The sequence below is a fragment of the Pholcus phalangioides genome, unplaced genomic scaffold, assembly GCF_987345545.1.
Source record: "Pholcus phalangioides strain wild (caught in Gottingen) unplaced genomic scaffold, Ppha-v1.0 ptg000015l_1, whole genome shotgun sequence".
NCBI classification, from domain to species: Eukaryota; Metazoa; Arthropoda; class Arachnida; order Araneae; family Pholcidae; genus Pholcus; species Pholcus phalangioides.
In genome coordinates, this window is record NW_028301608.1 from 92,892,315 (window position 1) to 93,036,493 (window position 144,179).

General features: G+C 36.9%; 2 protein-coding genes across 3 annotated transcripts; one reads left to right on the forward strand and one right to left on the reverse strand.

Moving 5' to 3' along the window:
* Positions 1–4,836: 4,836 nt before the first annotated feature.
* On the forward strand, positions 4,837–102,904 carry LOC149077068 (uncharacterized). Of its 2 annotated transcripts, XM_089244802.1 has the most exons (4): positions 4,837–5,834; positions 79,548–79,739; positions 89,105–89,287; positions 100,841–100,924. In XM_089244802.1, exons 1-3 carry the CDS (start codon positions 5,429–5,431, stop codon positions 89,272–89,274), a joined length of 768 nt encoding a protein of 255 aa, XP_089100928.1. In that variant the 5' UTR covers positions 4,837–5,428; the 3' UTR covers positions 89,275–89,287; positions 100,841–100,924. The 2 variants fall into 2 exon arrangements, with proteins under 2 accessions (XP_089100928.1, XP_089100927.1); XM_089244801.1 differs by lacking the exon at positions 89,105–89,287 and having other exon boundaries at positions 100,841–102,904.
* A 25,739-nt stretch (positions 102,905–128,643) lies between these two features.
* On the reverse strand, positions 128,644–130,193 carry LOC149077069 (uncharacterized). The gene has a single exon (XM_089242333.1). The coding sequence runs from the start codon at positions 130,171–130,173 to the stop codon at positions 128,644–128,646; it is 1,530 nt and encodes a 509-aa protein (XP_089098459.1). The 5' UTR covers positions 130,174–130,193.
* Between the last annotated feature and the right edge of the window lie 13,986 nt (positions 130,194–144,179).

Here is a 144,179-nt window from a genome sequence, read left to right on the forward strand (position 1 = left end):
TAGGTACATCAGATCATCCGGTATTTTACGGGACAGACAAATTCTCCTCTCCTTTTATATTATTTAGTTCTTGGGAGAGCTCCTGCGCGGTTTTCCCCTCCCCACATTGGATCCGCACTTGTATCAAGAGATATTACAACCATCAGGGGGCGCTACTAAATTTATGCTGTTGATGACATCTCTTCTGAATTAGCATTGTTACTACAACGATAAAATGCTTTTATAAGTATTTATTCGCAGCGAAATATTCTAATTTTCTAAGTTCATGAATAAGATTCAGTTGGTGGTTTTACCCTGTAAAAGTTTCTTGCACTACAATTTTGTGTACTACATTGAAAGGAGCTTCATGGCAACCCTATTAACACTATTGAAGGGTAGATAGTGCAAAATACCGATGTTATTAAAACACCCTCTAAAGAATGAACACTGGTGGGGAATTCAAAAATTTATTGAAGGTGATTTTCAGTGTGAAATATAAAGAATATCATGAGTCTGTGGTTTCGAAATGTCCCAAAAAATATCGAGAGCTTTATCGCAGTAAAGGATGTCATTTTATCGGCAGGAGTTTAATATTAGGCTATAGGCAATTTCAAAAAAGATTCTAAAAAAAAAATCGTTGTACAGGGATTTATCATTATATCGGGTATCGTTTTAGCGAGGTTTCATTGTACTTCCATGTTAAATGCTGAAACAAAATCAAAATGATACAAATAACTGCAGATGATATTCATAATTATCAGATGAAGTTTTGAGAAGTTACTGTGAAATATTGATTTGAATAATTGTTCAATATTGAATCAATAAGATTTTACTTTATATAAATGATATTATATCCGATCATATACGTTCTGTTCGGCCGAACGTACACTATAAAAGTCTGATGAAAGATCTTTACAAAACCTGAAAAAAAACAACAACCAATAAACTAATTGGTTACATTCTCTCGAATGTATCCGATACGCTTATTGGTTGAATTTTTCAAGTTTACTACTCTAAAACTTCTATAGTGTAATGCCGGCCTTACACAACGAAATGTGTACATATGGTAGACACACTTTCATTATTGTAACATACCTGTTTGAAACGTCCTGTTATATACAGGGTGCATAGCAAACGTGGGGACATGACGTTTTACTAGCGAAACATTGATGTAGTACTGAGATATGTCATTCATGTTTCAAAGGGTTGTATAATTATTAACATTAAGAAAAAAGAAGATGTATACAGTCCCCGTGTGCCCCAAAACCCAGTTAGAAAGTTGTTGCATTGTCTCTCTGGAGGCAAACAGAAAAATACCATGTTTACAAGTGCAACATTCACTGAGATATTCGAATGCGAAAAATGAGAGAAATTCGAGAAAAAGAGCGTTAAATGCGGGTAAAACGACTTTTCCGCATTTAGAGTTGTTTCCTCTCCACCTTTTTTCCATTTTTGGAATTAAAATATCTCAATGGATATTGCACTTGTAAACATGGAATTTTTTTTGTTGGCATCAGGAGAGACAGGACTACAACTTTCTAATTGGGTTTTGGGGCACACGGGGACTATATAAATAATAATTTTTAATAAATAATTAAATTTAAATAATCAATTTTAATAACTATACAACCCCTTGAAACATGAATGATATATCTGTTTACTACCACGTTATATGGGAAATTTTTCTAATGGAAAGTAAACCTCTAGGATTAACTATTCACCAGTAAAATGTCATGCGCCCTGTTACATATGCACCCAGTATATGCCATGTTAACCTGATTTGAACGTGTATCATACTGATACTAGTATTTCATGAAACAAACTATGGTTGAGAATATCATTAAATTTATTCAATGCTGTTAAAATGCAGTTATTGTTAGTAAGGACGGGATTACACTATAAAAGTTTGAGAAAATATCTTATACAAAACTTGAAAAAAAAAACCCACCAGGTCTGTTGGTTACATTAATCGATACGCTTATTGGTTACATTTTTTTTTATGTTTTATAAAATAATTTTTCTAAAACTTTACAGTTTAATGCCGTCCTGAGAAAGTTTCAACCAATCTCAAAAGCGAACTTCAAAGTCAAACGAGCAGCGAACCAACAAAATTACAGTACTTGGGAATGTACAACATGTGCACAGCTGGCGAAATGTAAGGATTGTGGCCCTATTTAACGCGCCAACAAAACACTTGCGACCATTGATCTGACAATGAGACCTCATCGTATTTTTTTTTAAAAAGAATTTACTTTTCACACAAGATAAAAATTAATGCCATATTAATAACAGCAATAACAATCTAGTTCTATCAAGTTATAGAAATAATTTTCATTTCGTTTTTATTCATTTTCATGGAATTTGATTCTTTAACCCTTAGACTGCCGGATTTAATCACCAAAAATGCTGCTCTCATAACGGCTGAATGAAAGAAAAATTCCCATTTTTTTCAGTTGCCTTTTTGTGAAAAATGTTCAATCACTCAACATAGTGCATGCAAATTTGTTAGAAAATAAAGAAATAATAATAAGAGAAAACTGAATTTATATGCACACGTCATCTATACGTCATTTTAAGAACTTCATATTGAGAAATTTCTCTCTTAGAAAAAGAAGTCTACATCATCTCAGGATGATCTAGACATGCTCAAAATTAAAAGGAAGAAACTTTTTATTTTGAGACAGAAATGAAATGAACACAATAACAGGAAATAGAAAAGCATATTTTTTATATGTTTTTTGCAGCCTTATTTTCTTGCAATAACTTATCCATAACTTCTCAGAAAACTAGACATTCCCTCTGTAAATGCTTTTTTCTCTAAAAGTTTTATAAAAGATAAAAGTAAATGAAATTTTCTGGCCGATGTTGTTTTTTTTATTTGTATGTTTTATATATATTTTTTATCTTCGGCTTTTTCTATCTTTTCCTCTTTTTTCCCTGACTGACTAATTCCGCACATTGCCGAACTAAAACTACTATTACTTTACCGCACATCAACTCGAGTCATATATCGCCATATGGCAATTTCCAACTAGTGGAGTTCAGCGGGAAATGAAGGCGCCATCTATCGGTGGTCACCCAGGCTCGATAGGTAAAAAACTTTTTCTGATGTTCTATCGACTGAATTCGAAACCACACACCTTGATAGCAACTTTAATAGAGGAAGACGAACATCTTACCACTGCGCCATTCGGGCTAAAAAATAAGGAAAAGAACTAGAACTACTGGAGTTATAGCTATGAATTTTGGTCGAGTTATAATGTAAAGATGCACGAAGAAAATATTTTTTTTAAATTCAACCTCTAAAAGGGCTATAAAAGGGTGGGGGTTCAAAGTTTATATGGAGAAACAACATTTGATTTTTCTTAATCATTTCTATTGACTTAAAACTTGGTAGATACACGAGGGAAAAAGAGATATCACGAGCGACCATTATGTTGTAATAAAGTAATTAGCTGTTACTTTTTTTAGATAGTAACGATTCGAGGGAAAACTGTTTCATCCAATCTAGAATTCTGAATTTTCATCAATTCTGGATGGAATTCTGCATCTTCATCAAGAAAGAAATAAAATTCTGGGATTATTTTTTTTACAAATTCTGAGAATTCCCACCAAGAATTGCTTTTTTTTTCAATAAATTCTGAACTTTCATCAATTCTACATTCGTTTCTCTCATTTATTCTGAATTTTCATCAGTTTTAAAAGTTTTAAGTGTTTCTTTCGTTTATTCTGAATTTTTATGGTTGCTGGAATTATCCCTGTCAATTATTACTACTATTTTCGATTCATCTATTCTGAATTTTCATTTGTTCTCAGACAATTTCTTTCATTATGTCATAATTTTATTTGGTGTTTTTGGAATTCTTTTTTCAATCAATTCAAAATTTTCTTCAGTTCGAACTTTTTTTTTTGATAATTTAATTCAACTGTGTCTATTTTTTTAGAGTTTTGGCGTATTTTGTAATATTGTACGGATTTTTGTATGCCGATTCCCTTCTCCAACAGAATATGTAAATTTTGGGCTAAAGGTCCCCGAAATTATTGTGATGCCTCTGGTATTACTATTATTTTCGCACCGGGTCCCACGTCTGGTGAGGGACGATCTTAGCACAATAAGGCAATACCACAAACGGGGTTTACAAAGAAGTGCTGGGGACGAATGGAACTGAAATTTTTTGGTGAGTTTTTATACTTTAAGAATTTTCAGATTACGAAATCCACGCGAGCGAAGCCGCGGGTAACAGCTAGTAGTGTATATCCTGAATACACATTGTGATTAAATTTATGGAGCCGTGCGTGAGTTCGATAAATTCACCGCCGGCGAAAGGATTAAAATCAGCGTTCCCTTCTAAGATCTTGTCATGAAATATTTCCATAGCCCGCAAAAGTTCTTGGCACATATTAACCTCACGCGGGATCATATTTAACGGTAGATACATCTCTTGACCGCATGATAAACATCACCCCTTCAGTCCCAGTTGTCTGCGGTACCGATCTCGCGTGAGCTCATGATATCAATTTCATGATTCCTCTGTGAGTATGTGTCCTCCAACTATCTCTCCTCTAGCATCATATTCCAGGGAAAATCTACTACTTTCTCGCTTTCAGCACCGTCTTTCATGAAGTAGGTGATGTGTGGTAAGGTTTTATATATAACCCTCTACACACACACACCCACAACTCACTAGATGGGTGTTTGTAAGGTATACTATACTAGAAGCACAAAATACAGTTTCCTCTAGGAGGAAACGAAGAAGCCAAACGTTAATTTCCACGCCATGGAATCTCGCCAACGTGACTGTCTCTCAGGAGAATTTTTTTTTTTCCTATTTTTGTGTGATGTGAGAACGCGGAACACAAGATCAGTCTGAGCATCATCGCATACCGAAACGGTCAGGCTTAGATATCGGTCTGATGCCTCTGACTCGGTTTCTTTGCTTTGATGTTGGTCCTCAACTGGAGATAAGAGCTTATAATTATTATTACGGACTTATGTGATAATGGAGAAAACTTTCGTCGATATATCCTGATATCGAAGATAGAAAAGTATTAAAAATTAAGGCAGCTAAATTTTTATATAATATTGAAAATATTCCTACGGAGACTTGAAATTTATTTTCAGTGAATGCCAAAATTTATCATTATAACTATTTCAAAATATAATTTAATTATGAATTCGTCACCACTTTTGGTCAACACGTGTTTTACGGCTGAACAAAATTTTGACCATTTAAGAAAATACATGTGATATCAGAGAGGAAAAAAATACTATTAGTATCAGAAATCAGTGTTTGTGTGAGTGTTTCCTTTCTTCTCTCTGAAGTAAACATCATACCCATCCACCATCATTCCTTTATCAAAGGTTTTCGGTTTTGGTACCTTTCAGCGCTGTAAAGGCAAGACCAACTTATGTGCCTTCAGACCAAAAAAAGGCAGGCAGCAGCATACCATGATCCTGGCCCCGTCAGAGATACATTTCCTGAAGGATACCACAACAGGTGTCCTAGGACCGGATCCTAACACGATGGCGGATTTTTTCCGGAGTAAGTTCCAGGAAGGACGCGAGAGGATACCGAAAGTCCAGGTAGCGTCGAAAGATGGATTTTGGTTCGCATTGAACAATAGCTACCTGCATTTAATAAGGGACCTCCAGCGCCAGGGGAAATGCTCTCGTGTCTTGGTCGAAGTCGTCCCATTGACCAAAGTGCCAACGTGCGTCCAGAAAGGTATGGTCGTCGGTAAAGAGGACTTCACGATCTGGTCTGACGGAGTCACGAGGCAAGCGCCGGCCAGAAACGCGCCGTTGGACAACAGCAGCAACGCCTTGAGAAACCCTTGCCTAAACATGAAACAGAGTAAGTTTCTTCTTTGCTAAACGTTACTTCGTATATCTCACGGTAGCAATTGGCTCTTATTCAATCTAACTTAATTTATATCAAAAAATTCGCATAACTTATTTTCACCAGCAATACATTTTGTATTATACTCCTTATACACCCTTTATATTTAGAATCATCTGTGATGGAAACATGATTTTAATTAGGAAAAAGTATTCAAATAACGTGATCACTTCAAATGCAGTGAAACCTTGCTGCAACGATATATCCATCCACAGTGAAAGGCTTCCAAACCATGTTTGGAATTGCCCAGAATCTAACGTTAAACTTTTCACGATACCATGTCCTTTACTACGATAAATCCCAATTTAACGATAAATTTGAGGTGATTCAAAAACTATTACAACGTATCTTAAATTTCTTTCATTTTACAGAATCACATTTAATAGGTTTTTTAATCACCGACTATTTTCTTTGTTCTACACAGGTTGTTTAATAATATCGATATTTTATACTATCTATATATCCTTTGAAAGTTCAATACAAAATGCCGAAAAGCTATTTTCTGAGTAGTACACGAAAGTAATGTACAGTAAACTACTTTATAGGGTGAAAAAAAAAATATCAAAACTGAATTTTATTAATCACCCAATCAATTGGAATTGTTTTTGCTGCGAATAAATACTTTTAAATGCATTTTGTGGTCGTACTAACAACGTAAATTCAGAAGAGATGCCAAAAACAGCATAAGTTTGACATCGCATGATGATGATGATGCTACCTCTCGATATAACGGTAACCCTCATACAACGATTATTTTCTTGTACCGCAGAGTATCATTATATCGAGATTTCACTGTATGTCATTTATTTTACTAGTCTCTCTCTCATATATACTGAGATATAAAATTTAATTTTTACGCGAGCCCCACAGCACCCTAACTTCCAATCAAAATTTCGTGCCCTGAATTCACTGAAACCAACAAAACTGTTTCATGTTTTTAAAGCAAATTTCACAGATTGAATTCAAAAATCCCCGAAAATTAGAGAAAACAACACTGCATATATTAAGAGGAAAAACTTGAGAGAAAATAGAGCGTGAAAATTCAATATATATATATATATATGCTCCTTTGCTTTTGCAGTTAATTAAAACACATTCCTGCATTCTGATACTTCCAATTTAACTTTTAAAATGAGTAACATCTTGGCTAGTATTGCACTGAGAAACAAAATTTCAGTTTGTTCGGCTCAGCAAAGACAGTGCGGAAACTTTCTAATTGAGAATCAAAGAAGAAGACAGGCACATTATAAAGAAATTAATTTTGTATCTTTGTATATATATACGGCCCTTAGTGAATAGTAGTACACGAAATGATCTTTTCGTTAAAAAGTCTCACCGCAAAGAGCAACAGGCCTACAACGGTATAATTATTCATTCATTACACTTCACTCACTATGATCTGAGAAAAAACTCATAGTTTAAAAAATTGATTGCAGGTGCCAGCACTACACATAATAAGCATTACACAGAAACAAACTTCACGGAAGGTTCCCTATACGCACACACATTCCAACATGTATCAATTCATTAGAAGCTCCGCAGAGGAATATGGACGAGGTGCATGTCTAGTTTAGTAGTGAATTAAATGACATATCCGAAATAGGCCCGTTATTTGGATTGCTTTTCTATATGAAAGTATGTTTACACTACTGACGGTTCAAAAAATAAAGAATGTATATGGACGCAACTTTTTTAATAACTTGTAAAACCCTTTCGTTATCATATTTTGAAAAAAATGAAACAATTATCGAGTAAATGTTTTGAAAGGTAATTCTAATTAATTAGAAACAAAAAAAAAGACATTTTATTCAAAAAAGTATTTAGTATACAACGAATTGATTAACCAGGTACTTTAATTTACTTTACTGCACTTTTTAAAGTTTTGTCAGCACCATGAGCTTACCAAAAAAAAAAAAATCAATTGAAATCTGTTGAATTATACATAACTAGCTATATCATCTGGTGCTGCCCCGGTTTTCTCCATATATTAGAACCATTGAAGAAGTTACAAACCATTGTAAAGGAAAAAAAATGTCTGAAACGCATTGTTTGGGAACCCCGAAAACCAAAGTAAACATTCGAAATATCATTGTTGAGGCCGATAAACCATTGCTGCCTGACAGTTTTTCATCATTTCGGCATTCGCCCAGTTGCGACGCACTTTTAAAGTGGCTATCGTTCATGATGGGTTCCGTTTTGTATATATGTAAACTTTGGCGACGATTGGTCTAAAATTGTAGATTTGCATAGAATACATATATATATATATATATATATATATATATATACACACACACACACACACAAATACACAAACAGACAGAAAATCAATTTTATGTTAATTTATTTCACCACAAAGGAAGCCATAATTTTTTTATACATATGTTAGGAACATTTTTTTAAACCAATGCTTTACTGCATTACACAAGAAGTGGAATACAGTCGAATCCGTTTGTAACGAAGTCAAAAAAACATCGAAACTATTCGTTATGCGCCAACTTCGTTACATTCGTATCGGCTTGAAAAATAATGCATATAAACATAATTTACATGCAACGGCACGTAATTTTGCGATAATCTAATAATTCTATACTAAATGGAGATTAAAATAAAATAATTTAAGAAAGTAAAAAAAAAAAAAGTTAAAGAATATTACGTAAAAAACTACATCAGTAAACATGAACGAAGACATGTGTCGATCATTGTTTGCTTTTCTCTTGACACGATCGTAGACGTTAAACGCTTTTCCAATTCATCTAATGTTGGAATATCTATACCTCAGAAAAGCGAAATGATTTTCCAAACCCATAATGGCTACCCGGTTAGGAATATTTGTTATTTCAACATCAAAACTTCATTTTCTTCGTCATTTAAAATCGTATCATTTTTATTCTGGATTTCATCGATAATGTCGCGTCTGTCATCTGAGTTTCCACCAGTATGTCCTCATCAACATTTACATAATCCTGAAAAGAAAAATTCAATAGCAATCATTATTTTTTGCGTTAGGTGACTCCAAGTTTCATCATTATCATCTTCATTCTCGTAAACGACTGAACGATGGACACTCGACTGTTTTTCAATCCATTCCGGTGAATATTTTGTTCAAAACCCGCACGTCTCCAACGATGGTCACTTCGGAATCATCATTCCAAGCATTAGCTAACATAAGACAAACTTGTAGCCCATCAATTATTGCTTCTTTGTCTTTTCGACAAAAATTAAAACCTTTCGGTGTACACTTCTTCTGTACATTACTTTAAAGTTCTTTGTTATGCCTTGATCCAGAGTCTGTAACTTACTTCGTGCAATTCTGTGTCAGGCGATGAACAGTGATCGATTTCAAAATCACCTTGGTGCTGTGTAAAACGTAGTTCCCTATTAGAAGCAAAAACTTTCGCTTCTTGAGGCTCATCTCATCGAATTCCCTCAGCCATTCAGATAAAATCTCAGAAGTTATCCACAGTTTTTTTGTTTGCTGTATATGAAACAGGAATCCCCCCCCCCTTTAAAATATCTTGGATTTTTCGATTTTCCTATAACGAGAATTGTCTTTTTTTTTATAACGTGATCATTACGTATTCTCAAGCGATCTTTGCGATCTGTCCAGGGAATTTGTTAGTAAACATCCATTCCTGCACCGGGATTCGAACCCAGACCTGCACAGTCAGAAGGTAGCTCCTTAACCACTCGACTGCTACCAGTGATTCCTAACGTGGGCGTTACCGCCCCCTGGAGGGCGATGGAACGTTCCTGGGGGCGGCAAAAGCTACGGATATAACATAGGATTCTATGAAATGTCTGAAGAAGGGGAGCGATGGAACAAAAAGTTTGGGAAACTATGGTATATAGTATATACCATAGATTCCCAATCTTTTTTGTTCCATAGCCCCTTCTTCAGAAGTTTTTTTCTCCCATCGCCCCCCCCCCAACATAATCTGACCTACAGAATCCTATGTTATACTCATAGCTTCTACCGCCCCCCCTCCCTGGAACATTTCATCGCTCCCAGGGAGCGTTAACGTCCACGTTGGGAATCACTGGTATATACCGTAACAGAAAGACAAAGTTTGGAATTTATACCACTGCTGCATTCTTCTCCCTTGGAAATCTTAGTTTTCTGAGGGAGCAACTGATAAAATACTCCAATCTCATCTGCTTTATACACATCCGCATGTTTTTAACAGGAAATAAGTCCTTTACTGGTTTTTTCGAAAGTTTTATGGTTAACCGAAGCACTTCCGCCGGAAATTGATTTACATGCGATACCATGGCGATCTTTAAGTCTTCGTAACCATCCATTATTTGCGTTAAAATAATTTTTGCCTGATAAGCATGCACAACGTAACGTCTTTTCTTTCAGCAAGGGACCGGTCACTGGAACAATTTTCCGTTGCTCCTTCTCTGAATCTCTTCTTAGAGATGTTCAGCTCACCATCTGAAACTGTCTTTTCAATTCCTCTTTCGTCTTCAAAATTGTAGATAGCGAACTTGGAGGAACGCCGAATTTCTTTTAAATCTTACTTTTCTTCCATTTTACGCTCTCAACATACGGATGGCTTCAATTTTTGAAGCAATAGATATCGTTTTGCGCTTAGACATTTTAAAAAATTAACTCGCACACAACACCACCACAACCAACGCCCGAATCTAGCTACCTAGTGCACGAGTGCGCGAAAGGTATTGTTAGATAAGGTTTTCTGCTGGTAAAATAGGACTTGCCATAAAAATAAAAACAAAAAGGTAACAAAGAGGATTGAACAGTATTCCTGTGAACAGAAGAGGATTCAAAAATGCTCCAATAGAATGCTTTTTAAGAAAAAAAGAAGGAGGATTCTATCAGAGCTACGCATTGTAGAAAGGTAAATCTACCGATAAGGAGATTTAGATAAAATTACAAAAAAATTCGGGAAAATTTGTGCTTCAAAGACGGTTGGGAAATGTTATACACGTACTTTGCTGAAGTCGGTGCTCGTTATAAGCAATTAAAATAACACAGATAAGCACTTCGAAATTCTCGGGACATGGAAAAACATCGTTATAAGTAAAAATTCGTAATATCTGTGTTCGTTATAACCGAGTTCAACTGTACAATAAACACTTTTTCAGGGGCGAAAAAACGAACTGAATTTTATTAATTAACATATTTAAAAAACTAATTGTTGAAACACTTGTTCTTTCATCTACCTTACACAGTCGTTATTTACGTAAATTGCTATGAAAGATTATAAGAGGCTCCTCAGGCACCAAGAGGCTCCCAGGTCATGTTCCACTGAGCCCGCGTGTTGATAGAGCCCTTACATGTGGGGACCAAGAGTAAACTGCATTCCGACGCTACTATTTTTGAATCTAACATTTCGGATTACAGTTTTGTGACCGTTGAGAAAACAATGTCCATTTCAATGGACAAAGCTTTAATTTCTTTAAAAATTTAATTTCCATAATTTTTTTTTTTTGCATAGAGTTTATATAGGCTGTATATACAGTAAAGCATGTCTTTTGCGGACACCGGTGGGACAAAAAAAAAATCACCCGTAAAACAGGGGTGACCGTTAATCAGGGATTTGAAAAATATAGTTTTATTATATACGGGGAAATTATTATTTGTCCGTAAAAGAGGGATGACCGCATCTGAGGGGTGTCTGTTAAGGGGAGTTTCACTGTAAATATATTTGTGGTATAGAAAAACTTTCTTCTGCCGGTGAATTTAATTCAGATCTGAAAGGGTCTACTTCTGACTCTTACAATTAATTCAAAAACTGAGCTAAAAACTATTAACACTTTCAGAAATTTTTGAAATTCGAGAGAGAAAGATTTAATGAATTACTCTTTTTCATTTATTGATTCCAGCCGGAACAACAACATTATATATGGACGGCTTTATCTCAGTCCAAGATATCAAGAAAACTGATATTTTATGGATATTATGCCGAGATGAACTCGCAAAAAAAAGTCATCTGGTCTCCATGGGACTGGAACCTAGTCCCTCTTGTAAACCGGGCAAGCATGCCCGAAAGGTAGATTCGTGTCCCCAGTGGTGTAGATGGCAGCATAGAGGGCCCGGTTTCCAGTACCGGCAGAGAGTGATGCCCGATTGGTGTGGTGATAAGATGCTCGTCTTACCGTGGAGGTTGCCGTCACGGTTTTGGGTTCGAACCCGAAGGAGGATATAGAGAAGATATTTTCCCTAGCGAACTTGAGGCCACCACCGATAGACAGCACCTTCATTTCCAACCCATCTCTTTAATGGCAGTAAATTGCAATATAGCGATATGGCCAGAGTTGGTGAAGTAGTACCGGCAGAGACCATGACAAGATGAGTTTTCTTTCCGAGTTCATCTCGGTATAATACCCAGAAAATATGTTTCCTTGATTTTACATATATCTCTTGTTTTAGAACTTGATTAACTTTTTCACGTTTTTTCAAAGTTATGCTCACCACAATATGATATGTATACGCAACCCGCAAAATAGTTTGGGTGAAAACTTGACTATAGCAACGTGAAATTTGCATGACACATTTCTGCAAGGGAAAGCGTAAACTTGAGGTGTAAAAATGTCTGTATGATTGATATTTTTTCAAGGAATTCAAAAATTCGATTCTCAATTACTCTCATCATTTAAATTTTTCTGAAAAATCAGTGATCGTGTTGCAATTTTTTTCCCCATCTCGTACCCCTAAAATACTTTGCCGCACCCACAGTCAAGAAACACTACATTAGATAGTTGCATTCTAATTCCTCACAACGCCTGCATAAGAAAAATGCAGGATTTTAGCTCAAAGGGGGGGGGGGGAGAATCCAATTTTATACAACAACATGACGTCAAAAGACGTCGTGATCGCACATTTTGAAACCAGTTGTGTTTGGGTAAAAATGGGGCTGCTACGGTAAATAATATAAATCCTGTTATTGTGCATAATCGCTGAGTATTTTGGCTGATAAATTTCCCTACATTTACCACTTTTACCGGCGCATAGTAAACAAGCATTGTTGGTAAATTTGTTAAATTTCCCCAAATTAATCATTTTTATCGGCGATTATACATAGTACACAATCATCGCTGGTAAATTTGGTGAATTTTCTCAAATTAAGCATTTTTACCGGTGATTATGCATAGTACCCAAGAGTCGTTGCTAAATTTAGTAAGTGCTAAAAATTTATAGCTTTTACCGACGATTATGCATACCCAAGTGTCACTTCATTGAAAAACATGCGGGATCGTATTATAAGATATACTATGCATGAAAATTTTGATAAATGTATTGCATCTTTATATCGAGGTACGATAAAAATTTGTTATTATTGTATCAGGGCCCGACAATGTTCATCACACATACTAGACTCATTTGGAATTTTTTTAACATTTATCAAATTCACCAACTACACAAGGGGACTATGCGTAATCACAGATAAAGGCGATAAATTTCAAGTATTTATCGGATTTACCAACGACGGTTAGGTAGTATGCATATTCGGTCTCTGTGGTGGTCGAGTGGTCATAGTGACGGACTCGCATTGCGAGGATCCGGGTTCAAATCCCACTGTCACCGCTGTGGTGGTCGGCTGAAGTTGGTTTTCTGCGGTTCCCAACTTCAAGACGTGAATGCGAGCCGATCTCCACTTTAAAAAGTTTCGCCGCAGAGAGCAGCAACAGGCCTACAATGGTACATTTATTCATTCATTACCCTTCACTCACTACGAGTTGAGAAAAAAACTCATAGTTAAAAAAAATTGATTGCAGACGTCAGCACTATACATAACAAGCATTACACAGAAACCTTACGTTAGATTCACAACACGGACATGCACATTCCAACATGTTCCAATTCGTTAGAAGTTCCGCAGAGGAATATGGACGAGGTGCATGTCTGGTTTAGTACACTGGTGTAAGTAATTAAGAGAATTTGCAGACTTGGTCGATTATCTCTACTGTCGATTATCGTACTGTACCGATTTTAATGAAATTTGATATATACATACATTGATACAATACAAAACAAATAACCATTCAATAATTGTGTGTAATACACTCGCATGATCGTTCGTAACACTCGTTGGAGTCAGAAGGTATAAATCAGCGGTTGCAGAATAAACAAAAAAATGGGTTAATAGGGGGTACATACAGGGGGGTATATACAGGTCTCGCAGCGTAATTTCATACTTGAAATAAGACAGTTTATAATTTCCTGTGGCAATTGGTCCCACTCGTTCAGCAACGCTGTTTTCATTCCCTGGATGGTTCCCGGAGGGGGGTTGCGAGTTGCAATTGCCCTCCCCAGAGCGTCCCAGACATGCTCTATAGGGTTACGGTCTGGAGATCTGGCTGGCCAATCCATCCGGCGAATAGCCTCACTCTCTAGAAAATCGTCGAGCAGAAGAGCTCTATGTGGCCTCGCGTTATCGTACATTAAACTGAACTCAGGGCCAACTGCACCCCTGAAAAGGCGAACATAGGGCTCCAAGACCTCATCCCTATACCTCACACCAGTCACAGTGTCTCTTTCAAAGACATGGAGAGGTGTGCGGCCATCCAACATGATGCCTGCCCAGACCATCAAACCTCCTCCGCCATAATGGTCGATTTCGCGGACATTGGAGGGTAGGTAGCGGGTCCCTGGTTCTCTCCATATGAATGTACGGGGAGAATCGGTGCTTACGCTGAACCGGGACTCATCAGTGAAGAGAACGGTCGCCCATTGATCCATACTCCAATCTCTATGCTCTCTGCACCATGATAAACGGCTTCTCCTGTCCGTAGAAGTGAGCGGGACGCAAACAGCAGGTCTTCTTGCAAACAACCCTCTCTCTTTTGGAAACAGTCACCCTAGTCTTTTCCTAGTCTTTTGGAAACAGTCACCCTTGATACACGGGTTCCTTGAGATTAGCCTGCTTCTAGCCTCCCCACAATTCGCCGCCTCATTCCATCATCTAAACGTTGGTGGTTACTCATTTTTACTGTTACAATTTGAAATTAACCGATTGCTGCAAAATAACACCAAGAAATTCGCCGAGGTGTGCTAGCGAACGAAATGCGTCTTAACTTACGCGCGCTTATAAAGCCTGTTTCTCTACTGGCTCCGCCTACACACACGTGTACGCTTGCGTATTTGACGTACACAATTTGCTGTTTTGTCTAGAAGCAGTGGTTTTACATTCAGTTCAGTTCTTTTCATGAAATTCGATAAAATATGCAAACTTTCTTAATTTTTTTCACCAGTGTAGTAGTACGCATATTCGTCGGTATAACAGTGACAATAAATTAATAAAATTTACCAAAACGATTGGTAAGTATGCATAGTAACAGGTTATTACGCATATTAATCGATTTATCACATTTTTACCGTAACAATGTTATCCGTATTTAATACGCACCGCTCAACCAAACGGAAAGTAGGGGGTCATCATATTGACTTCTGGGTTTCTTTCGGATATAATTAACAATCGGTCATATTAATTCGTAAATATTAATAGATCGTTTTCATTCCGATTATCAAAACCCTTGTTCGATTGTTGTGCGATTATCTTCTGCGGAATACTCGTACAACCATATAATAGGTGCTCAACGAGCCCTCATACAGTTCTATAAGCTCAGAACATAATCTCCCGAAAATTCTTGCTTGAAAACAGTTTCAAAAAGCTCCGACCACCTTTATTAAAGAATTTTAAACATATTAAATACTCTGAAAACGCGCAGCCTTTTTTGAAATGTGCCGCAACGTTAATTGCACGGTTGTTGTTTGCGATAATGACGGATAATAACTAGATGCTGTGATAGCAATCCCATGAATAATCTCTTTATCCTGTAATGCCGATAATTATCCTCTCGAACTAATTTTAGTAGTTGAGTAAATTGCTTCGATATTTGAAGTTACACGTAAATGTTTACTAATGATAACACGTGATTACAATAATAACATTTGATTTTTTTTTAATTTGAAACTTTTGAACAAACCTGCTATGAGAGAATAAAACATCTTTTACTTGTATCTAACAGTTATTATGGTTAAGAGCTAGATAATAGTTAGATCTTTAATTTTTAAACAGTAAGTGTTTTTCATTCGATTGAATAACTGAGTTCGAACTTTATCACGCTGACCATAAATTTGTATTTCATTATGCTCACATTTACAGTGAAACCTATGTAAATTGACTTTCTAACGCAGAGGGTGCACAACCTTTTTACAGTCCGTGGGCAAGATATTCGGTATTTCTGCCCTCTCGTGGGCCAGAAACTTGTATATGTTACTGCAAAAGCCCAAAGTTTGTCACTTCGCGAAGCGGCCAGCCCATTTGAACCGACCAATGTCCGAAATTTGGACTTTCGCCGGTTCCTATATGTCGATCCCTATATATGCATCACTAAGATATCGATATTCAGATTCCTTTCATTGTTATGGTTTTCTAGAGTAGGGTTAGAGAGTTAGGGGTTTTCTAGAATAGGGTTAGGGAGTTAGGGTTTTCTAGAGTAGGGTTAGAGAGTTAGGGTTTTCTAGAGTAGGGTTAGGGAGAATTAGGGGTTTTCTAGAGTAGGGTTAGAGAGTTAGGGTTTGCTAGAGTAGGGTTAGAAGTTAGGGTTTTCTAGAGTAGGGTTAGAGAGTTAGGGTTTTCTAATAACAAATGGGCATAATTATCACAAACAAATACGTCAACGGGGCGATGACCCCTACTACTACTACTAACCACACATTTACCTCGTCCATATTACTCTGCGGAACCTCTAACGAATTGGTACATGCGGGAATGTGCGTGTACGTGAAGTGAAACCTGACGTGAAGTTTGTTTCTGTGTAATGCTTATTATGTGTAGGGCTGCCATCTGCCACCAGTTTTTCTAACTATGAGTGATGTGTAATGATTGAATAATTAATCGTTGTACGCCTGTTGCTCTCTGTGGCGAGACTTTTTAACGGGGAGATCGGCTCGCATTTGCGCCTCGAAGTTGGAAACCAAAGGAAACCAATTTCAGCCGACCACCGACGGTGGGGTTCGAACCCGGATCCTCGCGATGCGAGTCCGTCAGTATGACCACTCCACCAACACAGCGGCGGGGCGATGACCGCGAATCATATCACTACCTCTTATATACTCCTGTATGTAGGAAGCAGTGATCATATGCATCGATATAGGGAAGTACATATGGGGGACGACTAAAGCCCGGCGAAACCCCAATTTCGGACATTGGCTGCTGACTGCACTGATCACTTCGCGAAGTAGCCAACTTCGGGCTTTGGCAGTAATATATATATAGGGCCACCATTAGACCTGTATTTTAAGGGACATTCTCTCTTAATTTTGGTCATTCCAACCTTTTCATAAAAGAAAAATGTCCCGTTTCTTCCCTTTTTTTTCAAAGAGATTTACTCTAACTTTTTAAATTAAGAATTAAGATTATGTTCATGGCTTGTGAATTAATGCTTTTGACAATTTTTTTCAAACAATCTTTGAAGTTTTTTTGGCCTGTACTTGAGTTTAAAATTTTTGCTTGGCTGTGTTTTTTTTTTTTTTTTGGCATCTTTAGTTGCCGTTTTAATTTTTTTTGGCTGTAATTGGCAACCTAACTTGCCTTTGAATTTGTTTTGCTGTAATTAACAACTTTATTTGCCTTTGATAATTTCTTTAGCTGAAATTGGCACATTTAATTGCCTTTTTTCAATATTTTGTGCTGGAATTGACAACCTTACATCCCTTTAACTTTCTTCACTAGAATTGACACCTTTACGTGCCTTTTAGAATTTTTTTGCCGTATAATTGATAATTTCACTTGCCTTTAATAACTTTTTAGCTCGAATTGGCAACCTAACTTGCCTTTTACAATTTTTTTAAATCTTAAATAGACAATTTTACTTGCCTTTTACAATGTTTTTTAGCTCGAATTAGCAACTTTATTTGCCTTTGACAATTTTTTTAACATAAATTAGCGCCTTTAATTGCTTTTGGATTGTTTTTTTTCTAAATAAATGACGATATATCCCATATGAATCTCGATTTCCCATATTTTTATGAAGGAAATGTGGTCAGCCTAGACATTCATCGTGTTGTGTGTATTGATACTTTTTATCGGAATACCTTTCGCGTCCCGGCGGTTGTGCATCCTCCGATCTAAGGCGCAAAACATTTTTTGGTCAATTTATAAAAGTGGCAAAATTGCAAAAGTGTAGTTCCCTTCATTAGGAGCAAAATAATAGTAAGTAAATTATGTGAAACACTTCATAACTATTTGATTTCAAATATACACAGTGTATGACATTCTTATGGATAAAATATTTTTAACATCCATTTCTTATAATGGAGAATATGGTGACGAATTTGAAAATGAAAATACAAAAAATAGGAAGTTTTAATTGCCTTCTAAATTTAATTAAAATTTTTTTAAAACTGCCTCAAACTTATTTAGTTCATTATTACCCGTTGAAGTTGTTTTTAAAATTTCACTGATCCGCATTACCACTGCCGCAGGGATAAAAACCTAAAACCTCTGTGGAATGCAATACCATTTTTCAAGAAGAACATTTCCCCCCCCCCTCCCCCCCAATTTTGTGCAGGTGATAGTACATTCAACTCTAATATTTGTATGGCCTCATGGTAATATTTGTTCCCAATATGTATTACTTTCATAGTAATGTTTATGTACATTCCCTATTGCATAAATAAAGGGAAATTTTTGTAATGTAAGTAATATATGTAATTCAAATGTGAATGCCCAGCACTGTGAACGGAGGCTCTGTTTGATTATTCCCGTCGCAGTGGCGGCTCTGTGTGTTTTCTCTGTGTATGTATATTGCATATTCCGTAAAAGGAAAGGGAAGCAAAAGCACAGTGGAAGGAGGCTTTGTTTCTTCGTTTCCCGTCACAGTGGAGGCGCTGTTGATATATATTTTGTATGCATTGTATATTTAGACCATTCTCAAATCTCTCCCACTTCAACATGCCAGCTTCTTTTTCTTCTTACTTGCCCCACAAGTCTTTTACACACTTATTTTGAAACCCCAAGCTGCGGTCCCCGGCCCTTATGTGGCACAGGCGCATGTTCAATTTTTCTCTCTACAGTCATTGGGTTCAGCTATACATTTTAGTCAAATGGTTTGTACGTTGCATCGAGTTGACGACTCTCTTCATAGGGAAAACGATGAGAGAGATTCGATACTTGCTAACAAGGGGAGCCACCACTATAAATCTTTGCTAACTTCCCCAATACAACTCTGCCTCTTTTGAGGTAACGGAAGTAAGGTGATTTGCATCAGTCCGGGGTTGTGTGTGAGCGCTTCTATCTATCTACATTCAACTCTCAAAATAATGAAAACGACCAAGGAAGAGAAATATTACGCTCTTTTCTATTATTTATACTGAAAGCATGAACTTATTATTTTTATTTCACTACTAATAAACCCCACATGCATCTCGTTCACATTCCTCTGCGGAACCTCTAACGAATTGGTACATGCTGTAATGTGCGTATACGTGTTGCGAACCTAGAGTGAAGTTCGTTTCTATGTAAGGCTTGTTATGCATAGTGCTGCCATTCAAACTACTACTGCTTAACCGAACATGCACTTCGTACACTTTCCTCTGTGGAATTTCTAACGAATTCGCACATACCGGAAAGTGTGCTATGAGTGTATGTGTGGCCCTAATGTATTTATGTTGAACCATGTTGAGCTTGTTTCGTGTTCGTGCTTCCATCTGTCTTCCATATTCTGAAGTGAAGATAGAAATGATTGAATTTTCATGTTATGTCAGTATCGTGTTGTACGTCTGCCTGCTCTCTGCGGAGATTTTTTTTTTCAAATAGGAGATCGGCTCGCACGATGGAAAACCGTAGAAAACCAACTTCACCCGACCTGACACTGCAACTTTCCCAGAAGGGGAGGAAAAACACCTTTTCTCTATTCTTCTGTTATCAAAATATGAAAAGAAGTTGACTCCGCCCACTGGATTTGGCAAGTTCGGGGAGATATGGAGTACATGTTGGTGAACAAAGACAGACTTGCAGAGATTGCTGGGCTTGTCAATGCCGAAGTAAGAAGGCTTAAAGAAGGCGAGATATCCCGTAATTGCCGAAGTAAAAAGCATCAAGTTAGATGAGATGTCTCGTCATTGCCGCTGAGAGGATTAATTTTATATAGAGAACGATGGAATGTACAAATTCTTTTTTAATAATAACCAAAGTTTTTTTTACTTCCACAGGTTTTTGGCTTCACTGTGTAAATCTAATTCATAAGATATTATCGAGAATGAATCTTGTGTATGTATTTTTTTTCTTTGTTGTAGTCTGTCGTTTGAATCATGCAGAGTTCGATATATGAACAAAATTTCATGATCATTAGTTGAGAATTGTAGATTTATATCTGAAAAAGAATCTTTTTAGTAATGGAATCGCGATTGAGATCAGTGTATGACCCTTCTAGGACATTTCATTTTCTAGAATTTAAAAATAGACCGCACTCCGAAGAAAATGATTCGTACCCAGCGCTAAATACATTTAGACAGCTCTGCCATTCATTTCTACTCACCATACCTATGAAATGTTTTAAGAAAAAACTTCTAACTAAAGTCGAATTCCGTTATAATGAACTTCAAGAGACCGGAGAAATCATTTTGTTATAAAGAAATATTGTTATAAAGGAATTCTATGTTTTTACATTGGGGCCGTTCAAGTACTACGTAAGCACATTTTTAGCCATTTTTGACCCCCCCACCCCCCGTCAGCAAAATTTCGTCATCAGCTCTGCCCCTCTGAATCCTAACGCATATTGGTGGGATCAGAGACGTACACGGGGAGGGGGGGGGGGGGCTTGCCCCTCCCAAAAATTTATTTTTTAATGAAAAAAAATTTTTTAATTTAAATTTTGGAAGTAAATACCTTTGTATGTTATTATAATCAATTTCTGTTAATTTCAATGCTATTTGAAGACTATGCGAAAGCAAAATATATCTTTAATAAATTCATTGCGACCTACGCTCTAAGCCATACAATGGTAAATCGCATAAAGGTCTTTGGTCCGCGGACCAAATATGGCCCTTTTGGTTATCGGATGCGGCCTGCCCTCTTCAAACCTAATTTTGTAAAAATGAACTAAGCGGCACATTTACATATCGCTTAAGTGTCTCGTGATACAATTCCAGAACATTTAAGCGGCCCGTGTCACATTTTCAGATCACTTAAATGACCCGGGACACAGTTCCAGAACACTTAAGCGATCCGTGACACATTTAGTGATCCCTTAAGTGACACGTGGCATAGTTTTAGAGCACTTAAGCGGCCCCCAGTGCGGTTCTACATCACTCAAGTTACCCGCAGCACATTCTCAGATTATTTAAGTGATCTGGAGCATAATTACAGATTACTTGAGTGATGCGTGGTACAGTTTCAGAGCACTTAAGCGGCCCGGACACATTTCCAGACCACTTAGATCAGCGAAACCTTTAGAGATCACTAAAGTGGCTCTGAAGGGCACTTATCAATTGGGGGGGGGGGGGTGGATGTTACTTCAAGTGCCCACAAACTATCGAAAGGGTTTTCTCGATTTTGGCGCACCGAGTAAGATGCCATTAAAAATAATTCATATTTTCATAAAGGGTGGCTGATGATGTAAGCATTATCCAAACCCCCTCTGTCATCAAAACTCAGCAAATCGGAAACCCCCTCCCCCCCATCGATGATGACGTAATACCTGAACGGCCCCATTGTTCCTATTAAAACTTATCTGGGGAATTAAAAAAGTGTTCTCTATAACGAGATTTTCACTATAACGGTATTCGTTAAAACGGGATTTGTTTGTATTGTTGAAGAAGAAGAGAAATAGTAAGAGCACCATATAAATTGAAAATTGAGATATTTTAGCAAGTAGTTTTTTCATTAAGTAGCTAAATCCGATCTCTCCGTTAAAAAGGCTCGCCATAGAGAGCAACAGGCCTACAATGGTACAATCTTCAATCATTACACTTCACTCATAGTTGGGAAAAAACTTTTTCCCCAGGAAAAAAAGAAATAATTCTGGAAACTCTTGAAATAGGAGGACAAAGGAACGAATTTTGCGAAACGTAGGAGGACGCTTGAAACGATATTAAAAAGAAGCACATGTCCTCCTAAAGGAGGACGGTTGGTAACCCTACACAACATGAACACACACTTTCCAACATGTACCACTTCGTTAGAAGTTCCGCAGAGGAATATGGACAAAGTACATGGTTTAGTGTTAATTAGATACAGGCTTTATGAATGTGTGCTTCCAATTTCAAATAATTGCTTTTCGTAATGAAGTTTTTGTTCGAGAATTTTTTCAATGGGCGCCCACTAAACTTTGATACCTCAAGCTAAAAAAAGTAGAGGTTTCTTAAGTTTTATTTTCATATTTTTATTAAATTTGTGTAATAATACTAACGTGATCATCACGTATTCCCAAGAGATCTTCACGATCTGTCCAGGGAATTTGTTAGTAAACATCCATGCTCGAACCCAGACCTGCACAGTCAGAAGCTAGCTCCCTAACCACTGGACTGCCAGGCGACTATGTTTTCGTTTATATATTAATTCCCAAGACAGCCTAGTTCCTTCTTGGGAGTAAAAAAAATTACTTAACCACGATGTAGCTTGAACCACCGCTGCCCTGATGATGGTAAGCTAAATACCACGGATTTGAAGCTAAAAATTTAACCCTCTAGATCCGTATGTATTTGAATATACATGCCAAATACATGGTCGAAAAACCCTATAATTTACCAATATTTTTCCCCTTTTTTTGTGTGGTATTTTAGAACGAACATCTTTTAGTGTCATTTCAGACAAAATACGGCTATATATGTATAACATCCTTTTTTAAAGATTTGGTTCCTTGTTGGTGTTATTTTCTGAGAGTTGCTGAAATTTTACGTGTTGAGATATTTATAAAATCTCATCAAATTGAGGAAAATTTAATGTAAAATTTAAAGTAGCAGCTATTCACATTTGCTGAGCAAGAGTTTGTCAGTTTATTGATAACAGTGAACTAAAGGCAAACTGGATACTTTACCTTTGATTAACCATTTTAGTTAATTGAAAATTCTGCCTAATCAATTGAATTGCTGTGTTGATGTGTTGTTTCAACTATAAATGAGTTACGGAAAATTCACTGTCAAACAATTCACCGACTACAATTCGTCACTAGGGAGTGACCGAGATTGAGCAAGTGAGTGAATGTGTGAGGGATCAAACGAGTTGGTGAATGAGCTAACGAATAAGCTAGTGAGTGAGTGAATAACCGTATGAGTGATCAAGTGAGTGAGCTGCTGTATGAATGAATGATTCACTCGCTCACTAACTCACCTGATCTCTCTCTCTCTCGATGATTTGCTCACCTGCTCACTCACTTGCTCAATCATCTACTCAATTATTTAACTAGTCACTTGCTCAATCATCTACTCACTTATTTAACTAGTCACTTGCTCACTCCCTAACTCCCCCACTCACTCGTTTCATTTTTCATTCACTCACTCATTTGCTCACTCACGTTTTTCATTTGTTCATCTGCTCACTCATTAACTCCCTGACTCACTTGATCAATCACCCATTTAATCATTCCCTCTCATTCAACCATTTACTTACTGATTTACTTGCTCATCCGCTCACTCATTACGTTGATGAATTGTTTATCGGTGAATTTTGCTGAGGGTGAATTTTCATGTCGATGAGTTGTGAGATTGTGAATTTTACAAATACAAATACAACGCCACAACAGGCAAATTGCCCAACGAGGTGGCTGACTGAAGAACATCATGGATCCCCGAGCCATTTTTTGGAGGCCCTACCTACTACTGCTCCCACACATGCACTCCCCCCAACGAATCGGTACATGCGGGAATGTGCGTGTACGTGTAGTGCAACCTGACGTAAAGTTTGTTTCTGTGTAATGCTTGTTATGTGTAGTGCTGTCATCTGCCCCCAGTTTTTCAAACTATGAGTGAAGTGTTATGGTTGAATGATTTACCGTTGTAGGACTGTTGCTCTCTGTGGCGAGACTTTTTAACGGGGAGATCGGCTCGCATTAGCGCCTTGAAGTTGGGAACCACAGAAAACCAACTTCAGCCGACCACCACTGTGGGGTTCGAACCCGGATCCTCGCATCACGAGTCCGGCACTATAACCACTCGACCACCACAGCGGCAAATTTTCAGAGGTATCCCAGAGGTAAATTTTCATTTCGATGAATTGCAAAAAGGTGAATTGTATTGTTTGTGAATTTTCTGGCGATGAATTTTCCTCTTTGAAAAATACAGCGCTCACTATTAGGTCTACCAGACGTCCTTTTTAGGAGGACATATTCTCCTTTTTAATGACATTTCAATCATCCTCCTACATTTTTGGGAAATTCGCCCTTTTGTCCTCCTTTTTTTTTCAAGTTTCCGGAATTCTTTTTACTTTTGTTTTGTTAGGAATTTTTTTTATACTTTTAAATGCGTTTCTATCCATCGATTTGAGTGTTTCTGCGGTTTTTCCCCCCTTCACCAATAGCCGTCGAAAAAATTTTCAGAATTTTTTCTGTTTTTTTTCCTTTTTTTAGCAGTTCTGTTCTAGTTGAAAAAAAAGAGATTGTTTCAGCCGGTTTTGTTGGTCAGAACAGTAATGCCATTTGTTGTGAAAAGTGGAAAAAAAATTGATTGCGCATTTTGAGGCTACCTGACAAACATGAAAGTAATACTAGTTTTTTTAAACTGAAATAATTTTTGGTGAATTTCTAAGCGGTGAGCTGTTGCCGATGAATTTTCAACACAGGATTAAAAATATGCTAACAGCACTTATTTGTTAAAAACAAATACAGTTGAATCCCGTTTTAACGAATACGGTTATAGCGAAAATCTCGTTTTAACGAACAGTTTTCTAATCCCTCAAATAAATTTACATAGAAACAATGCAAACAACCTGAAATTCCTTTATAACGAAATTTCGTTATAACGAAGTGATTTGTTCGGTCTTTTGGAGTTCGCTATAACGGGATTCGACTTTGATCAATACGTTTATTCAGGGTTCATAGCAAACAGGAGGTATGACATTTTACTGGCGAACCGTTGATCTTAGAGTTATGCTTTCAATTATAAAAAGTTTCCAAATAATGTGTAGCAATCAGATATGTCGGATTCATGTGTTTTTCAAGGGGTAGTATAGTTATTAAAATGAGAAAAATTAACTTTTTATACATTCCCGTGTGCCTCAAAACCAAATAAGAAAATTGTTGTCCTGTCTCTCCTGATGCCAACCAAAACATTCCATGTTTCTAAGTGTAATATTCACTGAAACATTCGAAAACGGAGGAAAATTGGTAAAAACAGCTCTATAAATGCGAAAAAACCGTTTTACCTCCTCATTTAACGCTTTTTTTTTCGAAATTTCTTCCGTTTTTCTAATTATAGTACCTCAGTGAATGTTTCACTTAGAAACGTGGAATTTTTTTAGTTGGTATCAGGGGAGACAGGGAAAAACGTTTCTGACTGAGTTTTGGACACACGGGGACTGTATAAAGAGTTAATTGTTTTATGTTAATACCAATACAATGAATGACATATCTGATTACTAAACGTTATTTGGAAACTTTTTCTAATTGAAAGTATACCTCTAAGATCATCGGTTCACCAGTAAAATGTCATACTTCCTATTTGCTATGCACCCTGTATAAAAGGAGAGAGTTAATAAATTGAAACAGCTTTTCTATAAACACACTTAGTATTCAAGGAAACAGTTATTTTCCGGATATTATGCTGAGGTGAGCTCGGAAAGAAAAGTCATCACGTCTCCGCCGGGACTCGAACCCAGGTCCTCTACCATCTACACCACTGGAGACACATGAATCTGCCTTCCCAATTTCACGCACTGTGTCGTGAGGCGCTGAAGTAGAGGCATTAGTAGCCTCTCTTAACTTCAGGAAATGGCCCCCGGGTGGGACGGTGTAGAGAGATATAGATGGCTTTTTTCTCAGCCAGAGATATCAAGGAAACAGTTATTTTCCGGATATTATGCTGAGGTGAGCTCGGAAAGAAAAGTCATCAGTGGTGTAGATGGTAGCATGCTTGCCCGGTATGCAAGAGGACCACGGTTCGAGTCCCGGCGGAGACGTGATGACTTTTCTTTCCGAGCTCACCTCAGCATAATATCCGGAAAATAACTGTTTCCTTGATATCTCTGGCTGAGAAAAAAAGCCATCTATATCTCTCTACACTTAGTATTCTTCTGTCGAAGCGTATTCGGAAACAATGAGAATATGAGGTGCTTCTCCGTCTTAATCCGATGAGTGATTTTGTTTCGTCATCTATTTTTGTGTAATTTATTAAGTCATGATTTTTCCAATTCAGCAACGAAGATAATCTTTAAATGGAAATGGCGATAAACAAAATAAAAACTCATTAAAACGAATGAATTTCATGTTTTTTGCGTAATTTCGATTAAACGTAATTATTTTATCGAGCAGCTTTTAATAAAAGAAAATATTCCGTTTCCCAATGCAATTTGATAGACCATTTCAGTTGATTCTCGACAAATGATCGTATGTCGGACTAAAAGAATGATTAAACATTAAAAAAAAAAAAAAAACCAGAGAGTAGAATCCGTATATGAAGAGGATTGACTTTTCCTGGTTCTTTCTGGCAAATCTCTTGAGCAAAGACGTTCTTGTAGACCGCGTAAACGGAGAAAGACTCGAGTAAACAGTTTTGTGTCCTCACAACCATTAATTAAAAGCAGTTTTTTCCCGTTCACAAAAAAGACAAATCAAGCCTTCAACAATTAAAAAATTAGAATTTTTAATTTTTCTATTATGTCTGTAGTTACTGATTTTCTTCAGAAAACGAGATTAAAGAGAGGCATCCGATTATCACGTATCAAATGTCCTCAGCTATTTTATTTGCTTAACTGGTCTTTTTTTAACATCCATTCTATCGTTGGAAGGATTTCGAAATTCGCAAAATACGTAAAATTATATTACAAAATAACGAATTATTAAAAATGGTAATCGTTATGTTTGGAATTTTAATATTTTATGATGTAAGTAAGTGATTATCGGTCGTTTATAGAGGAAGAATTTGCGTCGTTAATCAATTTTTTCCCTGTGTTATAATTTAAATGAAGATTTGTCTTTTAATAAATATTTTCAAATTTGAATTAATTTGCATTATAAACATGTGTTTGATAAAAAAATTCGAAAATAGCATTTTTTGAATTAAAAAATTACGGTATTTTACACAAAGAATTATATTTATTCGATATTAAAATGAGGATAAAATGATTTCTAAGAATTTACTTCGACGAAACGCAGGATTCCGTTGGTTTCTCACATCGTTACACGCAGTAAGACGTTTTAGGCAGTGCTCGGGTCCAGGGCCCCACGTCAGACGGGACCCCTCAAATCACTGGATTTATTTTCCTAATTTTTTTAAATTAGTATATATAAGTATTATAGAAAAAAGTATTCGATCATGCAACTTCACTCATAATTTAAAAAAACAGATGGCAACATTAACAATTCACACAAAACGCCAAGTACGCACCCAGGCTGTTAGATACACATGCGTACAAAAATCATTCGGTGTAGAACTTTCCATAGCGATAGACTACTTTACCGCACATCAACTTTGGTCAATCGCAATACGACAATTTCCAATCAGTGGAGTTGGGTGAGAAATGGAAGCGCCATCTATCGGTTCTTGTCCGGATTCAAATTCGTTTACTTTGACGGCAACCTTCATAGTTGAAGACGAGCATCTTACTAGTGCGCCACTCGGGCGTAGCGATGGACTGGAATTGCGCTCGGTTTAAAAGAAAGCTGACAAAACATGTCAGATCCATGCTTTCCAGCCCGCACGGTAGCCATTTAAACGATAGAAAAATAAAATTTACAAGACACTTATTGTGTTTTGTAAAGTTTCGGTGAAAAAATATATCTAAGAGAGGAAGTATAAAAGATTTTGAAAGCTTTGAATATATTTTCCATCAACTTCTATAGCAGTGATTCCCAACATGGGCGTTAACACCCCCGGGGAGGGATGGAATGTTCCAGGGGGGCGGTGGAAGCTACGGGTATAGCATAGGATCCTATGGTATAGATTGCGTTGGTTGGCGATGGGAGAAAAATATTTCTGAAGAAGGGGGCGATGGGACAAAAGAGGTTGGAAAACTATGTTCTATAGCTTAGAAACATACATTATTTCGTCTAAAATATTTCTAATTTTAGGGATCGATTTATGGACGGATTAAAACATTTTTGCCATTTGGTCGATCCAAACGTTCGGAAGGTGGGGGGGGGGGCGTACACGAGTATTTACGGATAGAGTTGTTGCTAATTTCATTTAATGTTTCCTCATTAGAAGACATTTTTTACAGAAGTTGGAATTGGGCTTGGAATTTGGAATCCTCTGAGACGCAAGCGACCAGATCTTTGGAAGGCCAAATCGTGGGTGCTTCATCACGACAATTCGCCAGCTCACAGCTGTCAGATTTACTTGTCAAAACATCATATTCCAATACTTCTACAACGTGTTTATAGTACTACGTTCAAAAAGTTTCGAAACTTATTTTATTACGGAAGAGTGAATACAGATAGATTCTGTTTGGTGTTTCCTTCGATGTAACTACCCTGAGGTATTATGCATTTTTGCCGTTGTTCATAGAAAGATTTAAATGCTGATTGTGCAAGCCTTTTTTCGGTCGAACCTTCCAGTGCCTTCGTCGCTGCTCGCTGCACTTCTTTGGAAAAGTAGAATCGTTGCCCTTAAAGAAAATTCTTTATCCGAGGAAAAAAAAGAAAAAGTCACAGGGAACAAGATCAGGGGAATAAACAGTTTGTGAAAGTATCGGAATGTAATGTTTTGACAGATAAATCTGACACCAGGATGAAACAGTGCGTCCTTAAACGTCTGCATGATTCGGTGAGACGCAAGTGACTAGGTTTTTGGAAGCCCAAGTCGTGGGCGCTCCATCACGAGGATGCGCCGGCCCACAGGTCTTTTTCCCTGATGTCAGATTACTTGTCAGAACATCACATTCTAATAGTTATTTACCTTTATCTTGCCCTATGTGACTTTTTCCTCGGGTAAAGAATTTGTTTAGCAGATGTTAGAGGGGGGGGGGGAGGGGAACGATTTTCATTTTCTGAAGAAAGTCTGTGAGCACCGACGAAATTACTGGGGAGTGTGAGAAAAAAAATTCGCAATCTACATTTACATCTTTTTATGAACACGATGACAAAAATGTGCATGATTGTTCAGTGCAGTTACTTCAGAGGAAAACACCAAATAAATAAGTTGTATCTGTATTCATTCTTCCGTAATAAAATAAGTCTCGGAGCTTTTTGAAAGTCGTAGTACTGTCCTGGTCACACAAGATTAAAAAATGCAACAAAAATTTCAATTTTTACGAATTTAAACTAAAAAAATAGGATTTCGCATCGTGTCATACCTTGAAGAATAGATACTCACTAACTTACTATAAACAGTAACCTGGTCCATAATCAGAGAGGACAGTGAATACCAAAAAGTTTAGATATTTCACGAGAACAAACATTGATACGAATAAAGCATTAAATTTCCCAAGAGAAGTTTTATACAAAACTATACTGCGCATGTGCAAACTCTCGTAAGAGAACTTGGATACATAGTAGAATACCAAAATGCTAGAAAAAGAATAGATATAATCGTTACCACAGTCTTCTGCAATACGTGAAGTTCTCGTTCTACGAGCAAGAATGAAAGTTTTAAGACAGTAATAAAGCCAAGGCAGTATTGCACCCACGGGTAAGACGGGTAAGAAAATACCGAACACGCTCATACTTACCCCTATTTTTTGCTCCATGAAAAAAACAGCACGAGAAAAAAATGCCGAGTAGAATACGCCTGGTATTTTGTTTCCATCCCAAAGGCGTCGAATGTCCACATAAAATGCAAACTCCTAAATAAAAGTAGCATCGCAATTGATATGCAGCTGGAATCGAAGACAAAACCAAACTTGATCGTAACCGAAGAGAGAATAAAAAAAGAGAGGTTCGTCCTTAAATAGAGGATAGAGAAGATGGGAAAATGGGAGAGAGCATTGTTCCTATGCATCTTAAGCAGATGTTTGTCTGAAGTTTCAAGCATTTTAAGCAGTTGCTTATACCAAAGGAGAAAGTATCGGATCCATTAGTATGCATATCTCTGGTTTTTTCCTCCCGCAGCGGTGAAACAAATTCCTTTGTATAAGAAACAGTTCCTATAAAGTTTCAAAGTCCCTCTTTATAAATTCATATTATAATGGAAGTTTTTCCTCTCTTACGGTGAAAAGTTTCTTTTTTGGTTGTAGTTTCTCGTCGTAGAGGAGGTTTGTTTCCATAAAGATGATGACGAACACCGACTTTCCTACTCCGAATGAGATTATGTCGTCTTTGAGTTTAAGCATGAGCAAGCAGGCATCTTGGTTTTGAGAGGATGCATAAAGTATAAAATATTTTGAGTCAGCATGTTTATCCTTAAGCTCTCTTTACTCTCTCTCTCTCTCCCTCTTCTTGCTTGTTTCGTGGATTTGCGTAAAGATTATTTCGGTTGGGCGAGGACTTTTGTGGAGAAATGTTGGTTATAATTCCACCACTTTGTTGGGAATATTTAGAATGTAAATATACATTAAGGGAATTGGTGCACGATTTTGGCTTCTCATGCCATGGGAAAAATCTCCTTCCTTTATATGTGGAACATTTAAAATTTTTCTATTCACTTCAGGTACTCAATTTTTTTTTCTCAAATACTATAGATATTTTTTGCAATACAAGAGCATTTAGGATTGTATAATTATTATTTATTTTTTTTCTCGAATTTTAACTTCAATAACATGCAGCTTTTTCAAAAAACACTGAAATGTACTCCCACTCGTAAAAGTAGATAACACCTCAGTGTTGTGAGACACACAAAGTTTCAAGACATTTGAACAAGTGGTGTTTGTGGAAAAATGTTCCTTATCTGAAAAATAACAACTCAGTTTTTAGAAAAGAACATTTTAACATTATCATATATGACGTCTGTGAGCACAGTTTACATTAATATATGTTAAAAATACTTCTAGTGCGGGGTAGAACAAAAACTCGAACAAAGTTGAACGCAGAAAATTTTATAATATTTGCAAATCGAAAATGTGTTTTTTAGAAAATTTTTGTGCACTACAAAAATCCTTTAAAAGTCTGATGTAACAACAGCTCACAATCGCAGAAAAATTTTCGCCATAATGGACTTCTCGTTAAAAACGAATTTAACCCATTCAGACTCAAGCATTATTTTTTTGAAATTTTTAAGATGTTTTCACATTTTTGTTACTAAAAAAATATATTAAAAACACAAATGTCAGCAACTCCTGATTTTTTTTGAGTATTCATTTTTTTTTGTGAAGATATAATTCACTTCGTTGAAACTTTTTCAGTCAAGATAATGTAAGGTGTAGTCATCTTCACGAGCAATGTTTTCTAGAATATTATTGCTAAATTTTATGTAATAAATCATACTTTTCCCGGAGGCACTTACTCTCCACTGGAAGCTATTTTAATAACCCCCCCCCCCCGAAAGTGCAAGTTCAAGCACTTAAATCTGATGAAAAAGCGCTCACAAAGTTCATATTCACACACCATATCAACTCAAAACACACACATTCCTTCAAATTAAGCCTTTTTTATGAATGTATTTGACGAATAGTTTCAGAACGTGTCTTCATAATCTGAATGATTTTTGAATATTTGTAGTTACTATTATGAGTTGTTGGCTTTTTTTGTTTGAAATGAATTCATTATTTTAGGAGCATTAAACGAGAAGCACTTTTGAAATTTTTTGTATTTGGTTGTGCCACTATATATGAAAAAAGAGGTAAACAGTACGCGAACGCTTATTCAATGCGGCAGAGAATTTCCAAAACTCGAAGTTCCCATAACGTCATTCAAAAAAGTAGGTACAACAAACAAAGTTCGAAATATTTAATTAGCAAAAAACACAAAAAAAAAATGCAAATAACATCATAAGAAAACTTTGAGAGTTTCCTCTTGACACGTGCAAACTTCTCAAGATCTTACCACTCCAGAAAAAGAATTCAATTGCTCCCGGAGAAAATCCCGCAGCAGCTGAGACGGAAAAAAACAACTGCGAGGGAAGATAAGATCTAATCTAATATTCGAGTAGCAAGTGAGTAACTATTACTATACGCGGTATGGTTATTTAAATCCCTTTGTCTTTTCCCATTTAACCATTTTCCCAATCTCGATTCTTCCCTTCAAACTTTTCCGGAACGAAACCTGCCTCGTCGTCGTCGTGGCAGGGTAATTGAAATCGCGGAATTTTACCCACATTCGAAAGTGAAATTTTCCTACCCTGCCGAAGGAATGGAAGTTCGTTCCCTATTTTCTAATTCTTCCCGTTTAATTATCTAAGGTATGGATAGAACAGTGAGCAACCGACGTCTTTTCTCGAATTCGTTTCGCCTGCGAAACAACATTAACAACGTGCCTAGAACATTTCAAAGAGAGAGAGGGGAGAAGGATTGAGACACTCTTTCAGAAAACTGTGTCTGTTTTATCAGACTATTAATTAGATGAAGAAATACGGGGATGGAGAGGCTTCCTCTTTTGTATGTGAGAATAGTTTCTCTCGAGAAGAGAGTTTCAGTTTCCACGAAATAGGAATCTATCTCTCTCTTTATACACGTAGAGGGATCTCTCATTTAATGTCGAAAATCGTGATCAGACTTGGAACCTTTAAAGTGCCATATATTGCTGATGCAAATGAGTATGAGTGTGTCGAAATTCATTCCCTTCGGCGATTACATGTGTGAATATGCCGTTATGCGTTCGAGATCGCTTGTGTGCTTTGGAAGTCTAACCCGACCGATTCATTGCGCTGTTTCATTACATTTGTCGCCTTGATAATTAATGACACGTTTCGAGAGTTGGTGAATTTTTGCGAAGAATACCGATATGTTATTTGGGTTTTCTCATTTGCGATTGGATGAACATTTTTAGTAATCCCGCTGTTATTTATACAGGGTGAAAAATTGAGTCCGTTTCAACTCAAATAACTCGTGAACCGTAAGTTACAGAAACGTAGTTTTAATAAGGAAAGAATCCAATTAACATGCCCATTTTGAATTACTTTTATATTTTTCTGGGAACAGTATATATGTATCGAGATAAAAATTATTTTTTCACATGCGGCCCTTCTAATTTCCAATTAAAAAACTGTTGCCACATTCTTTTTGAGTCCAACAAAAAATAACATATGTTTCTAATTGAAATATTCGCAGAGATATTACTGATTGAAAGTTGAGGGGATAACATAAATTTAAAAAAGTAATAATAATTTTAAGGTCTTTTTCAAATTTTTGCATTTTTTTCTGAAGTTTGTGTTTAACAAATTCTGTTCTTTGAACAGAGTTTTTAGTCTTATATTACACTTAGAAATACGTGTTTTTTTTGGTTGGGCTCAAGCAAAGGAGGGCAACAAATTTTCGTTTAAAAGTTCGACGGGGGTGCAGTATAAAAAATAACTTGTTTCTTGATATGTATATGGCTCGGAGTAAAATGGGCACGTTATTTAGATACTTTTTAAAATTGAAATATTGTTTCTATAACCTACTTTTCACTAGTTATTTGAGCTGAAACGGACTCAAGTTTTCATCCTGTATAATATTTGTACTTCATATACCAGGGCCCCTAAAGACATTATTTCGCATTAAAAAGAAATGTTCTAATTTATAATCAAAAATATGTTCACTTCCCGCTCATAAATTGTAAGAGTACCGTAGACTCACGATAATCCCGCCGTCTGCTTGGTTCAGCCCATCTAGCAATCTGGCGTTTTTAGGCGGGTTTTCATTGATCATAGAAGAGGAAAACATGCCACCTCACGTCTGTGCATAGAAGTTTATATTATTTTTATGGACTTTTTCAATTAACTTCCAGTAATCCGGCAATTTCGGTAAGCTGACACAACCAGGCCTTATATGTGCCGGATTAGAGCGAGAGAGTTCTTTGATGAGTTGTTTGCTCTATTATTTTAGTGTTAGTAAGTGAATAGAAGCCGTGTTAGTGAATAATTCGTTTCAATTTGGGTCTTTGCTCTAAAATGACTTCGAAATATTTACCAGAAACTGTAATGTACAAAAAAGTAAAAATAAATCTCGTGATACCAAATTTATAGTTTAATTCATTTGCATTAAAGCATTTTATACTACTTGGGTGGTTTCTTCTTCACCAGTAAATAAATATGGAGAGCGATACTCATAAAATTTGGGGCTGGTAACCGGATTTTGAAATGCTAATGAAAATTATGTTCTATTCAGTTTTTCCTCAAAGAAAATCAGTAATCATGGGTAATACGAGAAGGAGAAATCCCGTTTATATATATATAGCCTACATAGAAGAATGTATTGAATCCTCTTTTTTTTCCTTAATCAATACATCATCATACATCAATACATCATCAATCATATTTCTGAATCTAATTACATTTGTATGTTAACCTAATTCATAATATACGCTTTATAACATACGACGCATTTATAAGAGGTATTTACATATGCAGTGAGAGTTAATATCAACATGACATTAATGCATAATGATAGAAGTGTTCAATAATTTCATTAAAACATATCCGATGGATTGAAAAAAAGAACTGAAATTCTGCAAGTTTTTGTTATTTTGTCTCACCAACTTCTAAACTATTCACAAATTTTATTAACATTTCGAAATTTAATTTACAATGTTTTTCTGATATCCAAAGATAAATCATATTATAAAGTTAAATATTTAGACAAGAATTGTATGAAGTGTATATTTTTCATGAAAAATTTAAATTGCATTACAATAAATTCAGCACTGCATTATTATGCAAACTTTCATTCGAGAAATCAACTTTTTTAGAGCTAGAGGAATAACCACACACACACGCAAGTTGATATGATATTTACATAAGATATTTAAATTCTCAGGGAGAATTTTTCTATCTGCCAAATAATATTTTTCTTATCTAGCAAATAAGCAAAAGATATGGAATCGAAAATTCCTCGTAACGGGAGTGTTCGCGGAAAATTAAGCATCTATCTTCTTATTTCAAAACCCAAAAGAAATTCCTAGACTCAAACGTTAAAAAAAAATGCTATTAGATATAGAAATTCTTTCAAGTCGATACAACTAGCGAGGGGAAAAAAAATTAGTTCTGGATATTATAAGAGAATATACTTCATCTAGTTGTGACAAGAGCGAGATAAAATAAATAATAAGGCAGCTTTTCGAAAGTAAAAATGGCGAAAAAAATAAAATAAATATAAAAAGGATCTTCCGACAGCATCGTATTACTTTCGGCTTAAGTAGGAAAGTAAATCTTTCCGATTTCTTTATCATCATAAGAAAAAAATAAGTAGGAAAAAGGAGCTAACACCTGTTCTATTCACTCTTGTACCTACTTTCATCCTCAAGGAAACAATCTCCCATCTTCTTTCTTATTCTTACTTTTTTTTTTTGTAAGAATTTCTTTTCAAGTATTTCAGGAAATTTCTTATTACTGACAAGTGTGTCTCGTTGAAGAGAAGTTGTTTCTTCTAAATTCCTTTTGAAATGTAGAGACGCACATGTGTCTTTCATTTGGAAAGTAGATTCCTACGAAGCAGAGACTTACTTTTAGAAAGAAAATCCAAAGAAAAACAAAATTGTAGAGAGAAATCTTCTTAAGATAAAATTTTTCTTTAATTTTTACCTCTATTTACGGCGAAAATGTCCTTTTCGCGCCGAATAAGATTTAACGTCATGTGTACATGTTGTATTTTATTTTTATGAATAACGCGAGGTTTATATTTTTATGTTTAATAATATTTTATGTACATAATTTCGCACGAACTAATTTAAAAAAAAAAAAGACCATGTCGAGCACATTAATTAGCGTAATTAGCATCGTTTAGAGGATGTTTAACAGATGGCGGGGACGGAATTACATTTTTAAAGAAAGAATGCTTTTTTTTAAATCTTTAAAATCATATAAATGTTTTTAATGATATTTCTAGTTAATTTGAAAATGTTATTTATATCACAATTATTAATTCATTTCTTTATCCTATTTCATTTCGAAAAATAATTTATTTCGAAATAATAATTTATTTCAAAAAATAATATTTCGAAATAATTTATTTCAAAAAATAGATAATAAATAATGATAATTTAAAGAATATTAAGAACCTTACATCGGTAAATATATAATATTATTGTTATCAATTATTATCTAGTTTTATTTATCATTTAATAGTTTTTTTTTTAAATCACATTCCAAATAGAGTTAAAAAAAAACTCTTTATACGTATATAAACTTACTTGGGCTAAAAATATTTTGCGTGCAATGACTAATTGCCTTGCAATTGGGATATTTTTTTAAGAAATTATATTTCTACCGGAATTTTTAAAATTCAAAGAAAACTCTAGTATTATATTTTAGACCAATGAACTGTCATCTAGGAGTGCACTTATAGTGATGTGGAGCTGGGAAAATATTCTGTGATATATTAGATATCCAAAAAAGTGCAGGACTAAATTGAATATATTGTAATCCGTTGCTACTTTGTACCTAAAAGGGGTAACTTTGCACCAACCCTGAAAAAAAAAGATTAATCGTTGCCTAGCGGCTGTTCAAATGAAAATTTCCAAACTGTTTTGATTTTTCTCCGACAGGAGACATTATCGGTCATCTCATGTATGTGAGTTGGTGATGCATCTGCTATTTTAAATATCGTTTGCTAAACATAGGCTATATGCGCTAGGTGATTTCTCTTGAAATTTTTGTCAAGAAAAAGTTGAAATTTTTGTCAAGAAAAAGTTGAAATTTTTGTCAAGAAAAAGTTGAATTTTGTTGTCAATAAACGATTTAATTAGAAAGTAAATGCTGTCCTTATATATATAAACAAATTGTCTTTTAAATCATACCTATGAAGTTGTAATTCACAGATTATTTATCGTTATAAGCTCTATAGTAATTTGATAGTTATGTTCTGAGGAAAACGGGGTCTACTTTTCACCACCTAAAACGCATGCGCGGATCTAGGGTGATGTGTTGGGAGGGACGATTTATTATTTAGGTTCGTTGAGACGTCCCGTCATTTTGGCACATCGGAAAGCCAATTTCCCCCCGTTTGGATCCACGTATGAGCCGAGCTAAACATCTTCAGCTGCGAATAAAGCCTAAGATCTTTTCAGTTACGAGTGGAGCCGAAGCAAACTCTATCAAGACAAATGAAGCCGAGATATCGTCAGCTACAAATGAAGCGGAGGCGGATATCTTCAGCTGCAAATAAAACCGAAGCAGACATCTTCAGCTACGAATAAAGTCGAAGCAGACACCATCAGCTTCGAATGTAGTGGGGGTAGACACTATTAGGTTCATCGAATCCTCTCATATTTTACGGGACATATAAATTTGCCCCTCTTTTTTTGGTTCTTGGGAGGGGCGATCGCCCCCTTCTGGATCCGCGCGTGCCAAAAATTCGTGTAAAGCAACACCAAAGTAGATTTTTAGGCTTGATTCAGCTCGGTATCAATCCTATTACGTTCAAAATGAACACTGCTTGCCTCTTGTTTTGTAAAATTTTTATTCACATTAGTTATTTTTTTTTGCATGTTGAATGTGAGGAGTTGCACTTTTTTTATGAATTTTTGATGATTTTTTTTCCATTCAAGACCAAAAATATCAATCCATTTCCTTTCAGTTTCCCGAAGAAATATGTGGTAATGCAATAAATTTTAAGACAGTGTCTCGCCAAGAAATAGTTAGGTGGTTCACACGAAGTTACCCGCTTCTATGGGTTACTCTGCATCAATTATGAAAATACCCATAAAAATTTGAAAACAAAATTTGATGGCGTTGATGACAACAGTCCTGTTCTTGCACCATCTTAGAATACATCACCATCATATTCAGAAATCATTTCACATATTTGCCTAGCATGCGTTTTACCTAAATCTCAAAAACGGTGCAAAGTAGCCCCGTGTTACGGTATTTGGAAGTTGGAGAATGCGATCGTTCACAGAGTGCGGCCTAGTAAAGATACTGATACTAAATGCAAGATTAAAAACTCAGCAGTTTTACTCCGATTTGATTGAGCATGGTTGAGATAGTAACTTCATGAGCATGAGACATTCCTGTTAATCAGGAATGTCTCATGCATTTGCAATGTCTCATGCACAGGGGATTTATTGAAACAGCAACCGTAAATCATAAAACTGTGTTTTTTTCCTTTTGAGAATTCTAGTAAATCATGCATTATACGTATAAGAAGGTGGAGAAAAAAAATCCATCGAGGGAACATGAATGGATCCATACTGATGAACAAGAGGATTATTACGATGAGTAAACATTTCACGTTCAACGACATAAACACGGGGGAGAGGGAAAACAAATACAATGGAGTTAACTTCAAAGTTGTAAAATGAAATTAGATTAAATTATCATTTTTGTCGGTCATTTTCTGAACACGAGGACTAATTTGACCGGGACCTACAATTTATTGCCGAACGGCAGCCTGTTTCTTTTGTGCTCACCGAGAGGTTGGTGCGATAACCCGTCGATGTGGGACTCCCTGCGGTAGCAATCTTTTTCTGTGGTCACGTCGCCGTTTCTGTTGTACCCTTGTGTCAGGAAAGTTTCTGACAAGGACGAACCGGATATCGAACTCGCGTCACCTCTAAACATCCTTTGGTACTTTAGGCGAGTATCTTATCGACCTGGGCTACCGAACCCAAGAATAAATGAATGATATTGATGTAATGATAAAACAATATATAATATACTCATCGAAGTCTTTAAAATAATCTGCGTTGTTTGGAGTATAAATCGGAGATGCAGAATGTTGATCTAAGATATCAGCGTTTATTTCAGGAACAGAAGAATAGAAGTAAAAAAAACCATTCAAATACAAAAATGCAATTTAAGTTCCGGATGCAAATACATCATAATTTTTTAAAATTTTGATTCAGATTATAAGAATAAATCTTAGAAATACATATTATTTGAGTTCCTTTTCAATAACATTATATACTAAGAGTCAACCTTAGAAAAAAGTCGTTAGTCAATGATGATGATACGCATGAACGTAGGTCGTGCTCATTGATAACGTTTGACATTTTGCACAGAACATGTATAATGGTCATCTCGTGAGTGTATATACAGGCGGCCCTCGGTATTTGTGGTTTTCGCAATCGCGGTCTCTTTCCTAGTTTTTTTGCGAAAACACTATTGCTGTGATAATTCTCGTAACGGAACAAAATATAAATTGTCCGTGTTAAATAAATGCCTTAGAAAGTTGTTTCTATTGCGCAAGTCCTCTACATGCCTTCTAACTCTACATCTAGCATTCGGCTGCTTGTTCAGATGTCATGCGAACATTTATGGCTCGCTATACACATTACTCAATGATGATTGTGCAGAAGATTCAAAGAAGATGCAAATGCAGGAAACGTCTTAAAGTTGCAGATGAACTTACCCGATATCATTAGCTTCATTATTAGATTTTTGGAAACTGTAAAGATAGGGAACTGTCATCTTCTGTTGGAAGAACTTATGGCCGCAATATGTGCTCGAGAACACATCCCTTTCTACGAAGCCGGCCAAGAATGTTATTGTTACGTTAGCGAAGCAGGTGGACGGAGAAGGGTCCAATGAAGTGGACATAGAAGTAAATTGGAGAATTAATTGACAGCAATTCAGAAATCGACAGAAAAGGGATTAATCGAACTGACTGCTCCCGAAACCGAAGCGATACGGAATGATGATCAAGATTAAGAAGTGGACGAAGCCCTTGCGCAACACAGCGCAAGGGCTTCTTAACTTTAAATCGGAAATTGATTGTTTCCGTGACACGAACCCATCTATTGCACGTTTTTCACATGCAGAAAAATTGGAAGAGGAAGCTTTGTTACCATACTCTTTTTTTCAAACTGAACACGGTCAAGGCTCTATCGACCAATTTTATCCATTGCCCCTGTCGAGGGGCGGGACCGTGTAGGAAGTTACCATACTTTAACACAAATTAACTGAAATGAAGAAGAAACGGCTAACTGAGACACTATAACGTTCTCTCAGAAAAACATCGCTGAGAATCACTGGATGCCCCTTTTACTTCTGCCGCATAAACAGGGCCGCAACTAGAGGGCGAAGGCAGGCGGATCTCGTGCTCCGGGCGCTGAACCAGAGGAGGGGGGGGGGTGCAAATTTCATTCTCAAACCTTACCTTCAACATTACAAGGGGGCACCAAAATGCGCACTTTCCCGTTGACCAAGCATCTAGTTGCCGCCCTGCGCACAAAGCAGATATAAACGAGATGTCTAAAAAAAGGAAAAGGCCATGGTTTGTTATTCGTGGATTTTCCGTATTCGCGGTCACCCCTGGAACGTAACCCTCGCGAATATCGAGAGGTGACTGTATTTCAGAATATTACAGATTATTAAGCTTAACTGTTTTTTCCCAAAAAAAAAGTATTTAATTATTTTCTGCATTTGCGGCAACATAATAGTCTTCTGAGAAAAGTTAATAAAAACTCAATATCATTTCTTACGACAAATTTGTGCAGTGCTATTCCTCCTAGCGTACTGATAATAAATTACTAAAACAAAATGCTGCAGGGGATAAAAAAAATTTCCAGAGAAAATTAGTTTTCCATACTTGGATCGTGGGTGTATTAAACGTGCAGTAAAACTGCCTTTAATAGCTTCTTCCGAAGAATATAAGTTTCTTTCCATACGAAACAGACTAGAGTATATGTCGTAAAACATCCAAAGAAATCTATATGCGTACCGTTATTGATCCCGATGGCGTTATATTATTCATGTATAAGATCATTTAATTGAATATTGATCAGAAACTATGCCACAAAAACTACAGTAAACTACAGTTGATGTAAATCGAATCTATTTATACCTTAAAAAAATTCGATAAATAATAAATTCTTAGGAAATAGAAGAGTCCCTTATTTCACACTTGAGAATTTCACATAAAGACTAGTTCGAATTTTTTATTTATTTAATCGATCTGATTTGTCGGAACAACTTCCCATCTTAGGAGATGTTAAGAAACGGGCTAAAGTAAATAAAAGGGAAAGAACGATCCCGTTCGGAAAAGCTCCGAGTTCCTGTCCCGTCATCGTCGGCGCCATCGTTCTAAGAATGGAGAGGAAAGGCCAAGAAAGGGGACAGAATTCAAGAATAATAATAATAATAAAATCAAAATAATAAGAACATGTAAGGAGAAGAGGCGAAGATCCATCAAATTGGATCCAGTGGATCCAGAAGAATAAGATGCTGGATGAACGTAAAAAAAAAAAAAAAAAAAAATCAATGGTAAAACTGCGCTTCCTTCCTTTTCTTATGAACGGGATCCCAATTTCCTGGACTATCCTAAAGGCGCCAGAATTCTTGGCAAGAATCTAGAGCATGTGCACTGATGCTGACTGTTGTAGACACGGAGATGGGTGGGAATAAATGTTCCTTTTCCCATTTCTTAGCTCCCTCGTGTCCGTAGATGGAAGCACGAGATCCCCGCTTCCCCTCAACGCTCTTTTTTTTTTTTCACAAAAAAAGTGAAAAAACGGATGACAAGGAAGGTCATAAGTTTTCCCTAAAATGCTATTAGATTTTTTTTTTCCTATCTTCCATTTCTTACGAGGATCATGGGGAGATGCTGAGGAACGTCGTCTCATGGACCGAGAACTCCTCTCTCTCTCTCTTTCTTGAAGGAATTTGTTCCACTTCGGTGACTATTTTGAAAAAGTTCTTGAATTAGTCAGATTAGAAGTTTTGCAAGAAAAAAAATATTGAGGAGGACGAGGAAAATCATTATTAATATTGTCCGACTAAAGAGACGCGAAGAACTTTTGAAAGTTTGGGATTTTTTTTTCAAATAGAAAATCGCGTTAATCTTTTGTTTTGGAGACATAATTCTAATAAGGTATTATGGATTGTAGGGGTAATGTATTACATGGATTTCATTTATCGATTTTCAATCTCTGTTATCGTTCACCAAATTTTTATTTATAGGATATTGAAATGTCTTCGGAACGCTCAATGATAATATGAATCGGGGGTTTTCAATTTACACTTAACTGAGGACAAATACAGAAGGAACAGAGGGCTATATGAATAGGGAAATCATCGCCTACTTAATTTTCACTGCAAAGAATAACCTCCTGCCTACCACAATGAATCCAAGCTTTTGACTCCGAACATGTTTTTGACAGTATTTTCCAATATACAGGGTGGTGCCGGAATGGCACAGTGGTAAAATGCACGTCTTCCGCTATGAAGGTTACCGTCAAGATCTACGGATTCAAATCGGGGTGTAGAATGTCAGAAAAAAAAAGTTCTTTATCTAACGAGCCTTGGCGCGAAAACAGATAGATGGTGTCTTCATTTCCCACCCAACTCCACTGGTTGGAAATTGCCGTATGACGATATATGACCAGAGTTGGTGTGCGGTTAAGTAGTAATATACATTGTGAATATAAGTAAATTTCGCCTATTTTCTAAGCCGTCTACATTTCATAGCTCCCTCGTGTCCGTAGATGGAGAAGCACAAAATCCCCCTTCACCAAAACGCTCATTTTCTTCTTTTTTTTTACAAAACAAAACGGATGACAAGGTAGGCCATAAGTTTTCTCTAAAATGCTATTAGATTTTTTTCTTCTACCTTTTATTTCTTACGAGGATCATGGAGAGATGCTGCAAAACGTCTCATGGACCAAGGACTTCTTTCTCACTCTCTCTTGCAGGAATTAGTTCCACTTCGGTGACATTTTTGAGAAAGTTCTTGAATTAGTCCGGTTAGAAGTTTTTGACAGAATAAAAAAACAGAAAATATGGAAGAGGACGAGGAAAATTTCATTATTAATATAGTCCGACGGAAGGGACGTCAGGTACTTTTGAAAGTTTGGGATTTCTTCAAAGAGAAAATTGCGTTCACCTTGTTTTGGAGTCAGAATTCTAATAAGGTATTATGGATTGTGGGGAGGAGGGGGATGTGGATATCTTACATAAATAACTATCATACAATAAATATCATATCAAATAAATATCTTACATTTATCTATTTTCAAACTAGGTTATCGTTCGACAAATTTTTATTTACCAGGTTATTGAAATTCTTCAAAACGCTCAATGATAATATGCATCAGGGTTTTTCAATTTACACTTAACTGAGGACAAATACAGAAAGGAAGAAAAAAAAAATCTATGATTAGGGAAATCATTGCAAAAAAAAAATAGCCTCCTGCAAACCCCACCGAATCCAAGGATGAGCTTTTGACCCCAAACATGTTTTTGATAAGGGTGAATATAACTAAATCCCGCCTATTCTGAGCTGTCTACAGCCGCAACTATTCCTTAGAAAGCTGCAGAATCAAGAGAATATATTAATAAAGGGATAGGAAAGTATCTTAGAAACCTCTTCCAGATTCTCGTCCTGGTTCTTAACTCTCTCGTGTCCTTAGCTGAAAGCACAAGATCACCCCCTTTCCCCCAGCGCTCGTTTTCTTATTTTTTTCATCAAAAAACGTAAAACGTGAAGCGGGGGGGGGGAAGAAACGGAAGACAGGGAAGGTCATAAGTTTTTCCTAAAACGCTATTAGACTTTTTTTTCCCCCATCTTCTATTTCTTACGAGGTTCGTGGAGAGATGCTGAGAAACGTCTCATGAACCAAGAACTCTCTTGAAAGAATTCGTTCAACTCTAGCTACTATTTTGAAAAAAAAGTTCTTGAATTTGTGAGATGAAAAATTTTTGGCAGAAAAAGAAATATGGAGAAAGTATGGAAGAGAAGACAAGGAAAATCATTATTAATATAGTCCGACTGAAGAGACATTAAGAACTTTTGAAGAAGATGAAAATTTTGGGATTTCTCCTAATAAAAAATCCCGTTAATTTTGTTTTGGAGTCGCGATTCCAATAACGTATTATTAGATTGAAGAAAAATCTTACGTGGTGGAAATCTATCAAAATTTGGTTATTGTTTGAAAAATGTTTATTTGTAAATTATTGAAATTTTTAGATCGAATAAGTTTCTGTCGATTAACACTTACTTGATAGGCACAGAAGGTACGAAGGGCTCCCTGCGATGAGGCATATAATCTCTATATTTTCATCGTAATTTATATTAGAAAGGCATTTGACTTACCTTTTAAAATCCAACGAAAAACTTTTAAAAACCACTTTTACAAAATATGAATGTTCTGTAGATGTTTTTAAGAGTATTTTCAATTACCTCAATGTCCAGGTTGTATATAATTAGTTTAAGAGGCTAAATCTCTACCATTTTAAGACAAATAAATCGAGCCGAACTTTTCCTTACACTCTTGAGTATAGAAATATACCTGAAAACCTTCACTTTACCCGAAACAACATTTAAAACATTAATAAATCATTAACATGAGTTTATTATAGTTTGTTGGGCCGAACGCCCATCTATCTTACGCCACCGGTTGGACCAAATAGACGATAGGATTTTATAAGTAAATGAGCTTAAATTATGTTCTGTTCCATGATACACTTTCCAAAAATTAGTTATCAATAGCCTTCCTCTTTCAATTTTTCATACTGAATACCATAAAACGCAGCTGCGCATCGTAAAGTATTGGAGCAATACATCACTATAACGTTATAAATGTTGCAAGACTCTTTCTTGATTCTAGAAATCCATACGGTCTCCATCGTTTACTTTCCCAAAAATGATAAATATGGCACAGGTATGTTTCTCTTCGCATATACCACGATGCAATCATTATTTATCGAGTCCCGATATTAATAGGTATGGTCATTAAGGCACAAGGAATGAACCGGAATTATAGTTCCCAGAGAGAACAACAAATAAAAGAACAACAACAAGACATTAATGGTGTTCATCTAAGAGACGAAAATGTGTATCTGCTGCCGACGTATTCTTCTATTTCTTTCGCCGTGATGTCGAATGACCGACTTTTTTACTGGTTCTTATCTGGTGGAAATTTTTTTGTTTGCTGCTGCAGTTGTTTGCGATTACTTCAACCGTGAGTGTACACACACGCACACACACATACGCCACTGCTGCGTCGATACAAAACGTCTAGATCCGTGAAAGATGTTGGCAGTGGGGTAATCTTCTTATGTCAAAACGTGAAGTATTTCCATCCATCAAGGAAATTTTCACGGAACAGATTATGTGCAGGAATAGTGGAATGCTCAAAGCGATATATGCCACGCATTTACCGATCTTTCTGTGTGTGTGTGTGTTTCTCGAGAGAAATCGGAAAGGTTTCTAGTGAGAGAGAGAGAGAGAAACACGGGGAACAGAAACATTAGATGGTCTTTAGTCATTTTTTAGTTTATTTATTTTCGTGAGAAACATGGTTTTGCTATTTCGCTGTGAATATTGCTAAACATAACTCAATAAATGATACGAGCTGTCGAGCTTTTCCCCTTATTCCCATATTTATTTCGTGGTTTCTTCCGATAAAAATACTGAGTGTAAAATGTAAAATCCAATGATTTATTTAATATTTCGACATTCATTTTTAATATATTCAAATGCAAAAAAATATAATTGCTAAATTCCACAAATTTTTTTATACAGGGCGAGTAGAAAAGTCCCTTTATCCTGGAATAACTAGTGAGAACCGATGATCCTAGATGACTTCCAATTAGAGAAAGCATCCAAATAACGTGTAGAACTCGGATACGTCATTCATACTCCAAGGGGTTGTATAGTTATCAAAATAATAATAATAATAAAAAAGCTTTCCATTCGGTCACTTTCTCCGAAAAGCACAAGTAGAAAGCTGTCATGTCTCTCCAGAGGCCAATGGAAAAACAAAATTCTACGCTTTCAAGTGCAATATTCGCTGAGGTATTGGAATTAGAAGAATCACTGAAAATGAAGGAAAGAACAGCATACAAAGAGTAGAATGAGCTGCGGATCGGAGAAAGAAGTTGAACGATTTTACGGATCAAAACGAAAATTAGAGAAATAATATGGAGATCGGCGAACATTAAATAAATTTGAGAAATAATGTTACTATTTTATCGTAACATGCACATCGTAAGCACTACTCTGTGGAATTTATAACGAATTGGTACATGCCGGAACGAATGTTTTGAGCATATGAGCAGCGTATTTTTGTTGTTAGACGCATGCGTGTTTCGTGTTTTACTGGGGTTGTCCATCCGTCGTCCATATTTTGAAGTGAAAAATATCAAGTGCCGGAATTTTCATGTTGTGTACGCGTATCGTGTTGAAAGGCTGCCTGCTCTCTGCAGAGAGACATTTTCAATGGAGACACCGGCTCGCTTGGAAAACCATGGGAACCAACATTAGCTGACCACCATTGTGCCGTCAATGCTATTCAAACCATTTTATCCTATTAAACTTATTAACATTTTATAGTTTTCGCAAGCTCGCAAATTATTTCTCCTATACCTGTTTATTACTTTTCCTGTTTATTCATTTTATTGCCTGCCCTCAAAAATGATTTCTACCATTTATTTACTTCTCGCCGATCCACAAATTATTTCTCCTATTACCGCTTTGCGGTCGTGTGGGCATCGTGACGGACCCGCGACGTGAGATCCAGGTTTGAGTCCCATTTGCGGCCGGATAAATGGTTTTTCCCGTTTAATGGGTGAAATAATGTGAAAACCAACAAATAATGAATAAATAAGAGAAATAATTTACGAACTGACCAAGAAAGAAGAAAAAATAATTAGCAGACCTCTGTTGGCCAAGACAGAAATAAAGACCTATTTAGAGACTATATAATATACGTATTTAAAATCAAATCTAAAATGATCTAGAGGTTGATATGAATTGGTTGGAAACTTTTGCTGAGCATTGCAAGTCCTCGGATTAATGGTTGAAAATACAACTCCCGATTAATATGTTCGTCAATGAATTTGTTCTCACCCGGGTATGCTTTTGTCAAACACCAAGAGAACGAAGGATTCCCCTTTCCTATGTCATAGCCGATCACAATATATATTTTTTTAAATCCCAGCTTTGTTCTGAAACTGAAGTCTTAGTCATATGTCTTGGGGTCCAAGGACTGCCTTTTGAGAACACTGGTCTATATCAGTGGTATGCTTTCTTAAATGCTTCAATGATCGCCCCCCCCCCCTGAAAATTCGTACGTGATTTGCGTACAGAGTGCTCTCTTGTAATTTAATTTTCAGTTTATATAAATTTATTATTTGCAATTTACTAAACTGGAGCCAATATGGCAAAAAAAAATGCCAGATTTAGAACCAGCGCCAAAAATTATCTTAAAATCACTGGAAAAGCCTTGGCAATAAAATAAATGTTGTGTGAGTAGTGTTATTATACAGGGTGCTCTTTGTTAATGGACCGACAAACTCGGAGGGTTGTTAGTAGGCATCATGACGAACCAAAATTGTGATGGAACATGGTGTCGCAAACCACGTTGAGAGGGTGGAAATCGCGAAAAACGCATGGTCTGGGTCCAGAGGAGACGAAAGGTGGATGTCAGTTGATCGCAGGATGCGTTCGTGGGTTCGCTCACCATATCTGACGTAAGCAGCGTCGCGAAACGCATGCTTTTGGGTAGAATCACGCACTGCGGACGACGTAAATTAACACTATTGCGGTAGTAAGCACGTGTGGCAGTTACATACCTGGTATCTTCGAGTGCATCCGGTAATCGCTTTTATGTCGTTGTAGACTGGGAAATGACGTCAGCGGCCGCCAATTCGAATAATTCTTGTGATGATTAATCAAATAAATTTTTTGTCTAGTTATTATGTTCCAGCGTGACGTCGAAACCTGCATGCGTTTTTCGCGATTTTCACTCCCTCAACGTGGTTTGCGACACCATGTTCCGTTTCATTGCAATTTTCGTTCCTCTTGATGTCCACTAACAACCCTCTGAGTTTGTCGGTGCATTAACAGAACACCCTGTATAACTGGTAGGCCCTACATTGTACCCAACCATAGCTTTCACTCCGCACTTTTTAGTTCACTTATTTATTCTTCGGTCGTTACAGATAATTTTTTGAGTAGTTCCTTGAATGACCAATCACGTATCCATCGTGGTTTGCTTACCACGGGTTAGTAATCACAAACACATTCACTAAATAGAATAATCGATAATTTTTTAGAATCACATGATGGAGGCTTTTGACGTCACAATGTGGGATATTTTAAAAGTGTAATCTCATACCATTCATGCAATTACTTTCAGCGCACCTGGGATTGGAAGTTCCGGAGCAATGGTAAGATGCTTGTCTACCACCATAAAAGCTGCCGTCGGTCTTGGGGAACGATATATATACAACAAGTTTTTGCCCTATTGAACCAGAGGCGACCAGCGATAAATAGTGCCTTCATTTCCTTCGTTCACCTTACCTCATTACGGGGCCTTGGCTCCATATGGGACCTACAGGATGAAATTGAATGCAATGATTTTCGAGAATAACTACTCATGTGAGCTAAATATAGAGTCCCGGTATATCAGGTGGACCGGGGCCCATGATGATGAGATGACCCTGCATAGACCCTACTCTCCACAAGAATGCAGCTTACGGAAGTCTAGCTCAAGTTATCTGGAGATCCACTATCATTTATCAAACTGTTGCTCATTGGATTGGATTGGACTTTCAATTTATTGGCGCAAGGACCAGTTTGGTCAAACTGCGCCAAAGCATGACATAAAAATAAGAAAAATGTCCTTTTGTCATGTCAAAAAACTAAAACATATAAAAAGGAACATGAAACGTAAAACAATGACATAAATTGTAAAAACTATAATTTGTCGTATAAACCAATGGCAACTGTTGCTCAGTTATATACTTTATATAATATATGTATATAATTTATTTACTAAAAAAAATTAATAAATTTACTCAAATCAATTCAATATTTAGAATAGGATGTCTCGTTTCTAGATGAGGTTAGGGTGACTGGAAAAGACACGAGAAGCCAGGAGAAGAAAATATGGTTTAAGGGACCATGAAAGAAAAAAAAAGGACATACTGTCATAATGCAATTCAATCCTAGAAGTTCGAGAACCTCTCGAACAGTACATGCCATGGGTGTGATGACCATATTGTGTCTCTTCTCGTCTTCATCTGTATTTATTGAATCGGAATCATTTTAAAATCTCATAATTCCCCGACTCCATGTAAGGATTAAAAACTAATTACAAAACTCGAAGCCAATAAACCCGAAAGCAACAAATTATAAGTTAGATGACAGTAATAAAACTTGAAAGATTTATGAAAAAAACGTATGAAAAAATAAGATCATAACAACGGTGTGTGAATTATATGATCCCCGTAACACGTGTATTTTAACGTAAGAATGACTTCAAAAAGGAATATTTTTTTTTTAAATGAAAGAAATTTCTAAAAATAGAGATTCGAAAAAAAAACGGCGTTTCAAAAACGGAAACTTCACTACCCTCACCAAAAAAAGTATATAACAAATATATCTCTCTGTACAAATCCCATCATTGAAGTTATAATCCCGGGATACAGATGTTCATTGAAAGAGAAGCTCTACGGCGGAAAAAAAATAACTAGAAATCCTTACTTTTTCGAATCAACCAAAAGGGACTTTGTTCTCTTTTCCTCAGTTATTTCTTCCAATATAGTTTCGTTTTCTTTTATTTTGCGAACGAACTGAGATGTAAGAATTTTCTCCGACCAACTTGCGAGACAGGCAAAATGTCAAAGAAAAGGTAACGTGATAGGAAAAGGACAAGAAAGCAAAAAAAAAAAAAACCACCAAGATTTAGATTGAGGTTCAAGAAGTTCCAAGAAACCCGGGATAAAATAGAAATGGAAACGTCAAGAAGAAACGAACCAAAAATCCCACGCACGGTCGTATAAGGCTTTACAGCGGTGTACAGTTTCGAAGTGTTGAGTTGAAGTTTGAAACAAAAATGCAAAATACGTGTGGATAGAGAAAAGCCAAAAGATGGAAATGAAGTGACATTTGTGAAAATTATATTTTAGCATGCATAATGCTTTTCCGTCAATTTTTTTGTTGCTGTTGTTGTTGACGGAAATGTGTTTTGAATTATGTTTTTAGAATCAAATTTACATTTTGTCTATAAACATAAATACAGAAAATACTTCTAGATCTTTACATGGATAGATTTTTCAATGTTTCCATCACTAATTCAAAAAAAGAGGCAAAAAAGAATAATATACAGCGTTCGGAAAAATATGACTGATTTCCATAACTTTATAGAAAAATGTATATATACAGGGTGTTCGGGCCACATTGGCTTGCAGTGGGAGAACAATCCTTGATTACAATAGGACCTCGCGATAACAAACACGCACGAGACCAAAAATTTTGTCCGCTAACGGAAAGATACGATACACAGTGGAACCTCGTATATACGACTTCCACATTTATACGACGTTTGGCTTCGCTAGCAATTGGTTCCTGTGTATTTTAATGTTAAAATATTAATGTGTGTCAAAGTGATACACCAGTGGTTATGCATAATCACCAATCGTCTCGATAAATAAAGTGTGATAAAATTTCACATTATATATCACGTTTACCGGCGATTATGCATAACTCCCAAAACAAAGTTGGAAAGTCACTACTATAGAAAAATTTATACCTTTTTTCTTTCCTCTTCATTAAAAACTAATTAAATATTTTTACCCGTACATGATACGCATACCACATATATTTTTCAGTAAAAATCGAATTAAATTAAAATCAGCGTAAAGAAGATAGAAACTTCCATAACAATAATTCCCACTCATAATGTTGGCGTTCTTTTCACACGTAACAACAAACAAAACCGTTCAGTTAATTAAGTAATTAATTGGCAATTTATCATATTTTGGAATACGAACTTGGGATTACACATAATCTGAGTTGAATGAATTTCCATAGTTTTCCTATTGAATAAAAATATTTGACATGCGCCATATTACATATCCGGTTTTAAACACGCTTTCCCCATTTCCCACGTGAACGGGCCTTTAAATATTTTATTATTGTTCTCTGTTGAGACCATAGAGGACGCTAACTTTCGCTCTGACAGTAAATATATTAGGTATTGTGATCATTGTAATTCAACCAAAGTTCATTTTGACGTTTGAATTATTCCAGAAGCTTTTTCAATTTTGATCCTTCATCAATTTTTCATGTAGAAACTATACTAACGGTGTTCAATAGCAATTGAATTGTTCCCCTCATAGTCGGATACCCCGCTTAATCGGATATTATGTGCTGGAACACTTGGTATCCGTTTAACAGGGGCCGACTGTACATAGCACAGATTCATGTAAATAGTTTGCATGTATTTTTAATGCTAAATTTTCTGTAAAATATAGAAAAAAATTCTTTTGTAAATCATTCCGTATTTTGTGCTTTTGATTAAGTGTATATACAATTCCTTCAAAAAAGAAAAAGTTCTAATAAATTTTCCATCACACATTAGTCGCGAAAACGTGAGAAACTCAACAAAAAACCACCGTAGATCAGCGAATATTTCATACTAACACTCGTTTATAATTTTAATCTGATGGATCTTACACCCATCGATAATGTTTTGCTTTGACACTTCGTGCAATATAACAAATTTTTTTTTCAGAAAAAAAAATGCAAACTTCAGCAAAAAATTACAATTTTAAATATTATGTTTATACCGATATTGAACGTAAAGAAACTCGTATAAAACTTCAGCAGTTTAGTTAAAAAAAAAAGTTTAGAACGTTAAAAATCGATGACTTTTATATACAAAAAAAAAGGAGAGATTTTTCCAGAACGTCCAGCAAATGGAGCGACTATCGAGAAACACAAAAAAAAAATAAAGGCACGATAGTAAGAGTGAAATGCTAGGGATTAGAGGAATCTTTTTCTAGAATTTTCCAAGTAAAAAAATTCCAAAATTCAATGTGCCGATTTCTTTTCCCATCGCATTAGGGGGAAAAAAAGCAATATAATGAAAATGACTTAGGCATTAAGAACGGTAATCTCTCTAGGATAGTATTTTATCTTTGTGAAAATTGCTCTCATTCAAACACACAATAACAATTAATTTGGATACTTGTCGAAAAGTAAAGGACTTGAAAAATACGAGGAGGATGCGAGGATTCAATATTCGCTTCAGTAAATTTTCCCAAGACCGATCTTTACTTTTCAACACGTCATTTCCCAGAGACGATCGAAACAATAATGGCGGCTGATGTCTTATTTGGAAAAAAGCTTTCATTTCGAGAAGTCTCGAAGTTCTTTTCGAGATTAACAGCTCTCGGACAGGCGGTAAATACTGCTTTAACGACACTGGGTGTTATTGCGTTTCTCTGCGACGTGATAAATCGTCACCAAGTTAGTTAGTGAAAAGTATTCGTATCCAAGTCTTACAAGAACACGAAAAAAAAATAATTCTGACCATTTTTAAAGAATTTTATGAATTGGTTGACGAAAAATGCTTTGAAAAGAATTAATTTGCATATTATGGAAACAATTTTTTTTTGTAAAATAGAAGATTAAAAAATAATAATCGAAGAATGAGAATACGTCATTTTTTTTTGGATGAGAAAAACATTTTCGCACGAAAGAGAAAATTTAAATTTCTTAAAAGCGGTGAAAGAAAAAACTGGAAAAAACTATGAAAAATTTCGAGGAAAAAAATAGTTTTATAAATACATTCCAAAAAGATTTTTTTTCTGAAGAATAATAAAAAGTAAATATTAATATATTATTTAATAAATGAAAACACCACTGAGAAGAATTAATATTCTGAGCACGTGTATAGCTTAAAAAATTCACATATCCTCCCCATCCACCAAAACCCAACCTGTTTCTAATATATTGTTATTTTAAAATTAATCCTTTTTGTTTCAAAATAAGAATATATATTAGAAACTGGTTGAGTTTTGTTGGGGGGGGGGGGGGAGGAGAGAGATATGTGAATTTTTTAAGTTGCACATGTGTTCAGGGAATGAAAGTCCAAATACCATCGCCTAATGCTCTGAGCGGTAGGAAGTTCAAAACCAGGGGATTGTCGACGAAAAGCACGATAAACAGTTATTACGGACTCACACTTCGCGAAGCTTAGAACACAGAACGATTTCTGTTGTGGAGTCGCCATCTTGACAAACACTGAAGTGGTGGCCGGAGGATGATCGTTAGCGCTACCTGTCGGCAACTGCGTGAAACTCGAGATTTCCCTCCTTCTACCTATGCGTTATTCTATCAAAACGGATTAAAAGCTGAATAGTTATGATTTTTTTTAAATGGGGTGATTGTTTTTGAAACATCCTGTATTTCGAGTCAAGGGAAAAAAGTGTTCAATTCATATTAGACGCACAGAGATGCAGGAATTAAAATCTGACGCTGTTCTACCACTTCACGCACATGATTTTGGCAAAAAATTCGGATTACCTGTGTCTGACGAATCGGCGATAAATCTGGTAACCTTGTCTCAACTTAACTAATCAATCATAAACATCCTCACACTAAATCTAACCTCACACCTCACACATGGTCACATAAATCACACCTCAATTTAACATCCTCACCCTACGTGTTATCTTTCGCTCTTACATGTATAGAAAGATATATTATATGTGTGGGGGAAAAAATCAGAAGTGAAAGGAGGGAAGAAAAAAACATGGGTTACTATAAAACTTCACGATGGTGAAGAAAGAGGTAAGAAAACACTGAGGACTTGTTTGAATTTATTCCACTGGTGATTGGACGTAATATTAAACCCGTGAAAGTAAAGTGGTCCCGATATTTCTGCGTACAAGACACAAAATTGGTTCCCGAAGCTAAATTATAAAATGTGATGTAAAAGCAGCAATAGCTCTTAATTACCTAAGAAAAGTTCTCAATATTTGACCTTGTATGGTTATACTTTTAAGAACGTATCCGACTACATTTCTTGTCACTTTTCCATAAAATGGTACTGGAGCCAAATTTGTTAACATTTTTTGATAGATAGTGTTTCGAAATGGTGAATAACATTAATAAGTTTTGGACTACCAAAACTTGTTACGTCAATTTTCATGTAATATTCTATAAAATAAGTTATACTTGTGTCAAATTTTTAGCAAAATTCATGTAGTATCCTGATGGTGAGAGAGAGGAAAGAAAACAGAGAGAGCTTGTTTGACTTTGTTCTAAAGGCGTTTGGACGCAATATTATGTCCTTGATCATAAACTGGTTAAAATATTGGTATAACTCAAGAAAATTTAAACTACCTATTCTTTCATCTTGCATACGCCGCTGAATGATGATATTTTCAAGTCTATTAACTCCATCCCTGTTGCCACTTATTTCTTTGTGTAATATATGTGTGGTTTTTTTCCCTTCTCGTTATTATTTGTCAAGACAAACATGTGTCAATTATTGTTTTCGTGAGCTCACAAGCTAGCTTGGCCCCGAAACGCTTTGTGTCTGGTGTTTCTACTAAATAAAATTATCTTAGATACGATGCATTCAAAGCGAAGTGGAGGTTAATCTATGATGTGGTTTTCAACGTTGTTCCTATCCCTCACCCCCACCACAATTCGATTTACCAGGAACACCCTCTTATATATGTTGCTATTGGTTAGAAAATTTAGTTTTTGTAATTAACTCATAACAATTATATCCATTAATTGATTTATAAAAGTTCTAAGCTTGAAAGATAATAGCAAAATAAATTTATTGAAGGAAAAACACATATGAAAGTAACGAAATTAAAATTACGCATTCATTTTTGGTGATTTGTTTTTTGATAGTCATAGTATTTTTCTCCTGTCGAAATAGAAAACAAGTACAAACGCTAACCAAACGGGAAAAAAAAAAAAATTTTTTTGTAAAAACATGAAAATTGCATTTACTAGAAGAATATTGTGTTCTTTAAGTCATTTTACAGCGCACCCCAACTCCGGTAACATATCACCATACGGCAATTTCTAACCAGTGGAGTTGTATGGGAAATGACGCCATCTATCGGTGGTCGCTCCAGGATCGGTTGGTAAAGAATTTGCATTTAAGGTTCTATATGCCCGAGTTCGAACCCGTAGATCTCCACGGTAACCTTCATAGTGGAAGACGAGCATCTTACCACTGCAACACTCGTGTGGTTGTCCTTTCAAACAGGGAACATTCGAATTTCTGCGAGCAAAAACTAAAAAAATGTGTTGAATATCGATATGATTAGTGTTTTTTAAAAAAAATCGAATAACTAGATTTTTCTCATAATCGCAATCTTCCTGAATAACCAATCAACATGTTTTAATGATTTTTTTTTTCATTTCACACCCGCAAAAATATGCTTTCCATAGCCCCAGGGGGGGGGGCGGATACCCCTGATTAAAAACCACTGATCTAAGAGATAAAGGTTTGATATTTTTAATCTCAATATTTAGTGAAAACAGAGAGAATTACATTCCACGTCAAACACATACCAGCAATGTTTTTGTTGAATAAGGTAAATTTTTACCGTAATTCTTATTTCCTAAAAGCGAGGAGAGATCGTTAGAGTAAATGACACTTGGACACATCGGAGAGGGAAATAACGAGTGGGTTTTTTACCTTCTTGGCTTTTGTACATTTGAATTGTACTTCATTTGCAGATGTTATTCGCACATAGATCTTTTCCATCACGAACAAACAGAGATGACGTTAAGAAAAACAAAAATGAGAGCATTAGAAACTCGATCTTTTCTTGGAAATTCACACAAGCGCAGATTTTCGTATCACACATTCGTCCTTTTCTTGGATGATCTCGTCTTTTCTTATTCGTCTATCCAGTCTCGGGATTGGAATCCGTTGGTTCCTTCAGATCTTTCCACTGAACCGTAAGGAACTCAATTCTTTCTTTGGCTCCGCTCCGTCGAACTGGAAAACGGCAAAAGATCGTTCGAGGCCAAATGTTTCCGATGTGGTTTAACTTTTTTATCGTTTTATTTTATTTCTCTTATTATTATTCTCCGCTCTACATCGTGTTATTTTTCACGAGTCAATCAAAATTCGTTAAGAAGTTTAACATTGGCGAGAATCAAAAACCCCTTCTGCTAATTAGATCTTGTTTCCACTCGAATATGTTAAGCTCGAGACAGTGAAATTATCGCAAAATAACCTACTGGAGCATAAATACAGTAAAAGTCCGTTATAACGAGTACGGCTTATAACGAGAATCTCGCTATTACGGTTAATTCGCAAGCGATTGTCAACAGCTAATGTTAAAGATACAAAAATATTCGCTCGTAGCGAGTTATTTATGAACGAAAATCACAGCACATTCGCTATAACGACAACGGAAATTCTCGAAAATGTCATGATCACCCCATTCCCACCTTAAAATATCTAATACACGTTATTCGTATGAGCACATAATATTTGCTCCCAGTGTGTCTTGTATTTATAGTAATGCTTATGTTCATTCCAAATTATGTAAAAAAGGGAAACTGATGGTATGTAAATAATACATGTGAAAATAATTCAAATGTGAATGCCCAGCACTGTGAACGGAATTTGTTTATTCCCGTCACAGCCGAGGCTCTGTGTTTTCATCTGTGTGTGTATATATATTGCATATTCTGTGAAATGAAAAAGAACGGGAAGCAAAACTGCTCAGCACTGTGGACGGAGGCTTTGTTTCCTCGTTTCCCGTCACAGTGGAGACGTTGTATATATTTTGTATGTATCGTGTATTTTGATCATTCCCATCTCCCACCTCAACATGCCAACTTCATGTTCTTACTTACCACACAAGTCTTCTCCTCACTTCTTTTGAAGTCCCCAGCCCTTAAGGGCCATTGGGCACACGTGCAACATTTCTCCCCGTTCATTGGGTTCAGCTATCAATTTTTGTCAAATGGCTTGTATGTTACATCGACTTGATAGCTGTCTTCATAGGGAGAACGACGCGAGTGATTTGATACTTGCGAGCACGTGGCAAGAAGAGCCACCACTATAAATCTTTGCTTACTTTTCCGACACAACTCTGCCTCTTTTCAGGTAACGGAAGTAAGTTGCTTTGCATAAGTCCGAGGTTGTGAGCGGTTCTATCTATCTATCTAATACAAGTTTATTAAAAGTAAAACACTCTGTGTGTGTGTGTGACAATCGTATAGTCACTTCAAGTACATATTTTCTTTCCCACGCTACGAATTCTACGACGCAGTCAAGTCTCAATCATCGCTTACGTAACATAAAATCGCCACGCCACAACCAGTGCCGTCTTAAGCCATGGGCCCATCCGGGCACGGCCCGGGGGCCTCAAGCAAACTGGGGAGGGCCTCACAAAAATGAGATCTGGTTGAAATTTTCGAGAAGATGTTTGGCCTCAGAGAAAAACCAATTAGCCCGGGGGGGCCCATGATACTCTTGAGACGGTACTGGCCATAACATACCTTGTGTTTTTCGAAATATATCTCTGGCATTAAAAACACACCGACATTTACAATATGCCGAAATCTAGACGGTCTCACATTCGGATTCAAAATATCCTTCTGATTTTTAGTTTTTAACTTTTGGACCAATCGTAGTTATATTACTGTCGGGATTTTTATGAGCTTTGGCGTGAGTTAGGTCCGATCTTCCATATACGGTCCCGATCAGTTCACACGAGCTATAAGGAAAGATTTAAATTCGTTGCCTTTGTAGAGAGAGAGAGAGAGTCTTGTGTTCTAGCGGCGCTCAACCGGCAAATGAAAGAACATTGGTTCGATTCCCCCTCAAGGGCAGTTGAATTTTCATTCTTTCCTATATTCATCTTCGCATCAGGCAGCTGTTGAAAACCTTCGTATAGATTTATAACCGGAGTGGATTTGTACGACTCATTTCAGGATCCCTCACGACCCAAATTCGGGTCGCGACCCGTAGATTAAGAAACCCTGGTGTACATAGTTCCAAATTAAAAGAATTTCGGTTTTTCATCTTTCTTGAAATTCTCCTTCATCCAATTGCGAAATTTCTTCTCAATGTTTTACAGAAGTTACTTTGAGATTTTGGGCACTTCTTAAAACGAATTAAATGATTTTCCGCAAAATCTCCTTTCGACAAACGAATGTAATTCCGGAATAAATTATCTTCGTTAGCCGAGGTATCACTGTACTTTATACAGTACGTGCAATAGTCACCAAATCCCCCTGCGCTCCAAATGAGCTTATTCATTATGATGTCTATAAACCCGTTTGATGACTTGATAATCTGATTATGTAAATGAACGCAGTGGAGCTTGAGCATCGAACACGTTCGCTGTCAATAGGAGCTATAACTTGAATGCGTCCAAAGAAAATGATCGTGAGAGGAACCCATAAATTCTGACACTCCATAAAAGCTGCTGTGAACATGTAAGGAATTCTGCACCTCGATATAACGAAGTCCTATTTAACAAATTTTATGATCGTACCCCGATATAGAGAATTATGTATATAACATTGTACCCGTCGAGGTATTATGCATAATCACACTGGTAAAAAAAGCGAAAAATTTCAAGTATTTCTCAAATTTACCAGCTACGCTTTGGAGGCTATGCGTGGCCCTGACGTATCTATGTTATGAGAGTTGGCGTGTTGCGTGTTTTAATGGTTCTGCTATGTGTCATCATATTTTGAAATGAAAATGATAAATGCCGAATTTTCACGTTCAAGCAAGTACCACGTTGAACTACTACTACTTTACTACCACTTTTAAACCGTACATGTACCACGTAAACAACCATCGGAGATATTTCTTACGAATAGGTTGCATGCGTGCGGAAACGTCAGTGCGTGCATGCGAGGGGCTAAAGAATCCATGCTGTCAGAATTGTTTCGTGAACACACGTTTCGTGTTCCTGCTAGTGCTGCCACCTTACTTCCGTATATTGAAGTGGAGAGGACAAATGTTTGAATTTTTCATGTTAAACTTTTACACATTTAAGTGCTGTGCCGGAGGTGTGAGTGTGTGTATCTATCAGTCTGAGTGCGTATCTAATGTTGTGTCTGATTTTTCAGTGCTGCCATCTATATTTCAAAAGTGAGGGAGAGAAGTGTAATGATTGAATATTTGTACCGTTGTAGGTTTGTTGCTCTCTGTGGCGAGACTTTGTAACAGGGATATCGGCTCGCATTCGCGCCTTGAAGTTGGGGACCACAAAAAAACTGACCTAAGCCGACCACCACTGTGGGTCCTCGGGACCTCGTGATGCGAGTCCGTCACTATGACCACTCCACCACCACAGCGGCTTGAAGGTACATGCACCTCGTAAGCATGCATTCCTCTGAGGAATTTCTAACGAATTGGTTACGTGCAGGAACGTGTTGTGTTTATGCAAAGCCCTCACGTATTTATGCTGTGAGAGTTATGCTTGTTTCGTGTTTTACTGGTGCAGCCATCCCTATTTCGAAGTAGAAATGGTAAACGCTGAATTTTCTTGCTACGGAAGTATTACGCTACCTAACGGTGGAATATCCAAGTCGTCATCAGTTATGGTGATCTTGCAGAACCATAACGTTGCATCATGATATGTCATTGTAAGTCAGGAGAAGTGCAAGTCTGATTTCTTTCTCAAGATTCGAGTGAAACAACTTTTCTTTGGGGAAAACTGTAATAGCCACTCTCTTGAGTTACTTTTTACTTACTACCTCAGAGAAAGAGGAAAAACTGCCTTAAATCTCTGATATATATATATATATATATCTCATTCGTGAGTATTTGTACGTTGAGTTGAGAACGTCATCGTATTAAATCGCAGATAAGGCGCAGATGGAGGCCATTTGAGAACCTAAAATCCAAAGAAGAAGGGATTTTTGAAGCCATTCATGGCTCTCAACCATTAGGTGTCGGATTCTTTCAAAAGAAAAAGGAAGTCTTTATTGCTGTTAGGGGAAAGGAAAAAGTCTTTTGGACTATTCTGTGTCCATGAATCAGCACTAAGAGAAGAGACTCGACAGGGACTTTATTTTGAGAAAAGTGGACAACTAACAACTTAAATATTTTTCTCGCTACTATAACATAACAAATGAATTTTATGACGTGAAGAAAGTTGACGGGAATTGTTGTATCTTGAGTTAAAGTGAACCTTGAACAAATTGAAATAATTTTAAACGCATCATATTCTAGCGGATGTTTTTTGGATTGCAAGAGATTATATACAGTCTTATTACTGAGTGTTGTTTCAGTTTTTTGTCTGTGAACTTGAATGAGATTTTGCATGCGGGCAAACTTTTGTTCAAAAATTGTATGTGTGTGTGTTGTGCTTTTCACTCACATGTTCAGACACTCTCTATGCCACTCTTGCGGTTATTAACGGACTTAGTCAAGATCCTCTATCTCCAGACTCTTTCAATAACTACCCTGGTCCCTCAATCTCTCTACGTGACTGTTTTGGCCATAAACTGACCTGGACCACCACTACTCTCTAGGTCACTCTTTCGGAACTGACCTGGTCAAGATCCTATCTTCAGACTCTCTAAGTCACTCTTTCATTAACTGACCTGGATCCTCACTCTCTAGGCCACTCTTAATGGTCATTAACCTGGTCCCCTCACTCTCTCAAGGTGACTCTTTTGGCCATAAAACGACCTGGATTCTACTGGTCACTTTTATGGTCATTAACTGACTTGGTCAAGATCCTATCTGCAGGCTCTCTAAGTCACCCTTTCATTATCTGACCTGGTCAAGATTCTATCTCCAAACTCCCTAGGTCCTCAATTTCTCAAGGTCACTCTTCCGGCCATTAACTGACCTGGTCAAGATCCTACCTCCAGACACTCTACTGGCCTAGCAGTATTCGCCAATGCGCATCTAGATGCATGATTTAAAAATCAAAATTCAATTTCGCATCCGCAAATTTTGTTGAGAAGTGAAAATACTCCGTCAAAAATTTTTGACAATTTTTTAAATAGAGTAATTTCTCTGTTTTACATAAAAAATATTTCGCCCTTAAAACTTTGAAGGAGTGAAACTACTTTCTGACAACACTCATTCTCAGTCGTTCTCAGACTCTGAACACCCATATTTTGTAAACACCATGAAAAAATGGTGTCTTTCTCAGTTACTTTTGTATATAAGCAACAAACGGTTAAAAATAAAATTTTATCAGCCAAAATATCCCTTTTCAAAGCAACTATACGTTACAACAAACTGGAACCCCTTCTGCCACCTATCAAGTAAAAAACACAACTGTCATATATGATTCTTCGATTTGAGTTGGTGACCGGGTTTCGATTAATGTGCCAAATGAAAAAAAAATTGGTATGATATCAGTAAATATTGTTTTATGCTGTAAGATAATGTTAGTCGTGTCCGGAAAATTCACCGCCAGCAATTCACCGACAACAATTCACCGCCGGAAAATTCACCGACCAACAATTCACCGCTAGGAAAATTCACCGACCAACAATTCACCGCCATGCAATTCACCGCTAGGAAAATTCACCGACCAACAATTCGCCGCCATGCAATTCACCGCTAGGTAAATTCACCGCTAGGAAAATTCACCGACCGACAATTCACCGCCTTCACCGCTAGGTAAATTCACCGCTAGGAAAATTCACCGACCGACAATTCACCGCCATGCAATTCACCACTAGGAAAATTCACCGCTAGGAAAATTCACCGACTAGCAATTCACCGACAACAGTTCAATGCGAGGGAGTGAGCGATTGAGTGACCGAGTGAGTCAGTGATTGAATGACCGAGTCAGTGATTGAGTGACCGAGTGAGTGAGGGACCGAGTGAGTGACTGAGTGACCGAGTGAGTGAGTGACCCAGTGAGTGACCCAGTGAGTGACCCAGTGAGTGACTGAGTGACCGAGTGAGTCAGTGATTGAGTGACCGAGTGAGTCAGTGACCCAGTGAGTGACTGAGTGACCGAGTGAGTCAGTGATTGAGTGACCGAGTGAGTGAGTGACCCAGTGAATGACCGAGTAAGTAAGTGATTGAGTGACCGAGTGAGTGAGTGAGTGACTGAGTGACCGAGTAAGTAAGTGATTCAGTTACTGAGTGAGTGAGTGACCCAGTGAGTGACCGAGTGACCGAGTGAGTGACTGAGTGACCCAGTGAGTGACTGAGTGACCGAGTAAGTGATTGAGTGACCGATTGAGTAAGTGATTGAGCGGGTGAGTGAGTGACCCAGTAGTGACTGAGTGACCGAGTGAGTGAGTGAGTGACCCAATGAGTGACTGAGTGACCGAGTATGTAAGTGATTGAGTGACCCAGTGAGTGACTGAGTGACCGAGTAAGTAAGTGATTGAGTGACCCAGTGAGTGACTGAGTGACCGAGTAAGTAAGTGATTGAGTGACCGAGTGAGTAAGTGATTGATCCAGTCAGTGATTGAGTGAGTAAGTGATTGATCGAGTCAGTGATTGAGCGGGTGAGTGAGTGACCGAGTGAGTAAGTGATTGATCGAGTCAGTGATTGAGCGAGCGAGTAAATTGGTTAGTGAGAGAGGGAGTGAGTGAATTGGTTAGTTAGTTAGTTTTTAACCTAGTAGTGTCACAAATGATTAAAAAATCCGATTGTTCCGAAAACGTATTTATGATGAAGTGTTGATTTGAAGACACTTGGATCGGGCGTCCTCTTCGTCGTGGTGGTCGTCGTCAGCCGCGCTTTGTCATCGACATTTGGAACTGCTTTCAAGGAACGCGTAACGATTTACCAACAATTCTATAGAAGGATGGCATCGAGCGTTCCAACAGCAATTATCTGCTCACCACCCAGATATATGGAAGTTCATCGGTGCCATAAAAAGAGAACAGAGTTTGAATGAAGTTCGGATGGTGCAAATTGTAAGTGGACAAAACCATCACATTGATTAGGAGAAAGAAATACCGGGACTCTGCGCAGAGATTAAAGAATTTACCCTTGACCGAATTCCGAAATTTCATGGGGTCCCAGACTGGATATACCTTGGGCTTCCACTATCGCTAGGACCCCTGGAAATGAAACCTTTTAATTTCCCCATGAAGGTATATGTGCAATAACCCGGGTACCCCGACCCTGTATGTTGGGAGCACTGGTGATATATGTATATTTTACGTATACATACCTCTCGGCATGACCCCCACGAGGGCAGGGCTGACAGGGGTCGGAACGTTTCTTATCGCTTTTTGATATTTTCACACTATAAATTAAGTACAGAGGGGCCCGTGAAAAAGCTGGTTTGGGGGCCGCCATCCATTTCAGCTTAGGGGACCTGCTGTAGGATGTGGGAAACTCGGGGTATATGCACATTACTTGGTCCCGATGTGTCAAATGGGTCCCGATATATGCAAGAGTTAAATGAAAACTTGACCCCAAAATCGTAACCGACTTCCGTAACACAAAAACGTAACAGATTTCCATCACTCAAAAAACGTCACCGACTCCCGTAATAAAAAAATCGTCACTAATTTCCGTTGCATAGGAAGTATGTGTATACGCATATAGTAAATATAGAGTACATATACTAGATACGCACTAAGGCGGGTTCCTGAAAGTTCATCACGTGAAATCGCGGGTAACAGCTAGTTCAGCATAAAAAAATCCATTGGTTACTGATGATCAGCGATGTTTTTTATAATATCAAAGTGATAACAGGAGATGATTTTAAACATTTTTAGGGGGTTGATTCATCGCGTATCCACTTACTTTATTATCTTTTAATTCTGTTATTATCCCTTTTAACATTCCATTAGAAGTTTCTGAGTAAAACCGAGTTAATGGAATTTTGTTGAATATACTATCTTGTATTGGGCAACAGCAAATTGTAATTTATACAAATACAAGGCCACAACAGGCAAAACGCCCAGCGAGGTGGCTGAGAAAAAGATGCCCACAATAAATATGGATGTCATATATTTCAAAAATACAGCAACCCGAATCCGTATCATCTGAATTTCTTCTCATAAAGTCATTATTTAAACTTTCCACCATATCTTTAGGACATGGCACTTACTCACTCAATAGATCACTCACTCACTAGATCGCTCACTCACTTAGCAGCTCGCTCACTCACTCACGGACTGACTTACTCGCTCATTGAATCAGTAACCCACTCGCTCACTGAATCACTTACTCACTCGGTCAATCAGTCCCTCACTGGGTCACTCACTCACTCAGTAACCCAATCGCTCATTCCCTCGCTAACTGACTCGCATCGAACTGTCGTCGGTGAATTGCATGGCGGTGAATTGTTGGTCGGTGAATTTTCCTAGCGGTGAACTGCATGGCGGTGAATTGTTGGTCGGTGAATTTTCCTAGCGGTGAACTGCATGGCGGTGAATTGTTGGTCGGTGAATTTTCCTAGTGGTGAATTGCATGGCGGTGAATTGTTGGTCGGTGAATTTTCCTAGCGGTGAATTGCATGGCGGTGAATTGTTGGTCGGTAAATTTTCCTCGCGGTGAATTGCATGGCGGTGAATTGTTGGTCGGTGAATTTTCCTAGCGGTGAATTGCATGGCGGTGAATTGTTGTCGGTGAATTTTCCGGCGGTGAATTGTTGTCGGTGAATTTTCCGTAAACCAATGTTAGTACCACTCGCATAATGTAGCCCTCCTTGGCTTTCCATGATGGTAATCGAAAAGCATATAAACAACATATGCTACTTTTCAATGGCCGTACTCCGCGAGTATTACTGATTTTACTACACACAAATAACAACTGTCAAACTTAATAATTTAACTAATATTATTTGCTTTTAAAATATTTTTACCAATATATACCATATATTTTTCCATTTGGCACATTAATTAAAGACCAGCCACTAACTCGAATCGAAGAATCATAACAGTTATGTTTCTTTCTTATTTGATAGGTGGCAGAACAGGTTCTAGATTACTGATGGCTATTTTCTAGAAGGCAAATTTTGCTGATAAAATTTTATTTTTACCTGTTTGTTGGTTATAGACAAAAGTAACTGAATGAACGCCAGAACTTTGCTAATGGATTATTCTGTTGCCGAGATCTCTTCCAGCCCAGCTTCCTGGCAGAGTCCGGAACACTTCATTTTGAGTAGACAAAAGTAACTGAGAAATGCACCATTTTTTCATGGTGTTTACAAAATATGAATGTTCAGAGTCTTAGAATGACTGAGAATCAATGCTATCCGAAAATAAAAAATTCTGTAGTGTAATTTCACTCCTCTTCAAAGTTTCAAGGCGTCATTTTCTTAAAAAGAGGGGAATTATTTATACAAAAACAAAGAAATAACTACATTAAAAAAATTACCTATTATTTGACGAAATTTTTTCAGTTCTCAATAAAATTTGGAGATGAAAAATTGTATTTTGATTATTAAATCACGCATGAATATTGGCAAACACTGCTGTGAATGCTTCCGTGTACACAGCGTTTTTGCTCCTTAGAAAAAAATTCCTCATATTGTATAAGGTAGCATGATAATTTTTCATTCCGCACAGATATTAAAATTCTGTGGGCAGAGAAACAACAGGTCTGTGCATTGAAGAGAATGTGTCTACTATCTGGAAAATAAAAATTATCCTTAGTACCACCGAAACAATTTTATTTTCAGCTCAGTAGAATTTTTTAAGCAAGGTGATCTTCGGTGTAGTTTTTATATTTCATATACGGGGTGCTTTAGAAAAGATAAGAGAAACTTTAAGAGGCGACACTATACATTAATACAAACAATTGTCATCAAAGAATGCATGGTCTAACATGAAACGCAAACGCGCCAGCACGTTTCGAAACGGCCGCTACACAAGCGTTAGAAAGGCATTCCTGTTGAAATTTATCGGGAGAAAAAGAACGCCATGCATGCAGATGTAACCTGGGGAAGAAGAAGAAGAAACCGTATGCAAAGTGGGCCATTATCCCGTACGTTATAACTGTTAGAACGGTTGCACGCTGGAATAACTTCACGGGGCTGGCGTCCGCACCTTTTATTCACTGTGAATAAAATTCACAGATTTACATACGATTTCTTCTTCTTCCCCAGGTTACATTTGCATGCATGGTGTTCTTTTTCTTCCGATAAATTGCAACAGGAATGCCGTTTTAACGTTTGCGGAGCGGCCGTTTCGAAAAGCGCTAGCGCGTTTGCGTTTCATGTTAGACAATGCATTCTTTGATGACATTTGTTTGTATTAGTGTGTACTATCACCTCTTAAAGTTTCTCCCATCTTTTCTGAATCACCCTGTAGAGATGATAGCAGGTATTCCAATGCATAAAGATGTCATTTATTTTTCACGTGCTCACACAATATGCCTGGTTTTTAAATAAACTACCCCAGGGCTGTTTTAACTCATGGGCCTGCCGAGCACGGCCAGCATGATCTTCTCTGGTGCATAGAGACACTCCATCATAATGAGATCAGGTGCTATGATAAATAGCAGGCGCGGCTTGGGCAAATGTCTCATTTTTCCACGAGGAAATCCAAGCAATTGATAAGGCCCCCTTTATTTTAGGGCCCTCCGATGAAGGCTTTGTCCGGATATATATACTTTGGAGGTAGATTTATAGTTTTGTCACCTGCAGGCTATACAAACTCTGCCGCCCTTCACACATTCTAGTCTGATTATCTTGACTACTCATTCCTCCAAATTAGCCGCCCTGGACTATAGCTCACTGAACAGCCGTTCCCACACACCGGAAATATGCCTCTGTGTCTAGGTCACTTTTTCGTTCGTACATGCTTTCACACCCTCTAGATCATAGTTTCCCAGCCTTTTTGTCCCCATCGCCCCCTTCTTCAGAAATTTTTTCTTCCCCCTCGCCCCTTTCTTCAGAACTTTTTTTCTCCCCCTCGTCCCCCAACACAATCTAACCCATAGAATCCTATGTTATACCCGTGGCTCCTACTGCCCCCCTGGAACATTTCATCGCCTCCAAGTTAATGCCCACGTTGGGAATCATTGCTCTAGATCATCGTTTTCGTCCTTAGCTCATCGGGCTATTCTCTTTGGTCACTCACATACTTGCACACTTTCTAGATTAATCATTCAAGTGATCTGGATTTATTTTAAAAATGACAATATCTCGTTAAAATTCTATAAAAAGATCAGTTTTGCGAGTATCACTAAAAAGAAAGTTTTCTTCTTTCAAAGCTCTATAAGCTTAAGAATTCTAAAATTTTCAAGGAGCTCCGAAGCGTTTCAAAATGTGAAACCCCCCAAAAAACTGTCATGGAATCCCAGCGTTCCGCGGAACACCAGTTGGAAATCCGTGCTTTTGGTCATTAACAGACCTGTTCCCATTCTCTAGATCAGTGGTTCTCAACCTGGGGCCATCTGGCCCCCCTTGCGGTCCTGGGATTTTCTAGGGGGGCCACGGGAGGAAATCAGAAGAAAAGTGATCCACGACAGGTGATGAAGGAAGTCATAGAGAGCTGTGAAGAGAAAAGCTTTAAAAGTGAAACATGGTTGAAAAATATTACTACTTTCAGAATCCATCAGATCCGTCCATAGAACCAGGGGCATCTTAACCCTTGGGTCTACGTGGGCATGACCCGGGTCTTCATGTCTATAATGGAGGGAGGGGGACTGCACTATATGGGATCTGGTACTATGATTTTCATATGTAAGCTGTTACTTCCAGCAAAGTATGGAGGGCCCCAGAACAACGGTTGATGTGTTGGGAGGGTCGATTTATCGTGCATGTTCGTTGGATCATACCGTATTTTACACAGACCGTTTTTTACCTTATAATTTGACTCCTGGGAGAGATGATAATACGACGTATACCATTTGAATCCGTGCTTAGCCTGGATTCCAGAGATTGATTTTTTGATTTATTAAAATTTCATTCATAATAAAAAATAGAAAGTATCTCACTCTTGGATGAGGGTAGAGGGGGCCCTGGATAGGACAGGGGGTCACAAGAAAGAAATGTGATCCATGGGGGAGACGAGCTTAAAAAGGTTAAAAAAAACTGCTCTAGATCACTTTCGGTTTTTAACCAATTTTGTCCCTCACTCTCTTGGTCACTCTTTAGGTCATTACCCGACTCCGTCCCTCACTGATTAATTCACGCTTTTGGTCATTACCCGACTCCGTCCTCACTGTTTAGTTCACTCTTTTGTTAGCTCACATGCTTGCAATGATCATTCTTTTGGTCACTCTTTGATGTAGTCCCTCGCTCTCTAGGCAGAAGTGGATTTATGGTTGTTTTACCACTTGTGGGATATACAAATTTTGCGGTTACTGATTCCTCGAATTTTCCACTCTGGGATATAGCCCGCTATGCCCCTCTTCCCTGTAAACACATCACTAAAAACAAATTAAGGGGGGGTTATTCATCCCTTACAAAATTCGGGTGCTCTAAACGCAGCCTATTATTCATTTTTTGAACATTAAATGAGTCAAAAATACCTGTAATTCAATGTCAATCTGTAGTTTCGGAATTTTTTATAGATCTGTCATCTAATAAAACCCATTTTTAGAGCTGTTTTCCGAACCGGAAATTCCATACTAAATTTCTTTTTCTACAGTTTGATAGTAGGAAATATTCCCATTTTATTGGTGCTCTTTGAAACCAAATTTATTTTTCTATTTTAGAGGTTCTATGTCCTAAAAATTCGTCTTTTTTCCCAACTTCAACGGTCATAAAATGGAAGTTTACTGCTCTACAGACTGCCATTTTATGTCCGTTGCCTACATTGCTATTAGAAGGGCAATTTGCATATATATTGAGCCTCCCCTTTCCCCCCCCCCTCCGCCTCCACGTGATTTATTTACAAAAGAATGGCCTCGTTTTTACTCTAGGTAGTTATTTCTTCGCACGTCTACTCTTTTTGTTATCCATTCATTTTTGCTCTACGTAATAGTTATAATATTTCTGTGATAGAGAGAGAGAGAGAGAGAATATAGTGCGGTTCGTGAAAAGAAACGACCGTTCATTTTCCTTTAATAGGTGATGAAACATACCGCCGAAGAGAACAAAAAATTTAAATAAGAAGATCATGAGAAATATTTCACGAATTTATGCCTTTTTTATGATGTCTTAGAATTACGATCACTCGAATCATGTTATATTACTTAACGGTCCTCATAAAAGAATATCATTATCCGCACAAAATAATTGGTTAATAAAAAAAAATATGTTTCGTGTGATAATAAAATTGGTAAAAGATTTAAATTTTAATTTTAATAATAATTTAATTGTTTTCCTTTTAATAGGTACGTTTTTCAGGAAATTAAAACATAAATGAAATGAAACCTCCCGAAAGTTTTCGATCCAAATAAAAATTTAAGAGCTAACCCGTACTGTATTTTCCGAAGTATTCGTTATTGTTTTGTCATGTGTTATGAATGTGATATAATTTTCTGGTAATTTTCAAATTTATTTCTTGTTGAATTCCACTGGTTTAATGGCAAAGCGGCCATGTATGTGACTTTCAGCAGCACCTACATCAGCGAATGATTTTCCACATCAAAAAAATTAGGGAAATTGAAGCAGTGGAATTATTAGTCAGATCATTGTAAAGGCATATGAATGTCCTAAACGCATTGCTAGGGAACCACGGTAACCAAAATAAATATTCCGAAAGTGATTGTTGAAGCTCAGAAACCATTGTTGCCCGATAGTTTTTTGACCAATTCTGACGAACGTTTGAAGTAGCCTATCGTTCAAGTCGGGTCCCGTTTGGTATATATGCAAAATTTGGCGACGATAGATCTAAAATTATAGATTTGTATAGCAAAAACACACACAGAAAACCTTTATATAGATTTCTTGAGAGAAATTATCAAAGCTTAGCTGAACAATCACATTATTAATAATGGGTTTTCAGTTTTCCCAACTTTAACAGATGTTTATGCTGTAAAACGAAAACTGATTGACACTGAGGTAGATACATTTTCTCAGGGAGTACCGAGTCTTAAGACTCCCATAAGCTTCCCTGTTCGATGCTGCTACGTACGAGCTGTATGAAGAATTTAAGAAACTGTTTGTATGTGATAGTTGGGTGTGTGAGTGCACGTGTATGAGGCGTGTGTCAGTAAAAGATAATAAAATTTACAGCCTATGCTGTACTCATAGAGTTAGTATATGTGAAATTAATTGCGATGATTTTAGAAAATATGAATTCGATAAGTTGTGGCTTACTTATCGCAGAAATTTGGAATTCGTAGAGCTATGGAGGTGAAGTATCAATATTCAAGAACACATTTCATATGCGATTACAGAATCTAACCGTCAATTATCTGAGCAAATAATTGACAAATAAGTGTGGAATCCTCCACCTCTAATGGTTACAACAGAGTTTATATATATTCATTCTAATGAATTGCGTGATTAAATTATATAAGATTACATGTCGACACAAGATTAAATTCGATAAATATGGATAGGCGTTCAGTATATATGCAACACTATGCATTCAATAAATGAAGAGAGAATTAGAACTATTTACACTTTTTGCAAAACTAAACCAATTCACTAACCCATATCAGGCTAGTATGTTCTTAGGTCTAAGAAAAGCCTAAACATCTCTCCCGCAGGATAAGGCGAGATGTCTCTTATGTGCTGATATTCTAATGTTTCAGCCCCATCGAAATATCCTCTACATAGTTTGACTAAGTAGTCATGTATGGTTTCAATGCTCAAATCCTTCATTATGTCAAGATTTCTGATATACCATTGTGCCCCGGTATATCTCCGAAGTATTTTATTTTGTTGCACTTGTAATTGTTTGATGACAGAGGGTTTCGCTGTGGAAAAACATGGTGCTGCATAGCACATAATTGGTCTAATGACTGACTTGTACATATTGGTTTTGCTTTTGAGGCTAAGTGCAGAGCGTGTGTAACAGACTCTGTTTAGAAGTCCTGCAGTCTTAGCGGCTCGAACTTTCGCCTCATGAATGTAAGCTTTGAAACTGAGCTTTCTATCAAAAATAACACCAAGATATTTTGTCTGAGACTTGGGTTGTAATATGGTCTGCCTTACTGTGGTAGCGGTGTTCGGCGGGAGTTTTCTTGCAAACCATATAAAGTTACATTTGCTCTCGTTTAAAACCCACTGCATGTAGCTGACACCAGATCTCGACCCTTCGGACCATTTCTTGCAAGTTCCTCAGAGCTTGCTGAGGGTCCCTGGATGCCATAAGGATTTTCGAGTCGTCAGCATAAGAAGCTAAGATTTCTTTTTGTGGAGCCGGAAAATCGTTAGTAAAAATATTGAAGAGTATTGGGCCAATTTCTGACCCTTGACATATAGATGCCTTAAGTGAGCGTCGAGTAGAGAGGGCGTTTTTGATACGGACCTGAAATGTCCTATCCCTGAGGTAGCTGCGAACCATATGTATAAAGTGGGAGGGAAACCTTCTAAGTATCATAATGGCAATCAGTGTTGAGTTCTTAACCTTATCGTAGGCTTTCTGTATGTCTGAATCAAAAAATGCTACATGGTCCTTGTAGATGAAAGCATCTTGTATGTATTCTACAACACGGACCGGTTCTGTTACACAAGAATGTCCGCTACGAAAGGCATGTTGTTCATCGCGGATAAAGCTATTACACTCGAGGTACAATAAAAGTGGAATTTGTGAAACAAAAAACAACGAAATACAGTAAAACAAACAAAATTTAAATTTATTTTATATTACTTTAAATTTATATTTAATTTATTGTTATCTAATTCAGAGTCTCTCATTAATTCGTAAATGACCTAAAAATATATAAAAATTAAAAAAAACATTGATGTATGTATTTGAATGCGGTACACAAAAAGGTTATTCTCATGAAATGGTTTCTTTCGTACAGGAAAAAAAATCAGTTCAAATTTTTTTCGATAGAGGACGCTGCAAGAAAGCATATCACTGGAAATATGCAAATCAGAGTCATATAAAATGCAGGCTGTACGATTAACAACTACTAAACCACACATGTACCTCGTCCATATTCCTCTACGGAACTTCTAACGAATTGGTACATGCTTGTTATAGTGCTGCCATCTACCACATATTTTTCGAATTATGAATGGAGTGTAATGTTTGATGATCTGTATGATTAACAGCTCACATTTCTGAGCTTTCCTGTTAATGGAGCGTGCATGAGGTTTTCATCGTAACGTCGACATTGGAACATAGAGCACTATTGGCGAAGTTGTTTTACCTCAAATCTCTAGCTGTAGCTTGACGAACGCTTTGGACACAGATGAGATTGAATAAAAGGTCAGGTATAATCACTCCAGCCGGAGTTGCGTGCATTACCCACATACCAACAAAACTTCTGACTAGATTTTTCTTATGCATCAAAAATATCTCCCTTCGTTAGAATAACTTTTTTGTATACTGCATTCAAAATTCCTTCAATTTTAATTTATTTTCAAACTATTTACGAATTTATAGGACACCCTGTATTTTATGATAACATCAATAATAAAAATTACACAGTCCAACACTTATTTTACTGCCGGAGATATATCTATGACTTTAGAGTGACTTCGGGGCGCTGATTTTGAACCTGCATTAGTTTTGTCAGATTAGCGCTAGTTTTGAGACACAGTGAAAATTTAATTTCGATAGTAATACATAAGCAGCATTCAAATCACTTTGAAAGTGTTGCGAAATGCAAATCAATAATACACTTAAGATCATTACGTATAAGATAACTGATGACAATGTAAATAGGAAAATAAATAGAAACTGAAAAAAAAAAAACTCGACACAAAAAACCTAGTGGTTGCAGACTACATTGAAATGCTGGGAGTGAGTATTATCTCAAAAACTAGTGCCAATTTGGCAAAACAAACACAGTTTCAAAATCAGCAGCCCCAATATCTCTAAAACCGTTAAAATTATCCTTGGGAGCTTAAATATATTTATTTTTGACAAGCGGTATGTATTTATCGGCAATTAGGTATGCTTTCTCAACAAACGAAAACCGTAGAAAATAAAATTAGCTCAAAAAATAACTTAATGATAGATCTAGCTAACGTTGATGTACAGTAAAACCTTTCTTTTATGGACACCAACGGGACAAAAACATTCATCCATAAAAGAGTTGTGCCATTAATCAGGGGTTTGAAGTGCATACTCTTTTTATACAAGGGGGAAAAATTATTATTTGGCCGTAAAAGAGGGGTGTCCGTTAAGGAGGAGTTTCACCGTACCAATCCTTTATTTGGCAGTATTGCTCTCATTGGTTCCCAACTTCAAGGCGAGAATGCGAGCCGATCTCCCCTTTAAAAGTCTCCCACGCAGAGAAAAACAAGCCTACAACTGTACAATTATTCAATCATTTCATTCTTTCATAGTCAGAAAAATTGATGGCAGATGGCAGCACTACGTGACGAGGTGCATGTGTGGTTTAGTAGTAATAGTATTGCTCTCAAACGCCACAAGAGTTTCTTATATTTTTCATTTTCAGATTTTGAGTTCGTATGATACATTTTAAGTTCGTATCGATATTGATGCTTTCAAGGAAACTCCTAAACATTCGATTTTTACTTGTGAGCTGTTCGTGAAGTTTCCACAATCAGCAGCGGAATGGCTCAAAGGTACACGTCCCTTGCTCCAAGCCGAGCAAGAACGATTTTTAACCCTTGTATATTGGAGGGAAATACAATATGTGGGGGAGACATATTGCTGCGCATTCTTCAACACTGGTAGAAAAGTAAGTTGGCAAACAATAAGTGTCATTTTTATATTATTCAAATCTACATTAAATCATATAAATACAGTGTCGAATCAGGTAGTACTGAACATCCCGCAAACCCTGAAAATACCACATTTTTGTTAAAATATTTACAATATAACTTTTTTGCATTCAGCATACCTCATTTGCTTAAAATATAACCCTACAGAATTTTCTCCTCTTGATATTCCAATGCTTGCAAATTAACGGGTTAATGTATTTAAGGAGGATGAAAACCGATTTCGGCACCTGCAACAACTTTCAACAGCAGCGATGCTCAGTATAGGAATAGGATAAAGAAAAATTTATTAGGATCGAGAAAGGAGCAAAAGATTGGTCCATTGCCATTTGTGTCGCAGCATCGGAAGCAGCACCAGGCGAATAAGAGTACATGAAACCAGATCGAACAGGAGCTGATGGAGGTGGCGGTGATGTCGGTCATGGTAATTAATGTCTAGAGAGGAATAAGAGCAAAGGGGGTTTGTTGTGTTCTCGCTTTTTAGCCGCTTGATTCGCTCAATGGCAAAACGTTACTGGCCCTGAGCCAGACACTCTTTTCCCCGACATCCATAGCATGCTCTTTCTGTGCGTGTGTGTGTGAGAGCGTCTCCGCATCGTCATCGGTCCCCGGGAAAAAGAAAGATTAATCATCGCACGACGCCATCATCTAATCCCGAAAGCTGTGTTTTCCACCATCACTTCTGATCCTTCTCTGGCAAAAGTGGAAGCTTCTTCTGCAATTGCTGGTTTGTTCGCGAGGTGAGAGTCAAGTGCATGTCGCGCATCTCTGAACACCCCCCCCCCCACTCTTTTCGGCTTTCCACTAATTACTTGCTACACGGAGGGCCTATAATAATCGTTGTGCAACATTCGAGCGTCTGATATTGCGTTTCTTGAGGCTGTACAAAATGGCTCTCGTTTAAATATTAACGCATTATATTAATTTCATTGCTTGTATTATATTTTTACGTCTTCCGATCAGCATCTTTGCAATCCTATATTCACTTTCGAGTCGCGAAAAGTCGAGGTTCCAGATAATCCGAGATATGCTAGAATTTTTCGAAAATTCCTTCTCAAAGCACTCTTTACGTTTTTTTTTGTTTTGTTTGATTCTTCCAACAAATGCGAGTAATTTCATTTTAAAGAGGGATCTTGGTCCCTAGGCTGGAATTTTCAGTGGACTCCCATACCAAAATCTTCAATGGTGGAACCAAAGTCCTCGCTAAGTGTAGTCCCAGCTGATAGCCTCTATCATATCTATGCCAATTCGAAAACATTAGTGCGCTGAGAAAATTACATTAATCAGGTATAATAGAAAATATTTTAAATTTTCTGGCTTCATTTTTGTGATAGAAAGATACAATGGATTCAGCAAAGTCAAGTTTGACAGCGAGGGAAGGATCATGACCTTACCAGTCATAATATTATCATATGTTATGTAAAATAAAAAGGGTGAAGATATATTACACACCATGATGATCAAGGTAATATTGAACATATTGGGAAAATGAGGAACTAAAATGTTTCACAGGCTTTTCTGTAATAAATTTGTAATGAAAAAAAATATATATCAGGGTCCAGGGATATTAGGGGCCCTGTTAGCCTCTCTTATAATGAAGCCATCGATCTTAACAGATCTGATCCTCACGAACTAAGCCATTGGTTCTCAAAGTGTGCGTTGGGGCTTTGGGTTGAGTGTCTGTGCACTGTCCCAATAGATGACGCCTTCATTTCCCACCCAACTCCACTGGTTTGAAATTGCCATGTGGCGATAGGTGACCGGCGTTGGCATACGGTAAAGTAGTAGTAGTAGCAGTTGTGTACTCCTAGGGGCATCTCCAACCTCTGTCAGGGGCATCGCAAGGAGTTGGTGTAGTGCATGATCTACAAACGCTACTAAACCAGACATACAACTCGTCCATATTCCTCCGCGGAACTTCTAACGAATCGGTACATGTTGGAATGGGTGTCCATGTTGCGAACCTAACGTAAAGTTTTTTATGTGTAGTGCTGCCATCTGCCATCAACTTTTCTAAACATGAGTGAAGTGTAATGATTGAAGATTTTATCGTAACCCTGTTGTTCTCTGTGGCGAGACAGAAGAGATCGGCTCGCATTAGCGTCTCGAAGATGGGAACCGTCTCGAAGGTTTTGGTGGGCTTTACTTATGTACAACACATGAAAAACTTTTTTCTCATACGAAACACGTTCTAAAACTACTGAAACTATCATGAACTGTTAGCACAATAATAAACAAACGTGGTGACCTGCTATAAACTTATCCTGCATCAACCGTCAGGACTTCCAACATATCGTCACCCCTCATGCCAGAAGTACGAATGTGCAATGCCCTTAGACAGTAAAGAACGTGGAAAATGAGGTTTTGAATATTTACTCTACCAATGTTACTCTATGGGAGTTATTTTCCTAAAACGTTTTTTTCTTAACATGTTTGTCAATATGGATGAACATTCGCGTTTCAGGCAAAACTTGGATAACAAAATGAGGTATCCGACCATCTGATAAAAAACGGGGGGGGGGGGCGCGGGAGGCCTTATAAATGTTTATGATATTGCAATTTTGTGTTTTGCATAGAAAGTGTAGTGATAGCAATAACATCGGTAATTTGCTCCACAGGATCACCGAAAAAGGTGAGGAAGTTATTAGACACCTTTAGGAGAACGAAAACAAGCAATGAAGCTAAAATAAAATACAAAAAGCGTTTAGAAAAATATAAAAAATATCGTAGTGTATAGTGGTTTTTCAAAAATCTCCTAAAATATCGTTATAGATGTATTTATCGTAGTAAAGAATATCGTTATATCGAGAGGTGTTTAACATTGGAGTATAGGCAAATTCCAAACACGATTTGAAAAAATATCTTTGTACAGGGATTTATCGTTATATCGAGCATCGTTAAAAAGATATTTCACTGTATTTATATGAAATATAGAATATGTTCATTATCGATGATTTTTCGGAAATCAATGCATGTATTAAAACCGTTCTTTCATGCCATAAAAGCACATCCAAACTTCAACGTCTTTCCACTAAAAGCACTTTATTCGATCCTTCTTCCATTATTAATTGACGGTATTCTAGTAAAGTTCCCGCGGCTATTTATTCATAGCCACCTGTCACTTACCGCAGAAGCCGTAAATGAAGAGATCGAGAGAGAGATCTACCCAACACCTTGAAACTATCTCTAGGAAAAAGACCATGCTCTTAAGTATGTAGCTCTTGGTGTCTCAAAGGGCAATCTTCATTGAATTTTTCTCCATAGAATTAAAAAAAAAAAAAATTTAATGGATAAATGACTGCTCCTGTAGGTATTAATGAAAATCCCGGAAGAAATTATTAAAAAAAACACAAAAAAAAAACCGAAACAACAAGGATGTGTTTTAGAGACGTTAATTAAATTTTAATTACACTATCATTAAGGTTTTCTCAAGCTTTTTCGAGTGGCTTTTACGGGCCGCGCAGAACTGCACGTGGCTTTAATATAATACTCGTGGGCGTTAAGCTAGACTCTGTGTGTATATAATGGGGAAAAAAATCGATGTACACACGCAACCTAGATTTCTTTCCTCAATTATATGCAAAACGATTTAATTACAGTGTATTTAAGATTCCAAAAAAAAAGAGAATCCGAAACGTCAAAGATTTTAATCTTAAAAAAAAATTAATTAAATTTTTTTTGCGCGATCTCCGTTTTTTAAATAAAAATTGAAATTTTTTGCAGAGATAAGATGAATTGAAACGGAAGAGAATGAATTAATGAAGAAAGATTCGGAGATTATTTTTTCCACCATTTATAATTTAAATAATAATGATGGAAGGAATTATTACAATTTCAATGGTTTGTTTTGAATTTATGATTGATTATGGATAGAATTAATTATTATTTTTAATTGATTTTGTTTCTTCAAATGCGTAAAGAAATTTATGCTTAAAATATTATCTTTTTTAGTCGCTCAACATGATTTTGGATGTTTTTTGATATTAATTTAAAAAATTAGAGTTAATTACGTAATAGAGATATAACGAAATCCAAGAGACCGGAGAAATAATTTCGTTACAATGAAATTTCGTTATAAAGGAATTCCAGATATTTGCATTGTCCGTATGCAAAAATATATGCGGGATTAGAGAAGTCTTCGTTAAAACGAGATTTTCGCTATAACGGTATTCGTTTAAATGGGATTCGACTCTATGTTATGATTTGATCAGTAGTTTTGAATAGTTTTCATTCTTTAGATAATAAGTGCTTGATGAATATTCATTAATTAAGTATGAAGAAATGCTTTGTTAGGGTTGCGATGGTTGTATTTGTACTTTAAAACAATTCAAAAATGTATTTTGAAAGATTTTAAGAATTTAAAATTTCTATGATTTATATATATGCCGAGCTGTCATCAGCAGGAATAATATTTTCCTCGTATTTGTGTAATTTGTTATTAAAAGAATATGCTGAGAAGTTATTATATGAATGGTTCGGTGTTATTGCGTCCTCTTCACGTTTCTTGAACATATCTGATTTGACAATGAGAATAAAAATCAGACAAGAGATGTTTGAAATGATGAACTGCAGTTTTTAAACAAATTTATCAAAGGGCGATATAGCAAGGATGGATAAAACATGAACCTAATATACCAAAGGGATTTTCATGGTTTCTTTAGAAAATTCTTAAATGGCTTTGTTCTGAAAATCATTGTATACAACAAGGGTGATTACATAATCCCCCTCCCATTGCCGCATTTTACTAGTAAATCGTTGATCCTAGAAGCAGTTATTTCAGTTATTTGGGTAATTTTTTCCAAATAACGTGTAGAACTCATATACTTCATTCATGTTGCAAGGAGTTGTATACAGTCGCCCGCCCCGTATTTGCGGGGTTTTTTCCTCCCTTTAATGGAATTCTTTTTGCAATACTCAGAAATCGTCATTCATGCGTTTTGTTTACAAAATTTGAGTTGTGCATGTTTAGAATGTGGCTCATTTTTGGATAACTCGCTAATAACTACTGTCATCACTAGAGCCGTGGCAGCTCCTCAGAAAAAAATACTCACCTCGGGTTGGATTAATCTTTGGCCACAATATGCGCTAAAGGACACAACCATTTCTACAGGACCAACTGAAGACATTGTCACGTTAGCAAAACAGGTGGGTAGAGGAGGTTTCAATGAAATGTATGTAGGAGAAGTCAAACAACTAATTAATAGCAATTCAAAGGTATCGACCGAGGAGAAATTAATGCAGTTGACTGCTCCTGAAACTGAAGCGGTACCAGATGGAGAAGATAAAAAAGTAGAAGACTAGTTCACCATAAGTAACATAGCAGAAGGGCTTCGCATCTTCAAATCAGCAATAGATTGTTTTCATGACATAGATCCCTCTATGGTACGCTCTTCACATGCAGAAAAATTAGTAGGGGGAAGCCTTGTCGACACATACTCCACCATACTTGATGATATGAAGAAGAAGAAACGGCGCCAAGACACTATTAGTGGAAAATCAAATCAGCATCCCACTATCTGAAAACATGATTGTAATAATTTTCTTTCATTTTATATATTGTTTCTAATCATTCGAACAGATGGTATATTTACTTTGAACATTGAAGGACCGGACACACCCCGTTTCTCCTCTCGGAGAGATATCAAAGCTTTCCCGAAGTACGTGTTGCATCCCGAAAATTATTAACTTATGTGAAAATAACCCAAACAGCCTTTACGTTTGCCAATAAAATGCTGCAAGGGGAGTTATGAAATCACCGTGTATACAAATAAATATATTTTATAAGTAACTAACAATGCCAATCCAGAAGAGATACCAACAACAGTACAAATTTCGTGGTTATTGATGGTCTGCAGAATGACGTTATATCGAAGTTTCACCGTAATATCGAAAATTTGCTGAACTTGTCTGTAATTAAATATATATATATATGTATATTTTCAAATTAAATTTCGATTTATCAACATTTAAGGTTATTTACACGTTCTTTATCCTAATGTTTCCTCCGCATATTTACAAATGTTCTTAAAATAGAGGTGATCTTCAAAAAAATGTCATGGATATTTTAATTGATTGTATTGTATTTAGGGAGAGAAACATATTTATGCTTTCACTATTAAATGATTTGTTGTATATTTTTCGGCAGGCTGTGATGAAGGAGTGGGAAACACGCTACGTTCGTCCACGGATAGCTTAGTTGGTAAAGCTCTCTTGGATACTCTGACCACTACCGACACCGACGTGTCTTCGTCATTTTCAAGCACAGATTATTCTGATTATGATGACGATGACGACGACGACGACGATGATGAGGATGATGACTCTGACAGTGAATATGGTACGTTTTCAAAAACTCATCAACGTGTCAACTTAATAATTAAATCACGAAGGGAAAAATCAATTCCAATGTACGTCTTTTAGAAAATTTCAGTGGCTAATAAGGCAAAACCATAATCATCAACTCACATGTGCATGTCGGAATCCTTTTATCGCAAACCTTGAAATTTACATACAAATAAATAAGTACCCGCCGGTAATTTTACTTATTTTCCAATTTATGACGAAAAAGAAGATGGAGATGATCACATAAAAATTTCTCTCTCTGATCATAAATAATTTTGTTAAATTGCATTTCTCCCGGAGATTGGTTTTGAATTCATTTACCAGCATCATCATTATCAATATCATCATGTCTACCATGCTCGTCTTATGTTTTCTTCCCAAATGAACTTAACGGAGAATGTTTTACTGAAAATGCGTGTCATCTGCATGTAAATTAATAAAAGTGGAAACTTGAGCCTATCCAATTTATTTTTACTTTATGTTTATCTGCTATTGGGGGTTTTGCTTTATGGTTCCTGCTTTTGTTCCCCCTTTTTCTTCTTCATTTTTATAAGGTAATGCTTCGGAAGTAGGCCTTTAAGCGTGTAAATAGGCCTTAAAGCGCGTGGCATATGATGCTGTATACCAGTAATTCTCAACCTGGGTGCCAAATGGGCCCCTTGCGGTCGTGAAATATTTTAAGAGGTCCACGGTTGAAAAGCCATATGGAAGAGGAGCCAAGAAAAGTGGTGAAGTGGGGGAACCACAGAAAGCTGTTAAGAAATAAAACTTTTAAATAAAATATTGTAGGAAAAATGTGACTACTTTCCAGTGGCTTCGAGGGTGCACGAGCAATCCCAGTATTTGGTAGCCCCCGGGCTTGAAAATCTACAGAATTTTATCCAGAAATTAAAATTTTTACATGAAGTTCAAGCTGAGTACCCACTGGTATAAAACACTTGCGAAGTTCCTGTTATTTTCAGTGTTCGGCAGAGCTGTCCGTAGATCTTCCCCTAGGTGGGCATGGCACTGGTCCTCGTATCCATAGGGGAATCCACTTGATGAGCACTTGAAGTTCTGTCTAAACTGTTACCGCCATTTACGGATGAGAGGTCCCAGAACATCACTTTGCCCGGCGACGTATGATGTTGAGAAGGTCACGCATAAAATCAAGAAGGAAGCTCACTGAGCTCTAGCTCAGGGTAGGCGCGGAACCAGGATGATGTACCGGAAGGTTTGATTTATTGTTTGGGTTCGTTGGATTGCCCCGTATTTTACACAGACCTATTTTTCCCATATAATAAATTAGTCTCTCTCTTGGGAAGGATGATCACCCTTCTTCTGTATCCATGCCTGTCCGAGCGCTAAAGAGATATGTTTTATCTGCAGAATTTTGCATATAACTGGAATTACAATAAATCAAGTCGAAGTCTTGTAAAATTTTTGACTGACGTTGCGTTTGCTCAACGCTTTGTTTAAAAGTTTTTCTTTCAAGTGATTTTTATCCAATTATTTGTATGAAACGATCATTTTTGGAAATGGAAAGGTCTAAACCGAGTGCCACAGTATTTCTTTTAATAATCTTGCTTAATTTGATTTTTCATTTCAATTTTCAAAAATAATATTTGCAGAAATTTAATCCCTTGTGACCATCAACAAAAATTAATATTTTTTTAATTTTAGAAAAAAAAAACGTTTTTCTCCAAACAAATCTTTTTGTCACAGGATACACGAGTCTACCTGAAAAATCATAATTACTTATGATTTAAATTGAATTAAATTTATTGAATCATATATAAATTAAAGAATTGATTTTTTGAAATTGTACAATAAAAAAGACGTTAATAAATGCCTATTTTTTTTTTAAATTTCTCAACTGTATTATATAAATAAGCAGTCACCATATAGAAAATACCCCGTCAACTCCTAAATAGTTAAAAAACTTATAAAAATTGAAGGAATTGGTGTGTATGAATGCGATTTGGAGGGATTTTTTTTCGATACAGATAACAACGTAGTTTAAACACTTGTCAACAGAAGGCGCTTCGCAAATTTGGACCTGCAATTCTGTTTGATATCTTCTGTGTCCGAAATTTTCGTAAAGCTTGCGATTCGTGGTAAAATAAATTGACCAGTAGTGCTTTATACACCAATGGCAACCTTATGTACGCGTCAGGAACCGGAAAATTCGGAAATGCGCTGTTACTCTTACATCCTGAATTTTATAGGATTTGCATATTTCCAGTGATTTGCTTTCGTGCAGTGCTCTTTATCGACAAAAATTTCAAATTTTTTTTTCTGTACCAAAAAAAAAACACCTTCGCAAGAATAAATGTTTCGCAAATCGTGTTCAAATACACTAATTCCTTCAATTTCTATGAGTTTTTAAACTATTTTCCAATTTATGGGACTCCCTGTGTAAAATAATTGTGAAATTTTTTGAAGAGCTCATTTCAAAAATAGATTGGACAAAAGGAGGATGCACAGTGACCATTAGCAAAATTTTATTTGCTTCGACCGAAATCGATTTCAAGTCAAAAATGATCGGTAATCAGAGCATTGGAGGGTCACGTGAGAAATTTTGCCCATACAATGATTCCAAAAATTATTTTTTTGTGGAAATTTCCTTGTTTATCCATTATTTTTTATGTATGAAATTAATGAATTCTTAAAAAAGTATAAAAAGCATGCATTATCAAGAGCTATATTTGCATGAAATTTTTTCTTTTCTTAGTCTGTGCATGATAAAAGCATGTTTCATTTTTCCACCAATTGAATATTATTATATTCATTAATCATGATTTATAATGGTTGGTACATTCTATCCACATGAAATGGATGATAACTCACGATGCTCAACGATGATTTTATTGCCAAAGATATTTCTGTGATTTCAAGGTATATTTGGGGCGCTGAATCCGAATCTGGCATGGGTTTTGCCAGATTGGCTCTAAATTTGACATAAAGTGAAAAATAATTTTTAGTAGTAATACAAATAGCAGCATACAAATCACATTAAGTCTGTCCGGAATGTAAATCGATAAAGAAACTTAAGATCAATACACATATAAACCACTGATGATTGATGATAATATAAATGTAACAATATAGTGAATATAATAGAAGAATTAAAAAATAATAAAAATTGAATAAAAATGTGACGCAAAAATTAGATGCTGCAGACTATTGAAATGCAACACGTACACGCACATTCTAGCATGTACTAGTTCATTAGAAATTCCATAGAGGAATGTGGACGAGGTGCATGCGTGGTTTAGTAGACTATTTAAATGCTGTTATCTCTCCCAAAAACATTATTAAACCTTATGTCTTCCAAAAATCTCGGAGATCATTCGGCAAAACCAATACCAGTTTTAAAATCAGCAAACCCAATATATCCGAGGATGGTTTCACTCTCCGCTATCCATAAGAAGGTTCATAACAGCTGGCTGATGCAAAGATATATTTAGGAAAGAGAGAGAATTGAACTGCCTTTACGGGGAATCGAACCCACGTTTAATATACTAATATATTCCAATATAAATGTACTTCAACTATATCCAGTGTACGGGTGAGAAAATGTTTCGTGAGTGCACGAGTGTGGGTCTCACAGACTCATCTTTGAATATATATTTATAAAATATTTATACAGCGTTCGTTTATAACAATCGGATTGATTAATGACCACCCACACACATACATATCATTTTAGTTGCATTATATGAACATAAAATGAATGTAATTAACCACATTTTGCGAGCGAGAAATCTAAGGACATAGTTCCTACCCCCTGTCAGTAAATGAGGGAAATGCAGAAGCATGGGTCTCACAGACCCAACTACAGCACTTGAGGGTTAAAACCGTTAAAATTTCCTTGGCAACTTGATCTTTTTTTTTGGTTGAGCAGTGTAATTAGCATGATTGCCAACTTCGAGGCGCGAATGCGAGCCGATCTGCTCCTTTAAAAAGTCTCGCCACAGAGTGAAGCAGCCCTGCAACGGTACAATTATTCAATCGATACACTTCCCTCAGAGTTAAAAAAAATTGATGGCAGATGGCAACACACTACACTCGTAGTTCCCAACTTCGAGGCTCGAATGCGAGCCGAAAAAAGTCTCCTCGTTAAAAAGTCTTGCCACAGAGAACAACACAGGCCTACACAACAATACAATTATTCAATCATCACACTTCACTCATAGTTACAAAACTGGATGGCAGATTGAAGCACTACACACAACAAGCATTACACAGAAACAAGCTTCACGTCAGGTTCACTACACACATTCCAACATGTACCGATTCGTTAGAAATTACGCAGAATAATGTCGACGATGTGGCTGTGTGGTTTAGTAGTAGTGTAATTAGCATAATTTTTTTTAATGAAATAACTCAATTCACACACAATGAAATGCTTTTATGGATTGCATTGATGTCAAAAAAATATGTATTTACGCTATATTTGAATAAGTCATCAATTAACCATAGGTAATCGGCGTCCAAAATGATTTTCCTTGTAATTTAAAACCGATTTAGCTAATAATTTCCAGCCAGGGATTGATATTTAGACCGTGCTATTCAGTATCCCGAAATCCTCTATAATTCCGTCTTGAAATAACAATCTGTGATTCCCCTTGTACGTATCTCTGCCCGAATGTAATATTCCCGCTCCGAAACGGATATTGCGAATCGGTCAACTGGAATTCCCTAATATTAAAATTGAAATTAAAGTAATGTAGAGTATCTGTGTTGAGACGCGATGCTGTGTCGGGACGTCTGGTGAGATTCATTCGTGTAATTAAAATTCTATCGGCGAAACGTCAACGTTGTATTATTTGTCCTTTATCGATTATGATTAGTGGGGATTCTATCCTTTGACAGTTATCTCTTTCCAATGAGATTGTTTCCTCTCATATGAGACTGCGGCTATTTCGTGGAAATATATGACAATCTTGAACGTGACGCACGTCATTCGTGGATAGGATTTAATGAAAAATACATTCGTGTGGAATTAAATGTCAGGGTAATCTATTTGGGATCTGTGGAACTTGATTTCACTTTGTACGATGCGTCCATGGATTGTAAATTAATTTATCAACAAGTATTCAATGTGCATGTTGCCCATGTGCGTTATTGTTGCCAATAGCTAAATTTCTAAATATTTTGCTATAGACGGGGTGCACGAACTTTTCAGTCCGCGGGCTAGATGTGCGGTATTTGTGCCGCTAGCGGGCCATGAACTTGTACATATAGGGTGATCATAAGACCTTTTTGTTATAAAGTATTCCTTTTCTCCCCCTAATTTTCAGACATGAATTTTTTGAAGTCAAGAATCAAGATCATTTTCCTGATCTATAAATTTATATTATAATTATGACTCTATCATGATTAAAATTACAGTCATATAAATATATTCCTATCACATATTTGCCATTATTTTTTTGCGGAATTACATTCTTACTCATTGCGAATTGCAGAAGGCCTCTTCCCACCATTGGCGATTTTTCAATAACTTTAGAAATAACTGGCAACTTTACTAGCCTTCGATAATTTTTTTGCTGTACGTATTTGGCTACTTTAATTGCCTTTGACAATATTTTTGGCTTTAATTGGTAATTTCACTTAATTTAGCTTTTTTTTGGCCCGTGATTGAAATTATTTGCCCTTGACAACGTTTTTGGCTGTAACTGGCAACTTCACTTGATTTGGCAACCTTTTTTGACTGTAACTGTAACTTACTTATCTTAACAACATTTTTTGCGATGCCCCATATTTTTAAGAAATTAGGTGATTTAAGATCTTGATGTGTGTGTGTATCGATACTTTTCTGCCAGAACAATTTATGTGGACCGGACGTTGTGCATCCTACAGTCTTAAAAATGGCCTTCTAGTACAAAACAAATTTTGAATGCTGTCGGACATCATCCTAGAAGGCATTTAGGTAAAGCAACATATTTATATACACGGAGCGAAATTTCCCTTATTATATCTGGGTTTTAGATCTTACAGGGGCGTGTGGTAGCCCAGGTCGATAAGATACTCGCCTGAAGTACCAAAGAATGTTTAGAGGTGTCGCGAGTTCGACACCCGGTTTGCCCTTGTCAGAAAACTTTCCTGACACAGGGGTACAACAGAAACGGCGACATGGCCACAGAAAAAATTGCTACCACAGGGAGTCCCCCATCGAAGAGTTAGCGCACCAACCTCTCGATGAGTGTAAAAAACAAGCCTGCGTTCGGAATTGTAGGTCCCACCCTCGTGTGCAGAAAATGACCGTGGTGCGACAAAAATGATCAAATTAGATCTTACACGTCATTCAGTGTGATTATAATTAAAGTTCCGTACTCTGAAAAACTGCTTATCCAAATCTTTAGGATGATTTAATGGGAAAAAAGTGACGCCTTTGGGTGTTACGTACATCTGAGCAGTGTCAGTACTGCTCAGACCAATGTAGCACCTGTTCCAGAGGACATATTCAATTGGTACTTGGCATATACGCTATGTGGACTATGGCAAAATGTAAAATTCAATAAAAAGCGCCACTTTTTCACCTGGCGGTAAAAAATTAAACTATTTTTTTATTTCATAAATCACTCTTCCGTGGTCTCATTAATTATAACTTAATGACGCCCTAACAGGCTGATGAAGTGACATTCTGCCACTGCCCTGTTAAGTGCCTTTCTATTTTTATTTCCCCTCCTGTCTGCTTAAGCTTTCTTTTACCCCTGGATTAATAACCCAATATGGGTAATATTAAACTCTAAGTAGTTTAAAAAATAATAAAATATACAACCATTCCGAAAATCACACTACTGGTCCAGGATGGCCAAGAAATGATTCAGGGGTCACTATGTCATATTTAAGATTAGGTCTCATTAAGATATTCTAAAAATTTGGCTGTATTCGGATAAGCAGTTTTTTAAAAAAACTACTCACAGTAAACGGGAACTTTAATTATAATCACAGTGAATGACGTGAAATAAGACGTCAGCCCAAAGATGGCGACACATCGAGAGAAACGATGTTCATACGAAGTACGAACAACCTGGGAGATAACGTCGTAAGAGATATTAGTTGAACTTGGAGGCAACCACGCGCAGTCCCGTTCAGCGTTCATATATATGCTCTAAGGAAATAAAGCATCTGTTCTCTGTAGCTTAATGCTATAGAGCACTGGCTCGGACAGCGGGAGGTTGGTGGTTCTTTCCGAACTTCATCTCCGCTTGGTTATCCTGGCTTTCGTGCTTCGATTATTTATTGTTGCTCAAAATTTCTTTAACGTTATACATCTCTAAAATAGTCAATGTCGATGATAGGTAATAATCATATTAAGACGTCTTAAGTGAGCAATTTTAGAAGGCTTTCATTAAAAGTAAAATAAGAATTTGATTAATATTTGCGCATTTTTGATGAGTGAGCGGACCTTTTTGTAAGAGTAATCATACGTCGTGCGGTTGGCAACACACAAATTATTGAATTATTCACTGAAGTTAACAGCGTAATGTTCAACTCCATATTTGTTTTAGAAAAGAGAGGCATCGCACGTAGAGAAACAACTTTGAAGACCATTTCAAATGCTTATGACTTTATGAGTGGGGGAAATTATAAGCTCCGTGATCATTAAATATTATGATGTTGAGATTTAATGATTTGTTGGGAAGAAATGGATAATAAATAGATAATTGACCATAAAATGAGTTCGAGTTAATCGTTTTACTGTCCTTTCTGAAAGATGCATCTCCAGTAAGGACCATTATTATTATTGAAGGACATTATCTACATTAGCGTTCCTCAATGTATGGTTTATGATGATGATACAAGGAGTCTGCAGGAAGACTTGATAACTTTAATTCTAGCTGAATGAAAAATGATTTAATTATTGTACAGGGTGGTTACATAAATAAACCGACACTACTCAGACGCATGTACCACCCATTCTGATGGTGGTATTTTCATGAAACTTGGTACATAGGAAATATGAACCTTGAACCTTCACTCGTGTATCGGGTTACCGTGGACGAGACTTTAACAGGCCCTATCTCTTCCATCATCTCTCTGCCAATTAAATGCAGTAGTGCATTGAAGCCATGGTTCGTGTAAAGGTATATGAACCGGGGGGGGGGAGTGATTCAATTAAAAAATAGTTAAATTTTTTATCACCAGGTGAAAAAGTGGTGGTCTTTATCGCAGTTATATTTTCTCATAATTCAAATAACGTATATAGCAAGTTTCAATGAAATACGTCCACCACAACGGACGCTACAGAGGTCGGAGTAGAACCCCTTTATACACGTATATGAAGGCGTCTTAGGTCGGAGTAGTGTCAGTATAAAACTGCGCCACTTTTTCATCTGGCGGTCAAAAATTGAACTACTTTTTTTTTTAAATCTTTCTTTTCTCCTTAGTCTGTATATCCGTATATACCACATTTCATTAAAATACATCCATGAGAACGGACGCTACATGCGTCTGAGTATTGTCAATTTATTTATAACCACCCTGTACAAAATTGATGTTAGTAATATTCTTATGGGGTTCAAATAAAAATTAAATCTTCATACTTATGTATCTCATCGAGGAAAATGCGATACATTGTGGTACCAAGTATGGAGAATAGCTAATTTTAGCCAAAAAATTTCGGTTAACGACAAATTAGCTAATTATTGCTAAAATTGCTGAAAGTAGGGGGAAAAGTAGTAACGTGCCAAATCGCAGTAAACACAAATATACTTCACGGGAAAGAAAAAAAAATTATCATAACAAAGTGACCATATTCCATCGAAATAAAAGCAGGAAACTGTGATTCGAAATACTAAAGGAAATTGCCAATACAGATATTGCCAATTGTTTTTATAAACATTGCCATAAGCTGGCAAAAATCACCAATGCGCGGAAAGTAAAGGACTATTGGAACTCTCAGTGAATTGAAATGTAGTGCGGGGGGAAAAAGCTGAATATATATGACTAATATTTGATAAATATTATTGTTATGATTATCATAATGTAATTTTTAAATTATGAAAATTATCTTCACATTCACAAAATTTTAGTAAAGATTACAAATTCAAATAAGCTTCGTTGGAAAAACGGGACAATCTTGAATATAAAGTTCGGAATCGATAGAAGTGCGGTACACATGGACACGCTACTCTTGCTGTGAGTTAGTGGTCCGTCGAATTGTTTCACATATTTCACTGGTCCTTGGGTTCAGAAAGGTAGTGAAATCGCTGATCTAAATTTTAGGATATATATTGATCGATTCAGTAGTTTTGGTATGTCAGTAAAATGTTTTTATTGTGTTTGTGGGACGAGAAAATACTAGTACTGATTGGATGCTGTTCACGTACGTGCTCTTCTCATTTTGAAACTTTTGATTTGTTGTAGCCTTTAAGAACATGCTTCGTTCATTCCCACCCAGAAAAACTGCCTCAAAGATTCGTCACAACTTTGCATCTTTAAACGAAGTTACAAACCTGCAGAGGTTTTTAAAGCCCTGTCACCTCAGTATTGTGAATGCCTTCCCATTCGAAATGTATATATCCACCTACATATAAAAACAAATAACAGGTAAGAATGTTTGATTTGTCCTTAATATTATATTCAATTAGTGATAATGTTAAACTAGGGGTCTTCAATGTTTTGCATCCGAGAGAGAGGGCGATATCAATATTTCCGTAAGGTTACGTGGGCCACATTTAATGAGAGGAATGAATCACAGGGGTTGGGCAGCTCGCAACCATCCCGGAGACTATACAATGAGTTGTCATTGTGAAATTCGATCTTATTTTGCAAAAAAAGATATAAATGAGTTATAATTATCAATAATTATAATTGATAAACAACGGTAATTAATTATTAGGTAATTACTAAATAATTTGACGATTTTAGTGCTCGTTCGCTATGAGCGTTTTGTACAAGGACCAAGTATACCCAGGACTATCAGTCTGATATTGAAAAAAAAAATCAACTTTCATTTTGAAATAGTAAATTCCTCAACAAATTTGTTCTAAGGTTTTACTCCTCTACCTATGTCCATAAAATATTTTCTTATGAAATTTATAAAAAAAAATTAATTAATTACTCTCTTATTGATGAAAGTGGAAACTGGTCAGTAAGAATTCTGGTCAAGATTTGACTTTTCTGTAGCTATACCAATAAGACGCGAGTTGTAGGAACAAGCGGTCCACATTCACGCTCAGAGGACCCGTCTTACGAGACAACAAGAGAGGTAGTACGGATACCTATTAAAAAGTATAATTTACGGCCAAAAGAGACAAACATCGGCTTTTTCACCAACACCTAATAAAAAATATAATTTACGCCCAAGAAGACAAGCATCCATTACTGTTTCATCCATTACTGGAACTTGTGAATGAAATGGAGTCACCGGACATATAGGCGACAATTTATATCTTACTCCGGCGTGATTGCTTATAGTGAAAATCAATGAAATTTGTATAGTTTAGATTGGATAAATTCAATTCCAGATCCTATCATATACAAGGCAAGATTATTGTGGGGTTATTTACATAAGGACATATACGATTACGGGCTGATTAGCTGTGGGCGATGATGATTATGATTGCAATTTTTATTCCAGGTTCTATATTGTAAATAATGTATATATGTAATATCGTTGTTTGTTATTTTCACATAAATTAATAAATTTCCGGATGCATCCGTCCTTCGGGAATGCTTCGATATCTCTCCGAGATGAGAAACGGGGTGTGTCCGGTCCTTCAATGTTCAAACTGTTCGAATGATTAGAAACAATATATGAAATGAAAGAAAATTATTACAATCATGTTTTCAGATTGTGGGATGCTGATTTGAATTTTTCACTAATAGTGTCCTGGCGCGCCACGGGTTGAAGACCCCCCTATGTTAAACAGTAACCGAGATTGGTTTGACAGTCAGTTTTATTTGAGATGTGAATTCGGATGAAAATGTTAAGGATTGAATTTGCGCGTGTTCCGTTTCATTTAAATGGCCATTAATTCCGAGTAAAATTTTCGTGTTCTTCCTTGAATTACGTAGAGTATTAGACAGCATGAGAACGTTGTGAATTTTCCTTTCTAGTGTTACGTAAATGATGTAGGTAGAAAAAGAACTTTTTTTTCCCCCATTCCCATATTAATTTAGTATGCATCGGGAAGAAAAATGAGAGAAAGGTAAAAAGGTAATGATGATGCTGGTAAAGAAAATTAAAAGTCGTCTCTCCAAAAAAAGAGAGAAAAGTTAAACGAGTGAAAGGTCAACACGTGTGTAGCAGGGATTCGGGTTTCATCTTCCCGGAATAACCACGAATATTATCATGAGGGGGAAAAAGCAATTACTTTAAGTACTTTTTTTTCTGGGAATTTTTTATTTTAACATTTTCTAATGCCTTTTAAAACGCGAATTTGTTGGTGAAAAGTTGGAATTCGAAACTAGAAGATTCGGTCAAAATAAAAATCTTGAAATATTTAGTACCTTGCTTCAGCAATGTGACAATTGTTTCGACGATATAATTATTTTTTAAATACTATATCGTATTCAATATGTTGTTTTTGTTTTGGAAGAGTACGTTCACACACACTTTATCTTTTCATCTCCAGAAAATATGAGCTAAATCCCTATGCAAAAATGTGTTCAGGTAAAATAATGTTTCTTAAAAAAAAAATTTCACATAGCTTTTTCTCAGCTCAATACATAAAGTAAAGAGGCTTTTCTGGATAGTATGCCGAGGTGAGCCCGGAAGGAAATGCACGCTGGTCTCAAACGGGAATCGAACCCCCCCCAGTCTTCTCGCAATCCGGGCAAACGTACTACCCTTATACATCACGAGAAATACAATTTTGCTTTCTTTATAACACACAGAGTAACGTGACGCTCTGAAAGAAAGACTTGGCAGCCTTTGTTGGTATGTCCGCAGAGAGCAGGAAGACTTACAATGTAAGCTTACATAACGTGAAAATTCAAATATTTACCGTCTGTACTTTAAAATGTGGAAGCCAGCACCAGTAAGAACACGAAACAAGAACAAATCTGACAACATAAACACATACTCTCAGAACACAAATTCTTTCTTGTATCGATTCGTTAGGAATTCCGCAGAAGTAATGTGTACGAGAGGTGCATGTACGGTTAATTAGTAGTGGCCTTCCTCAAACCTCAGAAAAGTGCTTGTTACAAGGAAAGCAAAGTCTTGCCTCTAGTGATGTATAATGAGCGCACGCTTGCCAGAGGACTGATCGAAAGAGAACCAGAGTTCGGTTTTCGATGGAGACCAGTAAACTTTTTTTCAATTCAGCATAATATCCAGAAAAAGTCTACTTCTATCATATATTTTAAATGCATCTACGTGCAGCTGGATTTTAGTTGTGACTGTAGGAAATATCTCTTCGTTTAAATTAATTGGGGACTTGTGATCACATATTCTATTTCCTTTACCGCTATTCACCAGTCGCACTTTAATTAAGTTATTTTGTGTAATTTCTTTTTAATATGTCATAAAATACTGTGGAACAGTACAGAAAAAGAAATTTATGTCCATGGTATGTGATACATTTAGAGTGGAAACATTTGAGTCGTTTTTATACGTAAATTACGTACATAGATGGAGAGAAAAAATGAACGTTTTTGAAGTTTTAGGGTCTTCAAAAAAGAGGAGCACAGTAATACTTGAGGAAAAGCTCAGAAACATGTGAGCTCAATTCAATTCAATTTTATTCATCACATTAACAAAACATGATTACACAAAACAAAGAAAATCTATCCAAGGGATCGTTATCGATCTATATTGGGGGACAAACTAATTGTTGAATTAATTTTCAAACATGAAAAAAGTAAATGGCAATAATAAACTAATCGTAATTGAAGCGTTTATTTCAGAAACCTCGTGAGTGCAAAAATTTCTAATTTTGAGATTATCAAGGTAAACATTCTAACTTAACTAGAAGCAGGTATTTTTTTTACGAAAAAATTCCTGAATATGAAGGACGGTTCTAAACGTAAAATAGAAATATGATATACTTATTAAAGTTTAGGGGAGAGGGGTAAAAAAAAATTTTAGCCTCTGCAGTTATGGGGTTTCTGCAATAAAACAAATTTGCATGACTTTTTTTGCCATTTTTATGATAGTAATGAGTTCAATTAGGAGTAAAAATCGAGAAAGCTGACTTTTTAATAACATTCAATTTTATTTTGGTGAATTGCAGAGATTTTCATAGAAATACAATAATCATATGCAATATCATCCTCTATTCTGCGTAGTCAGAATCTTTTATTTCAACTTCAGATGTCGGGCAACTCAAAATCATGTGGTAGAATTCAGCATACTCTCTGTGGTATATTCAGCAAGCTTTTGCAGAGATTATCATTTTTTTTTCTTGTTTGGGATTTTTCCAGGTGGGTAGGCTTTCGTAGATGGCGGTTCTAGGAGGCTAGTGGTCTTTGGCGGTGTAGTGACAAAAAATGAAAATGTACACATATGCTTTCACGATCGTCTCAAATCGGCTGCAGCACAACGGAAAGCAAGCTCTCACACAATCAACGACAACACGATTGATGGATGTCACAGAACACAAACAAATTTTTGTGAAATTTAGCGATTCACAGGAACGTGGCGAACACATAGGAAAAAAAAATGCAGCGAAGAAACGACGGTAAAGATGTGCACTCTAGCCTAACAGAATTGTAATTTTTTTTCGGGTCACCACCACTGGTGGGTATGATGTATGACTCCATATTGAAAGAACGAACTTGAAGGGTTAACTACTATTTATTAAACTGTTAGCAATTAAACATTCAACGATTAAATATTAGGTCATAATTAATTACATAAAATTGAGAGTCGAAATCATCAGCACGACCAGCGCGGATGAGGTGACTAGAGACAGGGTGAGGTAAAGAGCAGCCCCGCTTCCAGGTCTATTGTGGTTTATATGCTGGTGGACTGCAGCGTCAAATGTGCACGTCACAGCACGGCAATTTGCATACGCCAGTCTTTCTCCAAATAAATGTTGATGTGGTCAAGCCACTAATGAACGTCTTGGCTTTCACTTTGCCCATGGTACTCAGAACCTTTAAGGTGCCAAGTTTGAAACAATTGGTGGAATATTTGCAATTTATTTTGACAGGAAGAGATTTTTCTGAGTGATTGTTTTACCTTTGTAAGTGGCACATTCTTTGCCCTAAACTCGTGATATGTACACTGTATTAAGTTTCGTTTATTCGTTCGTAAGTGCCTGCATTAACGACACCTTATATCTTTTTCTTCAGAGTTTCACCGTCTGATTGCGATTAACCTTGCTGTTTTACTCCTTTTTAGGTCTCATAAAACTCGCCAAATGACGTTAGTGCTGCTAACAGATACAAGTTTTTAGCGCAGAAATCCCAAAAGTGATGTCGCTTATGGGGTTTCTGCACTAAACGAATATATTTCGGGGAAGCAAAATGGGGTATAAAAAGTGACTTTTTTCGGTTTTTGGGTTTCTGCACCAAACGAAGCGTCTATCAATCAACTACAAGAAACCGGTATTAACTCAATTTCGAATTTTTTGTCCGTTATGGGGTTTCTGAAATAAGCGCTTTAATTATTAAAAAAAAACATGCAAAAGAAAAACGCAAGAAATCATCTATGAATATGACACATACATATATACACACACAGGCAAAAAATATTACAGTAGGCCCCCGTATTCGCGGTTTTTTTCCTTTATTGGAAATTTCTTTTTGACAAATAATTCAGTAATCGTCCGTTCACGTATTTTCTTTACAAAATTTGAGTTGTGCTTGTTTAGGATGGCTTATTATTCTAGTGCTACTGATAATGCTTTGAAAAGGTAAATAGTGAAAACTTGACAAGAAAAATTGGATGTATTGACTATATGCTTGGCGAAGTGAGTACATGCTATGGTCCACCATTACGGAATCAAGGAATCTACAGTGAGATATATCAAGAAAAAGGAATCGGAAATTCGTTCAGCCGTAGCTGCAGCTGCACCCTTAGCAGTCAAAACTTTGCAGCGCCTATGGGATCCATGTGTTTCACGTACAGAAAATGCTGTTTTTGTGGGACTGACACAAAAAGGTATTCCAATTGATTGTGATATTATAACAGAAAAGGCGAAAAATTTTACTCTTATTTTATTTGTATTCTCTATTACTGATTCTCTATTATTCCTTAAAGGATTTATCTCCTTTAAGGATAGGGCTGACGTCTATTTCATCAGAATTTTATGCAAGTAAATGTTGTTTCACTGGTTTAAGAAACGATTCGGATCAAGCAATTTAAAAATCACTGGCGATTAAGCCTCCCCGACCAGGAGAAAATTTCCAAAGACTTTGTAGAAAAAGGTTAATTTTAAAACTTTGTAGAAAAAAATATTGAACAGAAGGGTTATGCAACTCAGCAGGTGTTTAACGCTGACGAAATTACACTATTTTGGAAAAAAATGTCGCAAAGTTAAGCAAGAGAAAAAAAAGCGAGCTCCCGGTTTTAAGGCAAGTTCAGATAGACTTACTATGTTATTTTGCGCAAATGCGTATTCAAATCTGCAAGCGTTGAAGGGAACGATAAGCCAAAGCTCCCAGTATTTTGGACGAACAATAAAACGGCTTGGACTATGAAAACACTTTTCCTGGATTTGTTTAAACGGTTTTTCGTTCCGGAAGTCAGGAGGTACCTTAAGAGTGAATACGCGCTATTCTCAAAGTACAAGATTCATTGAAAGACTGGTTATTTGTGGAGATGAAAATTACAAGGAAGAAAATTCATCACTGCCCCCCACAGGGACTATATGTATATCTATATGTATTCTCAAAGTTCTCTTTGATACTGGGTTGACCGAGGAGGAAGGAGTTAATGCAGCTGACTGGTCCTGAAACTGAAGTACCACCAGATGAAGAAGATCGAGATAAAGAAGTTGAAGACAAGGTCACCACAAAGTAATATAGCGGAAGGGAATCGCAAGCTCAAAAAAAATTAACAATAGATTATCTTCATAACATAGATCGCTCCATTTTACGTTCTTCACATGTAGAAAAATTAGTAGAGGAAGTCTTGTCAACATATTCCAACATACTTGATGATATGAAGAAGAAGGCACGGCAAACAGATAAATCACAACGTTCTTTCAGAAAACATCGCCAACAATCGCTGCACCCTCTTTTACATTCCTTTCCACCTCTGCGTCACCCTGCTCTGTCTCATCTCTTTCTCTCTCTCAATAAACGAGATGTACAATAAAAACCTATGGTTTCTGTTATTCGCGGTCACTCCCGGAATGTAACCCTCGCGAATACAGGGCGCCGACTGTACATTGATTTAAATTAAGATGAGTGTTTTTTTATTAATATAAAATAAATAAATAATAAATGAGACAAATAATTAGTATTAAAATAAATAAAGGCAACAATGGAAGGCGAGATTTAGAAATTTTTTGACTGGTGGGGCAGTGTTCTCCTTTTCTTTTTTTCGAGAGCTCAATTGTAATGAGGAATGATTTTTTTTTTTTGTTCAGATGAGCCAAAAGAGAAAGAAAGATAGACATGTTATACTTCGAATTAGTCTCATAAAAGTGGGGAGTTTAAGAAAGAGAGGGGAGGCAGTAACATCCAAGGCCTGTAAAATCTTGGACTCTGGTCAAATGCTCCACTTTTCCATGACCGGACCCACTAACATCTCAGTCCGAATGAATCATACAGAAGAGAAAATGAGGAAGAAAAATCTTGGATGAGTCATATATAATTTGAAATTTTAGGGGGGGGGGGAGCCAGAATCATGATAGATGAGTAATTTAAATTTATAACGACTTCCTCTTTTATATGAAATACTGTGTGTAAAAAATAAATTCAGAGGAAAGAAGAACAAACATTTCAGATGAGTCCTATAAAAGGTTATGTTGAGGAAAAAGAGGAAGAGATATCTCAGTGAGTCATACAAAGAAGAAATTGAATAAACATCTTGAATTGAAGGAAATGAATAAACAACTCAGCTGAGTTATATAAAAGTTGAAATTGCGGATGTAAGATGGTGAAGAAGAACTCATCTCAGATTAGTCATATAGAAAGGAAATTAGTGGAAGGAAGAAGAAACATCTCAGATGAGTCATATGAAAAGGGAAGTTGAAGAGGAAAATGAATAAACATCTCAGCTGAGTCATATGAAAAGGGAAGTTGAAGAGGAAAATGAATAAACATCTCAGCTGAGTCACGCAAAAGAGGAAGTTGAAGAGGAAAATGAATAAACATCTCAGCTGAGTCACGCAAAAGAGGAAGTTGAAGAGGAAAATGAATAAACATCTCAGCTGAGTCACACAAAAGAGGAACTTGAGGTTAAAAAGAAGAAACGTCTCAGGAGAGTCATACGAAAAGAGAGAATCGGGGAAAAGACCAGAAAACATCTTAACCCAGATGAGTCATACAGCGAAGAAGATGAAGAAAAGAACAAAAAATATCTAACATGACAATATTGCAAAGGCAATCGATCGGGTTACGTTTCAAGTGAAAATGGGAATTTTAAACAGCGAAAAAGTAAAATAAAATTTTGTATTATGAAAATATATACTGTGTAATAATAGAATTACGTACGTGTTTTTACTTCTTTCGAAAAAGATATGCAATAATACAATCATATGTAAAACATACATCGCTTTGAGCACCTGTGTTTTTTTTTATGTTGTTTAGAACAATAATTTCAAACATGATACATGCAGCAAAATGTATCAGATTTGCATGATTTTTTTAGTCATCATGTAGGAGATATAGTAGTTTCTGGATGTTTTTCAAAGCATATAATGTAGTTTGAGATGTATTTTGGTTCTGCATGACTTACTTTAGTGCCACTTGAATGTTGGAATTTTTAAGACTGTTTCTCCCCACAATGCCACTGCTTACCATATTCCCCTGCATTATCCGGCATGTCGGGAAACATTGAGGGAGACCAGCATGCCAGGAATACGCGTATTTTCCGTCATGCTAGGAAATTCGAATCACAGATTAGAATCTAAGGGAAATTCAAAAAATCCATTGAATTGGCTGACTGCATACTGTGATCCTTAATAAACTTCGCTTTTCCCGGCGTTCCGGGAACTCACCAGACTCCAACATTGCCCGAGTGCCGTAAAGGTTGCTGTCACGGTCCTGGGTTCGAACCCGAGGGAGGATATAGATAAGATATTTTCCGTAACGAACTTGAGGCGACCACGGATAGACAACGTCTTCATTCCCAACCCATCTCATTAATGACAGTAAATTGCAATACAGTAATATGGCTAGAGTTGGTGTTTGGTCAAGTAGTAGAGTCCAACATTCATAAAACTGGCGTCCCTACAGTTTGGTGGCATGGCAGCTAATGCGGAAGAATACAGTATTAATGGTAGAAATTAGACAAACATATACACTTACATCAGGAAATTATCCCTTGTCTTTGTTTTCAATTAAAAAAAACAGAAAACTAGATACCATCCCTATCAAAAAACACAAATTAAATATAAAATGAATGGAATAGTTTTTTATGTTATGAAAAATCTCAGCCTCAATCATGATAAAGAGTGATCTTGATCACCAGAAGAAGTTCTAAAAGAAGAAGAAAATATGGAAACAAAATTTATCTAGATTATGCTATTTTCAACATCAAGATTTTAAAATTCAAAGGTCATGTCAATCAATTTCACTCGCAACAAAACAAAACAAATTTATATAATTTGGCTCACCCCCTTCCCCACGAAAAAAAACCTTTTCAAATGTATTTTAACTGATGTAGAAGCGGATCAAAATCTGAATTTTATACTGATCGTGCAAAATTTGAGATTTTCTTATAATTTGTATCAATATTTCAAAACTATTCCAAAGCAACAAAATAAATTATTCAATTTTTCATGTCAGGATATAGTAGGTGAGCCTCGGAATTTAGAGCTTCGAACTGAAAATGACCTCAAAAAAATTTTTTTTGTGTATTTTCTTATGTTGCAATGCTGACTCTTTCATTACTTTTCCAATAACTTTTCTTTTCTATCACAAACCGTCGCTTCGCTCAACTTTTCAGCTATTAACAGATGATGCAAAAAACTCTTTTTCTTCTTTTGAAGAGCTTACAAAGCTCTAAAAGAAGTAGGAAAAAAAATTTTTGAAACTTTTTTGTCCTAAATAATAATAAGGGGGAAAACGCAAAAAAAATGAGCATCATAGTTTTCTCCGTGAACTAACTATTGATGATAAACTCTTCTAGACAAGACAGAATAAAGAACAATAAGAAGAAAAATGAAGAGGAAAAAAAAAGGTAAACAAGAAAGTGACGTGAAATGTAAACTGATTACTAGGCTGTCAAAAACACGCCAATACACAGAAGATATATCGCTGTAAACGAAGGTGAAGAAAACTGTCCCATAAAACTACGCATCCCGTGCAGACGGAATTGGAAGTGAAAGCGCGGAAAAAAAAAATTATATTTCGTGTGTTTCAGGAAACAAAGTATCGGAAAATATCCTTCCAACTATAAAATACGTGTCATCTTAAAAGAATTTCTCATCCGGAATCTATTTTAAGCAGAAAGAAGGAATCCGGTATAGCAATGATAATTGAGATACTGTTTTGAACTAATTCTGACTGTTAATAGTATTTAAGAGTAAAATGTAAATACGTCATGAAATCATATGAAACATATTTTTTTTTCAATTTTACATTTTTAATAAAATTTCATACACTATAAATGATTTTGTTTTGAAAGAGATTTGCGAAAGAATTTTGTGGGAATATAATTTCTCTTCATTAGAATCATAAAATCGTTTTTTATAATTAACGTTTAAAATAACTAACGCACTAATGAAAGTGGGAAACATTCTCTTTTATACATCGCGATGCACATTTGATAAATTTCAGTTTTCAACAGAACAGAACGGACTGATCGCGACCAGGCTCCATCGCTTACGCTGTATAAGCTCATAGTCCCAGAGGTCGTGGTTGTTCCGGTGAAAATTTTGAGTTACATCGAGGAAGAAAAGTAGAGTAAAAATAATTTGGGCTCTTATCATGGGATATAAAACACCCTAGTCATATATGTGCATTAATATACTACAAAAAACATGTGTGAGACCAGACATATAACGAGTTCGGGGGAGGCTATTTTTAGGTACCTAGAGGATCCTCTGACAATATGTTTATACAAAAATTGCCACGTTTTTAAGACAAATAAATTCAATTGGTCGAATGGTCGACGCGTTTCGGCTCTTCAATGGAGAGCCGTCATCAGGACCTCGTGGTCAAAATTCACACGAATGAGTCGTGGAGGGGTGATGTTTACGTCTGGTCGTCCGAAGAAGCTTGTCGGTCATCTTCCACTGCGAATGCCACGAAAAATTTTCATTTGTATTCGTTTTACCAATGAATAAAAGCTAGGGCCCCCAATCAGTTGCCCGTTGTATTCGCATACTTTTAGTGGGGCCCCAGACTGTCTTTATCTCGGGCATCCGCTGTTGCAAATTCTGCAACAGAAAATAATGAGATTCATCCAGGGCCCCCAAAATGAAACCTGTAAACATGGGGCCCCCGACTTGGAAGCTTGTCGGTCATCCCCCGCTGCGATTGCCATGAAACATTTTCATTTGTATTCGTTTTACCAACGAATAAAATCCAGGACCACCCACGCAACTACCCGTGACCGCATTCGCAAATTTTTTGGAGCCCCCAGACTGGATACATCTTGTGCTTCCGCTATCGCAAATTTTTCAACGTTAAAGCAGCAAGAAAACAATGAGATCCATCAAGGGCCCCTGGAAATGAAAACTTTTAACTTTCCCATGAAGGTATACGTACAATCCCCCCCGGATACCCCGACCCTGTGTGTTGGGAGCACTGTTGTTATATGTATATTATACATATACCTACCTCTCGGCATGACCCCCCCCCCTCCCCCCCCCACAAGGGCAGGGCTGACAGCAGGACCAGAACGATTCTTATCACTTTTTGATTTTATATTATAGGGTAGATGTATTTCAATTAAGCATTTTCTTTTAAGTCCACAATTAGGCCGTGGACTTTCCCGTAAAAAGTTTGTAGACCCCAGGAGGTCCAAGTACCCGCAATGGGGAACCACTGATATATATATACCTGATTGATTTTTTGCTCTTTTTTATTCAGATGATACCACTACCTGGATGTGCAGCGTTTGCCAGAACAGTTTCGATTCAGCCAGATCACTGTCCATACATCAATATAGGAAGCATCATTTTGGATGCCCGGAATGCAATTGCGTTTTTGAAAAGCCGAGCCAATTGGAACGACATTGTTTGGAATTCAATCACTGGTCCTCGACAGATGATGATGATGACGACGACGACGATTCTGATGATGAGTCCACAACGCAGCAGAACGATGACTCTTCCACTGAAGGCGAACAAACCGAAACGCAGACACTCCTTCAGAGATACTGAAAGCTAAATTTTATTTTAAACTAAAAGCAAAATGATTCTAACACCAAAATACAAGAGTTTTTCTCATTCAACTTACTTCATTCAGAATCATTAAATTCTATGACGCTTCGTTACACGTATCACAGTATACAGACTCTAAAGTAACTCCAACGAAATACTCGTATATGCAAGTATATACAACTCGTATATACAGGGTGTCCCATAATTTCTTAAATAGTTGAAAAATTTATAAAAATTGAGGACGTTAATGCGGTTTGCAAAAATTTATTTTCAAGAGGTTTTTTTTTCGGTACGAAGTAAAAGAAAAATTATTTCAATTTTTCGTCGATAGATGGAGCAAGAAAACCATTCAGGTTGGAGTGATCGGACCCGAACTTTTCTTCAATATCTTCTGTGTTTGAAACGTTCGCAGATCTTCAGCCGGTGATTCGCGGGTGAGATAAAACAGCATTACCAATTGTGCTCCAGACGCAAAAACAGTTAAAAAAAAGATTATAAAATCAAAGGAATTCATGTGTATAATGCGATTTGTGAAAATGTTATTTTCAGAAGGGGATTTTTGTTTTTAGTACAGATAAAAATGTAATTGAAACTTCTGTCAGAAGAGGACGCTTCACAAATTTACACTTGAACTTTTAATTTAAATTTGATCTCTTTTCTGTGTCCAAAATGTTCGTAAAGCTTTCGATAAGTGGCTGAGGTAAAACAAATTCATCAGTAGTGCTTTATCCGCCGATGTCAACATCACAATGACAACCTTATGTAAGCGTCAGTAACAGAAAAATTCAGGAAAGCGCTGTTAATCCTACAGCCTGAATTTTATAGGATTTGCATATTTCCCGTGATTTGCTTTTAGTGCAGTGCTCTCTATCGACAAAAAAACTTGAACTAACTTTTATCTACATCAAAAGAAAAAACCCCTTCTCGCGACAATAACTTTTTCACAAACAACATTCAAATATACCAACTCCTTGAATTTTTAATCTATTTACGAATTTACGGGACACCCTGTATTATAATTTTTCCATTTCCGAACTATTTTAGAGTCGCTGATGATAGAAACATCACTGCTTACAAATACGAACATATAATTTGAATCATTATGAATAGCTAAACATTAAATTACACTTTACGAGATCTTCCAAGCCTTGAAGAGGCCAAAATATATTTTTATTTTCTTGTTGATACTTGAAAATATTCATAATTCTGTGGTTAGAATAAAGCTTTAAACTATATGAATAATAATATTACTTTGACTTGAGGATATATCAAGTATGAATAATGTTTTTCTTATATTGAATTTCACAGTGTATCGATGACAGAGATACTGAATTACAAAGAAAGCAACTGCACAACCACGTATGGCATCATTCTATTTTTTTGAGAAAAAGAAATCAAGCTTATTAGATGTTATAGATTGATCTTGATTCGTAAAAGTATCATTAGATCACATACATGAGCTCTTTGAACAAAGTCAAAACATGGAGGATAAGGAAAACAACATTTTTTGTACATAAAATATTACAATTATAATCTGCATTTGATATTTAAAAGAAAAATATTCCACGGAAAAGCTTGTTTTTTGTGTCTTTTTTATGCTGTTTTTTGCTGATCTGGAACGTGAAAACGAAAGAAAATCTTATCGATATTATAGAATATTTCTCTTTGAAAGTTATTTATTTTCTGTGAATCATATGTAATTTGATTTTGTAAAGAAATGGGAAAAATATTTGTGGCTATATAGGTAGAATAAAAATATTGGGAAAAATCACATTATATGAGTGATTGGTTAATTGATTTTATTTATCAGTTTTTTTACGTCACATTTGCGCACTAGAGTTATTTCACACCGAGAAGTATTCAAAAGGAATGAAAATTCTAAAATTGATTACAAAATAACATTAATTCATGGGCGAATATCAGCAAAGAGAAAAAAAATTGAGCTGCGATAGTTTCCAATGAAGGAAATATGGAAAAAATTAAAATTTTTAGTTTCCTTTAAGGGGATTCTTTTAATGTCCTTATCCATTTATAAATTAAAATTAGCTCCATTTAAAAATGCAGTTCGACTTTGTAAAGAAATCGGGAAAGATATAATGAAATTATTGTGGAAAATCGCATTATTTGAATGATTATTTAATTACTTAAAAAAAAGAGAGAGAGAAAAAGGTGGGCAAAAAACAGGGTTAATGGGGGTAAAAACGCGTTTTACCCGCATTTCTCTGTGTTTTTAAATTAAAATATCTCAGCAAATATTGCACTTGGAAACGTGGAAATATTTTATGCTATCCTCAGGGGATATGGGAATTTTCTCTAATTGGGTTTTTAAGGACATAAGGATAAAAAAAAATTTTTTTAATTAAATAACGTGATTAACACGTATCCCAAGGGATCAGCATAATCCATCCAGGGAATTCGTTTGTGTTGGTACACCCATGCCCGAATCGGGATTCGAACCCAGACCTGCACAGTGAGAAGCTAGTTCCCTAACCCATCGACAGCCAGGCGGCGTAAATAAAAAGTGAATTTTTAGATTTTACTACCTATACAACCTCTTGCAACATGAATGATGGATCTGAGTTTTATATAGGCGTTATTTGATTACGTTTTCTAACTGGAAGTATGCCTCTAGGATAAGCGGTTCGGAAAAAAAATGCGGTGCGTGCTAGTAGCTATGCACCCTGTACATACCGAACAATATAGGGTATATTAAACTCACGCTGTATTTACGATATATACTACACGCTGTATTTGCGATTGTTGGAAGAAGAATCTAGAACACAATTGAGATTTTTCCTTTAAATATTCAATTTCGAGTCACCCTGTATAAGAATAAAAACACTTTTCCCCCCCCCCATAAGGTTAATGTACGTCTTCCTGAAATTGGTGAATTGACGAAAGTGAGAGTTCAAAAGTTTAAAATATTTTTCGATTTCCGATTTTTCTCCGCAGTTTACTTCTTTAAGAAATTCGGGAAGAAACTTCTCTCTTCCATGTGTCAGTTTCTTTTAAGAAAAGAAAATACTTTTCTTTTTCTTTACTCATCGATAATTGACCAAAATTCTGAGATGAAGAAGTGAAATGCGATTCGGTTGAGAAAATAAAAAAGAGAAATGTACCCCCTAGACGAGACTTCTAGAAATAAGTAAGAAAATGGGGAAAGAACGAATTTTTAGAATCGATTTTATAATCAACCTCATATCTGTGTCTACCACTCTCTCTGGTATTTTCCCTCTCTTTTCATTTAATTTTTTTTTTTTTTATCAAAAAAACTTCAACGAAAAAGTTTATTGTGTAAAGTTATTTTTGAATCACTTATACATGTATTTGGAGAAAATTTAGAAATATAAATACTAGCATTAGCTTCAATGCTGATAGATTGGCATTGGGTTATTTTTTGCGTCAGATTCGATGTACGGGAAGAAACTAGATATATTTTTCCAGTTCAATCATTTTGTTTAATTTTTTTTTTTTCATCGACATTGATGACTTTGGAAAAAGCATTAAGGGGTCATTCAAGTATTACGTCAGCATCGTTGGAGGATGGGGGGGGTTTCCGATTTGCTGACTTTTGATGACGGGGGGGGGAGGTTTGGATGATGCTTACGTCATCAACCACCCTTTATGAAGATATGAAACATTCTTAATGACATTTATTCGGTGTGCCAAAAACGGGAAAAAAACTTTCGATAGTTATTGGGCACCAGAACTAACATTCTCCCGATTGCTAAGTCACCTACAGAGCCACTTTAGGGATCTCTAAATGTTTCACGGATCCTTCGAATGCTCAAGAAATGAGTCCGGGCTGCTTAAGTGCCATGAAAATGTTTCCGGGCCGCTTAAGTGCTCTGGAACTGTGCAACGCATCACTCAAGTGATCCGTAATTATGCCACGGATCACTTAAGTAATCTGGGAATGTTCCGCGGGTGACTTGAGTGATGTAGAACCACTCTGGGGGCCGCTTACGTGCTCTAAAACTGCGCCACATGTCACCCAAGGGATCTGTAAATGTACCACGGATAGAGAGATAGATGAATTTTTCTCAGCCCTTTCAACTCTTTCTTCTTTCATGAAAAGACATTTCAACATTATAACGTGTCTATTCAAAGATCTGCTGCCACAAAAAAGATCTATAATCACGAAAGTGCATCGGCTTTAGACTGGCCATCGATGATTCCTGGCTTGAATCCTATTAGAAATGTATAGGGCATACTTACGATAAATGTGTTTGCAAATAAAATATATAATACAATATTTTTTCAACTGTCGACTTGAAGAGCTCTATCGGAAAAGCGTGATACAGTTTTGATGTTGAAACCTTACAGAATTTAATTAAATCGGTGGCGGATAGTGTGTTTGAGGTTGTTAGAAACAAAAAATGAAAAATCTATTAGCTATTAAAAGAATGTTATTTTTGTGAAACAATTTTTTCTAAACTTATGAGAGAGAAATTTTTTGCATTTTCAATACTATAAATATTCCAAATGTTCTTTGATAGACTTTGTTCTCTATAAATGTAGAAATGCTTCCGGAATTATCCATTAAAAGGTGCTAGTTTTACTCGGCGTATTTTTCTTGTTATTATAAGAAAAGTGCATTTTCTAAACTTTTGAGATGAACTGTATAAAAAACTTAACTTTACACACTGTATGTCCAAAGCTAGGCTGGTGAATGATCGTAGATTCATATGGAGTGGAATTTTCTACCATGGCACAATATGCAGTAGCATATGAGAGCTTCTTATTTCTAAGAATACGCATGGCACTTCTAAGCTTTTCTAGGAGCATGCAATGTACTCCTCTTACGCATTTCTAGGAGTACCCAAACCTTTTAGCGTTCCCCTAAGAATCCTTGAAACACATGACAGACTGAGAACGTTCGGTTTAGAAGTATAGATAGGGAATGATTCATCAACGAAATGTGGAAAATTCGTTCGTAATCAATTTTGTTTTATTGAAAAAAAAGAAGTGATCCGAATGAGAACAAAATTATCGATATTTTAGTGTTAGTATTATTAATTGCAGTTCCGATCGACATCGACTCCAGTGATCTCACATGGAATCACAAAACAGACACTGAGATTCGTCTACTTCGAAACTGGGTGAGAAATATTTCTTACAAATTCCCTTGATATCGCAATCCGTAATTCGCAAAAGAAATTCCAAATTAAAGCAATAGAAATTAGTGTTAAAAATCGGACGCATTAGTCGTTAACTGAAGTTAAATTATTTTGAAAATTCGGATGTGTGTGGGACTATTGCGAATTACTCGGAAATGCGTTTGGGTAATGTCAGTATTTAATTTTAATGGGTTTTAGGGCGAAATCACTTCGTTGCAGCAAATGACCCACCTCCTTACTTCTCGTAAATCTGAGTCTCACTCGAATCGGGAAGAGTCTTGAGCAACTTCTTAGTAAAAGCTTACGCGTGTCCAAATTATAAATGTGAAGATATCTACATTAGATAATCTGTTTCATGACCATAAACTAAGATCATGATAAAGGTTACCTCATGTATTGTGAATCTTTGCTGATGTTACTGTCAATGCCCCGAAATTGGTGAATTTCGTTGTAAATTGACCCAGGCCAACGACTGAATTTCGGGATCATTGTATTAACATTGATCAAGGCGAAAATCCATTTAATCCATACAGCCATAGACGATTTTTGTGATTTCGATTGTAAAGACGCTGACTATATTTCTTCTGTAAAAAAATGTACGGGAAAACGAGATCAAAATTCGGGGAAAAAATACACGATTCCACTCTTTGTCACCAAAGCTACACGAAGTTGCCAAATATTGCTCAAAAAATTGAAAATGAGGAGAAATAAAGCCTTACTCCAAATCGCATTCACCCTTCATGCTCGAGTGGCGTTATGGTAAGAACCTCGTCTACCATCGCGAAATTCGCCGTAAGGTCCTAGGTTTGAACCGGGGGAAAAATCTAGATAGGATATTTTTCTCATGACGGTGATGAGGTGACCGCCGATAGATGGCGTCTTCATTTCGAACACAATTCGTTACTGCAGTACAGCGTTAAGGAGTAGGTGAAGTATAGAATGGCCATACATCCCGTATTCCCCGATTTTTTGACAAAAGCGTCCTGGTTTTTCTCGTTTTCTACATGAAGCCCACTTGCATTTTTATTCTTTATTGAAGTCAGTTCAAGATTGAAATTATATTAGTTGTAATTATTATGATAATTACAACTATATAAATAAGAATATTAATCTCCCACATTTATGTCCTGGTAAACGTTTTATTTCCTGGAGTTCATTTTAATCTACTGCAATTTGCAGTAATGCTTTCATTTCTCCATATTATGATTTTTCCATAATTTCAGCAATATTTAGCAACTTTGGCGTTTGTTCACTTTTGGCGATAATTGGCGATGTTCCGCATTTTCCCGTATTTCTATCGAGGAAATATGGTCAACCTAGTGTAGTAGTGTTATTTTTTATGAATTCTACAAAAAGAATGATCAAGTTTCATATGACAAATATGTGTGATTAATATTCATATTTGTGACCATAATGATAAAAAAAAATGATGTGGGGGGGGGGGGATAGGCTTAAAATCTCTTTGATTTCAAAAAATATAAATTCACATCGGTTTCGTTGAATACAAGAAAAAAACGGCACTTTTTTTCATAAAAATAAAAGTCAGTAAAGTCAAAATAACGTGAAAATATTGTAATTCTCCAGGAAATCGTGTATAAGTGTCTCTGCACCAGTGTTTCCCAAAGTGGGCAATGTCACCCCCGGTGGGAGATGGTCCCGTATGGTCCAGGGATGCGGTAGAAGCTACAGATTTAACATAGAATCCTATGTTATCCTCACTTGAGTTGGGGGCGATTTCTAACGAACTGGTATATGCACCCCGTACACATTCCTCTAGAGCAGTGATTCCCAACGTGGGCGTTAACAACCCTGGGGGACGATGGAATGTTCCAGGGGGGCGGTAGAAGATACGGGTATAACATAGGATCCTATGGGTTAGATTGCGCTGTGGGGCGATGGGGGAAAACATTTCTGAAGAAGAGGGCGATGGAATAAAAAGTTTGGGAAACTATGCTCTACACCAGTATTTCCCAACCTTTTTTGTCCCATCGTCCAGTTCTTCGGAAATTTTTTTCTCCACATCGCCCCCCAACGCAATCTAACCCATAGGATCCTATGTTATACCCGTAGCTTCTACCGCTCCCCTAGAACATTCCATCGCCCCCCGGGGGCATTGGAACGTTACCCACGTTGGGAATCACCGCTCTACACTCTAGTTATAAATGGAAACTTTGCTCGTCATTGCCACTTTTCATAACGTAGTTGGTGATGTCCCGTATTTTCCTGTAGGGATATCGATTTTCCATATTTTTATTGAGAAAGCTATGATCAGCCTGAGTGTATATGGTGGTGTGTGTGTAAGCATATTGATAATTTTTCTGCCGAAGAAACTTTCGCGGACTCCTTGGCAGGCCGCATTTGTCCCTCGGGGCGGAGGTTGTGCACCCCTTGAACTGAAGTGTACGTAGGAGGAAGGTTTCTTCCATCAGAAATGATTAAAATAAATAAATATTACTTGGTTGTATTGTTATGGCCCAACGCTTTACGTATGAAGCCAACTCTCATTCGATATTAACAAGTTATAAACTTATTACTAGAAAAGTCTGAAAGTTTGTAATGCCTGAGGACTTCTTTTATTCATTGATGGTTTTTAGACGGAGAAAGTACAACTCTGAGTATTTGTCAGTGTCCGTGGCACTGAGTGGTATGCGAAACCAAGAATGTCAGAAGAGTACACACTCGGAAGAGTTAAGAGTTTCTATGGAGGGTCAAATAGGAAAAAAAAGCAAGAAAGATACAGATGAGAAGAAAAGGCAAGAAAACGTGACGTACCGGGATCTTAATGATCGTCTTTTTCGGTCAAGAGGAAAGAGAAGAAGCATTGAGTAGTTTCTTACGTTTGTCAGCTCTACTTGGTTGCTGCTGCTGCTGCTGCAACTCTTCCAGCTACGTACCAAAAACCCATCCCATCCGTTATTTTTCTTTACTTATTTATCCTAGTGTACAAGGTTCGGAATTCCCTGATCGTATAGTACATATAGTAAATACAACAAATCTTAAGAAGTGTCTGTCCACCAAGATAATCCTCTCACTTCTCGGCTGGAAGAATGCCAAAAAAAAACATGAAACGAAATTGGCAGCACATATTTTTCTGATAAATCGTTATTTCCTTCTTCTCTTTTCATTTATTTGAACGGTTTTTCTCTTATATTGATCCACTGGAATATAATGATTCTTGATGATGTGACCTCTGAGGATAGTGAAATATGTAGTTAACGTACAATTCTCAAAGTCTGAAATTGCGACTCGAATTAACCGGCGTGCCGGAAAATCCGGGTATTCTCTGCATACTTGAGTAGAGAACCTATGTTAACATTTTAGCTATAAATATATCTTTACCGAAATCTATTCGAAAATATCATCGTATACGAATATGACGACGAAATGACAAATTTCAAGAAAAGTTTCCATCCATAGCATTCGCGTTAGAGTACGTACCACCGACAAGATTCTGCATCCAAAAATATCATAAATACAGTTACCAAATACATAAATCCGAACCAATGGGAATAAAAAGAAAAATAAATTCAACCACCGCAGAATATCTATATTCTCAATTCCCAGAACAAAAAAGAAAACCACAGAATGATCAAAGATGGGGATTGAAGAAACGCATGGTTTCAATCTCTTTCAGAAAGCGCTTTCTATTTCAAAGGGAGAAAAAAGAGGTATTTGTTATCTCGAATAGATAATGAACAGATAACCATAAATCTTATCCATTTTTCAATGCAAATAAAATATGAAAAGAAAAGGAAACAAGAAATTGAAATTTCAAAAGTCACTGGATGTCGCATTAAAATCTGAATATTTCCCCCCTTTATTTTTTTCCCCTCCATCTCTCAGAAAGTCATGCAGGCACATTTTATGACGCAGGAAAATTTTCATGCTCTGTATGCGGTCGGAATAAGAAGAGCAAACGCTAGCATTTCTTCTATATACACTATTTTATTCGTCCATCATGTGATGTGCTCGGGAAAGAAAAGAAAAACGCGTGGGAAATAAAAATAATCTTTTATTCGCGAGAATATAAAATGCTCCATTGAATACGTGTATTGATATATAATACCGGGGCATAAAATATATATTTCGAGCTTCAAACAGGGATAAAATTGAAATACCGCTCGTACGTACTTCGTATATGTAGGATGGGCTTCTTTTGCATTCGATTTATTTTCCACCTTTTATTACCCACACTAAATTTATTGTGAAGTAGTTTCTGTCACTCTGTCGTTGATTGTGGACTGGGTTTTAGGGACCGAAGGGGCTGGAGGATTAAGGCCGGCCGTTTATTGGGAGCGACTTGAAGCGATAAACAAGTCGCTCGCCGTTGATTGTGAACTGGGTTTTAAGAACTGCCAGGGTGGAGGATTAAGGCCGGTCGTTCACTGGGAGCGACTTCAATCGATAAACAAGTCGCTCGCCGTTGATTGTGAACTGGGTTTTAAGAACCACCGGGGTAGAGGATTAAGGCCGGTCGTCCACTGGGAGCGACTTGATAAGCAAGTCGCTCACAGCTGTGAGAACTTATTTCTTTGAAACCGAGCACAACTCCAATCTATCGCCATGGGCAATTTACGAATGAATTGTGCCGGAAGTGTAAATTGTCGGTTAAAAAACAGTAATTGAAGAAAACCCGGAAAGCACCGGGTTTTTTTGCTAGTTGCACTATAAAAAACTGATCCTCCCACACTAGCAGTATCGAAACTTTCTCAAGTCTTTTATAAAACGTACTATTTTAAATAAACAGCTTTTTTTTCCACAAAAACTAGTTCTTTTTCACAGGAGATATATTTAATAGAGTTTCTCCTTCTCCACAAAAATTGTGAATTCTTTCTCCCGTTGGCAACACATTTCCGAAAGTTCTCGAAACGTGAAAATATTCATTTCGTTTCTACGTGTCAAGTACATTCATTTTTCACGGAGTCTTCTCTTCTTTTGTCAACCGAAGAAGATGGCGACTGGTTTTCAATAACCCACGAACCACCAAAATTCTTGAGAGAAAAGGGCGAAAACCCAACACAGAGAATTTTATATTTATATATAAAAATTTCATGGTTTTTTTCCTCTCGTTCTATTTTTCTTCTCCTGACAGGAAAACATCCACACAATTCGATCGCACGCACATACTTTTCAAAACTTTACGTACGGGAATTTTACACACATACCTACGGGTCTACACAAAGTATCTACGGAATGTTTGGAATACTTTTGAAAGTAGGAAGAATCATAGTATATTTTTTTTGGGGTGATTTTTTCCCCCTCAGTCAAACATCTAGACACATTCCCTGATAAGTAAAAATTTGAATCCAATTTTGCATCGCGTGGTTCAAAGTTTTTGTAGAGTTATCACGGGTATAATATTATGAGTCAAAATTTATAAATATTTTCGTGGTATAAACTATACATGCTTCATAATACATATAGGGTGGTTACTTGATTCCATTTGCCGCATTTTACTGATGAACCGTTGATACTAGAGGCTTACTTGCAATTATAAAAGTTATCCAAATAACGTGTAGAATTCCGATACGTCATTCATGTTGCAACGGGTTGTATAGTTATTAAAATAATTTTTATACGGACACCCTGTACTCAGAAACCCAATTAGAAAGTTGTTGTCCTGCGATACCCAAGGTCAACAAAAACAAATTCCACGTTTGTAAGTTCAATTTTCGTAGAGATATTACATAATTCAATAAAATTTGGAAAAATTGGGAAAGAGCAGCATAAATGAGGAAAAGAAGCTTTGCCCGTTAGTTTTTGCTGTTCTTTTCCTAAATTTCCACCGATTTTTGAAATCAAATATCTCAGTGAATATTACACTTAAAAATGTGGATTTGTTTCGTTGGCATTAGGAGAGACAGAGTAACAACTTTGTAACTGTGTTCTTGAGCACAAGGTGTCCGTATAAAAAAAGTTTGTTTTTTTTTCATTTTGGTAACTATGCAACCCCCTTGTAATATGAATGACGTATCTGAGGTCCACTCGTTATTTGAATACTTTTTCTAAGTGAAAGTATGCGTCCAGGATCAATGGTTTATAAGCAAAATTATGCAAGTCAAATAAAGCAATCACCCTGTATATTATAATGAAGTATTTATAATTATGGGAAAATATAAAGAAACATGGTTATCCCTTTGCCTTTTAAGTCCAAATACTGAGAGATAAACACGGCAGCATCGTGTATTTATTCTGATGTGTAATTAAATGCTGGTATGTACTAATACCCAATAATAATACGAGTAAAACTGATTTAAAAAATATTGCTGTTGAACCTTCCTTCTTTATTTAAAAATGCAGAATGCCCCAAATGACTGACAGGTTTCTGACTTGGAGAAGACTACAACAATTGTATTTCGCAAAATGGGATTATCAATAAATTTATTAATCTGTAATTCATTCATCAAATAAATTACTCATTTTATTTCTTCCACAATCCTGTACTTACAAAGGCTCCGTCGACTCATGCAAAAAAAGTTCAAAATTTCTCTCACAAATGACGCTGCATCTCAAAAAACTCGACAAAAAGCATAAAATCAACGAAAGCAGTGCATGATTCTTGATTAACATAGTTGTGTCTTATGAAATCACTAAATTTATGTATGGTCAACCTTTCACCGGTTTAGATGTAGCCCGAGCTAAAAAAAGGCGCTGATATTGAAATATGGTAGTTTTATATCACGCAAATATTAATTATGCACTGTTTGCGTTACATTCTGTGTGTTATGTCAAGTTTTTCGGGATGCGTTGCCATCTGTAATTGAGACTGAACTTTTTCACACAATGTGTAGTTAAAAAAAACTCGACGCCTTGATAAGTACTTTGGTGCAAACCGCACCTTTTTATGTCAATTGGATAATTTTTATTAGCTTTCAAAATGTGTCCAGGATTTCTCACCCCCTTCTACTGTATATAAAATAATAAATAATGCATAAAAATAATATACATAAATCAGGTATGTTACCTAGTATTCACATGCCGCTCCATAACTTGGTAATTGAAGTTTTCGCTCTTAGATTTTGAGATAATACAAAGAAAGTTCTCTAGAATTTGTCACCATGTGACGTTCTAACTGGTATTTTCGTGTTACACGTATCCAAATTACTATACGACTACATTACTTTCATGATCGTGCGTGCAATAGTCAGTGAGTTATTGATGTTTATGTGGAATTTCTCATGTCCCAAATTTCTCTGAATATTTATCTTTTTTGCTCCCGGGCATCTTAAAATGACTCGGAGAGAAAGAAAATGATTGTAAGAGGCTGCATGCGGACGCGAGATGATTTTTTATCCACGGATTTGTCTCAAGAAGATTTGGCTCTTAGCACCTCCTACAGATAGAAGAGCTCCCGCACGGGTTGCCAAGTTCATTTCTAATGTCATAAGACTACCTAACAAGTTTGCCTCATTTGAACCATAGCATCCTATTTCGCTTCTTCTTATTTTGGCGTTCCTGGTTGGCTCAAAAATACCGCATGGTGATTGGATGTGGGGCATAGAAATCGCCAATTCTTAGTCCGATCAGTTCTTTTTCCGCACAACGATGACACTGGCACAAGCAAGGAATTTTTTTCTCTGAATATTCTTGGAGAAAATGATCTACTTGGTAACGTCACGAGCAGCGTGTTGAGGCCTTCTATCCATAGGAGTTCATAAGTCGTATGACCCGGCCTACACCGCTTCGTACGGCCGTACAGAGTGGCGCTGTAGGATGGCTGCCGAGTCTAAGTTATGAAAGGATGAAAGAAATTTTTATTGTTCAAATAATACAGGGGGAAATTATTTCTGTCCGATCTAGGAGAGCCGTCAAGTCCAAGATAAAATGCCGAACAGAAATTGGAGTAAATTATTTCAATCCATTCTGAAATGGGCGTCAAACCCGAGGTGGAAGGGCGAAGAAAAATAGGGGAAAACGTCCACTCTAAGAGAAACACCAAATTTGAAGCAAAGGGGCGAAAAAAGTAGGGAAAACAGTTTTCGTCAACTTTAGGAGAAACACCACCGAAATCCGGGGTGAAGGGGCGAAAAAAATGTTGTTTCGTGTTCGGATAGGGATAAATTGAAAGGGAGGGGCGGACAATGGGTGCCTAAAATGGGTCTCACAGGGATAGAGACTGTTTCTAGCCAAAAATGATCTGGAAGATAAACCATGTCAGATAGATGGCTAAATCTGCCACAAAATCCTCTTTTTGTGGCGATTGTAGAATAGAAATGAAATCCTTTCATTTCATTTGCATGAATATCCAGTTTATTTCGAAGCCGTCATCGGTGCTATGAAAATCATGTGTTCTCAATGACGGGGATTTCAAACCATCATTCGCGCATTATTTAAAAATAAACTCAGCGCACAAATGCACTCCGAATAATCAATGAAAGGAACGTTTCTGAAAATCGGTTTCAATGTAAACTGTTCATTCATGCTTTCAAGAATCTCGCTCGCTACGTATACGTCTGCATGCCAATTATCGACGTAAAACTACTACTACTACTACTATATTAAGCGAGGGGGTCGCCAATGCTTATGCATCGAAAATCAATACTCCTTTCTTTCCCCTTGGAATTGCAAAAAAAAAAAAAATTCAATAAATTTCCCCATTTTAACGGGAATTTCATTGAGTTATCGAAAAGTTCAGCTAAAAAAATTATTTATATCCCAGTGTTTTTTCCATACTGAACAAAGCGTAAAATCCACCTCTATTCACTATAGGGCTTGGAAATATATTACTATTTTTTTTAATTTATCAGATGAATCGATCAATCAATTATCATATATTATGTTAGCAATCTACTTGATTGATTTATAAGATAATAATTGTTTAATAACAAAAATTAATTCACTTTTTTACATCTACAAATTTCAAAGGGAATTAGAAACCTCGATGGTCTCCGAAAACAAAGTTTTAGAGAGCTGTCTTGATGGCTTTGAGTCAACGAAACCACAAGACCAGTGTTTCTCAAAATGGGCAACACCGCCCCTTGCTAGGCAGGCGAACCATGAAGAATCTGGTTCCACGTAGACAATGTATTACTTTTCGGAAGATTATTTCCGATTGAACAACTTAAGCTCTATAGAGGTGATATCGCGCGAGCACTCCAAGTCTGATGGTCCAGTGTGACATAAATCTTTATATGACATTAACAATGCTAACTTGAGGAACTGCAGCATGGTACATGAGCCGCTGGTCGAGTTGCCATAGTGACGGACTTGCGTCGCGATGTCCCCGTTTCGAACCCCACCGTAGCCACAGTGGTGGTAGACTGAAGTTGATTTCATGCGATCCCAACTTCAAGGCGCAAATGTGAGCTGATCTCCCCTTTAAAAAGAGAGCAACAGACCTACAAATGTAATTCAATCATAACACGTCACTCACTTCCCTTCTGAAATGTAGATGGCAGCACTTAAAAAAAATCGAACACAACACTACATACGCACTCAGACTGTTAGGTACACACACAGTTACACTTCCGGCACAACTCACTAGGTAGTAAATTGCCCATAGATGGTGATGGACCTGAGTTGTGCTCGGTTTGAAAAAAAGAAAGCATAGTACATGGAGAGCCGAATTTACGACCAAATGAGCACAATTCAGAGGCTTTAACCCAGGAACAATGTTGTTGCATTGTATTTACTGATGCCAATTAAAAAAAATTCATGTTTCCAAATGCAATATTCGCTGAGATATTCGAATTCGAAAAACAGAGGAAAGTTGAGAAAAAAACGGGTGTTAAATACGGGTAAATCGTTTTACCCACATTTAATGCTGGTTTTTCCAACAACATGGTAACGGTATAAAAAATTATTTTTTTCTATTTTAATAACTATATGACACCTTACAACATGAGTGACATACAGTCGAATCCTGTTTCAACGAATACCGTTATACCGAAAATCTCGTTTTAACGAATACTTTTCTAATCCCCCCAGATAAGTTTACATAGGAACAATGAAGAAACCTGGAATTTCTTTATAACGAAAATTCGTTATAACGAAGTGATTTCTCCGGTCTCTTGAAGTTCGTTATAACGGGACTCGACTGTATTTGAGTACTACAGGTTACTTTGATACTTTGGCTATTTGGAACTATGTCTCTAGGATCAACGTTTCACCAGTAAACTACCATACGCCCCTTACCTATGCACCCTATATATAAGTGCAAATACATTAAAAAAAATTTAAATATTTTTTAAAAAAACAGCAACAGATTGATGTTGAAAACTAACTTGTGAAAGTTGAATAAACTTGTCAAACCATACCAAAATACCAGCGCCATAGGCAGCTGAAATATACAGCGTGATACATAAACATTATAATTTCTGGTAAAATTTTAGATTTGGGACATAATACAGCTGATAGCAAAATTGACGATGAAGTAAAATTGACAATCAAGCAAAATTGACGACCCCTGATGAAGAACCCAGGTGCTGGCTTTGATGATTTTCAACTTTTCACCTTCGAAAATTTTCATACTTTGCTACAAATTATTATTTCAAAATTTTACATTCAAATTCTGTATTCTGTCATCGTCAATTTTGCCACCAGCCACATGCTATTTCAAACCTAAAATTTTAACAAACGTTATAATATATATATATATACATATATATATATTATAACGTTTGTTAAAAACGTTGTTTGTTAACGTTGTGTATGTGTTCAAAATCATAAATATGCATGGATATACGAGTTACATTTCAAAATCTGAGCATATATATATATATATATATATATATGAATTTGAAGTGTAACTTCAAATGTAACTCAGATTTTGAAATGTAACTCGTATATCCATGCATATTTATGATTTTGAACACATACACACACTACTCATTCTCAATATTTCCTCCACTTCAAACAAATGCGTGAATCCCAAATATCATACTCATCCAACGTATATGTGAGCAAAATATGCGAAGTAATATCTATGACAGACACACACACAAAAAGAAACAACAAACAATACAGATACTCGCGTGAAACTAAAGCATCAAATGCATCAAATTGCAACATTCAGACCGTGATTTGTTTCGTCTCATCTGAAAGAGATTTTTTTTTATGGCATAAATATATACACATATATATAAAAATCGAGTAAATATAACGGTAAAAATGATATTTCACGTGGAAAATATTTCCTTAAAAAATATACGAGTTTCATTTCTCATACGAGAGAAATGCATTATTCTTTTCTGCTTGAAAAATCCCCAGTGATTGGATTTGTACTTTTTGTCATGGGTTTTTTTTTGTTTGGTTTGGGACCAGTAGCATGTATATACTTATGAACATAGTTCGTAGGAAAAGGTGCTTCCCAGCATCGCATCGAGAGGTTTTTTATCTCTATTCGTGGGTGGAATGAAACTTTTGGTATCTTGGATGCTCAAGGGATAGGAAACAAACAAAGGGGGGGGGGGGAAAAACCCCTAAAAAACTAACAAAATAAACAAAAAAAAAGGAATTTGTTTCCTTTTTTTGTTTGGTTCTCTTGTTACTTCAGTTGTTTCCGTGACACACACACACAGAGAGAGAAGTGGAACCGCATTTCGTTCTCCGTTGAACGAGCATTTCATGTAAATACCGAAAGAATTTCCATTCCTTTTGTAGAGTTTCTTTTGTTTCTCCACCGCGTTTTTTTTTTTATATATGTTTATATATTTTGTTGAATCACGGAAACTAAAAATAAAAAATAAAAAAAAATTGCATAACAAATGACGTAGAAAACTTGTTTTCATGCGTTTTTTGTAAGGAATTTTGTTTCTTTTGAATTTTACAACAAACATTCAAAAATTCCTCGTGCATTTATTCCTTCATCTTCACTACTGAAAGAAAGACAATATTCTGAATATTCTTTCTTTGTATTTGGAGAGGGAGGGGGGGGGTGTGAGGGAAAACAAATGTTTGCTGTGTTTGGTTTCTTGACTAAATTTGGTTGTTTATTCTTGTTTGTGCAATTTATTGAGAGACAATACTTATATTTACAAATATACAGAACGCACACGCAAAACACTTATTTTATTTGTACTAAAGAAATTGTTATTTTGTAGGATATGACAAACTTTGAGTGAAAATCTACCCGCGAACTTCAAATAATTACATTGAAATTGGTAGAAGAGAATTTACCGGTCTTTCTGAGTATGTTAGTGAAATACTTGTTGAATGTGGATACTATGCTGGTATGATTACAATCTAGAAAATGAAACTTTATCGTATTAAGTCTTGATTGTAGTAAAAATAGAATGGAACGAAGTTTGAATGGTGTTTAAGCCATCGATGAACCATTCGTAATGGTGAAAGATGACACTGTGGCACTTGCATTTATTTCGAATTTAGTGGCATTTGCAGAAATAGTGAGGAGTTCCAGAATTTGCAGGCGGAATATCATGAAAAAGCGGAACCCGACAAAAGTTTCGTAATATTTTATGCAGTCGGGGATAAAATGTCCAGACTATGCACTATTGTGTCGCATTTTATGTGAATTGTCGAGTTTTTCATGTGAGGGAATTGGAACTATATTTTTAATAATAAAAAAAAAAGAAGTAGGCCATGGTAAGTATATTAGTGCAAACCGCGTGTTTTTATGTCGATTGGTTAATTTTTTATTGATTTTTGCAATGTGACTAGTCTCCCACAATGTATCATCTTCGCTTCAGAGGTACTCATGTACACATTATGATACCTCATTTTTACGGTTTAAATAGTTTTTTGAGATTCTTTTTCTAAGGACCAAATGTACACATGTGTACCCAACTCAAATTTTTCTAGTAAAGATATCGACCAGAATAAGTTAATTTTTAATTAAAGACTTTTTCCCTTTTAAAGAACATTTTGACATACAATAAACATAAATCAGTCTAAAAAAACTTAATAGTCCGTTTTGGCTCAGGTGTGAAGAGGGTACATTCTATGAAGAGGCGAATAACATCATGCCATTAAGGGATGCATGTCCAGCCCACCAAGACTTTCCATCCCACCAGAGAAAGGTGTTCCAGAAGAAGTATCAATAAACACAACCCGAAAAAAGTCTACGCTGACAAAATTTCTTTCATAAAATAAAAGAAATCGGGATCCATTCGGGATATTGCCAGTTATCGCAAAAAAAATTACCCAGTGCAAGTAAAGTTGCCAATTACAGCCAAAAGAATTGTCGAAGACGTTAATGTAGAAGTCATGAAAATAATCTCAGTTCTTGATTTTTGAAATTCAAGTAAGCCTTATTAAAAATAGGGGGGAAAACGGGACATTCTGTAAAAAAGTTATAACAACCTTCAAATTACAAGAATTTTCGGTAAAATGCAGGCCATATGGATCACCCTCTACAGTCATACCTCTGTTAACTAAGATGCTTCGGTCCGGAATCATGTTCATTAGTTGAAATCTTCGTTAGACGAAACGTGATTTCCTACAGGTTTCTATGGGAAATCGTTTGATTCATATTCTATGAGGTTTTTCCCAAAATTCTAAGTATTTTTTTTCAGACCAAGGAACGCTATGAAAAGACAGAAACTGAATAAAGGTAAAAATGAACAGCTTAAAAATTGAATCGATGATAATCTACGGGAATATGAGATTCTGAAAATCTTTCTATGTGTATATATATTACACTAAAATGTATCCAACCAACACCAGCTTTTGTCTGCTAAATGGGCTGGTGTTGACACAACCCAAACACGTTTGTTGGTGTCCCGATCGGTTTGTGATTTGGTCAGCTCATTTCTGTGTCTGTTACATGCAGATGGAAAAGATGAGCTCCTATAACAGGGGGTTCTTAACCTATGGGTCATGAGCCAAATGTAGATCACAAGTGCTTTCGAGATGGATCGTATATAAAATCAAACATTCTGTTAATAAGTAATATATATTAAGCATTCTTATATCCGAAATAGAGCCGTGGGTCGCGATATTAGAAGTGTTGGTGATTTTGGGTCGCGGCTGAAAAAGGTCAAGAAGAAAAGGTGTCCTAGAATGTCCTGACTTTTCAGTTTGATGATAAGAACCTTGTACTGAAAGAACGCATGCTCTGAAAACATGGGTTTCTTTATTTTTTTTTCAATACATTTTCTATTTGCTGGATCTTCTATTTTACATGAAATGGTTCAAACACTTTCGGAAACAAAATGGTAGGTACATCTAGAAAAGGATTCCGAGGCGGACATAAGTTAAATAAGGCTCAAAATGACAGTAATTCTGGTGTGATGATTGGAGCGAAAATTTAGCTCACGACGCAGTCGTTTTGTATTAGCTCGTGCATCCATATCAACGAAAATGTCCGTTAGCAGAATCCGTATTCGTTAGACCGAGGCAGAAAAATAAAGAAAAAAAACCTTCGTCAGCCGAAAAATTCAAATACAAATACAAATACGACGCCACAACAGGCAAATTGCCCAACGAGGTGGCTGACTTAAGAACATCATGGATCCCCGACCGAAAAATTCGTAAGCCGAGGTATCACTGTATTTTCAATTTTCTATCCCGCGACCTGGCCGCGGAGTGAAAACACGAGCTCCTAGATGACCATCCTTGCGATATAACATAGCGAAACACTGGCCACCACGTGCCGACGTGCAACAGGCAGCCCTTCGCGATGGCAGTCAGTAGAAAACACCTTCGAAATGGAAAAAATAATAAGCAACACAAGCTGTCAAAAAATTGTATTAATGATCTATTGATAATAGTTATGTCCTTCAAGACTATCGTGTTGTATACACAACTAATTTCGAGGAACTTCGATAGAATAAATTCAACTGCAGGCGTTAAGCCCGGATTACACTATACAAATTTGAAAAAAAAACTTGAAAAAAACCCCAATAATCGCTTATCGGTTGGTTTTTCAAGCGTAATTTTTTTTATAGCGTAATTTCGGCCTTATCCATTGGATTTCAAAATTGGAAATCGAGTTGAATTATCGAAATCCCGAGCAACGATTACAAAAATTTATATCTTCTCATACACAACTTTCTGATTCATCTCTGAACCTCATCCACACTTATCGGTATACCAGGGATGCAGAATCTTCCCCTCCCCCCCCCCCCCGTAAATTCTGGAATAATTCCATTGCCACACTCATCTATTATTTCCTTAACAAAAGCCCAAGTGTCTTTGTGTCTTACGCGTCGACGCTGATCCTTTTTAAATACCATTAGATTCTTACTATCCAAATGTTTATCTCCGTTCCCGTACAGAGAGCAATTTAATTCGAAAATCCCCTCCGATAAATTACGGCGATTATATATAATCTGTTGCACATTTCATGGAAACATTCTCTCTCTCTCTCCCTTCTAAACGGAACACTAAAATCCACCCTTCTTAAGAGAAATCAATAAATAACCAGTGGCATCAGGGGTCGTTAGCAGCAGAACTAAAAAGAGGCACGCATTGGCTTAACTTGATGGAAGTGAATTTAATTTTACGCCGAATAAAGTGTCGTAACCATTGATGACATGGTTTTTTTTTTTAGTTTTTGTTTGGTACATTTATTAACGGATATTAATTATTCCATAATTACTTCTTTGATGCAAGGCATTTGTGAGGATCTCGAAACCATCTCTTTTAAACATCCTTCTAATCCTTAAACAGCGTTTGATCCGAAGTTAGGACCGATTCGTAAGGTAATTGAAAATTTCTCAAGTGGAATTTTGTTTTTCGTTCTTGGGTATGGACTGAAACAGAGATGCACAACATCCGGCGTACGGGCCAAATGCGGCCAGCCAAAGACGATTGAGTCTGCCCGTTGGAAAGTGTTACAGAAAAAAAATATATTATCAATACACACAACACGATAATAGCCCATGCCGACCATATTTATTTCATAAAAATACGGGAAACCGGAAAAAAATTGTCAAATACAAATAAAGTTGTTAATTATAGTAAAAAAAAAGTCGACAAAGACAACTTAGTGCCAATTACAGTAAAAAACCACTATCGAAGGCAAACAAGGTCACCAGTTACAGCAAACATTATCCTCAAAGACAAAGTAAAGGTACCAATTATAGACAAAAAATCAGCAAAGGTAAGTAAAATCGAGGGATAAATCGAGAGGCTACCCATGCCTACAATCACAAGAAAATGGTCCCAAGGTGCCAATTTTGAAAAACTTTGATGAAGAAATCACCACTGATTCTACTCATTTAAATGAGCACAAAAACATAAAAAAAGTTCTGGCGGAATTATGATGGGTCACTCATAAAAACTTTATAAATATTTATATTTTTTGAACGTCAATAGAGAGGAAAAGATTAAATTTTAAACTCCCTCAACCCTAGAGTGACGTTATGCAAACAACACATGATGAAGAGGTACATCCACAGACAAAGAAAGTTGTTTTCCTTGCTTAGCATTCAACAGAAAGGAAAAAGAAGAGCTAGTATGTGTGTTTGAGAGTGAAAAGAATTTTTTTTATAGATAACACATGAAAGCGCGAGGGAAGATAAATTACCAACTGTTGTCATTTGATCATTTTTGTCGCACCACGGTCATTTTCTGCACGTGAGGGCTAATTAGACCGTGACCTACAATTTATTGCCGATTCCGAACGGCAGGCTTGTTTTTTGTACTCTTCTCAGAGGTTGGTGCGCTAACCCCTCGATGGGGAACTCCCTGCGGTAGTAATTTTTTCTGCGGTCATGTCGCCGTTTCTGTGTCAGGATAGTTTTCTGGCGAGGACGAACCGGGGGGGTATCGAACTCGCGACACCTTGTTAAAGACGCAATGACAAAAATGAAAACATGAAACCGAATCAATGGTAATAATTCTCGTCAAGGATGAAGAGAGATGGTAGAGATCCCCAGAATCCTTTAACGGGAATCCATAACACATACGAATCAGCATTGCCCTCACGTGCTGTATAAGTAAACGATGCTACTAATGTCGCATGTTAAAGAAAATTGCCACCGTCTCCAAAGTCCTAAAGAAAAACCAAAAAAACAAAACCAAATGACTGCCCGAAATATACACACTCGCGTATTTTCTTTTCGTAAGTGGAATTCGAGAGCAAATTACGCATTTTGTTTCCTCCAAATCCAAAAAAAAAAAATCCAAATGTATTATTTTCCGATGGAAATACACTCGAGAGAATCATTGATTTTTATCTGGATCTCGCTTAAAAGATGGAGGCAAAATCTCCCTTTTGCTCCGGGTCTGTGATAGATGCCATCCTTTTCATTTCCTCAACAGTAGCAGATTTCTTCTCCCCTTCCCCCAGCTATTCATTTCCAATCTCCCTCTCTCTCCTCTACCTCCATCTGCTCTCCTTTCATCTTTAGCTGGAGAACTGGGACACGCGAACACTCCAGTCCTATTCATTTGGTCGCAGAATATAGACATGTTTATCTCGAAAACGAATGATTTGATTTCTCGGCTTCTATCTGGCTTTGTAGCTTTTTGCAATGCGTTGTCTAAATTAGAGCAATTTAACATCCGGGTGAGTGGAACGCAGCTTTGCAACTCGCTACCACGAAAATAAATTGAACATTGACTTCCCGGCAAAATATAGGGTGTTTCACGGGGCTATAGCGTGCCTTCTCGGCGCAAACTTTTCCTTGGGAAGCCCCTCTTGAAAGGGCTATTATTATGTAAAACACATGCAAACTTTTGTGGGGACCCCCATTTTTCTCGGGGCAGAGGGTTAGTGCCCCGGTTGCCCCAGCCATGTTACGGCGATGGTTTTTCAGAAATGTCTGCGAACTGCTAGGAGGAGTACGCAAAGACGAAGTGGAATCACTGAGTGACTGAACTATCAACGTTACACGAGGAGTTGAATGTCAGGACCATATAATGCTTGCGAATTGATTACTTTCTCTCCTTATAGGATTGAATTAAAATACAGGGTGTTTCAAAAAAAAAACATCCGATTTGAAATTGGTATAATGCCCCCATACACTTAAAATAAATTTTATATTGCATGGCTAATCATAAAGTTTTTTTTTTTTACAAACCAAATTAAACATGTTCAACATGTCCACCCTGGGATGCATGGTATATGTCTATACGGTAGTCAAATTCGTCCCAAACTTTTGCGAGCATGTTTGTATCCACTGCTTCCACGGTTGCTGTTATGCGTATCTTCAGTTCGGCTAATGCAGCTGGAAGGAAAGGCACATTAGTAGTCTTTTACAAACCCCTGCAAAAAGAAATCACACACTGTGAGGTCCGGTGATCTTGGAGGCCAGTGATTTTTAACTGAATCGTCAGGTCCCGTACGGCCGATCCATCGTTTATTAATGCGATTGTTAAAAAATTCTCGAACCAATTCTCGAAGCACCAACTTCCTTAGCCCTCTGAAGAAATTTCATATTCACCATATTTCTAACTCAAAACTTGTTTAATCCTTCAAGTAGTTGCTCAACCATCACATCTTTAGTAGAAGGCCACCACGCGAAGCTCGTGACGTCACTGAATGAGGCCATCTCACCTATAGCCATCGGATATATTACAAAAAAAAGGGTAAAGATGGCGTATGCGTCGGCCTGCTATATCCAATGGCTATAGTTGAGATGACCTTTTTCAGTGATTCCACGAGTTTCACGCGGAGACCTTCGGCTATACGTGGTATTGATTGAACTCCCCTGAAATCAAATGAAACAAAAATCGGCAGTGAGAAAAGGCAACCGACAAATATGTGACACCAGGGGCTTCAAAGGGTTAATAAATGGCAACATGAAGTCAATCATTCGATATAATTCTGTAAATCCATTACGACTCGATGTGCACTAAGTACGGTAATTGATTTCATCCCCACTATCACGGTGATTCGGGAAAACATCAGCGCATTATATACATCGTACAGGGAATCTTTATTATATAATCGGTACGTATTTCAATCAACTTTCGCATTCTCAGCGATTTCGTAATTCGCGATGAAATGCAAATACATTTGGGAATGTACAACCACAACATGCATGTTTATCAGATATCGATTTGTCATATATATATATACCATGCTACTCTTCGTATGGAATACACTCTTTGTATATAATAGAGAATATATGCATGTGCGTGGCGTAATCTAATTTAAACACTCCCGTATCCACCTTCAGACATTCATTTCAGCGAAGCGTTGGGTATCCGGCAGCCACTGAAAAATGCACTCAACTTGATGAAGGCAATAAATAGCAGAAAAGAAGACGCGCACGTGAACCAGATGCCACCGAGAAATTTCGAGAAAATTTCCTCGATGGATACTGAAACGTCATCTGACAAATGAACGTCTGGAAACGTATGGACATCCATTTTTCATGATGAGCGCGGCCTCCAGAGCAACGTAACGATGGTGCCCGGAATATTCATGGCATTACTTGTATGGCTCTTCTTCCTTGCTGATAACCATTTTTCCTTAGCGTCAGACACATTATTTGGAGTATTTTCTTCTTATCATGGAATTTATTCTCGACCATGCTTACATAACCTTTTTAATTTTTGTAGAAGAGGTAAAATAATTATATATATACAGGGTGATTATAAAAAAACTATCCCAACATATGGGCCCCTAACTATCATACCATTCACAGAAACTGAATGAAATTTTGGCGTAAGGTATTTTGATGTATGCGCTCAAGAATTTATTTATTTATTTATTTATACAATATTGTTGGCCCTTGGGCCTATACAAGAGGATGCGATTGAGAATGACAAAGATATTGTTTGATGTTGGATAAAAAACTAGTGATAGAGGGAGATTCAACAATAGAGCTTGGGAGTTTGTTCCATTCACCAATGGTATGAGGAAAGAAGCTGTATTTAAAGCAGTCAGTGGAAGCAAAAATAGGTTTTATTTTAAGGGAATGGTCGAGTCTTCTAGAGATGTAGGATGGTTTGGCTAAGATACCAGAAGTATCCATGTTGAACTGACCATGGAAAATTTTATAAAGCAATGTTAATCGAGAGATGAAACGAAGAGTAGAGAGCGGGAGGAGATGAAGTTCATTTTTAAGTTCGGACACAGAAATGAAAGATGACCAGCAGTCGTGAACAAATCGGGCGGATTTATTTTGAATAGATTCAAGTTTGTCTATATTACTGGAGGTGTAAGGGTCCCAGATTTCAGCGGTGTAGGAGAGGACGGGGGATATATAAGTTTGGTAACAGAGAAGTCTGATATCCCGAGTAGAGTGTTTAAGATTGCGGCGGAGGAAGAAAAGTTTGTTAAGACACTTCTGGTAAATGTAGTCGATGTGTTTGTTCCAACGTAGGTCGGCTGAAATAATGACACCAAGGTATTTGATATGTGAAAATTGGGATAACGGTAAATGATTGATGGAGTAGGAGTATTCAAGAGGAAGAAGTTTACGGGTAACTTTCATGTGAACCGTTTTTGAGATATTCATTGGCATTTGCCATAGGGAACACCAGTCGGCGATGGAAGCCAGGTTATGTTGGAGAAGTTCTTGATCAGATTGATGGTGAATGATACGGTAAATTACACAGTCATCAGCAAAAAGTCTAGTGGTGCAGTTGAGGGATTGAGGAAGGTCATTGATATAAATTAGGAAAAGTAACGGGGAGAGGACCGATCCTTGAGGGGTCCCAGACTTTACGGAGGCGGATGACGAGTTATGATCATTAAAATGAACAAACTGTTTACGGTGTTTTAGGAAAGCCTCCACCCAATTAAGTAATTGAACGTTAAGGCCAAGGCGGGAGAGTTTGAGAAGAAGTTTATCATGGGGAACTTTATCAAAGGCTTTAGAGAAATCTAGGAATACGACATCAGTTTGTAGGTTTTTATCAATGGCTTCAGAGAGGTCGTGGATGAAGAGGGCCAGTTGAGAGGTAGTAGAGAGAGATTGTCTAAAGCCGTGTTGGTTGGGGAAAAAGAAGCTGATGGAGTCTAAGTGGATACGGATTTCTTTTGCTACAATATGCTCGAAGATTTTACAGCAGGAGGAAGTGATTGCTATTGGCCTGAAGTTAAGGGGATTGGAAAGTGAACCCGTTTTGTGGATAGGAATAATTTTATTGATTTTCCAGTCGTTCGGGAGGGTAGCAGAATTTAGTGAAAAATTGAACAGGATTAAAAGATAGTCGGCGACTTCATCAGCACAGAATTTAAGAATAGAATTTGGGATGTCGTCAGGGCCAACAGAATGGGGTTTCAGTTTTTTCAAAAGTTTTAGGATACCTTGTTTGGAGAAGGATATAGGGGGTGAGTTGTGGATAGAATCAAAAAAAGAGTATTGGGGAGGAGAGGGGTCTATTGAGAAAACCGAGCAGAAAGCTAAATTGAATTCGGTAGCCATCTCTGAAGGAGAAAATGTATATTTATTTGAACTTCTCAGGGAAGTGGGACCAACAGATTTAGGTCTAAGGTAACTCCAGAATTTTGTTGGATTGGTTTTTAAGTAATGGGGTAGAGAATGAGAGAGGTATCTGGACTTTTGGACGGAAATGAGGTTTCTGAGGTCTCGGGTGGAGGCTGAAATTATGGATTTGAGTGAATTGGATTTGTTAGTTTTATATTTGAAGGCGATTCGGCGGATTTTCCTCTTTAAATGAATAATATCTCTGGTGATCCATGGATTAAAAAAAGACTTAGGAGAAACATTTTTAATTGGAACTGTAGTTAAGCATTTGTCTATAATACATTTAAAAGAGGTCCAGAGGGTGTGGATATTGTTAGAAGAGGATATGGATAAGAAATCATTGAAGTGAGAGCGAAAAATATTTTGCATAAGTGGATAATTTGCCTTGTTGAAATTACGTTTAGGGGCGAGTTTGTAGGATGGGATAGAGTGGCGGAGGGAAAAGTTAATGACTGGGATATTATGGTCGGAGCAACCCTCAAAGATGGAGGTGGAAAGGACTGAAATTCGATTGGAGGTAGCAATGAGATCTAAGGTAGAGCTGGAGTAGAGGGTGGTTCTTGTGGGTTCAAAAATGGATTGGACCAAGTTAAATTTAAGGAAGATATCTAGGACTTTGTTATTAATTCCGTGATTGCCGGACAGGGATTCCATATTTTTCCAGTCAATGCCGGGAAGATTCCAGTCTCCGGAGATAAGAATAGAATGTGTGTTATAAAATTTTTCAAGAATAATTTCCAGTTGTTCAAAAAGGTGGAAATCAGGAGAGGGAGGGAAATAGACAGAAAAGATGGCAAGTGGGGGACAGTTGGGTTGAAGCCATTCGGCTACAACAATTTCGAGTTCGGAATCTAATAGAATTTCAGTTAAAGGGATAGATTTTTTGAAAATAAGTAAGACCCCGCCCCCCCGAGAGTTTCTATCCTTTCGAAAAGCATTGTAATCGGGTGGCAAAATTTCGGAATTAGAGATTGTATTATTTAGCCATGACTCTGTAACACCAAGAAAATGGGGATTATGGATGAGTAAGAATGATTCTAGAAAATCAGTTTTGTTTTTCAGGCTGCGAGTGTTAATAGTTCCCAACTGGTAGGTATTTTTTAATTTGGAGGTTGTGTAGACGGAAGGGTTGCTCGGGGGGAGTAGCCTAAAGGGGGTACCGAGGAAATATGGGAGGAGAGGGAGGGCATAGAAAGGTTCGAAGCAGTATGAGCGGGGAAGATGGGGCGGATATCATTAATATCGGGATCCCAGACATATTTGGTATTATTTATGAGTGCAAAATTGTGGATAAGTTTTACTTTACTGCCTTCGTCACGGTATTTTTGACTGGCTCTCCAAATTTGACCACGAAGCTTGCGTGTATCGAAAGAGAAATCTTCTGAGATAGATATGTTGCTGTTTTTAAGTTTCGAGGAATTTTTTAGAATCTCACTTTTTATTTTAAATTTGTTGAATTTTATTATGGTAAGTCTGGATCCGTGGGTCTTTTTGGAACCTAATCTGTGACAGCGGTCTATCTCACTAGGTGTAATATTTACGTCAAGGTGATCAGAACAGCATTGGATGATTTTGGATTCGAGGGTGGAGGAGGACTCGAAGTCAGATTCTTCATGAATGTTTCGGAAAATCAAGTTATCCCGTCGAGAACGATCCTCAAGATCGATGACTTTATTGGTAAGGGAGGATTGGAGTTCAGAGAGATTAGAGGAGAGGTCGTAGACTTGGCTTTGGAGTTCCTCTACTGGGGAAAGTTTTTCCTCAACTGCACTAAGACGGTGGGATAGATCACTTAGCTGATGACTGAATGAGTCCTGTTTTTGGGTGAGGAGGGTAAGTTTGTCAAGAATGGCTACTTGGGTGTCTTGAATATTACGGAGAATGGATGAGTTATCCGAAAGAGTCGAAGATTCAGACGAAGGATTTGATCTATTTTGAGAGCGTGTTGGGGAGTGGCTGACCCTAGGCCCAGGGTTGGATTCGATATCTCCCGCCAGTAGAAGCAAGCTAGCCAAGTGGGTAAAAAGGACAAGAGGGAAAAAGGGAAGAGGTTTTGAATGGAGCAATTTCGAATGGTGGTAACAAGGACCGGAGCGAAAAGGGTTTTTCTTTAAAGCACACATATATTTTAAGTAAAAAATTGATGGTTGAGCAAAAAATAGAAACACACAGTACATAATAATTTTAAACGTCGGATGCAGGATCGACACAAAGAATATTAAATTTATAAAGATTAAATAAGTTGGTATGAAAATGTGAAGCGAACTAACCTGTAAAAATAGACTTGAATATAACATTTTTTTTGACGAAATGTCGATCCTGCATCGTGAAAGTCCATGGGTAGCGACACTTAAATACAAGCGGTGAAACGCCCACTTCGACAGCGAAATCCAGGTGGCAGCAGTAGTTGCGAGACGAGACCACTCTCGGGGAGGGGTGGTTTGGCGGCTACGTTCCGAATCGAATGGTGACGTCATACGGCTCTTGTATCGGGAGGAGATGGCGGAGAAAAACCCAGAGACGGCATGACGAGTATTTTTTCCTCCCAGAAGTGTACAGTAGAGTAGAGTCGATGGTTCCCGCAGGTTTATCACCAAGAAAATCTGTAAAAATAGACTTGAATATAACATTTTTTTTGACGAAATGTCGATCCTGCATCGTGAAAGTCCATGGGTAGCGACACTTAAATACAAGCGGTGAAACGCCCACTTCGACAGCGAAATCCAGGTGGCAGCAGTAGTTGCGAGACCAGACCACTCTCGGGGAGGGGTGGTTTGGCGGCTACGTTCCGAATCGAATGGTGACGTCATACGGCTCTTGTATCGGGAGGAGATGGCGGAGAAAAACCCAGAGACGGCTGCGAGACGAGACCATTCTTGGGGAGGGGTGGTTTGGCGGCTACGTTCCGAATCGAATGGTGACGTCATACGGCTCTTGTATCGGGAGGAGATGGCGGAGAAAAACCCAGAGACGGCATGACGAGTATTTTTTCCTCCCAGAAGTGTACAGTAGAGTAGAGTCGATGGTTCCCGCAGGTTTATCACCAAGAAAATCTGTAAAAATAGACTTGAATATAACATTTTTTTTGACGAAATGTCGATCCTGCATCGTGAAAGTCCATGGGTAGCGACACTTAAATACAAGCGGTGAAACGCCCACTTCGACAGCGAAATCCAGGTGGCAGCAGTAGTTGCGAGACGAGACCACTCTCGGGGAGGGGTGGTTTGGCGGCTACGTTCCGAATCGAATGGTGACGTCATACGGCTCTTGTATCGGGAGGAGATGGCGGAGAAAAACCCAGAGACGGCTGCGAGACGAGACCATTCTTGGGGAGGGGTGGTTTGGCGGCTACGTTCCGAATCGAATGGTGACGTCATACGGCTCTTGTATCGGGAGGAGATGGCGGAGAAAAACCCAGAGACGGCATGACGAGTATTTTTTCCTCCCAGAAGTGTACAGTAGAGTAGAGTCGATGGTTCCCGCAGGTTTATCACCAAGAAAATCTGTAAAAATAGACTTGAATATAACATTTTTTTTGACGAAATGTCGATCCTGCATCGTGAAAGTCCATGGGTAGCGACACTTAAATACAAGCGGTGAAACGCCCACTTCGACAGCGAAATCCAGGTGGCAGCAGTAGTTGCGAGACGAGACCACTCTCGGGGAGGGGTGGTTTGGCGGCTACGTTCCGAATCGAATGGTGACGTCATACGGCTCTTGTATCGGGAGGAGATGGCGGAGAAAAACCCAGAGACGGCATGACGAGTATTTTTTCCTCCCAGAAGTGTACAGTAGAGTAGAGTCGATGGTTCCCGCAGGTTTATCACCAAGAAAATCTGTAAAAATAGACTTGAATATAACATTTTTTTTGACGAAATGTCGATCCTGCATCGTGAAAGTCCATGGGTAGCGACACTTAAATACAAGCGGTGAAACGCCCACTTCGACAGCGAAATCCAGGTGGCAGCAGTAGTTGCGAGACCAGACCACTCTCGGGGAGGGGTGGTTTGGCGGCTACGTTCCGAATCGAATGGTGACGTCATACGGCTCTTGTATCGGGAGGAGATGGCGGAGAAAAACCCAGAGACGGCTGCGAGACGAGACCATTCTTGGGGAGGGGTGGTTTGGCGGCTACGTTCCGAATCGAATGGTGACGTCATACGGCTCTTGTATCGGGAGGAGATGGCGGAGAAAAACCCAGAGACGGCATGACGAGTATTTTTTCCTCCCAGAAGTGTACAGTAGAGTAGAGTCGATGGTTCCCGCAGGTTTATCACCAAGAAAATCTGTAAAAATAGACTTGAATATAACATTTTTTTTGACGAAATGTCGATCCTGCATCGTGAAAGTCCATGGGTAGCGACACTTAAATACAAGCGGTGAAACGCCCACTTCGACAGCGAAATCCAGGTGGCAGCAGTAGTTGCGAGACGAGACCACTCTCGGGGAGGGGTGGTTTGGCGGCTACGTTCCGAATCGAATGGTGACGTCATACGGCTCTTGTATCGGGAGGAGATGGCGGAGAAAAACCCAGAGACGGCTGCGAGACGAGACCATTCTTGGGGAGGGGTGGTTTGGCGGCTACGTTCCGAATCGAATGGTGACGTCATACGGCTCTTGTATCGGGAGGAGATGGCGGAGAAAAACCCAGAGACGGCATGACGAGTATTTTTTCCTCCCAGAAGTGTACAGTAGAGTAGAGTCGATGGTTCCCGCAGGTTTATCACCAAGAAAATCTGTAAAAATAGACTTGAATATAACATTTTTTTTGACGAAATGTCGATCCTGCATCGTCAAATGACTGATATGGAAAACAACAGTGTCACTCTAACAGTTACGGTTACAGTGAGAAAATGTCGAAAATATCAAATGGCAACACCAAGTTTTTTGTATTGGAGTGTGATCTCCATTGTGAAAAACCCTAAATAGCGTTCGAACGGCAACTGTAGCATGAAAATCACCGGCGGTAGATAGGCTAAAAGTGAGGACAACCAATAAGGACAGAGAAGCAGCATAAAATAAAGCATTTCATTGTGTTTCACAAATTCTCCACATGACCTTGTGGAGGACTAATCAGGCTGGGATCTCGGTATGACGAATGAAACGAACATTAATGCTCTGGTAAAGTCACGGCAAAGTCCTTTTTACTTTTTCCTTGCCTAGCTTCGGGGATTTTCGTGCTGCAGGTGCCATTCCAACGCTATTTAGTGTTTTTCAGTATGGAGATCGCATTCCAATACAAAGAACTTGGTGTTGCCATTTGATATTTTCGAAATTTTCTCACTGTAACCGTAGCTGTTAAAGTGACACTGTTGTTTTCCATATCATTCTTGAGCGCATACCTCAAAATACCTTATGCCAAAATTTCATTCAGTTTCTGTGAATGGTATGATAGTTAGGGGCCCATATGTCGGGACAGTTTTTTTATAATCACCCCGTATATATATACATATGTACTTATTATTCAATAATTATGGAAAATTTTAAATGAAAATTTCGCTTTTTTTTATTCATTAAATATACAGGATGATTACTATTAGAGATGGCTTTAAATTGCTGGTTGAATAACAGGCAACGTCTAAGAAAGTATAAACATATACAGGGTAGGCAAAAAGTCAGTAGAAACTAAAAATTCATAAAAACCGGAAAATAACCAAAATAAAAAACGGTTTGCACGGTTAGCATCGCTGGGTCACGGAAATTTTTTTTGAAAGGAAAAAAAAAAGTTAAAAAAATAGCTGATAGGTGGCACTGACGTAAGAATCAAAAAAGAGATACGCAAATCACGAACAGAATGCTTCCAAATCGTTTATTACAGTAATATTTGTTCCACATGATCACCACGGGGGATAACACATTGCAGGCTTGTCACAAATCCAACAACGGTAGAGTGCAGCAAGTGCACGTACACGGTGCTACGATGGTTAACTGATTGTGGATTAGGAGCGGAAGTTCTTATAACCATCTCATTTGCATATTTCCATCCACGTCGCTCGTACCAGCGCCACCTATCAGATGTTTTTGAAAGGTTTTTTTCCTGTCAAAAAAAATTCCCGTGACCTAGCGATACTAACGCTGCAAACCGTTTTTTTCGGTTATGTTTCCGGTTTTTATGAATTTATAATGTTTCTACGAACTTTTTGCCCGCCCTGTATTTCTGCTTCAGTCGGAAGCCCAAGAGCAAACAGTTACTATGTTGGTGTTTGATGATTTTTTGTATCGGCATGTATCAGAAGCAACTAGGGGGTACTTCCATTTTGAATTTTGTTCTCACTAGTTCCGAGGGCCTTTTGCAACATGTTTCGGTGAGGGGCGAGTTTTCTTTTAGTGATCATCTGTCGTTAATTTTCTCTGCAACTTTTCTTCGGGTAAAGCTGATAACAGAAGAATGGTTCCTTATTTTCGAAGAACCAACCTTGATCTTTTGAGAGAAAGGTTAGCAGGGATTTTCAAAGACCGATTAGAATCAGTTGGCGTGGTAAGTCAATGGGGGAGTATAAATCATTCCCTGTTTTGATCATGGTAATGACCAATTGACCATGATTAAAAAGAGGGGGTGGTAATATAATTCAGCCCAAGCTCCATAGAAAAAAAATTCATAAGAAAGAAAACAAATTTTATTAATTAAATTCAGGAATTCATTACACAAGGGATGATACGCAATAAGTCATTGCATCAGTTGTAAGCGTTAAGTAATTGAGAATTTTAATTATAACACTTTATTCAGCGAAAATAAGTGGCTCTCTCGAGAAAAAAAAGGAAATAAGAGCACAGTGAATTATAGGATCTTCAATGAAGTATTGATGAATTAATTACTCAGAGCAGCGGTTTTTACTCCGATCCATTTGAAACTGCAATTACACAGTAATAAATAATCACCCCGTTGTATATACTGTATTTTGCAATCTCTTGATATATATAATCAAATGACAAGATAGATGCTTGCATACCTCTTATCTAAATATAGAAAATTTTTTAATAAATGGAATTTCGAATTCCATCAGCTTGTATTTCATTACAAATGAGTCGGAAGTAGGAAAAAAAAACTCAGTCATCAAAGCGAATCGGTAAACACGTACATTTCATTAGAGATGAATCTCCCTTTCAAAACCCATACCAGAAGCATCGTAAGTATGGCTAAAAACGTTTCTTTTGAAAGTCGGCAACTAATAATAGGCACATAAGAATGTATAGTTTCCCATTACCAAAGAGAGAGCTCTGAAAGCTTCCCTTTGAAATCTGTACCTCGGAATCACTCACTCGATATTTGAAGCTGTAAATAGCGTCACTTGCACTCTTCTTAAGTAGTTACTTACCATAAGTGAGCGACAGTTATCGAGAGAGAAATATAATGGGTGCAAAATAAAATATATAAAAGTCTTACAAGATGGAAGGCAAGTTTACGAATTAGTATCCGAATTTTCATCAGAAATGGACGTGGCGAGTATGTAATAAATACATTCATGAATATGTAATGGTAAAAGCAAATGCTTTTATCGCGAAAGTGTCTTCTATCATCGATGTATTCACTGATTTAACTGCAGATTTGCGGCATCGTAACCATTTGCAGCTGAGGAATCGAGAACATAGTGTATGCGTGGTCCCTAGGACGAGCATCTATCTTTTTTCCTTGTCTTTCTTCACCAATAAAATTGTTGGATTCAAGTGATAAAGTTTGATCAGAGACGAGGAAATATTTCCGATATTTTGCGATTCAAAAGTGAACGTGAATTATTTAATTATATCAACTTGCGACACACGTTATTATGAATTCAGCTATTATAGTTACGACGAGGTTTGATTTCAGAAGGCGAAATGAAGTAAACTGTATTTATTAATTCAAGTCTTTACTGCACTTTGATCTTAGACATAAAAGATTGAGAAGCGATAGCCATTTTAAGTGGGAAGGCGAAAATCTAGAAATCGTGAATGAGTGTAATATGTTGGGGCGTGGTATTTGTATTTGTATTTGTATAACTATTTACGAGTTCGTTTTTTATGCCCGGGTTCTCCCAGGATAAATACTGATCGCATTGTGTCGAAAGCTAAGGTGGCTGCAGGTGAAGTTATTCAGAATCTTAGTAAGGCACACAACTCATCTGTTCCCGTGGCATTAAGATTGTTTAATTATTTGTCAAAGTGTGTTGTTGCGAATTATACTTCCCCAATCTGGTCAATGAATCACTGGTTGCACATTGAAAACGTTCAAGGCTTGTTCCTATTTAAATTATTCGCAACGTCTAGACATTGTCCCGGAAATATTCTTAGACTTGAATCCATCAGACGTCCAATATAAATTTCTCTTCTAAAAAACACACACTTTTTCTGGTATAAAATTTTAATGCTTCCGGATAACCTACTCGAAAAGATTTGTTGCAATGGCCTTTTTAAAACGCCCTCCAGTGCATAATGGCCGCAACTGGTCCTTTGATATTTTGAATTTGCTGCGCACAACTGGGTTCATTTGGTATGTGCAGGTCACACCGGTGGAGCTCAGACAATATTTTCCTACTTCTCATTTCAAGATATATAGACCTAACAATTCAAAACAATCTTTCATCAACTAGATACGCTCACTATATTGGAATATTTTTCAGTGTTATATCAGGAAATTATCCGCTTTTTAATATACCTATGTTCTAAAAACGTTTGATTTTTCAAATTAGGACGGATATTTGTGTGTTTGAAGCGGATATGTCATATTAAGTCCTGACGAGAATCGCCACCCAAATGTAATAGACATTGTGAAAAGTAGAATAAGAAGAAAATTATAATGAATTAAAATAAAAGTATAAATGTGATGAGAATAATATTTAGAACAGTTATCATGCAAATTATTTGGTAGGTGATTTTAGTTTCAATTAAAGACAAAAAAAAATGTTTTTGAAACAATTAGTTAGTTCGAAACAAATTATCTACATTGATAATTTTTGTCTCACCACGGTGATTTTCTGCGCACGAGAGCTAATTAGACCGGGACCTACAATTTATTGCCGATTCCGAACGGCAGGCTTGTTTTTTATACTCATCGAGAGGTTGGTGCGCTAACCACTCGATGGGGGACTCCTTGCGGTATCAATTTTTTCTGCGGTCATGTCGCCGTTGTTTCTGTTGTACCCCTATGTCAGGAACGTTTTCCGACGAGGACGAATCGGGTATCGAACTCGCGACACCTCCAAACATCCTTTGGTACTTTAGGCGAGTATCTTATCGACCTGGGCTGCCGCACCCAAGTTATCTACAAGATTCAATGAAAGACTGGTTATTTGTGGAGATGATATATTGTATTAACAAGTAGAGAGGACATTTCTATATACAAATTACTAGCCTGGTACTTCAAAGTACCGTCAGGGTATAAAGGGTTAAAGTTCTTCTATATCCAAACTCTCTTGAATATGTTCTCTGTCATCAATAATCAGACAACATTAAGTTTTTAGGGTGTGTCAAACAACGCATTACGTTCAATTACTGGATCAACAACTTTGAGTAAGTCGGCAAATAAGTACCGCAATGTTTGAACTGCTGGAAAAACTGATTTAGCTGTCACTGAAATACTTGTTCCTTTTGATATGGAACAACACAGGCATGTATGATTTCAGCATGAAGAGAACTTCAGGTTCGCAGAAGGATTTGGCTAACTTAAGTAGGCCTACACCCTTAGCACTCTATTGGCCGCATTTAGACATCTAGAATGTGACAGACGACGAGCAGGACCTCGAATTGACAAATCCTCTGGACAATATCCTGACTTTATTGCCATAGATATGTCTAATAAATACAATATTCCTGGTCTTTGCTCAGCATCTTTCTGTCTACTTCTAGAATCCAACAATTTACAGATTCATACTCTACCACAGAGAGCTTTCACATCCAATAAGCTGTTATCCAATGTGCCCCGGAAAAGATTTTCGCCCTGTAGATACACCATCTATATCTGTGGTTCCCAACTCCGAGGCGCGAATGCGAGCAAATCCCCTGTTAAAAAGCCTTGCCTCGGAGATCAACAGGCCTACAACGGTAAAATAATCTTTCATTTCACGTCACTTACAATTTCAAATATAGATGGCAGCACTAAAAATTCTCACACAACAAATTCATACGGCTCAGACTGTTCGGTACGCACACTTTGTCCCACACTTTGTCCATAACGAAGCTGAGCTGGAAGAGATCTCGGCAACAGGATGAGTCCGGTGGCAGAGTCCTGGCGTTCATTGATTCATTGCATCATCTACATGCTAAAAAATATGACGGAGAGGGAGTTCGTTCAAATGGGATACACGATCCACTGTATTGGTCGTCTCACGTGCAGTTCACACGTGGCTTCAGTCACACTCGGGCAGTTGAGAGGTTTGCCTGACTTTTCACCGAGGCCTCAACTAAAGTATGTGGAGATGAAGCTACAGATAGCTACATCAGATCTACGCTGCCATCACAATGAGACATGCCTAATTTTTCCCAAAAGTCAAACTTAAAACGTGTGCAATTGGAAAAGAAACAGTAGAAGAGACTGTAAACCAGTGAATCCTGATCAATTTTGATAACTAGTTTTAAAATATAATTACTAGAGCCCGAAAGTTTAAGCACTAGAAATGGTCGAAATAAGCAGGCACCAAAAATGCCTAAAATAGGCACTAAAAAACAAGACATTTATAATTTTTGGGAGGGGGAAAAAATTAACTATATAAACGAAGGTATTAAGGGTCCAAAAACTAGCTGGAAAAATTGGTTGCACTTAATACGTCTATTGTTTTAATCAAAGTTTATATAAACTGCAATATTATACAAGTTAATTGATTTCCATCCCAAAAGAAAATGTTAGTAGACCCTCTCCAGGGCCAACATTACCAGACGCGGAGCCCCGGTAGAGAAAATGATTTGTGGGGCTCCCTCGAGTTGCGAATAATTCTCGTTTGTTTTTTGTATTATTTGGAATAATCATCATCATTTCTATAGTTGAAACATTAAAAAGATTAGAAACAGAGAAGGTTAATTTTTTTTAAATTACCACGTATGCGGTACTCCTTCAAGCGCGGGACCCTATGTGACCGCATCAGTCTCTGAGAAAGACTGGCCAATTTAATCAATTCAATCAAATACTAAATATGTATGTTCATTAAATGGCCATGGTTATTTGCAGTGCATTTATGGTGCAAAAAAAAAAAATCAAAACAACATGGGCTCCAGAGCCCTGTCTGCTCCTACCCCGACTTGTGTGAGCCATGACCGTCAATTCATGACCTCTTGGGACAATCATCAGCAACAACTTATGTCAACACAGAAACGAGGTTCACAATACGTGCACACAAATTCCGGCATGTACCAATTTGTTAGAAATGCTGTATAGCATAGTTTCCCCAACCTTTTCTTGTCCCATCGCCCCCTTCTTCAGAAATGTTTTCCCCCATCGCCCCACAGCGCAATCTAACCCATAGGATCCTATGTTATACACGTATCTTCTACCGCTCCCCTGGAACATTCCATCGTCCCCCAGGAGGCGTTAACGCCCACGTTGGAATCACTGCTCTAGAGGAATGTGTACGGGGTGCATGTACCAGTTCGTTAGAAATGCGGTAGAGGAATGTGTACGGGCTGCATATCCGGTTAAGTAGCAGTAGTAGTAGTCCAATGCCTGAGCGAGACATATTATGTGAAGCATGTGGAGAAACAAACATTTCTAATTTTCCTCTGCTTTTCTACCACGGGCTGCGTTCATCTGAAACAAAATTTCATTTACGTCTAACACCATCCGGTTAAGGCAGATTCCCAACGTGGGCGTTGACGCCCCCTATGGGACGATGTAATGTTCCGGGGGGCGGTAGAAGCTACGGGTATAACATATGATCCTATGGGTTAGATTGCTTTGTGGGGCGATGTGACAAAAAAATTTCTGAAGAAGGGGACGATGGGACAAAAAAGGTTGGAAAACTATGGGTTAAAGCAAAGTTAATTCATGCCAACACCAATCTCTAAGATCACTTGTTTGCATCTAAATAGGATAATTAGATAATAGATATAATAATTAATATGGATAATATAAAATGAGGGGGCTTTTTGATAATTGATACTGAAAGTTGGAAAATTTTAGAAAGAGCAATACTTTTGAAGTTCTCAATGTTCAAAATATCCAAGTTTTACAGATTATGGCCCTAAAATTCACTAATAAACTTAAAACTATGTTGAAATAGGCATTTATGGCATGAAAATTTCAAAAAAGGTATTTTTACCAAAAAAAAGTTTGAAAATAGGCAAAAAAAGACATTTATGGCATTTTGACTGAACTTCCGGGCTCTAATAATTACACACACACACAAGCATACTTTGAATGATTGTTTGGGTAGGGGTGTGGGTGGAACTCGAGGCGCAGCCATTTGTGATGAATTCCGGGTCGTTCTGTTCTCGGACAAAACGGGCGAAAAGCTGCACAACGAAAAACTTGCAAAAATTAATTATTAAGATAATTCCTGTTCTTCCAACACGTTGCGCGACTAATACTCATTAAAATATTAATGATGTTTTAATTTATTTTACCGTATGGAACCATAAAATAAGCGGAACAAACTTCTTCATGCCGATCGTAGAATTTTAAGTAATATTTTAAAAAAAATTAAGAAAAATGTTCGATTTCGTAAATTTCCATAAACTTCAAGTATAATGCGCGACCAGAAGATATACCAACCGATTTAAAAAAGATTTACCACGTTTTTCTTCTTATTGAAGGAAGCAACTTTTCCGCACAAAAGTGATTTGAAAATAAAAACGCCCACCCTATTACTTACCCTGGCCCAGCAAATATGATTCACCATACGGGGGTTCCCCGGAGGGATCATTTATTTTTTTCAATGTAAAAAATGAATTGTTGGTTGCATATGGTTCACGAGCGAGTCCTATTTTCACCTGGATGGTTCCGTGAACAGACAGAATTGGCGATTTTGGGGACTCCGAAAAGCTGCATTTGTTATAATGTAAAGCGTCACCTGTTGGCGACATTTGTAACTAATTATGTAACTTCAGAATCAGAATTTTATGGTTCCCAAAATAAACATACTACTTATTTAATATTGTTCTATCCATCTTCGTTTCAGAACTACATAATTTTAAAGTAAGGCAGTCTTTTGTGGGACACTAAATAGGATTTGGTTCAGTATTCTTCAAACGTTTCTCATTGTAAATCGCTGAAATTATTTGAACAGTTTTCGCACAACGCCATAAATGGGAAAAATATGTTGCGAACAAGCAAAAAGGAAAAATAAATAAATAAAATGAAATAATATTTAGAGGAAAACTCCCTTACTTATTGTATTTCATTGTTATACTCTGTATTGATAAATACGGAAAACCGCATTAAGTTACGACTTTACTGCCGCCTATTGAATAAAAATGAAACTCTTATTATAATTCTTGAAATAAGATATTTTTAGTTATAAATATTGCTCAGCAGAGAAATGAAAATAAAATCATGTATCATAAAACTGTATTTTTGGTATTTTTTGTCTCATACCATTGTAAATTTTATGCACTATAGTTATTGATCGCTAAATTTTTAAGCAATATTTATTTCAATGAATATGTTTTTGTAATTGCAATCCGAGAGAGGTCAAGCTTGCGTGGGGACGGCAGTGACGCCCGTGTGTGTGTGTGGCGGGGTGACTAAGAGATTGTAACGGTGAAAAGTGTTTGCGCGGGAAGGTCTTAACGAGACCAACGTATTTCTGCTAATTTTGATACTTTGGATTCGACGTCCGAGACATTTAGTGCCTATTGGATATATATCGGCTAGATGAATGGATAACTGTATTAGTGGCGACAAAATGGTAAGTGCTGCTTCTGTTGTCATTTTCTTTTTGGCCGAGTTTCATCTGTGAATAGTAGTGCAAATGTCGCGAACCATGGTTGGTAAAAATAAGATGATGGTATGCTTTGCGCATAGTTTATTGCTAAATAATGATAAGTTAAATGTTAGTAACATAATTGATAAGATCAAAGAAACTGTAGATGATGAAAAGCTACCTCTTCAGGACACTATAGAGTTTATTTTTTATGAACTGGATCCAATTATTCAAGAGTTCATAAATCATAATAAGTTCAGTGAATGGCTATGTGAAATTGATAGTGAATGTGAAACTAATGGTATCTTACGTACCATTATAAAATTAGTTGGAGACTACGAAAATTCAAAAGATGCTGCGTCTGATAAAATAATTAGTACCGAAATTCTTTGTAGTATGAAAAAATTATACAATCGTGATTTCCAGAAATGTGGATTGTATTTAAGTAAGTGTAGGGATGACGAAAAATATCCGATAGGGACGCGAAGTAAAAAGAAAACTAAAGTAACTCCTGACATTATTGTCAACGAAAAGGTAATTGTTGAAAAGGAAACAAGGACTGCGGATGAATCCCAGGCTTCCCAAAACACTCAACAAGAAAAAACAAAACTCATAGCAGATGATCAGGTGGCTGGCCCATCTCAGCAACCTGATAATTGTTTGCCCAACAGGGCTAATGGAAAGTCAATAAGTAAAAATGTTGAAAAAGAAAATACAAATGATCCAGATCCCACTAACACAAATGAGTGGCAGTTGGTTGAAAAAAAGAAGAAAAAAGTCAGAATACCCCCATTAAATTTGACAAAATACAAGAACTGGAAAGAACTCTCAGTTAAAATTAGGGGTGTTTGTGAATCAAATTTTGATGCCAAAAAAACTGGCACAACACTGCAATTACACGTAACAACAGAAAATGATCATAGAGCTGTGACTAAAATGCTTGAAAAAGAGGGAGTAAATTTTAGCACATTCACACTAAAGTCAGACAAAAACATAAGAGTGGTTATTAGGGATTTGGATACAACAACATCTTGCGATGAGATCAAAGAATCTCTCGTGGAGTTGGGTTACACAATTATTAGTGTGGTACGGCTAAAGAGCCCCCGTCATAAAGATGGTGAAAAGATTATGGTCCCAATACCACTATGGCTCATTGATTTGCCCAGGACAGATAAAAGCAAGGAAATATATCAATTATCTTCATTAAATTACTTAAAGATAAGAGTAGAAACATACAAAAGAAGGAAGGGGTACACGCAGTGCTACAACTGCCAAGCCTGGAATGGGCACACAGCCCGAAATTGTTATAACGAATCCCGCTGTGTCAAATGTCCAGAAAAACATCACACATCACAGTGTGATAAGGTAAAGGGTAAGGACTTACCAGTGTGTATAAACTGTTCCTTAAATCATCCGGCGAGTTTCCGAGGATGTAAAAGGTACCCGGGGAACCTTAAAAAACCTGGTCCTAAAGCAATTACTGGGTCACAAAAACTTAGACCACCAAAGCCCAGGCTTTTTTCCGTCACAAGTTCAAGTGACGATGAAATTGAGAAAATAGACATTGAAGCTGAGGAATTACCTCAACAGCAAAAACCAACAGAAGTAAATAATAGACCTACAAGAAGGCATAAGACATATGCAAAAGCTGCAAATGTCCACGAAGAGGTGGAAAATAACAAAATAGAAACTAACAAAAACACAATGACATCAAAAGATGTTAACATGACTGAAACAAACAATAATGTATACTCTGTACCAGAAATTATACCCACATCAACTATTGCAGTTGAACGTAGGGAAAGTGTAAATAATGAGGTAACCGCAAAGATCCCTCCCAACAGGATAGATGGGGAGGTGTCCCAGATTGTGAATACCGGTAATAATGAGATATCATTCCCCTTACAGGAGTTAATGGGTCTAATGAGAAAATGTTTTAATAACATATTACAAGCTAAGACATATCAAGAAAAATACTCAGTATTTATTGATAGCTTTACTGAAATATCTATGAAACTATTATCGGTAAACTTCACCAATGTTCAATAATAGTTCACAACAAATAAAATATCTCAAGATCATGGCGTGGAACGCCAGAGGTATTATTCGTGATCTCCAAGAATTAAGAGAAATTGTTGCAGATGAAGATTTTGATCTGATGTTAATTTGCGAAACATTTTTAAAACCATGTTATACAGCTAAGATAGCAAATTATGATTGTATAAGGAAAGATAGAACGCACGAAAGAGGAGGGGGAGTAGCCTTATATATCAAAAGGCATTTAAATTATGGCATTGTTGACCTCCCACATTCCCGAGATTGCGAAGCGTTGGCAGTGGATTTGCACCTCACTAGCACTAGAAAAATCCGAATTTGTGTTTTATACAAACCACCAAATAATCAATTTGATATCTCTCTGTTAAATCATATATTTGACTGCAATTATGCAACAATTCTTAGCGGTGATTTAAATTCTAAATCACCAATTTGGAATTCAAATAATTACAATGTAGCAGGACGTATATTAGAGCAGTATTGCAGAAATAAAAATATTATTACATACGGGCCAAGTGCTGCGACACACTATCCGGATGACAGCAACCGAACACCAGACGTCCTAGATATTACACTGGTCAAAAACCTCAGTGTTCCTTTAGCAGTAGAGGTAATATCTGCACTTACATCAGATCACATTCCAACAATTATTGATGTTGATTTCGAAATTCCCATACAACAAAAAATCAAAAAAATTACAAACTGGCCACTATATAGGCAAGTGCTTACAGGAATTGAAACACCAGATAATGCTA

Bases quoted from the DNA above. Each gene is read 5' to 3' on its own strand.
- LOC149077068 (XM_089244801.1), top strand. From the start codon at position 5,429: ATGATCCTGGCCCCGTCAGAGATACATTTCCTGAAGGATACCACAACA. The intron at 5,835-79,547 runs GTAAGTTTCTTC...ATTTTTCGGCAG, and splicing joins TTGCCTAAACATGAAACAGA to GCTGTGATGAAGGAGTGGGA. The intron at 79,740-100,840 runs GTACGTTTTCAA...TTTTTTATTCAG, and splicing joins TGACTCTGACAGTGAATATG to ATGATACCACTACCTGGATG.
- LOC149077069 (XM_089242333.1), bottom strand. From the start codon at position 130,173: ATGTTATATTCAAGTCTATTTTTACAGATTTTCTTGGTGATAAACCTG.